A 144,179-nucleotide genomic window follows, 5' to 3' on the forward strand; every position below is an offset into this window, starting at 1 on the left:
TCCACCCTGGACCAATGAGGATCATTGCCATCCCTCCATACCTTCATCTTTTATAATTGAACACTTGTGTGGGAGGGGTTACTCAGAAACTGAGCAGCACAGGGAGAAGGTATGTCTATTTGCTTATAACAAATTATGTCATTGAGTTTTATTTGTTAATAACAATATTACATGGCGCCAGCAAAGACCTCACCTAAGCAGCTATGTAAGCATTCTCAGTTTGATGTATTTTTCGTATTTTCCTAAATTTTATGTATTTTTTCATTTTTTCACAATTGCCCAATGATACAAGACTGTTCCCGATGTCATGTTGATGTCATTATGCCCTTAGGCAATCAGAATACAAATTAGATATCACTGATACTGAGGCACACATCCACAATTTCATGTTTTATGACTTGAGGTACTCTCACCCATAGGATGAGATTGTGTCTGTTTGTTCATAACAAATCATATCTTTCAGTTCTGGTCTTATTTTATATGTCATTCCTAAGCCATCACTCAATCACTAGTGTGTGACTTTATAGGAACATGTTGGTAGAAATATTGATGTTATAGGGAAGACAAAGATATTGTATAATAAATACTGCACTACTTTACTAGATTATATGCCATCATAGTAAAATTATCATGCTTCCCACCAGAGATACTGTGTTTGTAGCACACCTAGAGAGAGTTGTCTAGTATCTGGGACAACCCCAGCCAGAATCATGGCGCCTGCTGGAGGGTGGATCACCCTTCTCAGACTAGTTGTGGTTGGCGCCTAACATTGCTGTTATGTCAGTTCTGGCCAGGAGACCTCACGCTGTTGATAATAATGGCAAACAGATCCCAAGTCACATATGGAAATATCAAAGAATGGTACATACCTATATTACAAGAAACTCCTCACCTGCACTTGCCGAGTGAAGCCAATACGCCATGGAACTCCATGCACATTGGTGGCCACCAGGTTGTGAATGGGAGAGACCCATAAGTTTGTCTAACACTATGAACATTTCTCCAGGTGTGGTAGAGAAATTTGCAAAATGTATGTGTAGTCAACTCCAACCTAGCAGCTGTCAAGAATGGTGCTCAATCATCCATAGAGAAAGTGTCCCGACACAGCAAAAATCTGTCATAACTTTTTGATGCTTTTGCAGATAAACTCTGCTAACAGTTCAAGTGCCAAACACTTCCCATCCCCACTCCTTCATAATATCTCTATAGAACACCTAGACAATCAGTCTTAACTTGTAAACATGTACACGCTCACCAGAGGAAATCTGTTGACTCCTATGCGGATAACCACTGTTAAAAGTGCCAAGCATATCTCTCCCAACAATCCTCTCTTTCTGGACTAATCATAAACATACTCCCCTCCTCCTCCTCCTCCCTCCAATCACACTTTTAAAACTAGCGTGAGTGACTCCATTTTCTGATAGGTGGCCTTCCAGGTGGACTGAAGACTCACAACAAAATAAACCTTGCAAGTGTATGCAACATTACTATAAGCCTCATGGGAAAATCTCTGTATGGTATCTAATTTCAACTGATACATAGAATTCGTAAGACACACACTTCACAGTCAGCACACTGGTGTTTTTGCTATGAAAACTTATTGTACATTACTAATGAGTATTTCCCAAACGAGAGCAGGTCTGGGGCAACCAACACATCCCACTCACTACATATGATCCATATCTGATACAACAGGGAAAAATATTTAGCAACCAAATACAATCCTAGGAACCCTTTGATGGCAGGCAGGTTTGCAATATTACCTCTCTATAAGATATGTAAATAGATGCAGAAATAATCATATACTAGTTCTGTAAAAGTGTGGGCATGTGCCCGCATAAATTTCACTTCTCCTTCTCATATTTGGCTGTATACCATCCAGCCATCTTCAGTGTGAGCTGTGAGATCCAGTTGACTGTGAAGATGGTTGGACGGTATACAGTCCAAATATCAGAAGAAGTGAAACTTATGTTGCTGCACACCCAAACCTTTACAAAACAATCATTGGGCCACGAAATATGAAGATGCAAAGCATATACTACATCGCTACCAGCAAATAAGACAGAGAAATGGTTACAGTGTGGCAGAAAAATAGATTCTCCCTACATACAGAGTCATAGACAGACTCACAGAGGTTACAACACTAAAAAATGTGACCTTAGAGATCAAGCACAGTATATCAATAAACAGGTCCTCCAAGTCCAATTATCAACATGATTAAAAAGAAAGCGAACAACACACACACAATGACCACTGGAAAATACAGATTGCATGTACCTGATAACAGTGCAATCAACAATGTACCCAGGACCGTGATTACTGCAGAATCCATTGGGAGCCTGCAAACAGACCTGTGAATGTTGACCAAACCTCGGCCATGCAACACACCCTCGTATATGTCCCCACCAGTTGTGGGGAAGTGCCATCTCATTTGTTCCAAATAATTGTGAGAAAAATCATATGCAAACTGAGGGATGGGGGGAATCACCAAGGAGTAACACTCCAGAATTTTTTTCCAGTGGTTTTTGTGTGACAACTAATGCCGCCTTGGTTGCAGTGTGGCAGTTGAAACAATAACTGAGGATTGCCCATGTGCCATCATTCTCATAGGAAGCATGGTAATTGATAAAGCCAACAGTACATCACCTGCCAAACGCAAAGCAGACAGCAGGGACTGTCAGAATAAAAACGTTCTAAAATTAATTATAGTACACACCTGTGAGCTGTTGCATACAGTTTATTAACAAAAAAAAGCATTATCTAGTAGCAAAAACACTCTGTAATTGTACTCATTACAATAATATCAGCAGATGTTGGACATTAAGATTCTACCACGAATCCGCCTCTCATATGAGGGTACTCCCAAAAGTAAGGTCTCCTATTTTTTTATAATTACATAGACCTGTTTATTTCTACAATGGTTTACATCAGTGTACAGCTTGAACATTTAGCTATTTTTTGACATAAAACTATTTCTGTTGATGCATTTTTGTAGACGCTGTGGCAGTTTTTGTATGCCCATGTCATACTAGCTCACCGCCATGCTGTTGAGAAAGTAATGAATCTCATCTTTCACCTCATCAGTGGAGCTGAATCACTTTCCGGCCAAATGTTCTTTTAACCTATGGAACAGGTGATAGTCACTGGGTGCCAAGTCAGGACTAGAGGGTGGGTGATTATGTTCCACTGAAACTGTTGCAGGAGAGCAACAGTTTGCCGAGCGATGTGTGGGTGAGTGTTGTCATGGAGAATGTGTACGCCCTTGCTCAACATTCCTCTTCTCCGGTTCTGAAATGCCCGTTTGGGTTTTTTCAGAGTCTCACAGTACCTGTCAGCATTAATTGTGATCCCAGTGATTCAGCTCCGACGTCGAGGTGAAAGAAGAGGTTCTTAACTTTCTAAAGAGCATGGCGGAAAGCTGGTATGACATGGGCGTACAAAAACTGCCACGGTGTCCACAAAAATGCATTGACAGAAATGGTGATTATGTCGAAAAATCGCTAAATGTTCAAGCTGTAAACTGATGTAAACCATTGTAGAAATAAACAGGTCTATGTACTTATAAAAAAATATACCTTACTTTTGGGATTACCCTCATATATTGCTGGAGCTGCAACAGCACAATGTCACAGATGATGACGATGAATCAGGAGACTAATACCTCTGAGAGTAACTGTTGCAGAGTCTATCTGCACAGCTATATTTTACAAAGTTGATAGTACAATGAGAAAAACATTCTGAGACAAATATACACCAACTTTTATCACGTTTGCCCTCATGATGGGACTCATTAAAAATATTACATTACAATTGATGTCATAAGTCAGACCCACACAGTTTGCTACAAAGAAGAAAAAAAGAGCTATAGTATCAAGGTATTGCATCATACCACCACTGAATAATCCATTAAAACTATAGTCTTCCACAATACATACACAGCCAGGTAAAAATATAACATGTATTCAGATTTTAGGAGTTATAATCAGAAAAAAAAAATTCATGGTCCATTCCATTGGAGGTTGTACTGCTCACCTCCAGTAGAGAAATTGCAGAACAATTTTAGGCATATATGTTCAGTACTTTTAATAGGTCTGCTTGACAAACGATGGCTCCAGTACGTATCAGGAAGGCACAATTCATTCTGCTTGCATTCTCAGATTTACTCTCACTAGAAGTTTACATACTGATTCATTTATGAGTAGTAGACAGTCATCTCGATACACATCATCAGTGCTGTCAGTATACCAATTGGTATTTTGTGTAATCCTGTGTCAGTCCACTTTGCTGAGTGTGCTTCCACCAAGTCATATCTACATTAATTCTCCAGATGGCGGTGAGTTGATTCTACGTCAGTCTATCTTAGTAATTTTATATATCTATCACTTCATTTTTATTGTGTAGGATAGCCCCTGGAATGTACGAGGGTTATTCGGAAAGTAAAGAACGATCGGTCGCGGAATGGAAACCACAGTGAAAATCCGATGAAGTTTTGCACAGATGTGTTGGGCAGTGTCTCTAGTATGCCTGTTGACCGTGTTACGTCGTTCTTTTTAGTTCTGATCACACAGGGAGCACATAAACATACCTCCTACCAAGTACGAGGGCCTGGTGAGAAGCTACGCAGCCAACATTACATAACTGTCATATGTTTTCTTCTTCAAGACAATTCTCAGCCCCATTCTGCAGGTGCAATGAAGATGCAGGAGCATGGTTTTCAATTGGAAATGTTTGATTATCCTTAATAAAGCCAGTAATTGTCTCCCTCTGAGTTTCATCTCTGCTCACAAGAACCACTGGCTATGAAGACAACATTTTGGCACAGACAACGAGCTGTAGGCCAGCGTAGAGAATTGGCGCAAAGCACTGGCAGCTGCCTTCTATAGTGAGGGTATTGGAAAGTTGGTACAACGCTATGACAAACATCTAAGTCGGATCGGTGACTATGGAGATAAGTAGCTGGAAGTTGTAGCTAACTGTTTCAAATAAAGCAGTTTCGATTTTCACTTTGGTTTCCATTTCGCGACCTATCATTGCTTACTTTCCGAACAGCCCCCATATATTTCAATGTTTAATAATGAAAACTACAGGGATGCAGTTCCATAATCGATTATTAAACCTGATTGTCAGGAATACATATAGCTTTTTACACGTCATTCATACCTACCTTAACTTCCCGGACAGTTGTGTTCTAGATCTCACGTTGACTTGTCTTAGTATTTACCACTTCTCACCCTCATTTTTCATCTGCATATGGTAAACATAGGATGATGATTATTTGTACTGATGACAGAAAACAACATTCTGGGTAAAGATTTAAGCACTTTCTGTCATATAGAGTCATTACATTTCAACCACTTAACCCTAGCACTCACTCTGCTAAAATTTCCTTAGTACTCCATCTGGTGTCATACATGACCCCAATCAATATATAATTGACTGTGTGTACTAATCATTCAGAGAACAACATACTGTTGTTTAATACTGTTTGTTTACATTTTATTTATTATTTAGACACATTTCACAGCTTTTTTAACAGGTATGTACATAGTAGAATTAAATTACATATGGCAGAGTAATTACATATCAGAAGTTACAATATTACTCTAAGTCATAATTTGTTTCACTCATAAATGTTTCACAATGGCTTCAAATTTACAGAAAATGTGATGAACAACTCAACAGGAAACATAATTCTAACCGGAATCCGCACCATAGTCATCTGCACATATTTTGCAAGTAGTAACTATTTCAGAATGTTCCTTGCAAACAAATTTGTTACACTTTTTGCATGTTGAACTGTATTTTGTGTCCTTTGATTGGGGGCAAATGGAGCATCTGCCTCGCTTTCTCTTCTGATTGTCGGGTATTACGTCTGGATGTCCATTGTCTAACAGATCATCAAATCCACACCGTTTGATACTGCTAATAATATCCTTGTTCCTTGCTTGTGGTAAACTCAAAACGACGTTCCACTTGGGGCTTTGCCATTTCTTTGGCCAACTTCATTAGAAAAAGACATCTCTCTGTTTTTTCAACAGCAACACAGAAGAGTCTGTAGGCATTGAGTGCAGCTAGATCAACAAGATCATTAAATACTGCTAATGGCCAACATTTTGTACCCTTTTTCACAGAATAGTAAGAGCTCATTTGATCTAGCGTATCAACACCTGATTTTGTTGAGTTGTAATACAACACTACTTCTGGTTTTCGTTTCAAGTTGTTTTCTTTGGGCACTTCAAATGATTGATGTTGTGTTGACAGGAGTAGCACAGCCTTATTTCTTTTTGGAACATACGAAACTAATAGGGTTTTACCACTGTATGCAAATCTGGTAGTGCATTCTTCCCTAGTTTTCGAAGGCAAAACCTCTTTTTGGGACTTCTTTTCTTGTAGAACGTAGAGTACCTACAAGTGTCAACTTCATTTTCAACAATTCTTGGCCAAGGTCATAGCTCGTGAAAAAATTGTCAGTGGTAATATTCCTACCACTGCCAGCCAGATGATGCACTAAATCTAAGACCACTCTCTTGCCTTGATTCACTTCTCTCACATCACCGCTCCTTCCAGTGTACATTTGAAGATTTGTCAGATAACCATGTTCACAGTCTACTGCGCACCATATCTTGATGCCATACTTACCTGGCTTTGAAGGAATGTAGACCTTAAAACTGCACCGACCTCTGTATACGCAAAGATGTTCATCAACAGTAATGTTGCTGGAAGGTATAAATGATGTTTGACATTGCATGGCAAACAAATAAAATATTTCCTGTACAGCTTCAGCCTTATTTCCAGTCCTCTCTTTCCTTTCAAGTCTTGTGATGGGGTCGTCAAAACGAAGTGAACGCAAAATGTCCTGATATCGCCTCCTCGACATAGTAGCATGGAATAGTTCAGTGTTACCAACTCAAAATACCTAAGAAAGAGATTGATAGTTTATAATCTATCCATTCTATGAATGTTACATATAATCTATCTGGGGTCATAATTGACCCCAACAGTAGTTTTTGTTAGTTATTGATTTAAATGTTGCGTCAAGAGCTCTAAAAAATTTTGTGAGAGAACTACAATACTGTGTGGTAAAAGTCATAAAATTCTGGATTTTTACAAGAAATAGAAATATTATTTTATCCATAGTAAAGATGATTGGGGTCACCCATGACTCCAGAGTGAGTCCAAGGGTTAATATATGAATGCTCGATACATACATTCTTTACACGTCTAACAACCACCAGTTAGACCACACTTTTGCATTATCAGAATTACTCCGACTAGATTTTTCCTGCAATATTCTTAACCACCAGTAAATATCTCTAGGAAAGGGAACGCATTTGATGGTTTTAGAAACTGAAAATAACAAACATGTCTCCCAGTCTTGACTCAGTAACATGACCAGACTACCAGCTGTAACAAGTCTGAAAAATGAATGATCATTCCATCTCTTCCACAAAATATTATAACATATCAATTTATTTATGAGGAATATCCAGCAGTGCTTGGGAAAAACAAGTTGGGTTTTATAAGCAGAAATTTTTCAAATATTTTTGTAAGCAATGGACTACAACAGGAGCAGCTCTGACGGTGCTGGATAGATCTGTCATTTACCCTGGATGTTTTAGCAGTGATGGGCATGACCTACCACGCCCAGTAGAGATATGATATGGACTGGTAAGTGGAGCAGTATTATGGCAACAGCGATGATTCAATTACGGCAGCAGTCATGAATTAACACACAGATCTGCTGTTGTCAGTATTGTTTGTGATTACCAGTCCAAATTCGGCAATATCCTAATCTGATGTTATTGTGGAGAACAAAGTCCTGGATTGAGAGAGATGTTTCTCATGTTGTAAACAGCATTTCCGTATAAGATTTACATCATATTTGTTCAAACCAGAGTTCAGAATCTCCATGTAGGTGGTAATTAAAACTGTATGCAATAATAACATAATTAATATGCTTTCCTCAGTCTTTGAGTCTCAGGACAGTTTACAGCAATTTCTGGGTATTCTTACTACCTCCAGTAGACAAACTGCTGCAGTTCCTCAAGTTATCTGTTAGCTGACACCACATGGATGTAATTGGCATAGAGTACAATCCAGCACATTGTAAATAATGTTTGTTATGGTTCTCAAACACCTATTAGTCTTGCACTGGGCCAGACACATGATCCATCCAATAGCTGTATATTGTAGTCTCCATCCTGGTAATACAATGGTCTTAAGCAAAGGAGTACATAAAAGCTCCTCATAGTCACATGTCTGCTACTTTATAAATTCTATAAGGCTGTTAACAATAACTTTGTTCATATCTGTCACTGTCTTATCAACTTCACAGTCACGATAACCTTAGTAAACTATATTTTACATGATTCCTTGACTGCCATTCAGTAATTGAGTAACTTCAATTGTAAACAGTTAACAATAAATCTATATTTCTCATCACTGTAACTCAACTGTGTGAAGCAAGGCACACACATAGGAGAAAGGCATTTGCTGAAGTGGAGCTGTGAAAGCAGGTCACTTGTTGTGCCTGTGTAGCTTAGTCGGTTACGGCATTGCTCATGAAATGCAAGGTTCTGGTTTTGAGTCCCAATCTGACACAAAGCTGTAATCTGCCAGGAACTTTCATAACCTCACACACTTCATCGCAAAGTGAAAGATTAAGTCTGGAAACATACCTTAATGCACACTGCAGAATTTAAAGAAATAATCTGTCATATTTCACAACAAAAGTGAGGCAATCATCAATTCAGATCTCTATTTAAATATTACAATGCCTTACTAAGTGTGCTGTTGGAAGTAGTATGTGCTTGGCTTCATTTAACATTAGAGTTCTTGCTCATGATAGAGCCCTACAGCTTCACAAAATACATGAACCATAGTATAAAAAACAATGAAGTATTGTAAAACACGAAAGTCTTGGTAAATAAAAAAATATCCTTAACAGCAAATCAAATTCTATACCTCTGGGTTACTGGTTGACAACTGATTACATCTGACAAAAGTGCTGTGTAAGACCATGGTGACGGGCCATTAGTGTTGCGGTACGCAGCCTGAAGACTGGTTTGATGCAGCTCCCTGTGCTACTCTATACTGTGCCTCTTCACTTCCAAATAAATATTGCAACCAACATCCAGTGATCTCTTAGTTTCCTTCTGAATTTTTTTCCCCTCTCCCTCGCCCCATTACCAAACTGATAACTCCTTCATGACTCAGGATGTGTCCCTTCTTTTAGTCAAGTTGCGCCATAAACTTCTGTCATCCTCACTTCGGTTCAGCACTAGTTAGGCTTAACTTCACACAAATACTTTTCAAAAGATTTCCTAACAATTACATTTATACACACATCAAAAAAAGTTTTGCATCACCTCAGTTCCGAGAGTTCCGGAACCTGTACAGAAAATTAGAATAGAGATCAACATAAACATCATTTCCCCCCTTTTTATTGCTCATGAAAACCACACATTGCATGTTGTACCACCATACAGCGAGACCTTCAGAGGTGGTGGTCCAGATTGCTCTACCCACCGGTACCTCTAATTCCCAGTAGCACGTCCTCCTGCATTGACGCATGCCTGTATTCGTCATGGCATACTATCCACAAGTTCATCAAGGCACTGTTGGGTTCATGTCTGGAGAACATGCTGGCCAATCTAGTCAAGCGATGTCATTATCCTGAAGGAAGTCATTCACAAGATGTGCACCATGTGGGTGCGAATTGTCGTCCATGTAGACGAATGCCTCGCCAATATGCTGCCAGTAACGTTGCACTATCAGTCGGAGGATAACATTCATGTATTGTACTGCCGTTACGGCACCTTCCATGACCAAGAGTGGCATACGTCGGCCCCACATAATGCCATCCCAAAACAGCAGGGAATCTCCACCTTGCTGCACTCACTGGACAGTGTGCCTAAGGCATTCAGCGTGACTGGGTTACCTCCAAACACATCTCCGACGATTGTCTGGTTCAATGCATATGCGACACTCATCAGTGAAGAGAATGTGATGCCAATTCTGGATAGTCCATTCGGCCTGTTGTTAGGCGCATGTGTACCGCGCTGCTTGGTGTCATGGTTGCAAAGATGGACCTCACCATGGACATTGGGAGTGAAGTCACGCATCTTGCAGCCTATTGCGCATGGTTTGAGTCGTAACACGACGTCCTGTGGCTGCACGAAAAGCATTACTCAACATGGTAGTGTTTCTTTCAGGGTTCCTCTGAGCATAATCATCCACTGCTGTAGTAGCCCTTGGGCGGCCTGAGTGAGGCATGTCATTGACAGTTCCTGTCTCTCTGTATCTCCTCCATGTCCGAACAACATCGCTTTGGTTCACTCACAGATGCCTGGACACATCCCTTGTTGACAGCCCTTCTTGGCACAAAGTAACGACGCAGATGCGATCGAACCGCGGTACTGACCGTCTAGGCATGGTTGAACTACAGACAACACGAGCCGTTTACCTCCTTCCTGACGGAATGACCGGAACTGATTGGCTGACGGACCCTCTCCGTCTAATAGGGGCTCCTCACGCGTGGTTGTTTACATCTTTGGGTGGGTTTAGTGACATCTCTGAACAGTCAAAGGGACTGTGTCTGAGATACAATATCTAGTCAACGTCTATCTTCAGGAGCTCTGGGATCTGGGGTGATGCAAAACTTTTTTTTTGATGTGTGTATTTTAGCCTGTGTCACGTAGGATGACGCTTCTCCGCATAGAGTAGCATTAGAGGAGCATGCAGAGGATGATGTCTGAGCATGGCGCAGAGAGCAGGCAAAGACTGTGTTGCCGTGGAAACAATCAGGTTAATTTGCTTTTGGTACATCATATTATACGTTCAAATCTGTGAGGGGAGTAATACAGTTTAAAACCAATTTCGTTCAATTGTGTACATCAGGGTAATCTTACTTCACGTCTTGGCGTCCACTTCAACTATCTGTGTGACGCTGGACGACGTGAAGAGCTGACCCACCTTTGTGAAGATGTCGAGTACAATTTTTCTCAAAATGACGATTTTCTAGCAACAAGATAATGGAAAACAGTTGCAATAACTGTCATTTATTGTGGTTTGGGCCATATTTTTATTAAAAATGTAATACAACAAAATTAACTTCGAACTCAAACTGAAATCACTGCATTTGCTTGGCAACCACTTCTACTCCACATCAATTTTTAAAAACTGTGTATAATGAGTGTATATGGGAGTGTTTGTAGTTCAATGTAGAATAAATCACTATGCGTAAAACAGAATTACTGGTAGCAAAGCCCATTATATCGCAAAAATTGTCAGTATGTTATTACATTTGTCGGTGTCAACAGGCATTGTGTGTGTGTGTGTGTGTGTGTGTGTGTGTGTGTAAATTAACATGTCAGACATTAAAGTGAGGACTGCATTTATGATCCACTGAATAAGGAAACAATTATCCATCTTCTGTGGATAACTCGACAGAATGGCTAGCAATAGCGACAAAAAGCATTTATTTCTCGACAGGTAACCCTCCCTTTCATTTTCAGGCATTTTCCAGTTCGTGCCTTGAGAATGAAAGAGGTTTACTTGTCGAAATATTAGAGTTTCCACTGGGAAAACCTTAACTTCTCCTTGGGCAATGTGTTGAACGTTATAGTCTGAATACATCATAGTCTACAAATTCCTAATGAGTAAAGGCTATGAAGTTCTCATGCACTGTTTATGCAGCTGATATGTTGACAAGCATATTTCTTAAACCACGAATACATACTATGACTTTACTTTGTTCCAAAGTCTACATTGTAATATATCATCACGGCTAACCGAGTCCACGTCTGATCCATTAGATTGTAAATTTAGGATGATAGATTCAAGACTTGTATCCATCTTCACCTCCCTATCAAAGTCTTCTTTCTGAAACTTTTCAGTGTGGCCACACTAAAGGGAGATGTCTACTGCTTCACGCACAAGTGTTTCAGTGGCTGTTGTCTTAACTGTCCTCCTTTTAACACACAACTTTTACCCTATGCCCAAACTAATTCTATCAGCTTATAGATGAAAAACTTTGTATTATTGATCCAACAAAAAATATGTTTAGTTGAAATACTTAGCGAATTTAAATAAAGAAATACTCACCCTTTAAACAAAGAATGTTTAATCACAATCAGTGCAAAAGTAAACGATGATACTCACGAAAATAACAACAAGAACCAGTATCGACAGTATGTGGTTAACCGCAAAACTGCGTGTCCACATTCATGTCAAGTTAAATTTGAATGATCAGTTGCATGACTTGTATAAATTAACGAGCCGCAGGAGTTCGGCAAGAGTCTATCTTTTGCCATCTGGAATATTTTTATTTTTCAGGGCCAATATCTGCTTCCCTGGTGCTTGTACTTGGTGTTTTCTCGGTAACAGCTGAATGCTTATTGGCACGTTAATTACAATGACTGACTTCGAAGCAATGTATGGCAAGAATTGTCCAGTGGAACACTTCTTTAAAGTGATAGAGTTCATTTCTGAATGGCAGTCACTGTTATTTTCCTTACACCTAAATACAAGTTTACTCTCAGGAACAAAACCAGAAGAATAGCCAGCATGCAAAATAATTACCCAAGAGCCTTCTTCCATGGAAACTATAAAACTGCCATTACCATCACTCATTTCCCAGAAGGTTTTCGTGTGATTCATCCATGTTTCAGCAAGGTAATATACTCTAAAATACCTCCTCCTCTTGTAACATGGATCTTCATAAAGGGATATGGTTCGCACTGCACCTATGCCACTTGTTTCAATTAAAAACTCTCTTCTTAACATATTGGAAACCACTGTCTTTTAAAATTCACTGACAAAGTGCTACCTTTGAAGCCAATTTGCTCTTGCGTAATTGTAACAAGTTTTTGGGATATCTGGTATTCCATACTTTGGGGCTGCACAACTCAAAAGCAGTCCGGGGCCAAACCACAACTAGACTCTAAACTGTGGGCAACAGAAGACTTCTTGGTCAATTGTGTTGAATATAATCTTTAAAATTAATTATTATTTCAATTATTAATTATTACGTCATTATATAATTTCGTTGAACTGTGACAAAGAAATAGCCGATGTACTGTTAGATACAGACTACGTAGTGTAAGCAGCAAAGTATCGATTAAACTTTGTGAAACTACACAAAATTAATTTTTGAAATCTTGAATAAACACATTAGTTACAAAATATTTTTATTAAGAGACATTTAATGGCAGTGGGGAATGACTGTTTTAGTAGCATACTAGCAAGCCAAAATATAGCTTATGAAAATAGTATAAATATTTAATAAACTGAAACAAAGTTTGAATGTGAGATATTTCATCTCGTGTCAGCTACAAGTTTTTCAAAGTCTGAAGTCATATTTGATGTCACAAATTTTAGTATGTGTTCTAAATGTTCGTCAGTTAAAAGCGACATTTGTTTTTATTTAGGTTCAAAACAGAACATGTTTGTTCACATAAATAATACTGTCAAACATGATGAATGCTTTTGTTGCTGTCTCTCTTAGGTTATTATATTAATTTTTGTCCAAGCTTTTATAGGTTGGAGAACACTGAATTTCTGTTATCTCCAGTTGTAACTCTACAGGTGTATATATTCTGGAATTACAGAAAAAGGATCTTCAACCATCTTGATTATGATTTCCTTCTCTTTTGACAACACAAAACTCTTGTCAAATTAAAACTTAACAGTGTCACGAGAAAATTTCCTTCCTTGCACAGCATGTTCATCTGAAGAAGTTTTCCGCAAGTAGGAAAATGAGTGATTTCTCCTTTCAACAATTGGTATTTGAAAGCACGTTCCCTTGCCAACAGACAGAAAGTAAACAGTGACTTTCCCTATAGTTTTAAGGTCATCTCGTTTAAGTGGGGTTTCTGGTCTAAGGTCTGATTTTAACCTGATTTTCAACTTGTTTTTGAGGTTAAATCAAAAGATAAATCAAACAATGCTCCTATTCTTTTGTTCATGTGTCTTTTACCTGCATTTAAAAAAAGTTTTATGTCCAAAAATATAACACTTGTATGTGTTCAACTAATAAATCAGTCTTTGGTTTGGTTTCCCCACACATTATCTACGTGATCGTTCCAATGTAAGTTATGCACGATTGTAATCCCTCAGTATTTAGTTGAATTTACGGCCTTGAGATTTGTGTTTTTATCCTGCAACCAAAATTTTGCATATTCTCTTTAGTACTTGTGTGGACTTAGTACTTCACACTTTCCATTATTTTGAGTCAACTGCCATTTTCACATCATCCAGATCTGTTGTCTAAAACGTTTTGCAATTTGTTTTGATCATCAGATGATGATAAATCACAGCATCATCTCCAAACAATCTAAGAGGACTACTCAGATTGTTTTCTAACTTGTTCATGTAGATCAGGAACAGGATAAGGCCTATAACACTTCTGTTATGATTTTACCAAGTACTGTGACCTTTCTGAAAGAAAATCATGAAGCCAGTCGCACAACTGAGATGATACTCCATAGGCAAGCAATTTGATTAGAAGATGCTTGTGAGGAACTTCACATTTACAGCTGTTACCTGACATATGTATTCGGAAATAGCAGTAAAACGTTTATAGATACACATTCACAGCTCTACTGCTACAAGAAAAAAACATCAACATCTGAATGAATAATTCATTCGCCTTGTGAATGAATAATTCATTCGCCTCGTGAATGAAATTGCGTTGTTGCAAGGCACGGCAACTGCGCAGCATGTGTGTGAGAGAGATTCTTGCAGTCTAGTTAATTAGAGGCTAGCCGCTCGGACAGAGAGTTAATCTTGTTGACTGCTAGCAGTTAATGGAGGGTGTTGTGCAGAACGGCTGGAAACTGAGCCACCTTCTTATAGAATGTGGACTGTAGATGTAATTTCCTATTTATCAAAAATGCTTTTCACACTACAGATAGTTGCATTTTATATTCACTCTGGCTTATTGACAATTGTGCTGTCCACATAGCAAAACTCATCTACTACTTTTAGTGTCTCATTTCCTAATTTAATTCGTTCAGCATCACTTGATTTAACAATCCATTAATCTTGTTTTACTTTTGTTAATGTTCATCTTATACCATCCTTTCAAGATACTGTCTACCACATTCAACTGCTATTCTAAGTCCTTTGCTGTCTCTGACAGAGTAACATCACTAGAAACCTTAATTTTTTAAATTTCTTCTCAAAATTTCACCTTGGTTTCTTCTAACGCTAGCTCAGTGTGGCAACTGTACAATATTGGGCATGGGCTACAACCCTCTCTCAACACTGCTTCGTTTTCATGAACTTCATTCAACTGCAGTCTGGTGTCTACAAAAAGTTCTAACAACATTTTGCTCCTGTATTTTATCCCTATCTTCATAAGTTCAAAAAGCATATTCCAGTCAATATTATCAAGAGCGTTCTCTAAATAGACAAATGATATAAACATAGATTTTCCCTTTTTAACTGATCTAACATTACCTGTGTTTATACTCCTCTGTAACTCTGACCTTAACTGATTTTCCCCAAGGTCTGCTTTCACCAGTTTTGCCATTCTTCTGTCAATAATTTTTATCAGCATCTTGCAACTATGACTTATTATTCTGATAGTTCAGTAGTATTCATACTAATCAGCATGTGTCTTCTTTTGAACTGGACTCATAGTATTTCACTGTCTCATATATTGTATGCTTTAATCAAAACCTCTTTATGTCAGAAAAGTAATGCATGGTTTTTCCACTTAATAAGGTTGCCTAAAAATATTCATCGTTTTTTTTTTCCCAACAAAGCACGGCACATAGGTCATTACCTCTCACTGGATTACTAATAGTTGAAATACAAGCTTTTCTACGAAATAACACAATAAAAATATTTTTGTTTTACTTCTGAGATATTATGATGTCTTCCACATCACATGGAATAGTTTTGACATGGCTGGCTCTCCCAAGGATCTCAGTAACTCTGAGGGAAAATCATCTACTACCAGGTCCTCATTTTCACTCTTGTCTTTCAGTGTTCTATCAGATTATTCTCACAGTATCATATCTCGTAACTTGTCTTCACATACTTCCTCTTCTCTTTCTATGATATTGCCTTTAGGTTCATTTCACTTTTATAGTCCACCTATATATGCCTTCCACCTTTCCATTCTGTGCTTAGTACTAGCTTGCAACTTGTGCCATGGCTCTGATTCCCCATAAGAACAATAATGAATTTACAACAATCCTACTGTATGATTAAGAAAATGGTGAAATTAAAAAGGTAGCCGACAGAGTTATTTCATCTTTAGTCCTGACACTCTGATATGATACAGAAAGAAGAACTAATTAAAGAAAATTGCAAGATGGAAATAGAAAACAAAACAATTCACCCAAAACTGATTAGTGTGTTGTGCACAGATACATAAGACAGCAGAGAGACATCATTACCTACCAAGCTGCAGCTCTTTGTCTACTTTAAATACACATACACTGTCAGTCTCAATAATGTAACCATCTGTCAAAAGCCTGAATAACCACCTATTGGAGCACTGACCATAGTGGCACATGCAGGAAGAGTGTCACTGTTTGGATGACATTCCTAGCTCTGCCAAGGCGATGTAGAGCACAGTGGGATCACTACGGTTGTACCAGAGTTCACACGACGGCTGATTATGCAGTAAACCTGCATTTCTCGCCCACACAACGGCCTCCCAGTAGCTTGGATTACAGGAGTGCGCCATTACTCCCAGCCAGGAAGAGTGTCAATGAAGTTCTAGAAGGTACTGACAGGGATGTAGAGCTGTGCTGACTCCAGTGCCATGGCCAGCAGCGCTGTTTCCTGTTTGAAGATCCAGGTGCAAACAATCTAAATGATGTGGTCTCATTGATTCTTGAAGGGATTTAAATCTATGGAGTTCAGTAAACTCATCCTTCTGCTCTTCGAACCACACACGTGTGCTGCAAGCTGTGTGATACATTGCATTCCCCTACTGGTATTACCCTACTGGTAGATGGCATCTTGCTGTGGAAAAACAAAGTGTATGTAGGGAGGGATGTGGTCCCCAAGGATACATGCATACTTGTGTTGATCCATTGTGCCTTCCAGAATGATATCATTCTCCGAAACATATCACTCCCTCCTCCAGCCTGGACCCTTTCAATGATTTTTATAGTGTGTTTGCTTTGAGACATTTCATGCCATACTTATCTGTCCGATGGAGCATAAAACACGATTCATCTGAAAAGGTCACCTGTTGCCACTCAGTAGCGATATGGGCTTGCAGATTCCAGCCTTCTTTGCTGATGAACAGCGGCCTGCATTAGTGTGTGAACAAGGTGCCTACTGTGGAGGCCCATGCACAATAATGCTCGGTGAATGGTCATGTAGACACTGCTGGTAGACTCTTCATTCGTCTGGGTGGTCGGTTGCTCAACAGTTACACATCTATTTGCCCACACACACCTCCATAGTTGTCATTCACCCTTTGTTTAGGACTCGTGGAGCACCACAATTGCTTTGGTGCCAGTTTTGGATAGTGCCATTTTACCATATGAGGCACGTTTTAACCATTGAACAGTTTAAAAACTTGGCTGTTTCGGAAATGCTTCCATCCTTAGCCCAAAAACCAATGATAATGCCCTTTTGGACATTGCATAAATCACTCCGTTTCCACATTATGACAATGACTGCACTATTTTATGCATCCCTGATATTTATATATCATCCACTCCTAGTGCTCCCACCTGCTGTCTGTAAGTGGTTATTGTACACTGACGTTGAACAAAGCTTGTACGTCGATGTCAAACACAGACGGTGGTCACATTTATGTGACTGGACTGTGCACTTGCAGGCACTCAAAAATAACTTTAGGAGAGGAGGGAGAAACATGTTGTGTGGGAACTGGGATGGTTTGGGGAAGTAATCAGAGGAATCGTTGGGGGGAGGGGGGGGGGGGCAGTAGAAGGAGCCTATAAAACACTAATAAAGTGATGAGTGGAAAGGCAACAATTGTAAAACAGACACATAAGGGAAGAGGGCAGGACAGAGTAAGTGTATCAGGTCTGAACAAGGAAGGAGCAGTGTGGAAAATGACTGGAGAGGAAAGAGAAGGTAAGAGCAAAAGAAGTGAGAAGGGAACTACAGTGGAGGTTGAGGCCTTTGGGATTACAAAAACAGAAGTTATGCTGAAGGGGCAGTTCTCACCCACAAAAAAATTTCACAGGAGCTGGTGTCAGGGGGGAGGGGGGGGGGGGAGTGTATTGAAGCAGGTACTATAATCAGTGTTCTTTGGTTTCCTGTGGGAAACACCTTGTCAGTTGCCATTTCTGTGTACGACACTACAGCAACTGAAGCAAACAAATGGCTACACATAAAAAGTAATCAGAGGGTGAAGAGAGGAATGGAATATTACAACAAAAACAAAGAAATGAATTACAAGAGTAAACAGAAGATGACTTCCAGACACTTGATGGCCTCACATTTCAAATTTCTTTTACTAATACAAATGCTCTCTTCTCAGGACAGTTGTTGGTGCAGATGATTGTTTTACTAGCAGCATACTATACAGACACACCAACTTTTTTCTTAGTACATTTTAATTAATGGAAACACAAATTACATATGAAAGACAATGAAACACAAGTTACATATGAAAGACAATGAAACACAAATTTTTATTACATTATACGTCAGGAACTTTGCTGAATCACTGTATACACTTTGCCACATATTATTCAGTTTAAAATGGTGGAATGATTATCTACACAGTGTTCATTATACATTTGTAAAATAGAAATAAATAATAGTAAAAAACACAATTTAACTGAATAGTAAAAAGTTATGATCTACAAGTACATTAACACACATGGAACAACAGTAAACATATTTACATGAAATGCAAAAGGGGTGGCGCACAATCCTTACTGTGTGTCCAGCACATCCGATTCATCAGTGCACATGTCACTTGGGGATGGCAAGTCTTCCCTGGAAAAAATCATTTACATAATAATGGAAACAAAGATACACATTAATTATTCAGAAATAAATGTGTCTACACTTACCAATATTAACAATTGATTGTCCAGGCAAAACAAGGCTTCAAGATGTATGTTTGGACTAAGATAGCGCAAAGAATAAATTGGAGAGGGCAAGTTAATGAATTTAAAGTGTATCTACACTATGGCTGTTAACTCAATGCCCAGGAGGATAAGGAAAATGTTGGCCATGTTCTCTTTATCAGGAGGGTCACAACCAGTACTAGAGCAGACACCAGTGAATGGAAATTATAGCTAAACAGAGAGACGAAGCAAAAGATGGAGAGTGGACTTGGTGAAGACCTGACACACAACAACATTCAAAATCATTCATCCCATGTTTTCACTGCAAAAACATCTACAATTGTGTGATGTAGACAAGTATGTTAATTGTTTAAAGAATTATAATTTACATTTGAGAATGGCTAGTGAGACAAAACTACATAGTAGTGAACAATATGAAATAAAAGAATGGTTTCCTCAAAACACTAACTGCACAACAGTGATCTTATACAATCTGGACAGAGAACTCTGGGCAAAGGACTTATGCACACTTGGAGATTCTTGCTGCCTGCACTATCTGTCTTACTGTCAGTAAGGAAACAGTTTCAATCCATCTGTATGTGATTAAGGAATATTTACTTATTTCTTGCAGTAAAAGTGTAAGAAAACAGAAATTACCAGATTAGTATAAGATTAAATTACTTCATTAGAATTCGTTCACATAGCCAGAATAGTTCCTTCCATAAGATAAGCCATTATTTTTACACACACTCTCTCGTGGTATCATTCCTGAAAATGGTAGAAAAAAAATTAGTGCTCCAGAAATATTTCAAGTTCTTTGTGTTTTCACTCTGTGTATCCCACAGAAACTGACAAGCATTTGCACAAGAAACATTGAAATCTATTATTGGTCATGTTGTACATGTATCTCTGTTGTCAAATCACGCTATTTATTGTGCTGTTGAGAGAAGATATTGCTGTGTTTGCAGTAACACAAATGTAATGGCAAACTTGACAGGTCTATGCGACATATAGTGGTAACACTAGTACTGAGCACTTGTTTAGTACATTCATAATTTTTATAAGCAGAGGCAAACCTGAGCAAACAATGTCAATTAAACGTCTATTTTATTTTCAACACTTGAATTTCAAATAACACATTCTTCAAATGTTTGGCCAATAATATAAGACACAAGTGCCATGTGTAGACAAGCATTGTCCTGTTGAGAAATGGCACATGACAATGACAATTATTTTGGATGCAGAGCACTCGACATCGAGGTCATCAGCGCCCTGATAAAAAGTTAACACACCATTCCCATAAGGGGAGGGGTTGGAGGGGGAGACGAAGGCTGCCTCATGTGTGGAGTGGTTTACAATAGTTTAAAGTCCATCTCCCCTCCCCAGCACTTGAGTGATGAAGTCTAAATGACAATTCACAAAATTTCATAGCCCGTGTGGGCAGATTTGCAATCAAGCCGACGGTTCCCTTCATGTTAGTAAAGACACAAGTAGTGACAATATTCTGAACTGAAACTGGCACCCCTCAAACCTCACAGAGTGGTGGATCCTCCTGCCAGAGGACGAAAACCTGTTTTAAAGGACTATGTCCTATGCACAGTCTGGTTAGCAGCACTTCCTTCCATAGGTGAAGTTGGCATGAAGTCTGCCAAGCCTGTCTGGTTGTCTGAGTGACTGCAGTTTATTTTCTGCCACCTCCAACCATTGTTTCTCACTTGTGCACAATTTGTCTATTGGATAATGAGACAACGACTTACAATACCATCCAAATATACTTTTGCTTTATTGCTAGGTTGTTTCCATGTCCCCCAACATGTCCAGATACCAGAAAAAGGTGTTCATCTATTCGTAAAGTACCTGTAAGGATTAATGGATGAGCTGAACCAACTGGTCTACTGGATAGATTTGGTGCACTGAGCGAGTCAGAACACATCACATGCCTTGTTCTTGAGGTGAGATATGTTCTATCAGTACCTTAACAAGTATGACTGCCCTCTCATTCTCATCCAGTCCAACGATGGGTCACTGTCACACTCAAATGCCCCATTAATCTGGATTCTGCACAATTCAACCAGCTGGCCAAATGAAGACCCTTCCCAACTTTATAAGGTGCTTATAACACTGTCTCAAATGAATATGTGGCATCTCTGTGTCCTCCACAGTGATCTTGTGACATCTGCTGCTGTTCATGCCCCTTATACACAGTGTGTTTGAAAAGGAACTCCCTAGTTTTAATGTGTCCTAGAATCTGTACATAGTGACATAAACTATTCTAGTTTGTGGTGTCTGATTCATCAATTCTCCATGTTTGGCTCCCCTGTAGTTGGCTGGTCTGCTTGACCTTGAGACGGCACCAGTGCTGTTTTTTTCCTCTGTTTCCTCAGTTCAGTCCAGGCGTGCGTGCAGTGCAGTGCAGTGCAGAGCAGAGCAGAGCAACTCAGCAAAACTTTTTTTTGTCACGTTGTGGAGTATCCAATATATTGACCCACTGAATCTCATGGCACTGTATGAAGCAGAATCAATTTTTTGTTCATCCTGCGTCATCAAGCATTGAGAGCGGAGCACGTAGTATCAAGCACCATAGAGATATTGTACACTGTACAGCAAAGCAGTATCACGAGCAACCACTGAGATGCTAGAATGAAGCTGCGCATCCCATGCCTCTGCCCTGAAGTAGCGGCACTAGAGGCCAGGTGTCCCCTCTGTTCAAGGTTGGATCCTGCCCACTTCCAGGAAGTTTCTGTTGGAGTAACACTGTTGTGCTGTCTACTCACTGTGACACAGCCCATGTCAACCATTGAAGAGTGAGGAGACCTCCGTTTCCTGTGAACTGTGTCTACTTGCGAATACTATCAGAACTGTGTCAACAAGTGTCTACAAACTTGTGTTTTCTAGTGCCTGTAGTGATACCACAATAAGGCCGTTCCGAACTTGTATTAATTTGTCTCTCAGTAATTGGAGCTCATTTAGTGTGTTCTGAACTGTAAGTCCACTTATGCAATTCCATTGCTACAGCTGAGCCTGGCGAACAAAGATATGTTTTGTTATACTCAATAAAGTAATACTTATTCAGAGTACTTCTAATTCAATGTATTTTAACAGCTACCTTACCTCAGTGTCCAAGACGTGTTTAACAGAAACAAATGATGTATTGCATATATTCATGCTATTGTTATCTCATGTTATCTCAGCTTTTTTTTTTTTTAAAAAAAGGACATGTTCCACATCCTCGAGGATCTCCTCAGCACAGATCATCTATGGAACGAAAAACTAATCTAATATAATCTAACAAGTAAAGTGATGCCAAGGATGCTGCTCATGGTTAGCTCACTGGGACATACTGTGTAACTAATGCTCTCTTACAGCAGTGCTATATTTCTGTTTGTGTGTGTTGATATATTGAGAGTTCAAAGAACTCAACAAACGGTTAGTGCCAACATTCAGAGTAACCTCTTGACGCCCCCCCATGACATGTTAGTTGACAAATTGTCAAATCATCTTAAATCACAAGTGCATGTAGCAGCTGCTTCTTGTAAGTTATTCAGATTAAAACAGCAGCCAGGATAATTCACTTTCAGTGTTCACGAGGGTCAAGTTACAGTGACATTACGATGAGAGATGCAATTACTCAGAACGTGTGAGTCCCATATTTGTGCTGCCGTACTGAAGCATCCAAAACCTGGCTTTAGTATAATATTGCCAATTGCAGAGTCACAGGACATTGTCAATAGAACTGAGCATGCATGATTTTTAAGCACCTGCAGTATCTGCTGTCAAGAGTAAAGACAGTTCAGGGGCCAACAATATCCCCCTCCCCCCAGGTCAGATTTTGGCCGATGTCTAGGTCATACGCACAATAATCACACCATCAGGCTGCTGCGGCACAGCCTGCACAATAACGGAAGTACTGCCCATATTGCTTTCAAACATGTGATACGGCGCAGTGCCTGTGCTGCAAAAACCATGTGTTTCACATGTGACAAACAAGGCCACACAACACAGTTGGCATGTTTAAATATACATGGTGAACAGCAGCTTTCACATTCCATGTCAGACATTGATTCTCATGTGCATGTTGTGTCTGCTGCCTTACGGTCCACTGATTATGATGATGACGATAATTTTAGGTGAGGGGCTTTCAGCATCATGGTCATCAGCACTCTGACGAAAAGTCAGCACACCAATCTCAATGTGTGGGGATAAAGGCTGCCCCTCATGTGAAGCAGTTTACAATGCCTTAAAAGTCTGTCTCCCTTCCCCACCAATTTAGGGATGAAGCTTGACCGTTCACAAAATATCACCACTCTTGTAACACTGGAATCAGTATCAGCGAGGATGGTGGATAGATCTCCATTGAGACACTGAGGGCTGCCCTGATATTAGTATATAAGAAACGTGTTTCTAAAATAAGCTGAACCAAAAATGGCACACCACATACCTCACAGAGTGGTGGATCCTGCCACCAGAGGAGGAATCTACGTGTTAAAGAGTATGTCCAATGCATGGCCTGGTAAGCAGAACCTTCTTCCAGGGGTGAGACTGACATGGAAGACTGCCTAGCCTGTGTGGTCAATTTGAGTGACTGCAGTTTGTTTCTGCCACCTACAACTATTCAGTCTCCCACTGACACACAATGTGTGTGTCAGAAGAAGAGATGATGGCATGCAATGCAATGGGACACTGATGGTCAACACTTCATGACATGCTTCCTTGGCCACTTTGTCGACCGTGTCATTTCCCTATATCCCGACTTGGCCAGGTACCCAGCAAAAGATCATTTATTTACCACAGAATTGGAGCTGCTCTAAAGAATTGTGGATGGGATGAATCAACTGGTCTACCGGATACATTTGGTGAAATGTTTTTAGTGGACTAAGTGAGTCAGTATAGATAAGAAACCTTGTATGGTAGCATCTGTGAATCTGCTCCAGTGCCACCATAATGCCATTTAACTCCACACAGTAATTTTTAAATTGTTCCAGAAGACGCACTTTGAGAACCCTATCAAGGAAAACAGCGGAACAACTGAGGACATTTTCTTGCTGGGATCCAACTGTATAAAGAACTATGAAATTGTGGTGTGTACTTAAAATGGAAGAAAACAAAGCTGTAAAAATGTAATCTGGAGTACAAGTTTTCTTGTACCGCATCACGCTTAAAATAAATTTGGGCTTCTAAAGACATCTAGGCAGTAACGCATTCCATCCCTGGCTGTGTATTCAGAGGTCTGATGGCTCAAGATCCTTGAGACAGGCAGCAGTACATATCCTAAATGGTCGCATGGAACCGATTCTGGAACAGCTGTTCAAAGTTGGGTTGGATCACTGTACTAAATGCCAATGACAGGTGATGCTGAGATTTTTCAGTGTCTGTTGAGCCAAAAGGATACCTCACTGAACCCGGAATGGTGGTTCACCGTCCTCTGCACACATACTCTGAACTGGGCTGGTCCAGTCGATATCCAAATCCCTCATGGTAGACAGCATCTAATATCCTGAGGTATAAAATATGGGCTGATTCATTAACCACACTGCCCTAATGTAAATGTGATCAAACAAATTCCCTATAAAACTGCAGGAGGTGAGACCTGTCAGCTGCCCATGCTTTTCCACTATGGCATTTCAAAATATTCAGTGACAAAGCCCTGTGTCTGTAGGTCTTTCAGGTACAAAAACGAAGTTAATTTCTTTCCATAAAACATAAAATATTGTCTCCCACTGTTAGTACTGGTTGTTTAAAACTTCAACAAGCATGGTTAAAACTGACACATGTAGTCTTCTCTGGTGAGAACTGAAAATCATTTGTCTTGGCCCAGGTTTCCAGCCTCCTGAAGGTCAGCTGTAGCTGCCTTGTCATCACTGTAAGGTAGGACGAAGAGTAGAAGATGGCAAAGTCATCCACAAACAAAGAGCATTTGACAGTGTTCCCGACTGTGGAAGAAATGCCATTGACAGGAATGGAAAAGAATGTGACACTGAGTACACTGCCTTGGGTGACCCCATTCTCTTGGACATAGCAGTCAGGTAAAGGATCAGCAGTTTGGTATCTAAACTGCCGGTCTTTAAGAAAGGATTGGATAAGAAGTGGCAGAAGACCACGTAGTCCCCACTCTGGAAGTTTGTGAAGGATGTTGTACCTGCAAGTAGTGTCATATGCTCTTTTGAGGTCAAAAATGCACAGATCAAATGATTTCTGTGTAAGGATGACTTACATAGCACTATCTCCAGTAGAATTAAGTTGTCAAGGGTGGAACGGTAGTGCCTGAAATGGCACTGGAAGCAGCTCAGGTGACCTCGGGATTTGAGGAGCCAGATGAGGTGGCAGTTGACCATGTGTTCAAGAGTCTTACCTATACAACCGGTAAGGGCTACGCCCCAGTAACTGTTAGGGGTGCTACGGTCCTCACTTGGTTTCCATAATGGAACTAATAATGCCTCCTTCCAAGTCGTGGGGTACTGTCCATCAAAACAGATCTGATTGAAACAAGACAGGAGCTGTTCTTTAGCTTCGGGGCACACATGACGGAACATGACATAATGAATCTTAATCAGGTCCTGGAGTAGCATCTCTGGCCATGGACAGAGCTGATTCCAGTTCCCACACGGAGAATGGAAAGTCGTAGGCTTCCTCATTATGTGAGAAATGGAGCTTCCTCATCTCTCCAGTTCCGTGGGACACCTGAAACACAGGAGCTTGTCTGGATGAAGCAGTGACTGTAAAAAAAATGTTCAGCTGGGCACGTCCACCAAAACCCTATTTCCATAAAGGGATGTGTACTACTCTTGTCTGAAATCTGCCTTATTGATTCCCAAACTTGTGCAGTGGAAGTGGACCGATTAGATCCTGTTGTCGTTCCGTCAGATTGGCAGTACACAAACTCTGAACTTACTAATCAGCAATCCAATAAGTTGTATGTTTGGTTGCGGGTGTTCACAAAGTGTTAGATTCCACTTAGATATTGGTGCTACGGTTACACTGCTCAACTGTACTATGTATGAATGGTTAGGTAGCCTACAGCTTCAGCAACCACATAGCTCATTGTCAGCATACAATGGACAACTTATTCCAGTGATTGGAGTGTGCAGTTTGCAGCCACATTCCATGGCACTATTAAAACAGTGTTATTTCAAGTGTTGTGTTTTCGTCAGCCTACTAACAGTTTCGGCATGGATAGGTCTGATCTTTTCAGATTCTCAGTTGTTATAAATTAAGTCATCTGGGTTTCTGGCCAATAATAATGCATTATCTGACCAGAACAGTTGTCTGTTCCATGGTAGTTTAGGCAAGGCTCAAGGGTTCAAGGCCCATGCGACTGAAAGACAATGCGCAGCCCAAGCTTTTTCATGCTCTTACTGTCATTATGCATTAAGGGACTGGGCTGCACAGAGTTGCAGGACAGTGACATCACCAGACCAGTGTCAACCAGCCAATGGGCGTCATCCCTGGTGGTCCTTACTAAACCGTAAGGCAGGTTGAGATTCTGTGCAGATTTTAAATCAACTGTCAGCTCACAAACTACTGTTGATTCTTTCCTGTAGCCCCACCCGGAGGATTTGATGGACAAATTGGGTCAGGGTCATTTCTTTTCAAAAATTTGTCTTCAGGACGCCTACCTGCAACTGCCTTTACATGAAGAGTCAAAGAAGATTTTTGTCACACATGGGATTACTCCAGCTTTGGTAGCACTTCTGCCTCAGCTATTCTCTAAGGATACCTCAAGCAACTGATGTTGAAAGTGCCTTTGAGTTATAACTATTTAGATGATACAATTGTCTCTGGTCGTACGCCAGCAGAACACTTACAAAATTTAGAGGTATTGTTTCACGTTTTGTCCAATGCAGGACTGATGTGTAACCATTTAAAGTGTTCCTTTTTTTTCACTGAAATCGAGTATCTTGGCCATATGATTATGTGCACATCCTCCACCCATCATCACAGTTGTACTTAGTGGCCACTTATGACTTGACTGCATGAACCAACGTGTCTGAATTAAAAGCTGTAATGAGGATGCTAACCTATCACGTCCATTTTATCCTGAATGCCACTCAGATTGCAGTGTTTCTAAATCAAATGTGCTGCAAGGGCTTTCCAGCAGCTAAAAGATGCACTACTAAGTGATCGGTGTTTGGTCCACTTTGAGCCCAACAAGCCTGTCATTCTTGCAATAGATGCCTCACCTTATGGCATTGGTGCAGTGCTGCCACATTCTGACACTGCATTTGATTCCTCTGAATGCTTCTGTCCTCACACTGATTATAAAGAAATCAGGCTTTTGGAAGTTTTTCTGGTCACTTTGCATTATGTGGCACAGGAGACTGAATTTGACCTGGCGTTGCAGAATGTGCTCAAGTTTGTCTGTCATGGGTAGCTGCAGAGTCTGTAGGAGATCCTCCATCCAGTTGTTTGTTGCTACTTTGCTCATCAGCTTGCCATCTCTGTACAGATGGGCTTTGTCCTGGCACACACCAAAAGTAGCAACACACTTATCTTGGTCCCTCAGTCTCTCTATCAGAAAATTCTTTGTTTGTTGCACCAAGGGTTTGAGCCCAGAGTGTGCAATGTGTGCCGAGTCTGAATCTGCTCCTCCACAGTGGCCACGTCCTGATGTAACTTTGGCAACTTCTGCACATAAGACTTTGCTGGGCCATACTGGTGATGGTGTTTCGTTGGTGGGGTGCTCAACTGCACAGTCATCAGCACCTGTACAAAGACCCAATTTTTTCACAGTCCAATCTAGCCACTGTCACAAATGATGAGGAAAACAAAAACACCTAGTCCCTGGGTAGAGAAAATCCCCAGCCCAGCCAGGAATCGTACCCGGGACCCCCAGGTAGCAATGCCAGCCACTAGACCACGAGCTGTAGATGCTATGTCATACTGGAACATACACTGCCTAGTGGTTGTCAATGCATACTGCACGTTTCCCTTCATTGTTCCAATGAAGTATAACACATCACACAGCACAGTATCAGCTTTTACATTGATCTTCTGCATGTAAGTCTTACTTGAGGTGATAGTCTCATAATGGGCAGCAGTTCACATCTCAGGAGTTTGAACAGTTTTGTGCAGACAATGGTACTCAGTTTGTCCTACAACGATCTTTCACCCACAGTCGAATGGTGAAGCTGAATAACTTATAAGGACCGTTAAATTACAGATGGACAAGTTGTGAGCTACTCACACATGGGACCAGGCTTTGAAACTTTTTCTGTTGTCTTACTGCTCCCTGCCCAAAGACGGAAAATTGCCAGAGGAGCTTCTGCATGGTTGAGGTCACAGGACTCTGCTCCACTTGTTACTTCTGCCACAGAGACCTTATGTTCCTACTTCTGAGTCACAGCTTTGGCTTCAGCGACCAGTGTTCTTTTGCTTGTTCAGCGGGGGTCGGAGACGGGAATGAGGTGTAATGTCTGAGGTGTTGTCCTGTTCCCATGTCATCTCCAGCAGCATGGTTGTCTCCACAGCAGGAGACATCCATGGACGTCAGCCTAGCTCTAACGGCAGTGTTGCAGTTTTGCTGACAACTTGTGACACAGCCGGCAAAAGGGTCGGGCCTGGCTGGATGCCACGGTGGGTGGGTGGGTGGGCAGGTGGATGGGGGGCAGAAGTCGTCTCCAGCAGCCCACCTGTTTCACAGTCTGCCTCTGCGCCTATGACCGCTAAAGTGCACCCTGTGGTTGGTTCCCTAGTAGGTATTTCCTGCTGTGCGCAAGGTGGATACTGGGCTGTGGATGGGTGCTCAACTTTGACTAAGTTTCAGCACCTAGTTCCTCAATTGCGTCAGTGACCCCCCCCCCCCCCCCCCCCCTCCCTGCCATCATGTCCATCTCCATGCCCAACTCCGGGATGATGTTTGGTTTGGGGAGTGGCATGCAGTGTCGTCGAGTATTGAGAGCGGTGCAAGAAGTACCTACCACTGCAAAGTTACTGCCAAAAAAAAGCAGTATCACAAAGTGCCAATTAGATGCTAGGAAGAAGCAGTTCCGAGGTGCCACTGCTGTGCCTCTGCCCTTAAATTGCATCGCTGGAGGCCAGTTCTGTTCGAGGTCAGATCCTGCCCACTTCCAGGAACTAGGCAGAACAGAGTAATGTCGTCATGCTGCCTACTCACCGTGATACAGTTCATGTCAACTTTCAGGGAGTAAAGGGACTTCTGTCTCCTGTGAACTGTGCCTATTCACCAACGCTGTTAGAACTGTGTCAACAGGTGTCTATGAACTTGTGTTTTCTACTGACTGTAGTGAAGCCACAGTATGGCCATTCTGAACTTTCATCAATTCGCCACTCATTAATCGTGCTCATATAGTGTGTTCCGAGCCTTATGTCCATATGTGGAGGTTCATAGCTACAGCCGAGCCTGGTGAGTAAAGATAAGTTTTGTTGTAATTAATCAAGTATTACTTATTTAGAGAGTTGTAATTAACTGTTTTATTAGTAACCAGATGTTGGACACAGCTGTTAGCCTGTCTCTGTCTGAATCTCTCCCATGTTTTGAAATTTTACAATAGAATTGCAACAGCATTTTACACTAATTTTGCAATAGTTAATTTTTTTATCTTACAGAAACAAGGTACATCTTTTATAGAAGGCTCATGTGGGTGTACAATCAGAAAGTATTTTCCTTCATGTTCTAGTGTCACTTCGTGGACATCTGGTTGTAATTAGGCAAGAAATGAAATTGAAGGATCTTCAGCTGGCATGCTGAGATAGCCACATTTCAGGAAGTTATCTTAATACAAAGATGCTTCTTATGCATGTAACAATAGTACAGATTGATATTAAGGAACTGTTTTCATGCAAATATTTGATTTGGTGTTTCATGAAAATTTAATCATTTATTGTAACAGGTATTTCATTTTTAAAGTTTTGTGTGTGCTTGTTTAGTAATCAGTTATATAAAAAATTCATTCCATGTCAGTAACGACATTTATTAAGCACTCTATGACCGAGCAGAAATATTGGTCTAATTGGTACTGAATGTCCATCTACTTTGGCCACACTTCTATTACGGACTGCACTCCTTTACTTGGACCTTGGAGACCACCTGTGGAGATGCTATGATGTTTATATTGGCACTTTTATCATCCATATTATTTTTGGATAACTTTTGAGTCCTTTTTGAATTTATTCTTTTGCTAATTGTGTTACAGTCAATAAGCAGTTTGTGTGACTTTTGATTTACTTGCAGATGACTGAAATATGTTTATTATAAATTCCACATTTGGGAGCCATGCAATATTAAAAGGTCCCAACTAGGTCAAATTGCTGCTGGACAAAAGATGTAATAATCAGGTAAAATAAATGTACCTTATTGTGTAAAGTCAGATGCATTTATTTAGACTGTTAAGTGCAGTAAAATAGTCTTACCAATGACAATATTTGGATTTCATAGATACCTTCATTACCTTAAAGGAATGTCACTTTCAGGCATAGTGTTGGTGTTACGTTCAGCGTGTACACAACTGTTAACGAGTATAGCTCTTAGATGAAATAATTTTATGGAAATCAGATGGGACTTTGGCAATGCTGTGTACCATTATCTGTCTTAGCAATCAGAGCTTACATCGTCCATTCCAGAGGAGAGTGATTTTTACATACATTGAAACACCCAACAAGGACCACTTCAAGTGACAGATTAAACAACTGAAGCACGTGTTGTAAAAAAATTGTTGTGGTGATGGAGACATTAAGACAGCACTCTCCTAGCGACAGAAGCACTAATGCGTTCAAATATGATGAACAGTCTGCATATTCTGTGCATATAAGACTTGAGACCAATTTCTGACTGTCCAAGAAAAGCAGAGATTCCATGATCAGGAGGGTTTTGGCTTGGAATTTATGGTAACCTTGTTAGGGTGTATGCCACTGTATCTGTCAATTTATTAGTCTGAGTGCAGACTCGTGACTAATATAAAATTGTGTGTGATGAACAAACCTTGTCCTATGCATCAACCTACAGTGACTCCATCATCAAACACATCATGCAGATCAGAATATTCAACACACCTTTAACTGGAACAACAGCTATACTTTTAGTGGTACATGGGAGCAAGCTCCTGAAATGATGACTGCAGAAAAAGTTGGCGACCTGTTGCAAATGAGGTGGCACCACAAGTGACCCTGCATCACAGATATTGACAATTTCTGGTAGCATGAATTCACAACCAATTCAACAATCACCGGCTATTTGTTTTATAAAGCTTTCTCTCAGCAGAGCCACGACAACTAACTGTTCCTGAAAAAGATAGGTGGCAATACTTTTTACCCCTAGTTTTTACCATAATTTGACATGGGAGAAGACTGAGAATGTTTTACACAGTTACTGACAAGGTGAAACTGACATGTTTTACACAGTTACTGACAAGGTGAAACTGACATGTTTTACACAGTTACTGACAAGGTGAAACTGACAAAGGTAGTACTGTGCATAATTCTGTTATAAAATTACATTTCAATGACAAATGAAGATGGTAGAATTCAACACATGCTGCAATTCCTCTGTTCGCACAAAAATAGTTTATTCTTTTTACACTTTTTAAAAATATACAGATATATTTAAATACACTTTTTTGCTGAGGAGCATTTAATATTTACTAATGCTAATGGCAGTTTGAAACTTTTCTTATGAAGATTCATTATGAGCTTAATGCTGCTATAGACACTGATCCAGCGTGGTATGTAACAGTGGTATGGGCGTCAGGGGCGTATAACTTACAGAACTGTCACTGAAACTGTAAATTATTGTTTGGTTTTCAACGTTTTGGTGTCTAGTTGTATAGTCACAGTAGCCTCTATACGTACACACTGAAATTTTAACTCCTAATTTTTTCTACTCATCTTATGTAAAAATAAACTGGTAGACTTTAAACAACTGAATATAATACAAAATGTCAAAATTCTTCTTCAAGCATTGGCAGCCAGTCTGTAGAAACCTTCCTTGTACTTATCTGAACAAGATACAATATATTTATGTAATGATCATTTACTGTCCTAAAAAGTTGAATTATAGTTACTGAAGGCTAAAGTATTGAAATATTACACAAAATGCTTACGTTTCAAGTACAGACGTGACAGTACACAACTCTGCAGAGGTTGTCAGTGTTCCTGACCTGCAAATAAAACATACCAGCAATTTCAGAACTTCAGAAAAAAAAATTATGATTGGTGTTAACAGAAATTACATTGTCTGGTATTTATTAACAACAAATGAAAAAAGATGATAATTTTTCCCAAAGTACTATTCAATGACAATAAATCTGTGTACTAACAACAATCAGTTCTTGAAAATATATAATATAACTGAATAGATAAAAAAATCTACTGATGAAGTGGCAGCAAGAGAACACACACATAAAAAGATACTGAAATTTGCAAGCTTACAGAGCCGGTGGCTCTTCCTCTTCCTCCTCCTGGCAGAAGGGTTGAAGGGGAAGAAGAGGAGTGAAGGAAAAGAACTGGTGAGCTGTAGGAAATGGGGATAGTTTGGAAAAGTTACCAAGAACCCTGGGTTAGGGGAGACTAAGCGGACAGGATGAGAAGGCTAGACTGATGGTTGGGAACTGCACCAGATGAGATGTGAAAACTTGAGAGCTTAAAAGTGCAAGGTACAGTAATAGGCAAGACAGAAATTACTGATTAAACATTGTACACGGGTTAATAAGAGTGGAAAGCCAAGTGCATTGTATGTGATAGAGGTGGGGAGGTGGGGAAAAATAGAGGTGTGAGAAAAGATATAGAAATCTAAATGGGAGTGAAGAATGAAATAGTTATGGAGATGAAATGCTGAGACTGAAGAAATAGACATACATTATGGCTAGAACCAAGGACATGATGTAATGCCAGTTCCCACCTGTGGAGTTCTGAGAAACTGCTGGCTGCCATGGTGAAACAGGCACTGAGATCACAACTTATATGCTGTACAGTATGATATGCAACAGAATATTGTGTGTTGCCAGTATACACCCTCTGACTATGCCCGTTCATCCTTACTTATAACTTGGTGGTAGTCATGCCAATGTGAAAGGCCGAACATTGTTTACGTAACAGCTGGTGAATGACGTGTGTCATGTCACAGGTGGCTCTCCCTTTGATCGTATATGTTTTCACAGTCACAGTGCCGGTACAGTTGGTGGTAGGAGGGTGCTTGGGGCAAGTCTTACAGCGGTGACAGTCACAGGGAGGCCATAGGGTAGGGAAAGAGTTGAAGGAGCATCAGAGCTGACAAGGATATTATGGAAATGACAAGGATATTACGGAAACTGGGAGGGCAATGTAAAACTGTTCTTGGTGAGGTGGGAAATATGGTGGACAGACTAAAACCCATTCCAGGCCATGATTTTAGGAAGTCATAGTCTTGCTGAAGTAGCTGATTAAGGCATCCAAGACTTCCTAAAATCTTGCCCTGAAATGAGATCCATTCTGTCTGATATTCTGTCCACTACACCTAGAATAGCTTTTCATTGCCCTTCCAATCTCCACAATATTGTTCTCAGACTCTATGCTCCCTGTGACCATCCCTGCTGCAACATTTGCTCTGTACACCCTCCTATCACCACCTATACCATCTCTGTAACTGGCATAACATATATAATCAAATGGAGAGCCACCTGCTAGAAAACACTGTTCAGCCTTTTACACTGGCATGACTACCACAAGGTGTCAGTTAAGATGAATGGACATTGGCAGAGGGTGTATACTGGCAACACACAATATTCTGTTGCAGAGATGCTCTACAACATAACAGTCATGATCCCAGTGCCTGTTTCACTATGCAGGCTATCTGGTTTCTTTCCCCAGAAACCAGTGTCTCAGTAATTTCAAAGGTGGGAATTGGGATTACATGTCCTTGGTTCTCGCCTTAATTTACATCTATTTCTTCTGTCTCAAGTATTCTTTTTCATAACTATTCCTTTCTTCACTGTATCTCTTATTTTCTGACCTGTCTATTTTTCTCCAGACCCCCACCTCTAACACATACAATGCACTCATCTTTCCACTCTTATTACCTTGTTCACAATGTTTAGTCAGTAATTTCGGTCTTGAGTGTTACTGCATCTTCCACTTTTAAGCTCTTGGGTTTTCAAATCTCATCTCTTGCAGTCCCCAACAATCAGTCTATCCTCCTCATACTATCAGCTAAGTCTTCCCCGATCCAGGATTCTTGGAGACTTTTTGTCGAACTCTCCCCATTTTCTAAATCTTGCCAGTCCTTTTACTTCACCCCTCTTCTTCCCCTTCAACCATTCTGCCAGAAGCAGCAGCCACTGGCTTTGAAAGCTTGCAAATTTCAATACCTTTTTACATGAGTGTTCTCCTGCCGTCACTTGGTGAGTAGATTTTATAGATATCTAATTACATTATAAATCCATATACTGGTATATAAAAGGAAAACCAGTATGTGCCACCTTATCATCTGGTCCTAATACATAAAATTTGAAGGAAATCCTTTGTGAAAGGGGTTGTCAAAACTTTTTTGTGAATCTACATCAGGCCTTAATCACTGGTCACACAAAAATGAAATTTAATGGGAAAATTTATTGAACATTTCCAATGACAAAGGATTTTTATGTTTAGATGGATGTGAGTTATAATCAAATAATCAGCACCTAGCCTCTAGCATTGGTCCTAGATACCATGATAGGACTTTAAAAAAGTTACACATGTTGACTCACGCTAAGATCACTGCGCAATAATAGTGGCACATTATTAGAAGCTTGCTCCAGTACGGATAATAGGTGCATCACAGTGAAAGAGAAAAATTGTGCGGCAACTGGAAACATACTCAAGTGGGACAGTACAATTATTGTTGACACAATATCTAAATTCCACACACATTCACAATGGAATTCTTGCAGTACATGGACCAAATGCAATGTTGCATCCACATATACTGAATGGTGCCAATAATTTGACCAAGGCCACATAGACACAGGTGATGCTAATTGGGAAGGAATTAAACGCAGGCAACAATATCCAAGAAATTGAGGAACTACTTTGCAACAATCGCACATTTTCCAATGATGAGAACATTCACAAAGCAGTTCTCAAAGGGTTCGATGACCAAAGAGCTGATTTTGCATAGTTGATGAATTGAACAACTGGTAGATGTATACAGAAACTTGTGGGCTACATTGAAAATTGGACACATCCCTGACTCTCTCCCCTGTTTCATGATAATACAAAATGTGCAGTACTTCTTTGCACTTTTTCGATATTCTCAGTCAATCCTATCTGATGCGGATCCCACACCACGTAGCAGTACTCCAGAAGAGGATGGACAGGCATGGTGTAAGCAGTCCTTCTGTAGACCTTTTGGGTCTTCTAAGTGTTCTACCTACAAAATGCAGTCTTTGTTTAGCTTTCCACACAACATTATTTATGTGATCATTCCAGTTTTAATTGTAATCTGTAAGTATTGAGTTGAATTCACAGCTTCTACTACAGGCTGAGAGATTTATTGTGTAACTATAATTCAGCAGACTGTTTTCTGCATTCAAATGGACGAGTTCATACTTTTTATTATTTAGAGTCAAGTGCCACTTTTCGCAACATATGGATAATGTGTCAATCATTTTGCAATTAGTCTCATGACTATGCAAGATGACAATGTAAGAGGGCTGCTCAGATAGTCTCCCACATTGTTTATATAGATTAAGAACAGCAGAGGGTGTATAACACGTCTTTGGAGAACCCCAGATATCACTTAATCACTACATGACTTCCTGTCAGTTACTACGCACTGTAACTTTCCTCACAAGCAATCATGAAACCGGTCGTGCAACAGGGACAGTACACCAGAGGCACAAAATTGAATTAAAAGTGGCTTGTGAGGAATGATGTCAGAAGCTTCCTGGAAATCTAAAATACAGAAAATCAATTTGAGATTCCCTACCGATAGCATTCATTACTTCTTGTAAATAGAGAATTGTTTTGTTTCACATATTGATATTTGCAAAATCTGTGCTGTTTGTTAATAAATCATTTTCTGTGAGATAATCAATAATGTTCGAACACAGTATTCTGTGAGATAATCAATAATGTTCGAACACAGTATATGTTCCAAACTCCTACTGCACATACACATTAGCGATATTAGTCTGTAATTCAGCTGATTTCTCTTATTCCATTTCTCAAGTATTGACGACACCTGTGAAGCTTTCCAGTATTTAGGTACAGATCTTTTCGTCAAGTGAATGGTTGTATGTGATCGGTAAGTAGGGGCTATTGTATCAAAATTCTTTGAAAGGAGCCAAATTAGTATGCAATATGGACCAAGTTGTCAGCTGTTCTTGATTTGAATTCTCTAACAAAACTCAAAAACCAACTGTGTTTCTCAATTGAGCATGTTGTTCAGAATAATTTGGACTTTATGGCTGCTTCACAAACTGTGCCATATGAATCCGCCCTCCTAACACTATCTTTACTGAATGGTGTGAAGGGAAACTGCTCCTTCAATGTATCGTTAATTCCTGTGAGCACCCACTGCCCATTTGTCTTGAGCTTTATCAGGCCCAATACTTCACTTTTCTCTGCCCTTACTCTTGTTCCCAACCCATCTCATCCTCATGTCCTTATACTAGATTCAGACATCCCCTAGCAGTTTTCTTCTGCATCACTATACTATTTTCTTAGTACTCTCCTATCCTGCCATCTGCTCCCCTGTATATCAGCCACTTCGTCTACAAACGATGTAAATATTCCACACTTGCATGATCTTTCTTAACTCCCAACCATATTTTTCCTTTACCAAACTCCCTTGTGCCCACCTCTCACCACATCAAAAATCACTACTGTCCCACTCAGCACATTTATGACAAGGAAATGAGAGAGTGACAATTATTTTTTCCATAATTACTTTTACATTCAGTTGTCTACAAAATGCCAGAATTTTTAAGATTTCCAAACAATTCCCAGCAGCACATAATGTGAAACAAGTTATGTTGTATTAGTTTTGCAACATGAAAGTACTGCCATGAATAATAAATATCTACTAAGAACTCTCATTTTCGTACACACCTTCTGTAGTGAAATTGTTTCTGAACAGTATTTTGAGGTGTGCAAAAGTAATAAAATAACATCCCATTATAATAACTCTGATGTTTCATATATAGCCCAACATAAATCAACAGTGAAATTTACTGTCAGTTTTATGCACTTCCATTTCAAAGATTGTATTCACTAAGTCCATTGAAAATAACTGTCTAGTTATTTGCCCTTATATTTTTGTTGAGACAGTCTCTGGAACTGTACCTCCAGAATAAGCATGTACTGCTCTCTCCAATATGCCTTTTTTATTGATTTTAGTTGCAGTCAGAAACTCAACAAACACAATTAAATACACAAATAGAAAGTAAACAGACATATCATACTTGGCTGCTGTTGTCAAGTAGCAGTTTCCATCAAGTACACAACTAAACTTTGACACTTGGTATCCATTTTGTACAAAATCCTTACACAGAAAATGCATGCCTTCCTTATGCTGTGAAAGTGTCAAATGCATTTATGCTTGTGCAAAGTGAAGCAGAAAAATAGTCAGTGTGGCTGCAGCTTTAAATATTCAGATTGTTGTACTTTTAAGTCAGATTGCACAATTTTAATATTTGTGTTTGTATGAGGGCATTACAGAAGGTAAATTACACATTATTATACCAGACCAAGTAACTGTTATTGAATTCTGCACTGCACTTCAAAGTGATACAGATGTTTCTCAACATAGTCCACAAGTTTCTCTACAACATTAGTTGGGGTGGAAATTGTTGAAAGAAAAGCTTTTCCAATGCGGCAGGATCTTTTCACGTAATTTCAGTCACTAAATTACTCCTCAGAAAGGGGTAACATTTTGCTGGCATCCACCAACAGGGGGATAAATTATCATTGTAATAAAAATAGGCGGAATGAGAGCTTGCATGGAAAGACTTGTGTGTTTGTTTTTCCTGCATCCTTTTCAAGAGTAGAACGATAGAAAATAGCTTGAAGGTGGTTCAACAAATCCTCTGCCAGGCACTTCATTGTGAACTGCGGAGTACTGTCGTCATATAGGTGTAGACCACAATTTATCTGTGGCCATTCATTCATTTAGTTGGTTGGTGGACATAACCACACAAAATGCTGCACAATGGTTGCATCTAAGTTAGTGGATGACATGGTGGCCCTCCCAATGATATGGTGGGAAAGGCTGATCACAGAACTGGAATGGATGGTAGCTTACAGATGTATGGGATTGATCTTGTATATGATTATTACACAGGGATATTATCTATGAGTCAGGCAGTTGGAAGCAGTTTTGCAGTTTTACGACAAGTTCATCTAAATGTCGCATTGCAGTGCCCTCACCTCAATAAAACCAGTGCAATCTCCAACGCTTACTTCAATTTCCCTTTCACCATCATTCTGTTGCTTTCATACCTATGGTCCACAGGCAACAATTCTTTAGAAGATCCAGGTTCAAAATCTGTCCCACGTAGCCAAACACTGCCTCCAATTACAGTACTATTACTACCTTTCTCTATCCTAATAGAGGGAGAGGCATTCATTCATACAATTCAGCAACATCTACAAATTTTCTCTAACCAATAAACAGCATTCTGTGAAAAAGAAAACACTGTTTGTTGCAGACTGTATGTTTATGTTATTTATTTGCTGTAATATTGATCAATTTCAACTATCATGGCATTATCAAGCACTTATATACGTAGCTTGTTGTCTGGTGGACTCAAAAACATAATGACAGAGTTTTAAAGTTGACGTAAGTTAGCATACATATACATCAACAGTATTCAATGTGTTAAACGAGATGTAGCATACAAATCAAATTGTCAATGTGCAGCCACACATTAGTAAAATTATGCTCTAAATTGAATACAAATGAAAGAGCAGTAAACTATCTAAAAACCTGTATACAGTATTACTTGAGAACAAAGATTCTGTCTTTTCACTCCAGGACCACATCGTGTCATGTGTGCACCACAACTAATCTACCACTAACATCAACATACAGACTGAAATTGTAATCAACTGTTCTAACTTATGCCAGAGATACACTCAAAGACAATAAACAAGTCTATCAATAATGTATGCCCATGCATATTACATACTTTGCTGGTGTGTTGATTAATGGTACTTAAATATAACATTCTAAAATACATTATATATAATACTTGTTACAATGTCGAAATGGTACAAACTCAATTAAATGAATGGGAACAGTATTCACATATATAGGTAGAAAGCTGTGATCTATATACATTCCTATGAAGCAACCTTTTAATTCTGAACAGCTCCTACAAAGACACAGTGCTTCAGTATTACAAAATATGCAATATATTAGTCTAGTCATGGTTGAGATGGGAATCGGAAGGGATTGGAAATTACCAAACTGCTTGTCTATGTTGTAATGTACATAACATTGGCATGGAGATATATCAGTGCAGTCCTAATAATTCGAATGTCATTTGTGTGTGTCACACATACTTACATGTCTCATTTACTTAACTATTAAGTACATTTATAAGGGGAACTACAACTGAATATATAATAACATACGTTCCAAAGGTTTACAAAGAGTGTTACAGATACAGGTGAGGAAGAGACTTTCAGGTATAAGTGATGAATAACAATATCATAAAAATATTCTCAAATATTAATTGTCTATTAGAGGATGAATAAATAACATTTTCTGCATCGACGGTCTACAATCTCATGTAGTGCATACATCTGCAAATTTTGTTACTTCAGCAAATATTTGCAATTTCCTTTTTGCGTTGCGTAGGTGGAATCAGCCCAATTACTGCTCGACATGTGTTTCATGCAATGCCCAGTGACAACAGAAAGCATCAGTTTCTTCCCATTACAAACAAAATTATTTTGAAATTGGAGTACTGGTTATTCTTTGTGATTTACTGTTCCTGTCAATATATATTGACAAAACAAATATCAGATTAGACAATCTGGGACCACTCTATTGAATGGGTATGTAAAATTCAACTTTAAAAATAATATTGTTTGTACTGGGAAACAAGCCGACACTTTCCGATAACACTGGTCATCACATGAAAGACATGATGAGCACTACTTGTGTGAGTTGACTCCAGCTACACAACACAAAAATACAATTAGAAATACCTGCTAAAGTACCAGAGGAAATGTGCCTGATGATTCTTAAGAGAGAGCTGCTGTATATATTGGTGATACAAAATTGTGCATCAGGTAACTGAGCAAAGGTTATTGAGAACAAAATGAGCACTAACAAGTACAAAGGCAAATTCAACTTGATTATTAAGTGTATATTGTTATCAGGAAAACATTCTAGCTAAAATGTTATTAATAAAAATTTGTTGTTGTTGTTGTTGTGGTCTTCAGTCCTGAGACTGGTTTGATGCAGCTCTCCATGCTACTCTATCCTGTGCAAGCTTCTTCATCTCCCAGTACCTACTGCAACCTACATCCTTCTGAATCTGCTTAGTGTATTCATCCCTTGGTCTCCCTCTATGAGTTTTACCCTCCACGCTGCCCTCCAATGCTAAATTGGTGATCCCTTGATGCCTCAGAACATGTACTACCAACCGATCCCTTCTTCTAGTCCAGTTGTACCACAAACTTCTCTTCTCCCCAAACCTATTCAATACCCCCTCATCAGTTATGTGATCTACCCATCTGATCTTCAGCATTCTTCTGTAGCACCACATTTCGAAAGCTTCTATTCTCTTCTTGTCCAAACTAGTTATCGTCCATGTTTCACTTCCATACATGGCTACACACCATACAAATACTTTCAGAAACGACTTCCTGACACTTAAATCTATACTCGACTCGATGTTAACAAATTTCTCTTCTTCAGAAACGCTTTCCTTGCCATTGCCAGTCTACATTTTATATCCTCTCTACTTCGACCATCATCAGTTGTTTTGCTCCCCAAATAGCAAAACTCCTTTACTACTTTAATTGTCTCATTTCCTAATCTAATTCCCTCAGCATCGCCGACTTAATTCGACTACATTCCATTATCCTCATTTTGCTTTTGTTGATGTTCATCTTATATCCTCCTTTCAAGACACTATCCATTCCGTTCAACTGCTCTTCCAAGTCCTTTGCTGTCTCTGACAGAATTACAATGTCATCGATGAACCTCATAGTTTTTATTTCTTCTCCATGGATTTTAATACCTACTCCGAATTTTTCTTTTGTTTTCTTCACTGCTTGCTCAATATACAGATTGAATAACATTGGGGAGGCGCTACAACCCTGTCTCACTCCCTTCCCAACCACTGCTTCCCTTTCATGCCCCTCGATTCTCATAACTGCCATCTGGTTTCTGTACAAATTGTGAACAGCCTTTCACTTTCCTGTATTTTACCCCTGCCACCTTTAGCATTTGAAAGAGAGTATTTAAGTCAACATTGTCAAAAGCTTTTGCTAAGTCTACAAATGCTAGAAACGTAGGTTTGCCTTTCCTTAATCTAGCTTCTAAGATAAGTCGTAGGGTCGGTATTGCCTCACGTGTTCCAATATTTCTACGGGATCCAAACTGATCTTCTCCAAAGTCGGCTTCTACTAGTTTTTCCATTTGTCTGTAAAGAACTCTCATTAGTATTTTGCAGCCGTGACTTATTAAACTGATAGTTCGGTAATTTTCACATTTGTCAACACCTGCTTTCTTTGGGATTGGAATTATTATATTCTTCTTGAAGTATGAGTTTATTTCGCCTGTCTCTTATCTTTCTCACCAGATGGTAGAGTTTTGTCAGGACTGGCTCTCCCAATGCTGTCAGTAGTTCTAATGGGATGTTGTCTACTCCCGGGGCCGTGTTTCGACTCAGGTCTTTCAGTGTTCTGTCAAACTCTTCACGCAGTATCGTATCTCCCATTTCATCTTCATCTACATACTCTTCCATTTCCATAATATTGTCCTCAAGTACACGGTCCTTGTACAGACCCTCTATATACTCCTTCCACCTTTCTGCTTTCCCTTCTTTGCTTAGAACTGGTTTTCCATCTGAGCTCTTGATATTCATACAAGTGGTTCTCTTTTCTCCAAAAGTCTCTTTAATTTTCCTGTAGGCAGTATCTATCTTATCCCTAGTGAGATAAGCCTCTACATCCTAACATTTGTCCTCTAGCCATCCCTGCTTAGCCATTTTGCACTTCCCGTCGATCACATTTTTGAGACGTTTGTGTTTCTTTTTGCCTGCTTCATTTACTGCATTTTTATATTTTCTCCTTTCATCAATTAAATATTTCTTCTGTTACCCAAGGATTTCTAGTAGCCCTCGTCTTTTTACCTACTTGATCCTCTGTTGCCTTCACTACCTCATCCCTCTAAGCTACCCATTCTTCTTCTACTGTACTTCTTTTCCCCATTCCTGTCAATTGTCCCCTTAAGCTCTCCCTGAAACTCTGTACAATCTCTGGTTTAGTCAGTTTATCTAGGTCCCAATTCCTTAATTTCCCACCTTTTTGCAGTTTCTTCAGTTTTAATCTATAGTTCATAACCAATAAATTGTGGTCTGAGTCCACAACCGCCCCTGGAAATGTCTTACAATTTAAAATCTGGTTCCTAAATCTCTGTCTCACCATTATATAATCTATCTGAAACCTGTCAGTATCTCCAGGCTTCTTCCATGTATACAACCTTCTTTTATGACTCTTGAACCAAGTGTTATCTATGATTAAGTTGTGCTCTGTGCAAAATTCTACCAGGCGGCTCCCTCTTTCATTTCTTACCCCCAATCCACATGCACTTACTACGTTTCCTTCTCTCCCTTTTCCTACTACGGAATTCCAGCCACACATGACTATTAAATTTTCGTCTCCCTTAACTATCTGAATAATTTTTTTATTTCATCATACTGTAATGGATCTGGGAGATGTTTTTTTTTTTACCGTATTTGTCGATACTGAATTGAAAATGTTTTCTTATATTTTTGTCAGAATTTATTATAATTTGTCTTATTATATGTTAAATTACTTCTGTTTTTGAGAGTAAAAGCATATTGATTACTATTAGAAAATGTATCGAAGAATAGCAAAGAAACTGATTGTGTAAAATATCTTTGACGTTGGAGTAGTCTTTGACTATAGTCAGTCCGAGTCGGAAGCTAACTCTTGGTGTGTGTTGATGGAAGAACAATGTGAAGGTCGAAGTCATAAACAATTATGAATTATGTTACTATTATTTTTGTATTAACTAAAAAGAAGAATCTACATTTGAAGAAACTGTATTTGAAACACCAAAATGAGAGAAACACGTTGAACCACGTCATTTTCTGCAGCCGACAACGATGCATTGTGGAATCATATTTAGACAACTGAAGCCAAAACTTATATTTGCTTGCAAACGTCTAATGGAAAAGGTACTGTCACGAAATATGGCAAATTTAAGTTTATGAAAAAATAGTGACCATATTTTCAACTTGTGTCTTAACCGGGATGCCATATTTCAATACATTTCTTCAATTTCTTCGTCATCTGCAGAGCTAGTTGGCATATAAACTTGTACTACTGTAGTAGGCGTGGGCTTCGTGTCTATCTTGGTCACAATAATGTGTACACTATGCTGTTTGTAGTAGCTTACCCGCACTCCTATTTTTGTATTCATTACTAAACCTACTCCTGCATTACCCCTATTTAATTTTATATTTATAACTCTGTATTCGCCTGACCAAAAGTCTTGTTCCTCCTGCCACCGAACTTCACTAATTCCCACTATATCTAACTTTAACCTATCCATTTCCCTTTTTAAATTTTCTAACCTACCTGCCCGATTAAGGGATCTGACATTCCACGCTCCGATCCGTAGAACGCCAGTTTTCTTTTTCCTAATAATGACATCCTCTTGAGTAGTCCTGGCCCGGAGATCCGAATAGGGGACTATTTTACCTCCGAAATATTTTACCCAAGATGATGCCATCATCATTTAACCATACAGTAAAGGTGCATGCATTTATATGAACATAACTGTGATTATGCTATGAAATATGGAAACACATGCAAGTGTGGTATTACAGGTTACAAGGGTTAAAAAGAAGATGCAAATATCACATATACAAATGTTGGTGTTACTGGTGGATTAGGTATGGTTTGCACATTACACAATACAATCCTGGAATGGAAAGATGGAATCTTCATCCTCAAGTAACACTGTATTGGGATCTTCTACATAATTTACTGCACTTTTGTTTGTATTTGATACAGAGTATATGGTTACTCATGTGTGGCATCACATATGGATTAATAATTTGATTTGAATGCCATGTCTTATGCGACATGGTGCATACTGTTACTGTCGGTGGGAGCTGGTAGTATTTGAAGTTTGGTGTTGCACCGAAATTTCAATGTTACATTTTTATAGCACACACTTACAATGGAGAAAATTCTTTATCTTTGTATCTGCCTCCCCCCCCCCCCCCCCCCCCACACCCACACACACAAAAAATTACACCATAGAATTCATGGTGTATCAAGATCACAAAATTTATAAGCTACATTCCTAGTAGAACTGAAATAAAGTCATTTAACAAACTGGAAATACGACACAAAATATACACTTATTCTTACCTTACTTGTAATGAATATTTGCCCTCCAGACATTTTCCGATGCAAACTTGTCAGTCACACGCTGACTGAATCTAAAATTTCCATCATGAGATCTCCTTCAATGGAAAGCATCACAAGGCTGACAATCCTCCTTGGCTTGTAGAGTTGCATAAGAACGATTTTATTTTTTTCAAAGTTGAAAAGCAACTTTCTGCTTCAACCGACGTCATGGGAATTGTGAGAATTAGCTTCAACAGTTTACAGCACTCACTGAATGTCTACCCTAGGTTGTTGGTAATAACGAACCTTGCAAGACTAACAGCACAAGACAATGATCCAATTTCACACGATAGGTGGATAGAAAATAGGTCATGACAATAGAACATGGTTCATGAAGGAGTTTCACCATATCTGAGAACTTCAGGAAACTTAGAACAGTACAAGGGGAACTTTTCTGGAAGAAACAACGATGAAGGTACAAAATGACCTGAGAAACTAAAACAATCTTTAGCCTTGAAATTATACTGGATGCCTCCTCTGCTTCTGTTTTCCACTCAGTCTTGTGCAACTTCCACTTCTTGATTGAGCAGCCAGCAGATTCATTGCCACTGATTAAATAAATTTATTCTTGGATCTGGATATTATTTATTTCAGATGCTGAAACAGTTTTATGGTCTGAGAATGCATGTGTATCCACACTGTAGCTAACTAAAGAGTCCTTCGACTAATGACATAACTTTACTGAAGTATTACAAGCAATAATAATAGAAGCTACAACTGGAAAGCATTTTTTATGGCCAAGGGTGGGACAAATTATAGTTTCACTCATACAGTTATCTTACAATGTGCGTTTCATGCACTCACTGTATTTCTTGCAGTCACAAACTGGGTTTATGGACTGAGGTTGAAAATTCCACCTAATAGAACAAGGTCAAGGCAAACATTTTGTCACCATTTCATCAAGGATCGCAGTCGGCTGTGGCTGTTTCAGAAGAATGCACGAAAAGAAGAAGTGGAAGAGCTATAATGGACACACACACACACACACACACACACACATCCTAGGTCTGTGCAATTAACCCTTCATTAGAAAGGTTGGTTCAATAGACCTTCAGGGTTTTACTTTCATTTACAACGGCTAGATGGAGCCCAGGGTACCGCTGTGGTTCTGAATTGCTATCCATGGCAATTACCCAGGCACATTACACACGTTTTCCTTATTTACACGCTAGAGGCTGATGAGGAAACATCTCCGCTGGGGTTTATTGCATCCCGCCTTTCTGTGTTCTTCCTGGTTTTTCATCACTGCTGTGCTAGTCTTAAGTGACACATTCTTCTTGTACAACAATGTAGGAAAAGACAGACTGCTATGTACCATAAAGAAGACATGTTCAGTTGTGGACAGGCATAATTGAAGGACACTTACCTAGAGCTTTTGGCCATAGCCTTCATAGGCAAAATAGAAACATGCATCATTCATACATACAAGCAAGCAAACTTCATGCATACATGACCACCAATTCCAGCATCTCGGGCTACAATGTAACTATCACATGGGATGCAAGCAGCAATCCGGAGGGTGTGGGGAAGTGGAAGGGATAGCAATGTATGGGTGAGAAGAGAAACGAATGCTGTCTGGCGGAGTGTGCGAGGTCTAGAATGCCAATAGGTGTAACGTCAGGAGATTGTGGGGCAGGGAGATGGAGAAGAAAGGAGCAAAAAAAGGAGAGGAGCGGATATGTTGGCACAGAGCGGCAAGCAAAGAGAGTCGGAGATAAGAATGGGGAGAAGGTGATAGGACAGAGGAGGTGGAAACTGTTGGGTGGAGGGTGTAGTGAGAGTAGACCAGGATAATTATGGGAGTGGAGAAAGTGTTACAAGGATAACTACCATTTGTGCAATTCAGAAAAGCTGGTGACGGAGGGGAGGATCCAGATGGCTCAGGTAGTGAAGCAGCCACTGAAATCAAGCATTTTATGTTCAGCTGCATGTTGTGCTGCAGGGTGGTCTACTTTGATCTTGGCCAAAGTTTGGCATTGGCCGTTCAGCCTGGTGAACAGCTGGTGGGTAGTCATATCAATATAAAAAGCTGTGCAATGAGTGCAGCAGAGCTGGTAAATTAAGATGGCTGCTTTCACAAATGGCCCGGCCCCAGATGGGGTAAGATAAACCTGTGACGGGACTAGAATAGGAAGTGCTGGGAGGCCGGATACAGCAGGTCTTGCACCCAGGTCTTTCACAGGAATGTGATCCTTGTGGCAAGGTGTTGGGACTGGGAGTGGCATAGGAATGTTGTGGAGGTTGGGTGGGCAACAGAACACCACTTTACGATGAGTGGAGAGTATTTCAGGTAGGCTGTCCCCCATTTAAGGGCAAGATGATAGGTAATCAAAGCCTGGTGAAGGATGTGGTTCAGTTGTTCCAGTTCATGGATGATGAACAGGACACTCCTTTGTGGCTCATTCTTGGGGTGGTGCGAGGACTGGCGATGTGAGGGGAAATGGCACGAAAGAGATTTGTTTGCAGACTAGGTCTGGGAGATGGTACCTGTCTGTGAAGGCCTAAGTGAGACACTCAGTATACTGGGCAGAGGAGCTCTTGTCACTGCAGATACGTCATTCTCAGGTGGCCAGACTGTATGGGAGGGATTTTTTTTTTTTTTTTTTTTTGTGTGAAAGGGATGATACCTGTCAAAATGCAGGTACTTTTGGTGGTTTGTGGTTTCAATGTGGACAGAGGTGCTGATGGAGCCATGAGAGAGGAGGAGGTCAAAGTCCAGTAAGATGGTACACTGGGTCAAGGAGGACTAGGTGAAGCAGATGGGAGAGAAGGTGTTGAGGCTGCGAAGGAATGAAGATAGTGTCTCTTGGCCCTGATTTCAGATCATGAAGATAACACCAATGAACCTAAACCAGACTAGGAGTCTGGCATTTTAGGAGGTTAGGAAGGGTTAGGAAGGTCTCCTCTAAATGGTCCATAAACAGGTTAGAATAGGAGGGTGTGACGCAAATGCACATGGCTGTATATCTTCCCTTCAAAGGAAAAGTAGTTTTAGGTTAGTATAAAGTTAGCAAGGTGTATGAGGAATGCGTAGTGGGTTTGGAGTCTGAAGGACGATGGGAAATGTGATGTCCAATAGTGTTAAGGCCATTGGCATGAGGGATGTTGGTGTATGGGGAGATGGAGTCAACAGTGACAAGTAGGGAACCAAGAGGTAAAGGGGTGGGGGTGATAGAGTGTTGGTGAAGGAAGTGGTTGGTGTTTTTGATGTGGGAGGCTACATTTCGGGCAACTGGCTGGAGGTGTTGGTCAATGAGGGCTGAAATTCTTTCAGTTGAGGCATAATAACCACCCACAATGCGGTGTCCAGGATTGTTGTGTTTGTGGATTTTTGGGGAGCATGTAGAAGATGAGTGTGCAGGGTGTCATGGGAGAGGAGGGAAATAGATTCTGGGGAGAGGTTCTGGGAAGGGCCTAAAGCTTTAAGCAGGGACTGGAGGTTGTGTACTGCTGTAGATGCTTCTTACACCTGTACTATTGTATCACAATACACTGAAGGACCAAAGAAACTGGTGTAGACATGCATATTCAAATCCAGAGATAAATAAACAGGCTGAACACGGCACTGGAGTCGGCAACACCTATCTAAGACAAGAAGTGTCTAGTGCAGTTGTTAGATTGGTTACTGCTGCTACAATGGCGGGTTATCAAAATTTGAGTGAATTTGAACATAGTGCTATAGTCGACACACGAGTGATGGGACAAACATCTCTGAGATAGGGAATTTCCCGAATGTACCTTGAATATCAGGAATCTGCTAAAACATTAAATCTCCAACACTGTTACGGCTGGAAAAAGATCCTGCAAGAACGGGGCTTATGATGACTGAAGAGAATCATTCAACAGGACAGAAGTGCAACGGTTCCATAAATTGCTGCAGATTTCAATGCTGGGCCAGCAACAAGTGCCAGCTTGCAAACTGTTCAATGAAGTATCATCGATATGGGCTTTCCTAGCCAAAGACCCACTCAGGTATTCTTGATGACTGCATGACACAAAGCTTTATGGCTCGCCAGGGGCCATCAACACTGACATTGGACTGTTGACAACCAGAAACAAGTTGCCTGGTTGGATGAGTCTCGTTTCAAATTGTATCAAGTGGGTGGGTGTGTACAGGTATGGAGACAACCTCATGAATCCATGGACCCTGCATGTCAGCAGTGGAATATTCAAGCTGGTGGAGGCTCTGTTGTGTGGGGCGTGTGTAGTTAAAGTGATACGAACACCTGATACATCTAGATACGACTGACAGGTGACACGTACGTAAGTATCCTGTCTGATCACTTGCTCATGCCCATTGTGTATTTCGACAGAACTGGCCAACTCCAGCAGGACAATGCGACACCCCACATGACCAGATTTGCTACAGAACGGCTCCCGAAATACTCTTCTGAGTTTAAACACTTCTGCTGGCCACCAAACTCCCCAGACATGAACATTATTGAGTACTACTAGATAAATTGAAGTTTTATGGGATTGGTGGTATAGCCAACCAATGGATCATGTCATATGTATCCAAAAGAATGCAGAAAGTTGCACTTTGTAGTAATTCAACCAACAGAATACAGGGATGTTTCCAGAATGAGATTTTCACTCTGCCACTGAGTGTGCGCTGATATGAAACTTCCTGGCAGACTAAAACTGTGTGCCGGACCGAGACTTGAACTAGGGACCTTTGCCTTTCGCGGGCAAGTGTTCTACCAACTGAGCTACCCAAGCACGACTCATGCCCCGTCCTCACAGCTTTACTTCTGCCAGTACCTCGTCTCCTACCTTCAAAACTTCACAGAAGCTCTCCTGCGAACCTTGCAGAACTAGCACTCCTGGAAGAAAGGATATTGCGAAGACATGGCTTAGCCACCGCCTGGGGGTCCCGAGTTCGAGTCTCGGTCTGGCACACAGTTTTAATCCATCAGGAAGTTTCATAATACAGGGGCATAACTGACTGGGGAGAAATCACTTATGGGGTTCCCCAAGGCTCAATCTTACATCCAGTACTGTTTCTTATATATGTAAATGATCTACCATCTAATGTACAACAACAAGAATTATTTCTTTTTGCAGATGACAGCAGTATTGTAATTACTCCCAGAATACGCACAGAAATGTAAGAAATGGTGAATAAAGTTTAAAAGTATCACTGACTGGTTTTCAGCGAATAGTCTCCCCCTGAATTTCACAAAGATACATCATATTCAGTTCTGCACCTCTAGGGGTACTGCACCAGTGGTAACATATGGTGATGAAATAATACATAGGGTGGAAACTTCAAAATTCTTAGGTGTCCTTATTTATGAGAATTTATATTGGAAGAAACACATTTTGGAACTTCTAAAACAACTTAGTTGAGCCACATTTGCATTTAGAAACACAGGAAATTTCGAAGAGACAGAAATCAGTAAGCTGACATATTCTGCTTATATTCATTCAGTAATGCATCTAAGGGGTTTGGAATTCTGACTACTACTTCACAGTATATTTATTCCCTCTTGAAGTTTGTTGTAAATAATCCACTACAGTTCAAAAGGTACGTAATTACAACACTAGAAGAAAACATGACATCAACATTAAGGTTGTCTTTAGCACAGAAAGGAGTGCAAAAACACTGCAACAAAAATTTCTGACCACTTATCCAGTGATATAAGATGTCTAACAGACAGCAAGGTATAATTTGAATATAAATTGAAAATGTTTGTCCTTGACAACTCCTCCTATTTCTATGTTTGTAATGTGTAAAAGGTTGTGGGTAGGAATTGCTACCTCAATCTGTATACCCCGTTTTCATTCTGGGAGGGGGGGGGGGGGGGGGGGGGGGGAATAATAATAATAATAATAATAATAATAATAATAATAGATAAGTAAATAAATAAATAATAGATCCCGTGGAGGCCCGGGAGAAGAATAGGCCTCCGGTATGTTCTGCCAGTCGTAAAAGGCGACGAAAAGAACAAACCACTAATAGGGCTAACCCCCCTTTTAGTGTGATTAGTTGGTTCAGGACAGAACTAATGAAGCCTCGGACAAGCGCCGTCATGGTCGGGGACGACGCTTGAACCCTATGCCCGCCCACAATGGTAACGACACTGCTAACCAACTGGAAAATGATTTAAATCCAAATAGAGGTGTTTTGCAGGATATGCTTCCTGCAACCACCCTAGAAGGAAAACAAAGACAGAGGATGAGATGGTCAGATGAAGTTAATCGACACCTCATGTTCTGTTATTACCAAGCAACAAACCTAGGAACCAACACAACTGGATACAGATCACAAGTATACACAACATTTATTACCAGATACCCAGAATTAAAATTTTTAACAGAACGACTAGCTGATCAGATCCGTGTAATAATCAAAAATAACAGGATACCCCAGTCAGAATTAGAAAACATCAAACAACAAGTACAACAAATACTGGAACAAAATAATGTGCAATCAGAAGAAGAAGAAGAAAATACAGTAATGGACTCAAACATCCCAGAGCAAACAAACAAAGGACAACACGCATCAATTAAACAATCAGAGGAAAACGAAATCTTAAGACAGCCACCAGAACAAGCACAAACAGAACACGAAGTGACACACATGTTAGATATAGAAGAAAAATTTCAGCTGACATATATAGAATACAAAGACATAAATACAGACATTAGGCCACTCTTGCATAGACCGCCAAATAACCCACAAGTCGAAACAACAATAAAAACTATCAACACAATCATACACAACAAAATAAATGAAAACACAACTATGGAAGAGTTACAACTACTGGTTTATATAGGAGCACTCACTACACTAAATATACACACTAGGCAGAGATAAGAACCAACCAGCACACAGAAGAAACCAACAAAACCAGCATGGCAACAAGGGCTACAGATCAGAATAGAAAAACTGAGAAAAGACATCGGACAGCTAACACAATTTATAAGAAATGAAATGTCAGAAAAAAAATGAAAAAGGTTAGGTAAAATCTCACAAGAAGAAGCGATAGAGCAATTAGATGAAAAGAAGCAGAAATTACAAGCATTGGTCAAACGACTTAGAAGATACAAAAAAAGTGAAAATAGAGGGAAACAAAACCAAACATTCAACACAAACCAAAAGAAATTTTACCAGACAATAGATAACACACACATTAAAATAGACAATCCACCAAACATAACAGATATGGAACACTTCTGGAGCAACATATGGTCAAACCTGGTACAACATAACAGGCATGCACGGTGGATACAAGCAGAAACAGACACATACAAGATGATACCACAAATGCCTGAAGTGATAATTTTGCAACATGAAGTACCCAAGCAATTAATTCTACTCACAATTGGAAAGCCACTGGAAAAGATAAAATAGCAAATTTCTGGTAAAGAAGTTCACCTCAACACATTCACATCTAACTAAATTACTTAACAGTTAAATTGCAGACCCATACACATTCCCTGATACACTTACACATGGAATAACTTATCTGAAACCTAAAGATCAAGCAGACACAGCAAACCCAGCTAAATATCGCCCCATAACATGCTACACTACGCATACATTGATTACCAAAAAGCTTTTGATAGTGTACCCCACTCATGGTTACTACAAATATTGGAAAAATACAAAGTAGATCCTAAATTGATACAGTTCCTAAACATAGTAAAGAAAAATTGGAAAACCACACTTAATATCCAAACAAATTCAAGTAATAAAACATCACAGCCAATACAGATTAAGCGTGGAATATACCAAGGAGACTCATTAAGTGCTTTCTGGTTCTGCCTTGCTCTGAACCCACTATCCAACATGCTAAATAATACAAATTATGGATACAATATTACTGGAACATACCAACACAAAATCACACATTTGCTATACATGGATGATCTAAAACTACTGGCAGCAACAAATCAACAACTCAACCAATTACTAAAGATAACAGAAGTATTCAGCAATGATATAAATATGGCTTTTGGAACAGACAAATGTAAGAAAAATAGCATAGTCAAGGGAAAACACACTAAACAAGATGATTACATATTGGATAACCACAGCAACCGCATAGAAGCGATGGAAAAAACAGATGCCTATAAATATCTAGGATACAGACAAAAAATAGGAATAGATAATACAAATATTAAAGAAGAACTAAAAGAAAAATATAGACAATGACTAACAAAAATACTGAAAACAGAACTGACAGCAAGAAACAAGACAAAAGCTATAAATACGTATGCTATACCAATATTGACCTACTCATTTGGAGTAGTGAAATGGAGTAACACAGACCTACAAGCACTCAATACACTTACATGATCACAATGGCACAAATATAGAATACATCACATACATTCAGCAACAGAAAGATTCACATTAAGCAGAAAGGAAGGAGGAAGGGGATTTATCGACATAAAAAACCTACATTATGGGCGGGTAGACAATCTAAGAAAATTCTTTATAGAATGAGCAGAAACTAGCAAAATACACAAAGCAATACGAAGAAAGTAAATTGGAAAAAGAAAACACTACATGGCAAGCACCCATATCATCTAACACATCCACACATCGATCAAGACGCATCCAACACATGGTCAAGAAAAGGCAATATATACAGTGAGACGGAAGGATTCATGATTGCAATACAGGATCAAACAATAAATACCAGATATTACAGCAAGCGTATTATTAAAGATCCCAATACCACAACAGATAAATGCAGACTTTGCAAACAACAAATAGAAACAGTAGACCACATCACAAGCGGATGTACAATACTAGCAAATACAGAATACCCCAGAAGACATGACAATGTAGCACAAATAATACATCAACAACTTGCCATACAACATAAACTAATAAAACAACACGTTCCCACATACAAGTATGCACCACAAAATGTACTGGAGAATGATGAATACAAATTATACTGGAACAGAACCATTATAACAGATAAAACAACACCACATAACAAACCTGACATCATACTCACCAATAAAAAGAATAAATTAACACTACTAATCGAAATATCCATACCCAATACAACAAATATACAAAAGAAAACCGGAGAAAAATTGAAAAATACATCCAACTGGCTGAGGAAGTCAAGGACATGTGGCATCAGGATAAAGTTGACATTATACCAATTATACTATCAACTACAGGAGTCATACCACACAATATCCACCAGTACATCAACGCAATACAGCTACATCCAAACGTATATATACAACTACAGAAATCTGTAATTATTGATACATGTTCAATTACCCGAAAGTTCCTAAATGCAATGTAACATATACCATACAGTTAAAAGGAAGTCACGCTTGATCAAGGTCCGCGTCACTTTCCATTTTTAACCAGACATAACGTCTGAGAAAGGAAAGAATAATAATAACAATAATAATAATAATAATAAGACAATGTTTAGAATACAAATAGATGTATAAATTAATTTGCAATATGAATGTAAAATGACTCATTCCAAATCATGACGATTTATCGTGCAAATGATCCATGGAACATGAAAGTAACTAAATAACTAATGCCACGTCATGTTGCAGCACTTCTGCATGCTCGTGGGGGCCCTACATGATATTAGGCAGGTAAACCAGTTGTTTTGGCTCTTCAGTGTATATTATTCCAATATTATTACAAATTCATGTGTAAGTAACAGTTGTTTTATATCTGGATACTGATTTTCATGTATTGTCTTATGCTACTGTATTGCAATATGTGAATTATTGTATAATAGTAAATTATAATTACTGTATTATATTACTTTAAAGATGTGGTTGTATGAAAAGGAAACTGTTAGGCTGATGGAGATACTGTTAAGAGTGGAGGAATAGGCTGCTGAGAGTTTGGAGGAATACCAACCAAGTGAGAGATCTGCTACCTGATGAAGATGAGGATAAGGAGTCTGATGGTCAGATTTCACTGAGGGAACATGAAACTGACTCAAGTGAGGATGCCAGTGATGATAAAACAGATGTGGAGACTTCTACCTCAGAAAGGATGGGTTCACTCAGTGGATGAAGAAACCTCTAGGCTCACAGAACTTCCGGACCAGACTGTTGAGCATCATCAAAAAGGCTCCTGGACCAACAAGAAATGCAAAGACTACTGAGGAAACCATAAGTCTTTTCATTACTCTCAAGGTTGTCCAGACCACTGTCAACTGTATTGAAAAGCAGTGCAAGAAGTATACTGGAAACTACATGGCCAAGACTGGAAGCCTACACAGAAAGGCAGACAAATCTGAAGTCATGTCCCTCCTCTGGCTTCTCTGTCTAAATGGAAGGTTCTAAGCAGGAAGAAGGAACATTAAAAGCTTCTGGGCCAATGATGGGACTGATCATGAGAGCTTCCCTCTGACAATTACCATCACTTGATTCAGGTTCCTCCTGTGTTGTCTCAGGACTGACAATTTCAGTACTTGACAGATTTGGCATGCCCAAGATAAGTTCACTCTAATCCACTAAGCCCTCAACCTGTCCAGCAAGAACTGCCGGAACAGTCACATCCTTGATAACAACATCATGAATGACCAGAAACAGGAGAATTTCCATGGCCTGTGCTCTTCTATTCAATATATCCTGTCAAAGCTGGCCAAGTACAGCATCGAGAGGCTCACCGTGCAGGTCTACAAGCTGTTCTACACCTTCAGCATGAAAGTGTTAGTGGGAAAGCACAGTAACCTGATGGTGCTTTCCAGGAGAGCAGCTTCCCAGCTGATGCTGTTGAACAGCTCATAACCAAGATTTCCGGATATGGAAGAAATCCAATGACAGACAACTGGCACACCAGGATCCCACTGACCGTTAAGCTCCTACCCAAGTGCAAGATGGCTCTCAGGGACAATCCGGAAAAACAAAAAGGCACACTCTAAGGAATTCACTGGGACTACTGGACTCCCAGTCTGTAGCAGCACTTTCTAGTTCTGTAATCAGATCACCTTAGTGCCCCATTTTCAAAAAAGAAGAAGACTGCCATGATCATATTGGCGAATTGACCGAGGACAACAAGAAGCCTGAGGTGAGGTGATTACCTTCTACAATAAGCTCAAAGGCAGTGTCGATGCTGTTTATTAATTGTGGGGAACTTTCGAAATGAGCCTAACCTGCAGAACATAGCTGCTCAGAATCTTCTTCTTGCTACTCAGTGTGGCTGGAATCAATGTGCAAGTGGTCAACTTCTGCAACTTGCCAGGGGCAATCCTGACACATCCACAATTCATGAAAACCCTCATCCTCCTTCACCTTCAAGATCAGTTTTACAAGTGCAAGGAGGCATACAGGTTACTTCCAAAACTGATGCAGCAGTGCCTCAAGGGCTTCACTCCTAGTTCCAGCAGCCAAGCCATGACTCCTCCTCTGCCGAAAAACATGAAGACTAGTCCAAGGTGTGTGCTGTATGGCTGCAAGGACAGAAAGACCAACTACCAATGCACAAACGGCAGTCAGCACGTCTGTCTTTCCAAGCTAGCAACTTTTCTTTGTCCCAACTGCATCACTGAAGCACCTGCCAACTAAATCCAAGGACTTTGTGAAGGATGAACTAAGGCATAAATATAGAATTTGAAATTTTCATTGTAAGTTGGGTTTATTGTGTAAGCAGTAATTTGTTCCTTGTAAAATGTTATAAAGATTCAATTAAGAGTAAAAAAAGCAACAAAGAAATAAAAAACAATCGTAGGTAGTGCGGTGCACTGCACAACATCTTTGTATTGGTGGTACTGAATCCACCTTTGTAACACTGGGATTTTTAGGGAGTCTCATTTAATTTTTTCTTGTCTCATTACTGTATCAAACTCACGGCTAAGGTTGATATTACACTATCATATTTCTTTGTCAAAGCTGATACTTCAAAGAAATTTGACAGTGTAACAGGGAACTTTGTCAAATCTCACCTTTTGTCAAAGAAATATTATCATATCTAGAGCCTCGTCATAGATTTGATCATAAAAGTCGTTTGTCTTCTGTTCACTGTAATGTGAAATGTAATCACTTGGAGAGCTGGCAACATTACAGCTATCTGACATCTCATTAAAGTGTTCGTAAACATGACTTCAAAGTTTGTGTGTTCCTTCAGCTCTTTTTAATAACCTTGCTTCGTCTGGGGTGGAGGGTGAGCAAATGGCAGACTGCTCACTGTTAATCATGTGTTGACAGACACATGGAATATGTTGCAGGTGACTTCATATGCACAATCACAGCTATGGCCATCCACCTACACATCTGGAAACATCCAGGCAGCTTTTCAGCAAGCTGGAATAGAGGATGTGGTCACACTCTAAAATAAAAATTTCTAGCTATCCATTCCATTGCATCTATTTTTGAACTCTGGATGCCACAAATTAAAAAGCACTTCACTTGTTTTGTACTTCTTATTAATTTTGTATTTGTTGGAAAGCCAATTCTATTAATCACAAGTAAAAATAGTTCTTATTGCCTGTATAGGTTACTAAATATTTATTTACCTTCAGATATTCCCCCTTCAGTACTTTATAAATCTCTTCACACATTTCTGGAATTATTTTGGTTACTGTACACTTTGGTATGCGAGTGCTGTATTGTAAATAGAGTAGCTCTCTCCTGTATCAAGAAATCACAGTGTCATGGTGAGCCTGTCTTCTGCACATATAGTCTGCACAAACTGCATTTCTCAAGCGAGTCTTATTTCCTGTTGTATGAGCAAACACTGAAATGCACTCTCATTAATTTGTAAGTAATTTATATAAAGACTTGATGTCCTCCATTTAACTTGCAAGTAATTTATGTAAGACTTTATGTTCCCTCCATTTGCAGCTCTCTTAAAAATTTTTGCTGAATGCTTTTATTATCTGGACATAATGCCCATGGCTCTGCCCAAGTATGTTTCATTTTTTTCCACCACAATTCATCCAAATGCACATACAATGCAACTGTCATACAAGCAACTGCAGTGCAGAATAAGGTGTTGTTGACTGCCATCTTGAAATGTCATGAAAAATACTATAACTGAGTAATACCCCTTTTCAGCACCACATCAAAGTTCTTTGCAAAGGAATTGGATGAATATTTGATCATATTTCTTTATCCAAGAAATATGATACTGTAATACATGCCTAATGTCTGTGTATTATGTTTGGAAGAAGGTAGGAACCTCCAGTATGCAACAGCCATTTGAAATACATTTGGTATATCACTAGTTTCATCTGATATCACAACTAAAAATTGTGATTCCCTTACTTGCTTTGAAATTTCTTCTTGGCATCCTCCAATATAATTTGCAAAAGCTCATTTTTAATTTCTAGACTTTCCTCTGAACACAGTTGCCATATACAATGATCTTTTAGTGCTGCAGACAACTCAGTGCTAAAATTAATCAAACCTCTGAAACTGCAGGGTTTAACGACTATTCAGTTTTGTCATGACCCCTTAAAGCCCATTCAAAAGAACCATGGAAATAAATCCAATTTATTGAAATATTTGACACATACCTGTAATGTCTAACTACTTCTTTATACTCCTCAATTTTCCATCTACATACAATATCCTACTGTTTAACTGCTTTGACGGTTCTAAAAAGTGACAGTCTCAAACAATTTTGTATGTAAACAGCTGAAGACTCATCCCTCTCCACTTTGGTACTAAGGGGACTTATGCCTGGAGCTCCCACTTTTGTCCGTGAGTTTTCCCTTCAAAATAACAGGCAAGGGCAGCAGAATAATGCATTTTTAACTTCACAGCCACATAACAATCACTTTTCTATAAATTTCCATTTTAAATGCTCTCCTACAATGTCAATTTGTAATATTAATATTTTGTACAATATTTAGAACTGGTTTAGAGTCATTCATGCCCCTTTATAGCAAGCTTCTCCTCATCAAAAATGTGGGAAAAGTTTGTGCCTTGTAAATTATTTACACTATTAATTTTCACTCATATTGCAAAACCTGGAAGTTATGTGCCGAGCTATTTCTAAGAGTTCAGAACATATCAGATTGCCACTTTCCCAACTGTCTCAATGTTAATTAAATCCAAGCTCTATGTATGACTAAAAAAAATATAAAATGCAGTTACGCTGGGGGGGGGGGGGGGGGGAGGGGGGGGGAGACAGAGAGAGAGAGAGAGAGAGAGAGAGAGAGAGAGAGAGAGAGAGAATTTCTTCTGAGTTTTTAAACTCAAAACAAATTTGCAAATGAAACAAAATTATTGTGACTGCTATTAAAATATCAATTCTGGTAATATTGTGGATGGCGGAACGGCGTACCCTAGTGGCTAGGATAACAAGTTAATGTTGCAGCTGGGAGAAGTCTCCTATGTAGTGGTGCCATCTAATGGGGCATTTGGAACTGCTCAAACTACAATAGGCCATGCTGTCCACCAGGGAGTTGCCACAGGAATGCAAATTTTGAGTATGGTTTGAGCCCAGCAGCATTTTTGGGTCTGTTAGGCAACATGTCGGATGAACAAAGATCAGACTCTATCACTATTATGTTTTCGCATTCTCTACACTCTTCTATGTTCGTATGTTCTTTTAAAAGTGCTCGATAATGAAATGATAAGAAACTAGTCAATAACACAGAAAGTAAGTGATATGGATATATGGCCTACACTGGATATTTTCTTTTATGAAATGTTTTGAGGCTGTGGACCTGCTTATAGACAAGGTTATCAAAGCATTCTCAGTGTTGTTGTTGTGGTCTTCAGTCTGCATACTAATATGATTTAATTCTCCAAGCTAGTCTATCCTGCACAAGCCACTTCATCTCTGAATAACTAGTGCAACCAACATCCATCTGAATCTGCTTACTGTAGTCCTCCAATACTAAATTACTGACTCCTTGATGTCTCAGAATGTGTCCTATTAACTGAACCCCTTTTAGTCAAGTTGTGCCACAAATTTCTTTTCCCCCAGTTCTATTAACTACTTCCTCCGTACTTACAAAATCTACTCATCCAATCTTCGCCATTCTTCTGTATCATCACATTTCAAAAGCTACTATTGTCTTCTTGTATGAACTGCTTATCGTCTAGGTTTCAATTCCACACAAGGCTATACATAAATACCTTTAGGAAAGACTTCCTAACACTTAAAATTTGTTACATGTTAACAAATTTCTCTTTTTCAGATTACTAGCTATAAACAATCTGCATTTTACATCCTTTTCTTCTTCATCGATCATAATTTATTTTGCTGCCCAAATAGCAAAACTTGTCTATTACTTGTAGTGTGTCATCTCCTACTGTGTTTCCCATAGCTTTGCCCAATTTAATTAGACTACATCCATTACCCATGTTTTATTGTTGTTGACGTTTACTCATGTAAAACACTGCATAAAGCTCTGGCTAGGAATCAAGAGCAACGTACTGCAAAGCGTGTTACTTAGCATTATCTAGTTAATTTTAATAACTACTTAACAACCCAGGTCATCGGAACCCTTCATCTTGAAAATGATTTTCTGAACTGTGCAGGCGAGAGCTGTCTTAAACACGTCCATCTTTCCTAGAGGCCCCCAGCCTCAGCACATAACCTTGTCTCCACTGCAACCTATTTCCAACTAATTTCACTTCACATTCTTGCAGGCACACAAACTTTATATGTGATATCGGCATTTCTCTACAGCATCCCAGTTCATCTGTACTGTTCTGCATCCTGTATTATTTTCTATGTGGGCTCCAATCCTGTCATCTACACACTTCTGGATAGGCACTGGCTGCTTGCCCCATATGCAAATACAAATTTCAACATCCATACGATATTTCCTAAGCCCTATTTTATTATTGTTCTCTCACCAGTTCATACCTCTTTAATGTAAATAAATTGAGTCAAAACGGCAAAACCTAAGTAAGCTAGGGCTCTAAACAATGTTAGTTTCTCTATGAGCCCACCACCTTCCACTCACTCTAGCCAAAAGCATTGCTGTCTTCAATCAGCTGAAGAGGCCCAATGGCAGGAGGAGGGGTAGGAGTGGCATTGTTTGTTACCAGTACCAAGAATATCTCTGTTATTAAACTCAATTACTAACAACCAGTCTTTTCTATGCTCCTGTGTGTTGCTCAATGCCTTACATATTTAATGAGCAAAATTAAGCTTCAACAACATGATTGCAGTTATAATTTATGGTGGTGCAAATAAAAAATAAATCTGGGTACATACACTATTACTGGCTGTAATGTATCTGCCAAAAACTGTATGACATTTACAACTAGTAAGACTTTGAGCAGCATATTTGCTGGAAATCAACTTTCAGTCTAATTTTTTCAATGAGCTACGCAAAAGTTTTTAAACAGATGAGGACCAGATAAAAATCATAGGATGGAGTGTAATGTTAACCTATCTGTCAGCTTGGCAATAAAAGTAATGTGGTTTCATGGAAAATATTTGAATGTTGGGTCGTAACTTACAACAATGGAAATTTCTGGCTGGAATAATATATAAAACGAAAGAAATGAAACTACTCACATACAGTTAACTGACGTGTGGTACACAAAGACACTCAACAGAATACATTACTTTTGAGCTCTTGTTCTTTCTTTAGCAAAAGTACACACATTCTCATACACAACCGCATAGACATCCAAATAATTGTACTGGTAGTTGCAGAGACTGACTGTCAAATATAGATTTGTGAGGGCAGTTGGTTGGGTAGATACTGGTGGGAAGGTAGTAGGGAATGACTGTGTGGCGAGGAGGGGACAGTGAGATAGGTCTTTTGACAGACAAATCAGCTGCTGCACAAGATGAAAGGAGTTCAGAGGGTAGAACATATAAGGAAAGGAGAAAGACAAGAGGAGGGGGAGGGGGGGAGGAGAGGCAGAAAGAGCAGACTGGGGGGGGGGGGGGGGGGGAGGGCAGTGAGTGAAGTGAGAAGGGGGGAGAGGTGGAGGAGGCAGAGGCAGAGAGAGAGAGAGAGAGAGAGAGAGAGAGAATATATGCCCGCATGGAGGAGTGGGGGGAGGTGGAATTGTGGTGAGGAGGTGGGAAAGAGATTAGAGGAGGTTTAGACCACGAGGGTTGGGCGAGGACAGGATATGCTGTAGAGACAATTTCCACCTGTGTAATCCAGAAAAGCTAGTGCTGGAAGGGAGTATCCAAATGGCTCTTGTAGTGAAGCGGTTGTTGAAATGATGTGTGTTGTCATGCACAGCACTTTCGGCTACTCGGTCAAGTTTACAGTTTGCCGCAGTCTCATGGTGGCCATTCAAGCGAACAGACAGTTGGTTACTTGTCATACACAGAATGCGCACAGCAACTGCAGCATAGCTAATATATAACATCACTACTTTCACAGGTGGCCTTGCATTTTATAGGATAGGAAATGCATGTGACTGGACTGCAGTAGATGATGGTGGGTTGGTGTACGGGACAGGTCTTGCTCAAGGGTCAACCAGAATTGGGAGCAGGTTCAGAGTAGGGATGGGCAAGGCTATTCCATAGGTTGGGCAGGTGGAGTAACACCACTTTGGGTGATATGGGTACTGAAGTGTAACATGAGATCCTCTGAAATAATATGTTCTATTACCCTCTTAGACCATGAAAGGTGCTCATGAAAGTAGAAAACATATTTTAGATAGTTTGTAGGTAGCAAACATACAATTGTGCATGGTTCATGTAGATACGTGTAGAAATGATCAACTAAGCATGGACACAGGACATTGGCAAGGCGCGATGACGACTGTCTCCACCTGCTGTGAAGAGACTGCTTATGCTTTGGCATCATGGCTTGGTGGTGTTATGGATGGCATAGAGAAAGGGGTGCTGCCTACAATGTCAATGCCCAAGAAAACAACTGAAATATTTTAAATCTAATATGTAATTTGACTCAATGTGTTCTTTGAAGCAGTGTCATAAGATTCACTATACACACTACTGGAAAAAAATAAATTATTATACCCTTTTAGAAGTCTCCAAATCACTCAAGATTTATTATTGCAACAGTGCATATGGACTATATCAAATGATTACATTTACAGATCAATAGCACAAGCAGTTCTGAGATACCAGATATTGACTCGTGCTGAAACATCCATATTAGTAAGTAGTGTAGCCTCCACGGGTGGCAGGGCAGGCACTGACTGGCATCCAGTCTATTGTAAAGGGTGCAGTGTTTAATTCCAGACAAATTTCAAATTGAATTTCCAGCCTTATCGTAGTTCTGTTGGACGTCGCGATTGGTGTTCTTGAAAGCCATAGGCATCTAGTAAACAGTCAGAACCTCAAAATAGCTGAGATGCTATGGGTATGTACAGAATACAACTGAAGAGGCGCACTTATCGAAAGCCTTTGTGCTAGACATTTGCCCACTGAAACAGTTAGATTCTTCGGGTATTCGAGATCAACTGTTTATGATACTGTGACAAAGTATAACACTTTGGAGAAGTCTGGGGAAGATTCTGCTAATCCAGCAAGTAAACCTCATTGGATGAAACATGTGTCACAAACTGTGGCAGTCATCGAAAAGGCTCAGGCACTGATTTCTGAGGACCTGGGCAATCGCTGAGGAAATTGGCATCATTATTGAACATCATTGAGTGAACAATGCTTCAGATGGCAGTGGAGGACCTCGTAGGAGCCATTTAGTCTGAAACTGGCTCTCGGATAATGCTGACATGTTCTGAGCAAAGGAGTTATGGCCCCCGAAGAGCCGGATTTCAACCCCCTTGACTACTATGTTTGGAGTGTAGTCGAAAGAGTTACTAGTAAGAAGAGGCACCGTAATGTCACATTTCTATGCACCACTATCGAAGCAGCATTCATGAGTGTCACAGTGCAGTTTTAAAGAGTGCGTGTGATTGTTTCAGGACAAGACTGGAGGCAGTGATTGCGGCTGAAGGGGGTTAAATTGATTAATGTTACTCTTGAAAGATATCACTACTTATATATAAAAGGATTTTCATTTTATCTGTATTAATAAATTTGCTTTTTAAAAAAAGTTTCATTTGTGCGGATTTAAGTGACACATGCTGTACAGCTGGTGAATACTGTCCTGGGATACATTATTCCACACCTTCTTGACCTGTTGAAGTAACAAGTCACAGGAGTCACTTCTTGTCCCATCATATCCCACATATGCTCAATTGGAAACAAGTCCAGAGAGTCTGCTGGCCAAGGAAGTGGCATATTGAGTTTCACGGGCAGTGTGTGAGCAAGCATTATCCTGTTGGAACAATGCATCACCTTCCTGGTGCAAGAATGGCAAAAGAATGGGTCTGACAACATTCTGCAGGTACTGGTTAGTGTTCTCTGCAGAAACACCAAATGCAAACAAGAGTGCTGTAACTTATGGCACCCCAGACCACAAGGCCTGGGGTACGGCACATGTGTCAGACTAATGCACTCTACGAGACAGCACTCATCAGGTCAAATGCTTACATGCGCATGACCACAACTTGCATGCAGCCAGAATCTGCTTTCATCGCTGAAGACCATGGCACACCATTCCTTCTTCCAAGTGATCTTCTGTCAGCACCAGTCAAGCCGTGCATGTCGATGCTGTGCATGTCGATGCTGTTATGTGAATGGAAGACAGGATAAAAGTGTGCTTGCCCATTGTCCACAACTGTTTTGCCAACAGTTTCTGTTGACACATATGGGGCCACAAGCCCTCTTATCTGTGCTGTGGTAGCTGTACGATATGCCACTGCTTTTCATACAATACGACAACCCTGGCACGGGTGTGTGCTGTGTGGACATACAGAACCTTACAACGAAGGCTTTCACGACTGGATGTTTCAGCTGCTGAGAATTCTTCCAGGTTGTATGGCCATGGTCCATGGAACTCTTCTATCCCTGATGTTTCGTCCAAGGCTACATTGGTCATCTTCGAAGGTGCTCCTGGTTGTGCTGAGTCTTGCCGCCAGGTGAGTCAGACGTTGAAGAGCAGCCTAAATACCATGAAAGTGGGTGTGGTCTGGATTTAATGTGATAGCAGAGATAAACCTCGTCAAAAATAAAATGTAACTATCGATCATAGTACGTCAAAGATAAAAACTTCTCATCGATTCTGTAGCACCACTGTACATATATCTCTTGAGTTTCATGGCTTCTTCTTTTCTGTTAAAACTATCCCAATGTTTATATATTTCGATGGTTTCTCTATATAGCCGTGGATAATAGTTTGTCATAGTACATAAAACTTCAGTTTCCAAAAATTTCACTAAGTGATCACCTGACTGAAGAGTATGTTCCGCCACGCTGACTTGTCTGTTTTCCCTAGTTGGCAAACACTTCTATGGTCCTTCAACCGTGTATTCACACTTCTCTTTGTAGTTCCAATGTAGACCTCACCACACATACACGGAATCTTGTATACACCACTTGTAGACTGAGGGGGACGTTTATCCTTAACAGAACAAAGTGCTTGGCCTGTTTTCTTAGTTGGTCTGAAAATCAGTCGAATGTTACGTTTCCTTAAAATCTAGGCGATTTGATCCGTTACTTTTTTGATGAAGGGTAGAGAAAGCGTGTTCTTCTATCGCTGTGTTCTATCGTTGTCCTTAGGCCTCCTGTTATTCGATAGCAAAACTTTTATGTATTTCCTTACTAGAGTACCCATTCTTCTCAAAAACCTGGTTTAGATGTTTTAACTCGGCGTCCAGGTATTCCAGCTTACAAATCCTTTTGGCTCTGTCCACTAGACTTTTAATTACACCTTTTTTTCTCTTGAGAATGATGACTGGCATCCTTATGCAAATAACTGTTGGTATGTGTAACCTTCCGAAAGGCTTTATGTTTCAAGCTGCCATCAGTCTGTCTCATAACAAAGTCATTCAAGGAGGATATTGCATTGTCTTTCTCCATTTTCCATGGTAAACTGTATTTTAGGATTTATACTATTTAAATAACAAAAGAATTCCTCTAAAGATTTTTTGCCATGTAACCAGACCACAAATGTATCATCACGTATAGATAACATCAACATGGTTTCTTATTTACTTTTTCCAGAGCTAATTGTTAGAATTTTTCCACGTAAAAATTAGTGATTGCAGGACTCAATGGGTTACCCATGGCCACCCCATCAACCTGCTTGTAAAACTCATCTTCCCAGTGGAACTGACTAGAGGTAAGGCAGCATCTCAAAAGAGCAGTCAAATATGCTGGGAAAACAGTCACTATGTAATCCATAACTTCATTAAGCGGGCGGATAGTAAATAAAGACACTGTCAAAACTGACAAGAATATCCACAGGGTGAACATGGGTAACCCGCTCTTCGACGTCCAGCTCGTCAGTCGGCAAAACTCAGCACAATCAGGAGCACCTCCGAAGATGTCCAATGTAGCCTTGGACGAAACGTCAAGGATAGAAGAGTTCCGTGGACCACGGCCATATAACCCGGAAGAATTCTCAGCATCCAGAACCTTGTCTACTGGTGTGAGAATGTCCACAGGACCACTTATACCAGCATTGATGCAGCATGTCCAAATTGTGTGGCAATTTTCCTTGAAAGACCATCCTGCCACTTGAAAGGCCATAATTCGATCCATTCCAAACTAGCTCATTTGGCTGTAGGAAATACAAGTGCGGCTATTTGGTATGGATGCCTACTTGCTTCACACATCTGCATCACACCAAGCCTTCTGGCTATGAGCATTCCCTGTTAAAAAGTAGGCACACATGGTGCTCTGGTAGCTGTGCCAATATGTTATCTGTGGGTGGATGCTGTTGAAACCATTATCAGTACATCTACTTTCCCCAGGTGGATCAAAATGGACCTCATCTTTCCCAGGGTACTAATTCTTCTTCTTCTTCTTCTTCTTCTTCTTCTTCTTCTCTCTCTCTCTCTCTCTCTTTTTTTCCCATTGAAATCTGTAGTGGTTTTATTTGAGCACAAAGACACAGACGAGTTCTTTCAAAAGACAGTTTCATAACATTCTGCAGCTAGTTGATGAATTCGAACTGTGTCATAACTGCACACAGCACCAGTATTTTCCACGACATACAAAACACGTCATTTGGCACCCTAAGTTAAGGACATGGATAAGAGGTGTTATATAAAGAGAGCTTCAACAAAAAATAAGAAGAAATTTTACAAAGTAATGGAAAAATATATGATGTTGCCTATAGCAACTGAAATAAACAACAATGAAGGTACAAGCAAACAAACCTGTAGTGTCTTCTAATATAAGTGTTATACCCAAGAGAAAGTTATTTCATGATCTAATGAAAACGTCATAACAACATTTGCAACAAAGAAAACCAGTTGACCATAGCAACCCACTCAACAAACGGGATTATTTGCATATTTGAGTAATTTCTCAGTGTGTAAGTATGAAGAAACATTCCTACGACGAAATGGAAGATTCTAGTATGCTGTTTTTGAGCCTACAAGTGCTGCCTCTACTTCTGGCAATATTGGCAGCAAAATATGACTTTGAATTAATATATGAAATTATTATTAAGCTATACATACATGTTACAGGTGGGGGAGAGAGAGAGAGAGAGAGGGGGAGGGGAGAGAGAGGGTGGGAGGGAGACAAGAGAGGGTGGGAGGGAGAGAGAGGGGGTGGGCGGGAGAGAGAGGGGGGGGGGCGGGAGAGAGGGGGGGCGGGAGAGAGAGAGGGGGGGGGCGGGAGAGAGAGAGGGGGTGGGCGGGAGAGAGAGAGGGGGTGGGCGGGAGAGAGAGAGGGGGTGGGCGGGAGAGAGAGAGGGGGTGGGCGGGAGAGAGAGAGGGGGTGGGCGGGAGAGAGAGAGGGGGTGGGCGGGAGAGAGAGGGGGTGGGCGGGAGGGAGAGAGAGAGAGAGAGAGAGAGAGGGGGAGGGAGTGGCGAGGGGTGGGGGTGGGGGAGAGAGAGAGAGAGAGACCATGAACAAAAGAAAAGTGCTTACAAGTACATTGTTGTTTTATGTTGTCGTGTTCCAACGCCTGGTTTGATGCAGTTACTCTATTCTGTGCAAGCCTCTTGCTCTCCGAATAGCTGCTCTACATCTTTCTCAGTCTGCCTACTGTGTTCATCTCTTGGTCACCTACAATTTTTAGTTCCCACACTTCTCACCAATACTAAATTGGTGATTCCTTGGTTTCTCCTATCAGCTTATACCTTCTTTTGATCATGTTGTACCACAAATATTTTGTCTTCCCAATTCTATTCAGTACCTCCCCATTATTCACATGATCGAAGGATCTAATCTTCAACATTCTTCTGTAGCACCTCATATCAAAAGCTTCTATTCTCTTTCTGTCTAAATTGTTTATTGTCCATGTTTCACTTCCATACATGGCTACACTCTAGATAAATACTTTCAGAGAAGACACTCTAATGCGTAAATGTGTATTTGATGTTAACAAATTTCTCTTCTTCAGAAATACTTTTCTTGTCATTGCCTATCTAGATCTTATATCTCCTCTACTTTGGCCATCATCAGGTATTTTGCTGCCAAAATGGCGAAACTCAACTACTACTGTAAGTGTCCCATTTCTTAATCTAATTGCCTTAGCATCATCTAATTTAAATCGACTACATTCCATTATCCTTGTTTTGCTGTTGCTGGTGTTCATCTTATATTTTAATCCTCCTTTCAAGCCACTGTCCATTCCGTTCAACTGCTCTTTCAAGTCTTTTGCTGTCTCTGACAGAATCACAATGTCATCGGCAAACCTTAAAGTTTTTATTTCTTCTCCCTCAACTTTAAGACCTACTCTTAATTCTTATTTGGTTTTCTTTACTGCTTGTTCAATGTACAGACTGAATAATGACAGGGATGGGCTACAACTCTGCCTTATTCCCTCTCAACTACTGCTTTCTTTTCATGCTCTTCGAATCCTTTAACTGCCGTCTGGTTTCTGTACAAGTCGCAAATAGCCCTTTACCCCATGTATTTTAACCCCGCTTCCTACAGAATTTCAAAGGGACACTTCCAGTTAACATTGCCAAAAGCTTTCTCTAAGTCTACAAATGCTATTAACATAGGTTTGCCTTTCCTTAACCTATCTTCTATGCTAAGTCGTAGGGTCAGTACTGCTTCACGTGTTCCTACATTTCTCCAGAATCCAAACTGCTCTTCGTCAAGGTCAGCCTCTATCAGGTTTTGTATTCTTTTGTAATGAATTTGGTTAGGTTAGGTTAGTGGTGTTTAACGTCCCGTCGACAACGAGGTCATTAGAGACGGAGCGCAAGCTCGGGTTAGGGAAGGATGGGGAAGGAAATCGGCCATGCCCTTCCAAAGGAATCATCCCGGCATTTGCCTGAAACGATTTAGGGAAATCACGGAAAACCTAAATCAGGATGGCTGGAGACGGGATTGAACCGTCGTCCTCCCGAATGCAAGTCCAGTGTGCTAACCACTGCGCCACCTCGCTCGGTAATGAATTTGTGTTAGCATTTTGCAACCATGACTTACTGAACTGGTAGTTTAGTAGTTCTCACATCTGTCGGCAACTGTTTCTTTGGAGTTGGAATTACTAGGCCTACATTCTTCTGTAAGTCTGAGTGTACTTCACCTGTCTCATATATCTTGCACACCAGATAGAAGAGTTTTGTCATGGCTGGCTCTCTCAAGGCTATCAGTAATTCTGACAGAATGTCATCTACACCTGGGGTTTGTTTTGACTTAGATACTTTAGGGCTCTGTCAAATTCTTCTCACAGTATCATATCTCCCATCCCATCTTCATCTACGTCCACTTCCCTTTCTATAATATTCCCTTCAAGTTTGTGTACTTTGTGCGGACCCTCTACATATGCCTTCCATCTTTCAGCTTTCCCTTCTTAGCTTAAGACTGGTTTTCCATGTGAGCACTTGATATTCATGTAGCTGCTTCTCTTTCCCCAGAGGACACTAATTTTCCTGTAGGTGGTATCTCTTTCTCCTAGTGACAACTGCTTCTAAAACTTTACACTTGTCCTCCAGCCATTCTGGCTTAGCCATTTCGCATTTCCCGTTAATCTCATTTTTTAAACTTGGGTATTCCCTTTTGCCTCCTACATTCCCCGCATTTTTTAATTTTTTCCTTGCATCAATTAAATTCAATATCTCATGTTATCCAAGGATTTATACTATGCCTTATCGTTTTACTTGTTTTAATCCCCTGCTGCCTTCACTAGTTCATCTCTTAAAGCTATCCCTCTGTCTTCTACTGCATGCCTTTCCCCTGTTCTAGTCACCTGTCGCTGAATGCTCCCTCTGAACTCGTCTGCAATCTCTTCAGTTTTATACTACAGTTTGTAAATAATAAACTGTGGTCAGAGTCCACATCTGCCCCTTGAAATGTCTTAAAAATTAAAATCTGGTTCCTAAATCTCGGTGTCTAACCTTTACATGATCAATCCGAAACCTTCCTGGTGTCTCCAGGCCTCTTCCATGTATATAACCTTCTTTTATGACTCTTTAACCAACTTTGAGGTTTGCCAACAACATTGTAATTCTGTCACAGACAGCAAGACAGCAAAGGACCTGGAAGAGCAGCTGAACGGAATGGACAGTGCCTTGAAGGGCAGATATAAGATAAACATCAACCTAAGCAAAACGAGGATAATGGAATGCAGTCAAAGTATATAAGGTGATGCTGAGGGAACTAGATTAGGAAATGAGACACTTAAATAGTAGATGAGTTTTGCTATTTGGGCAGCAAAGTAACGATGATGGTTGACGTAGAGAGGATATGAAATGTAGACTGGCAATGGCAAGGAAAGTTTTTCTGATGAAGAGAAATTTGTTGACACTGAGTAAAGATTCAAGTGTAAGGAAGTCTTTCCTGAAAGTATTTGTACGGAGTGTAGACATGTGTGGAAGTGAAACATGTACAACAAATACTTTAGACAAGAAGAGAACAGATGCTTTCAAAATTTGGTGCTACAGAATAATGCTAAAGATTAGATGGGTAGATCAAGTAACTAAGGAGAAGGTACTTATTAGAATTGGGGAGAAGATGAATTTGTGGCAAAACTTCACTAGAAGGGATCAATTGGTAGCACACATTCTGAGGCATCAATTACGTATTGGAGGGAAGCGCGGAGGGTAAAAATCGTAGAGGAAGACCAAGGCATGAATACACTACACAGATTCAAAAAGATATAGGTTGCAGTAGTTACTCTGAGATGAAGAAGCTTGAATAGGATAGAGTAGCATGGAGAGCTGCATCAAACCAGTCTCTGGACTGAAGACTACAACAACAACAACCACAACCACCCAACCCCATAAAAATTCTACCAGGCAGCTTCCTCTTTCGTTTCTCTGCCCCAGTCCATACTACTACTTTTCCTTCTCTTCCTTCACCTACTACCAAATTCCAGTCCCCCATCACAATTAATATTTTATCTTCTTTAAATATTTACGCAGACATAATTTCCTTTTCTTCACCTACTACCGAATTCCAGTACCCCATCACAATAAAATTTTTGTCTTCTTTAACTATTTATATACACATGATAAAAAGGTGGTAAATAATAATTCCTCACGTGTTTCCTGATGACTGACTGGTCTGAACTTAAAACATCAACCAAAACAGCTTGCTGTGCTGGTACTGTGAACATCTGAAAGGAAGGAGAAACTACAGCCATAATTTCTTCTGAGGGCAGCAGCTCTGCTGTATGGCAAAAACGATGATGGCACCCTCTTTGGTAAAATTTTCCAGAGGTAAAATACTCTCCCATTTGGATCTCCATTAGGGACTACTCACGAGGATGTAGTCATCTGGAGAAACTAAACTGGCATTCTATGGACTGGAGTGTGGAACCTTAGATCCTTTAATTGGGCAGGTAGGTTAGAAAATTTAAAAAGGGAAATGAATAGGTTGAAGTGGGAATTAGTGAAGTTTGGTGACAGGAGGAACAGAACGTTTGGTCAGGTGAATATAGGGCTATAAATACAGAGTCAAATAGGGGTAATACAGGAGTAGGTTTAATAATGAATAAGCAAACAGGAATGTGGTATACAACTATGAGCAGCATAGTGAACACATTACTGTAGCCTAGATAGACACTAAGCCCATGCCTACCTCAATAGGACAAATTAATATGGCAGCATGTACGTAAGAATGCAAATACAAAATGCACTGAATATTATTATGATGCAACAATTGACGGCATTGACAATTCTGCACATGTTTGCTTATCAGCTGTCTTAACAAATGACGTGAGAAATCACTCTAAAAAACTTCCATTAGCTACAGGTAAGTGTGCTAGTCTATGAAAGATTTATATGTTGTTGTTGTTGTTGTTGTTGTCTTCAGTCCAGAGACGGGTTTGATGCACCTCTCCATGCTACTCTATCCTGTGCAAGCTTCATCATCTCACAGTACCTACTGCAACCTACATCCTTCTGAATCTGTTTAGTGTATTCATCTCTTGGTCTCCCTCTACAATTTTTACCCTCCACGCTGCCCTCTAATACTAATTTGGTGATCCCTTGATGCCTCAGAACATGTCCTACCAACCGATCCCTTCTTCCAGTCAAGTTGTGCCACAAACTTCTCTTCTCCCCAATCCTATTCATTAGTTATATGATCTACCCATCTAATCTTCAGCATTCTTCTGTAGCACCACATTTCGAAAGCTTCTATTCTCTTCTTGTCCAAACTAGTTATCATCCATGTTTCACTTCCATACATGGCTACATTCCATACAAATACTTTCAGAAACGACTTCCTGACATTTAAATCCATACTCAATGTGAACAAATTTCTCTTCTTCAGAAACGCTTTCCTTGCCATTGCCAGCCTACATTTTATATCCTCTCTACTTCGACCATCATCAGTTATTTTGCTCCCCAAATAGCAAAACTCCTTTACTACTTTAAGTGTCTCATTTCCGAATCTAATTCCCTCAGCATCACCGACTTAATTCGACTACATTCCATTATCCTCACTTTGCTTTTGCTGATGTTCATCTTATATCCTCCTTTCAAGACACTGTCCATTCCGTTCAACTGCTCTTCCAAGTCCTTTGCTGTCTCTGACAGAATTACAATGTCATCGATGAAGCTCAGAGTTTTTATTTCTTCTCCATGGATTTTAAAACCTACTCCGAATTTTTCTTTTGTTTTCTTCATAGCTTGCTCAATATACAGATTGAATAACATCGGGGATAGGCTACAACCCTGTCTCACTCCCTTCCCAACCACTGCTTCCCTTTCATGCCCCTCGACTCTCATAACTGCCATCTGGTTTCTGTACAAATTGTAAATAGCCTTTTGCTCCCTGTATTTTACCCCTGCCACCTTCAGAATTTGAAAGAGATTATTCCAGTCAACATTTTCAAAAGCTTTCTCTAAGTCTACAAATGCTAGAAATGTAGGTTTGCCTTTCCTTAATCTAGCTTCTAAGATAAGTCGTAGGGTCGGTATTGCCTCACGAGTTCCAATATTTCTACGGAATCCAAACTGACCTTCCCCGAGGTTGGCTTCTACCAGTTTTTCCATTCGTCTGTAAAGAATTTGCATTAGCATTTTGCAGCTGTGACTTATTAAACTGATAGTTCGGTAATTTTCACATCTGTCAGCACCTGCTTTCTTTGGGATTGAAATTATTATATTCTTCTTGAAGTCTGAGGGTATTTCACCTGTCTCATACATCTTGCTCACCAGATGGCAGAGTTTTGTCAGGACTGACTCTCCCAAGGCCGTCAGTAGTTCTAATGGAATGTTGTTACTCCCGGGGCCTTGTTTCGAATCAGGTCTTTCAGTGCTCTGTCAAACTCTTCACGCAATATTGTATCTCCCATTTCGTCTTCATCTACATCCTCTTCCATTTCCATAATATTGTCCTAAAGTACACTGCCCTTCTTATGACCCTCTATATACTACTTCCACCTTTCTGCTTTCCCTTCTTTACTTAGAACTGGGTTCTCACCTGAGCTCTTGATATTCATACAAGTGGTTCTCTTTTCTCCAAAGGTCTCTTTAATTTTCCTGTAAGCAGTATCTATCTTACCCCTAGTGAGATAAGTCTTTACATCCTTACATTTGTCCTCTAGCCATCCGTGCTTAGCCATTTTGCAGTTCCTGTTGATCTCATTTTTGAGACGTTTGTATTCCTTTTTGCCTACTTCATTTACTGCATTTTTATATTTTCTCCTTTCATCAATTAAATTAAATATTTCTTCTATTACCCAAGGATTTCTAGTAGCCCTCGTCTTTTTACCTACCTGATCCTCTGCTGCCTCCTCTACTTCATCCCTCATAGCTACCCATTCTTCTTCTACTGTATTTCTTTCCCCCATTCCTGTCAGCTGTTCCCTTATGCTCTCCCTGAAACTCTGTACAACCTCTGGTTTAGTCAGTTTATCCAGGTCCCATCTCCTGAAATTCCCACCTTTTTGCAGTTTCTTCAGTTTTAATCTACAGTTCATAACCAATAGATTGTGGTCAGAGTCCACATCTGCCCCTGGAAATGTCTTACAATTTAAAACCTGGTTCCTGAATCTCTCTCTTACCATTATATAATCTATCTGAAACCTGTCAGTATCTCCACGCTTCTTCCATGTATATGAAAGATTTAGACAGACATAAGAAAAATGCAAAAATTTCTCATATTTTTTGCTATAGTGAAAGTTCTAAAGGGCAATTAAGTAAAGGTTTTGTACTTTATGATTATTAAAAGGAATTAAGATGGAAATTAATAGCTAAGAAATGCAGACTGCTTTTGATCTAGCACCAGTGAAGACTGTATGATGCAAAATCATAAGCAGTCTGCACTGGAACATAATGGCACAGACTTTTCATTGTAAGTAACCAAAACATCTTCCCTTTAATAATTTGTTTACATCACTTAAAAAGGTTGTGAAGCACAATTGCACTTAAAAATACATTGTCTCTCATCTTGTTTTGGCTGTAGAGCACCACCAGCCCCAAGAAATTTCATCAGTTGGGGAAACAAAAGGTGAAAGCTAACATAAAATGTGGACTAGCCATCTGAAGGTGAACCTGTCTGTTCTAAACCAGTAATGGCGCTGTTTAAATAAATAAATAAACAGCATTGTAAAAAGTGGCTGGTTGTCACCTTTTATGTAAGAGTCAACCTATATATTGTACACAGCCACAGGCATAAAATGTCCGTTTTTGATTAAATAGCATTAAGAAATGTTCTTTAAGGGATTTAGGGAGCCAAGTTTTCATATACATACACAGTTAGGAAACTACTGCGAAAGCAAAGAGAGCTTCACTCTAAGTTTAAATGCAGCCAAAACCTCTCAGACAAACAGAAGCTAAACGATGTCAAAGTTAGTGTAAGGAGGGCTATGTGTGAAGCGTTCAGTGAATTCGAAAGTAAAATTCTATGTACCGACTTGACAGAAAATCCTAGGAAGTTCTGGTCTTACGTTAAATCAGTAAGTGGCTCGAAACAGCATATCCAGACACTCCGGGATGATGATGGCATTGAAACAGAGGATGACACGTGTAAAGCTGAAATACTAAACACCTTTTTCCAAAGCTGTTTCACAGAGGAAGACCGCACTGCAGTTCCTTCTCTAAATCCTCGCACAAACGAAAAATGGCTGACATTGAAATAAGTGTCCAAGGAATAGAAAAGCAACTGGAATCACTCAACAGAGGAAAGTCCACTGGACCTGACGGGATACCGATTCGATTCTACACAGAGTACGCGAAAGAACTTGCCCCCCTTCTAACAGCCGTGTACCCCAAGTGTCTAGAGGAACAGAAGGTTCCAAATGATTGGAAAAGAGCACAGGTAGTCCCAGTCTTCAAGAAGGGTCATCGAGCAGATGCGCAAAACTATAGACCTATATCTCTGACGTCGATCTGTTGTAGAATATTAGAACATGTTTTTTGCTCGCATATCATGTCGTTTTTAGAAACCCAGAATCTACTCTGTAGGAATCAACATGGATTCCAGAAACAGCGATTGTGTGAGACCCAACTCGCTTTATTTGTTCATGAAACCCAGAAAATATTAGATACAGGCTCCCAGGTAGATGCTATTTTTCTTGACTTCCGGAAGGCGTTCGATACAGTTCCGCACTGTTGCCTGATAAACAAAGTAAGAGCCTACGGAATATCAGACCAGCTGTGTGGCTGGATTGAAGAGTTTTTAGCAAACAGAACACAGCATGTTGTTATCAATGGAGAGACATCTACTGACATTAAAGTAACCTCTGGCGTGCCACAGGGGAGTGTTATCGGACCATTGCTTTTCACAATATATATAAATGACCTAGTAGATAGTGTCGGAAGTTCCATGCGGCTTTTTGCGGATGATGCTGTAGTATACAGAGAAGTTGCAGCATTAGAAAATTGTAGCGAAATGCAGTAAGATCTGCAAATAATAATGGTTCAAATGGCTCTGAGCACTATGCGACTTAACTTCTGAGGTCATCAGTCGCCTAGAACTTAGAACTAATTAAACCTAATGACATCACACACATCCATGCCCAAGGCAGGATTCGAACCTGCGACCGTAGCGGTCGCTCGGTTCCAGACTGTAGCGCCTAGAACCACGCGGCCACTCTGGCCGGCGTAAGATCTGCAGCGGATAGGCACTTGGTGCAGGGAGTGGCAACTGACCCTTAACATAGACAAATGTAATGTATTGCAAATACATCGAAAGAAGGATCCTTTATTGTATGATTACATGATAGCGGAACAAACACTGGGTGCAGTTACTTCTGTAAAATATCTGGGAGTATGCATGCGGAACGATTTGAAGTGGAGTTATCATATAAAATTAATTGTTGGTAAGGCGGGTACCAGGTTGAGATTCATTGGGAGAGTCCTTAGAAAATGTAGTCCATCAACAAAGGAGGTGGCTTAAAAACACTCGTTTGACCTGTACTTGAGTATTGCTCATCAGTGTGGGATCCATACCAGATCGGGTTGACGGAGGAGATAGAGAAGATCCAAAGAAGAGCGGCGCGTTTCGTCACAGGGTTATTTGGTAACTGTGATAGCGTTACGGAGATGTTTACCAAACTCAAGTGGCAGACACTCAAGTGGCAGACTCTGCAAGAGAGCGCTCTGCATCGCGGTGTAGCTTGCTCGCCAGGTTTCGAGAGGGTGCGTTTCTGGATGAGGTATCGAATATATTGCTTCCTCCTACTTATACCTCCCGAGGAGATCACGAATGTAAGATTAGAGAGATTAGAGCGCGCACGGAGGCTTTCAGACAGTCGTTCTTCCCGCGAACCATACGTGACGAACAGGAAAGGGAGTTAATGACAGTGGCACGTAAAGTGCCCTCTGCCACACACCGTTGGGTGGCTTGCGGAGTATAAATGTAGATGTAGATGGTATTGATCCTGATAATTGAAAAGAAACTTCGGAAATCAAAGAGAACAACCACTTTATTTCCACCTGATTTTAAAAAGTAGGTGGTTTATAGCTCTGTTAATACACTCCTGGAAATTGAAATAAGAACACCGTGAATTCATTGTCCCAGAAAGGGGAAACTTTATTGACACATTCCTGGGGTCAGATACATCACATGATCACACTGACAGAACCACAGGCACATAGACACAGGCAACAGAGCATGCACAATGTCGGCACTAGTACAGTGTATATCCACCTTTCGCAGCAATGCAGGCTGCTATTCTCCCATGGAGACGATCGTAGAGATGCTGGATGTAGTCCTGTGGAACGGCTTGCCATGCCATTTCCACCTGGCGCCTCAGTTGGACCAGCGTTCGTGCTGGACGTGCAGACCGCGTGAGACGACGCTTCATCCAGTCCCAAACATGCTCAATGGGGGACAGATCCGGAGATCTTGCTGGCCAGGGTAGTTGACTTACACCTTCTAGAGCACGTTGGGTGGCACGGGATACATGCGGACGTGCATTGTCCTGTTGGAACAGCAAGTTCCCTTGCCGGTCTAGGAATGGTAGAACGATGGGTTCGATGACGGTTTGGATGTACCGTGCACTATTCAGTGTCCCCTCGACGATCACCAGTGGTGTACGGCCAGTGTAGGAGATCGCTCCCCACACCATGATGCCGGGTGTTAGCCGTGTGTGCCTCGGTCGTATGCAGTCCTGATTGTGGCGCTCACCTGCACGGCGCCAAACACGCATACGACCATCATTGGCACCAAGGCAGAAGCGACTCTCATCGCTGAAGACGACACGTCTCCATTCGTCCCTCCATTCACGCCTGTCGCGACACAACTGGAGGCGGGCTGCACGATGTTGGGGCGTGAGCGGAAGACGGCCTAACGGTGTGCGGGACCGTAGCCCAGCTTCATGGAGACGGTTGCGAATGGTCCTCGCCGATACCCCAGGAGCAACAGTGTCCCTAATTTGCTGGGAAGTGGCGGTGCGGTCCCCTACGGCACTGCGTAGGATCCTACAGTCTTGGCGTGCATCCGTGCGTCGCTGCGGGTCGGTCCCAGGTCGACGGGCACGTGCACCTTCCGCCGACCACTGGCGACAACATCGATGTACTGTGGAGACCTCACGCCCCACGTGTTGAGCAATTCGGCGGTACGTCCACCCGGCCTCCCGCATGCCCACTATACGCCCTCGCTCAAAGTCCGTCAACTGCACATACGGTTCACGTCCGCGCTGTCGCAGCATGCTACCAGTGTTAAAGACTGCGATGGAGCTCCGTATGCCACGGCAAACTGGCTGACACTGACGGCGGCGGTGCACAAATGCTGCGCAGCTAGCGCCATTCGACGGCCAACACCGCGGTTCCTGGTGTGTCCGCTGTGCCGTGCGTGTGATCATTGCTTGTACAGCCCTCTCGCAGTGTCCGGAGCAAGTATGGTGGGTCTGACACACCGGTGTCAATGTGTTCTTTTTTCCATTTCCAGGAGTGTATTATTTTAACACAACAAAGTATCGTAATCCAATAACATCTCATAGGTTCTGACTGAAAAAAATTCTCAATGATAAGCGTATGAAAGCAAAGGGCTAGGATGAAATACGTTAATAATGTATGTGATATGGTGTGGTGAAGGGCATAAAGAATGTACAACAAAGGAGGAGTCAGGAAACAAATGTTTGTGATATCTGGGTAAAGTCAGTATGCTACGGCAAAAGCTTCTGGAGGAAAAGTTATAAGAATAAGGATACTAAGTTGTGCATACCATCTCAAAGACTTAAGATGGGTGGACATTATTTTATGTAGGTTTTCGAGAGTGAAGGATAGGTGGACTGCAGAAAGGGGATGGTGTTATCTGTGGTCAGGTGTATCTGTGGAAGGAATGGCCTATGCCTTATAATGGCTGTGGGAGAGTGAAAGGGTAGGTGAACCCAGAGGAAAGGGTAACCAAAGCCTTGGTTAGGTGCACCCATGTAAGAAATGTGCACCCATGTAAGAAATGACCTCCACTGTTGGTTTTTTTTTTTTTTTTGTATAGTGGTAAGGAAAGGGACACCTGTGTCACAAAGATGACAATGTTGGTTAGTTTACTCCTTAAGATAAAATAAAACTTATTCCCGTTTCTACCTCAATAAATTTGAGAAACTAGTAATGTTAAATAGCATGTTTTAAAGAGAGCACAAAGCTAATTACCTTGGAGCAAAGCAAATGAAATCATGGTTCAGCCTGATGCAATAATAGATTGTTTTTACATATACAACAAGCCCTGGATGAAATAAATTTCTATTAGCATGTTGAACTAGGCATGTTAAGAAGGAAATTAGAAACAAGACTCTTTGTACTTTAATTAACTGAGAATGTGTGATAAATACTTACATAAAATGGAAAGGCAAGCTATAAGGCTTAACCCTGATAAACTGAAATGTTAGTGAGTGAAAATGACTGAACTGAGAAATACACTCACCCATTTGATATATATATATATATATATATATATATATATATATATATATATATATATATATATATAGTTATTGGTTAGAATACAGAATAGCATTCACAAATAATGAATAATCATGACACTTACTGTATTGTACAGATAATTACTGTACATATATGTACATACTAGTACTACTCAGTTTTATACAAACTGACTTTACCTGCCTGAGCAGTTCAACTAAACACATCATGCAGTGCCAGCAGATGGCACAACTGTGTTGCAGAAGTACACAGTTTGTAGTTCTGTCCAGTTCTAGTTCCATTTGTATGAGGGTAGGACACACTGCAAAAGGAATTGAAAACGGCCCTAGAGTGCCAGATTCCTTATGATTCATGGATAAAGAAGCTATACAGGCTGGCAAATGTCAAAGAAATTTAAGATTTCCATGAGCAGTAATTGTCAAGACCATGCACTGGCATCGAGATACAGGCTCCTACGATGACTGTCCATGAACTGGTTGCTGAACTAAACACAAATACACCAGTGAGCCAATAGTGAGATGGTGCCTAGAAGAAAACAACCTCCAGGATTATGTAGCAGCAACAAAATCATTGTTGTGCCCGGTCAATAAGAAGAAAAGGGTTCAGTGGGCTACGACACACCAAGAGTGGACAGCAGAGGATTGGAAGAGAGGCATATTCACTGATGAATCCAAGTTTGAACATTTGGAATAAATGCCATCAACATGTACACCACTTACCCTGTGAATGCTTGAATCTTCACTGGATTATTCCAACTGAAGCATGGAAGAGGTTCTGTGATGGTATGGGGATCTTTTGGAGGGAATAAAGTTGGGGCTTTGGTGAAAGTAGATGGAAAAATGAACCAAAAGGATTACTATGCAATCCTCTAGTGACATGCTAATACATCTGATTTGTGTCAGATTGGAAAAGGGCTTGTTTTGCAACAAAACAATGTCCTGAAATATACATCTAGCTTGTGTCAGAACTGTGTGAAGTCTGCAGAGGTTCAGAAAACTTTGAAAAACTTGGAATGACCTCCCCAGTCCCCTGATTGTAACCCAATTGAACTACCATGGCATGAGTTGGACATGAGGATCTGAAAAATGGGATTCATGTGGGACATACTTTAAAGTCCTGAAGCAATAACAGAGACTAGTTACAAGGCAAAATTTACCCATTACATGCTGAGAATACACAAGGCAGTGATTAAAGCAAAGGGTGGCTATTTTAAAGAATCTAAAACTTAACACTTGCATTTACCTGTGTATTGTTTGAGCGTAATAAACATTTAGAAGACAATAAAATGCAATTTTATAATGCATTTCCTTTCCACTGTCCATAATTACTTGGTGTTTCAAGCTTATGGGAGACAGTGTGTTGTAAAATGAAGTTTTTTCTTATGAGAGTTTAAGTTGAAGAACGACCTTTTAATGAAACCTGCAGATTGGAAAATGATTGTAATTACTTACATAAGTTGAGCTTCACAAAATCTTTAGCCTAAGTGGAGGAATCTAAAGTGTAACATGAGTTTATCTGGTATAACATGTTCCACTATTATCTTCTTAGGCCAATGAAAGATGCTCATGAAAGTAGAAAATGTATTTTAGGTAGTTAGTAGGTAGCAAACATGCAACTGTGTGTGCTTTACCAAGTGGAACTAAGCAGCAGGTCCACAACTTCCAAGAAAATACAAATGGCAGCGGTCAAGATTGAAAAAGGTGATTCTTATTACAACAGATCAATTGTGAAGTGAGAACTTAATCGTAACCTGTAGGATTTTGAGTAGGGTACCCCCCTCTCAAGGCACAACTAGTGAAGGAAGTAGTTGAGCTTTTCAAGGTCTGGGTGATAATGGATGATCAGAGGAGTGCTGGTTACAGAGCTGCCACAAGTTTCCCCAAGCGAAATTCCCTGATATTTCTCTGATTTCTAGACAAGTTTTAGCATTTGACCCCGACAAATTTTGATATATCAAGGTTAAGTAAAGACATAAGTTAACAGAAAACTTCAAGGACTTCTGTATTTCTAAATGTATGAGCAAGAATCTGAAGTACTAACACTAAAATCTTTTGTAATGAGCTGTTTTTAGTTGAAGTAAGCAAGCCAAGTGGTGTATATGTTTCATTAAGAGCACTGCTGTTATTTTATTTCAATAAAATGAAATATTTGGTGAAAAATTTAAAATACCTTCACTGATTTCAGAAATAACCTTAAAAAACAGTAGGCCTTTTGAAAGAAGTGTATGACAGGGAAGAGTTGTGTAAACCAACACTACAGGTGACTGCCCATAAAATGTTGGTTCTACTAGGTTTGTTATTGTCAGTTATTACCCACTGTGTTATGTCTATTATTTTACAGGAACTGTATGGTTTTTCTTTCAAGACATGCATGAGCACATAGCGTACAAACTGCCAGAGACTGCTGCAATTTTCTTCTCCTTATTGTCCATACTTTCTAATGTATAAACTACTTTTGAAGTGCCACAATGCAGTACAATAAATAAAATGTCTATAAAACGCTGCACTGTACTATGTATATGGGGTGTTCAAAAAGAAATGAACCGGAAGCATAACTACAGAAACCGGTACCTGTATGTTAGAAGTATTGACCCGGCTGTTGAGACACTTGTCCCACTGTGACACAAGGCGGTGATGGCTGTCACATAAAATTCCAGGGATTGCGATGTTAACCAGTTCTGCATGTACAGGTGGACGTCGTCGTCCGTGGTAAATCGTTTGCCCCTCAAAGCCTTTTTAAGGGACCCAAAATGGCATAATCACAGGGAGAGAGGTCCAGACTGTATGGAGGTGGCCAAGAACCTCCTATTTGAATTTCTGCAGGAGTGCCGTGACTGTGTTGGCCTTATGAGGCTTTGCATTGGCATGGAGCAGATTGACCCCACAGGTGAGATTGCCTGGTAGTTTTGATTTGATTACCTGGCGAAGGGTAGTCAAGGTTGGTGAGTAGTGCTGGGCATTCACTGTTGTCCCATGCTACAGTAAGTGAATCAGAAGGGGGCGACCTTGGCTCCCTTAAAAAGGCTCTGAGGGGCAAATGACTGATCTCGGATGATGACGTCCAGCTGTGCAGAACTGGTCAACATCACAGCCCCGGGAATTTTATGAGACAGCCGTTCACCGCCTTCTGCCACAGTGGGACAAGTGTCTCAACAGCCAGGTTCAATACTTCTAACATACAGGTACTGGTTTCTGTAATTATGCCTCTGGTTTGTTTCTTTTTGAATGTCCCTTACACTTGCAATTCCTGAAATCCACTGCCCGTGGCCTCTGGACTGCCGAGGAGCACTGCAGTCCTGGGTCAATGGATAAACCATGAAAGTCCACCACATTACGCCACACACAAGGAGACCTGGCCTGCAGGCAGATCGGTGAGGCTAGATCCAGGCAGAGCCTTCACTTTAGTGGGAAACGATGGCCTGTGATTTTGGCTCGCCACGGAAGTCCACTCTTGAGGGCAGCTATTCATGTGTTACAGACACCATGTTGATGAAATCAATCCATGCTACAGATAACTTGCGCAAATACTCTGAGAATCAATACTAATGAGGATAGGTAGCAAATCACTGTAAAGATGATTGCCGAGTCACAGACAGGGACATAGAAAAGACAATCATACTGTGAAAAATATTTAGCCACAGCCTTTATCCGCGCGCGCGCGCACACACACACACACACACACACACACACACACACACACACACACACACACACACACACACACACATATATTCACACTATCACTGTCTCCGGACACTGCATCGACAGTCTCTGAGAATCAGATCCAAAAAAACCACTCCTCACACCTCCCTGTCCCTCGTCAGCAGCTGCTAGGCTAGCAGCAAGAAGTGGTGGCAGCACTGACTGCAAGCTGAGGGGAATGGTAGAAAGGGGAGAAGCAGTAAGAATGAGGGAGTAGGGAAGCGGTGCACATACTAGGTTGCGGCCAGCCAGCGACTATGCATGACATTTCAGTAAACAAACCATTTCATTTACTGAGACAAAAACCAGATTTTTTCTGTGTTTTTCCAAATTTCCCTGACATCTGAAATTCCCCGATTTCCAGAACTTGTGGCAACCCCGGGTCAGTGGCTGGTTAACAGCTTGACTGGTGTCAGAGAAGGAGATGGCATGGGAACTCAGTTTGTGGGTAAGCTGTATAAGACACTGGCTGTCAATAAAGGCTATGGTGAGGTTATCAATATATTTCGACAGCTCCTGCTTTCCACTGCAGATGTGACGTTCATGGGTGCTAAGGCTGTACGGAAGATACTTATTTACACAGAAAGGGTGACAGCTGTCAAAGTGAAGCTGCTGTTGACGGTTGGTGCACTTGATATTGAATAAACTGATTTTGATATTGAACAGATTTATTTGTGGCCTCTCACACCATCCTGCTATGCCTCCTGTCCTCGTGAATCCTTCCCTGCCTCCTTCCCACCTCCATCTACCCATGCAATTGCCCTCAATAATTGATAACTGTCAATCTTTCCATGGCTGCTGGTTTGAGCATTTGGGTGCCTGTGGGGTCATGTGTGAGAATGTGTGTACTCTTGCTACAGAAAGAGCAAGAGCTTCAAAGCTAGTGTGAATACTATATTCTTTTGAGTGCTTCTATGTGCCACACAGTAGACAAATTAGAACTACGTTAAAAACCTTACCCAGCAACATCTGCCCTTTCTTCATCACCACTACTGGCAGCAACATCTGATTCCGGCTCCATTTTAACTGAGTTTTCTTCTTCCTCTTCTTCTATCTCATCATCTTCCTCATCGTCATCATCATCGTCATCTTCTTCATCATCCATTACTTCATCATCATCTTCGTCATCATCATCGTCATCATTTTCTTCATCATCAACTGCTTCCTCATCTTCATCTTCCTCCTCTTCAGCAACTTCATCTTCATCTTCTTCTATGTCATCATCCTCATCCTCCTCTTCATCATCTTCCATTTCCTCCTCCTCTTCCTGTTCCCGCATATCGACATCTTGTTGCTGCTGAACCTGAAGTTGTGGGCGTCGTTGCTCCTGCTGTTGTTGCTGCTGTTCTGCTACTTTGACTCGCTTGGCATCCTCATTCACTTCTGTGACCATAGCATTTTCCTCGGGTCTTTTCAAGGAACCATACTTCTGCTTTAACCAAGATTCCATTAAGGCAGCACTGGCACCTAGTTTAGGGCGACTGAAACATACATAACCCACACTGTATAATATAAAATAGAACATGCACATCACCAAACTTAGAATGTTGTGGATTACAAGTCAATAAATGAAAACTTAATGATGGATTCATTACTTGCTTACCTGTCCTGGATAGTTCATATACAGAAAGTGAATGCTTAAGAATACTTAGTAACAGGTTTTTCCCCATAATGATTATATATTCAAGCACACTTGATTATCAGCTCTGAAAAACACACATCCATTATTTTCTCTATAAATGAAACATTTGGTTTGCATAATGGATTGCCATGAACAATATCTGCATTCTGATAGCTGCCATCCCTTCTGCACCAAAAAGTCACTTATACAGTATATAGTGTGGACACTGCTGGACGGCACATATGCAGTGATTGAGATATTCTCTGCCCCCTACGCTAAAGGTATTACTAATGCCTTCACAGAAAGGCATTACTCACCAAACTTAGTCCGCAAACAGATTTCCTGTGGCATATCTGTGCGCACAAACACACACACACACACACACACACACACACAAAACTTTCTTTGAATTACATAGATGGGAGTTATCATAGCAACACAATCTTTGTTCCCGTAATTCTACTTGCCTTAATATCCAGAAGCCCCACATCAACCTCTACCCCTGCCCACTCGTTATCCAGCATGCACATCCTGTTCCTCAGTTTCTCTCTTCATCTTAATCTCGTACTCTACGTCGTCATATTGTCAGCACAAAACTCTCTGTCTGTAACCAGGAATGAGCTCACAGGTGCCACAGTCCTATCTTGGACATCTGCTGCCTTGACCTCCCATCAGCCACCTTTCCCCAACCCCCCTCCTCATCCCCTATCCTTTCTCCTCTCACCAACTACACCCGACACAACCCCTCACCACAGTCAAACTATGTAGACAACCAGGACAATGTAGTTGTTCTGGTGTGTGTGTGTGTGTGTGTGTGTGTGTGTGTGTGTGTGTGTGTGTGTGTGTGTGTGTTGGAGGGGGAGTGGGGCGGCATCACATACTCTACAGCTCTGAAAACCCATTGACCCAAAAGCTAGCATGTTCTAAATCTTTTTTTATGGGCCCTTCGATTACTGAGGGAATAGTGTATTCATGTATTGATGACTGATGAGATGTGTTTGTGGGAGATGGGTGAGGAAGGAAACAGGTCATGTCCTTTCCACAGAAACGATCCCAACATTTGCCTTAAGCCATTTAGGGAAATCTTGAGAAAGCTAAATTTTGAAGGCTGGTAGGGGAATTTGAGTCACTGTCCTGAATGAGAGTCCAGTATCTTTGCTCATTTAGAGAACATCATCTCAATAACCATATTACCAGAACACCTTTTACACCAGCTGAAATCCTGATGGTCCCCCATAGAATCAAAGGCATAGGGGAATTATCTGAGAGATAGAAGGATTTCTGGAATAATCTCTTCTTGGTCTCCTTAATAAGTTTGTGGCATCTGACCGAACTACTCAAAATGTTAAGAGGTTCTCTGCAGTTGGACTGCACTCGAATCCATCAAGTGTAACTCATTTTCTTCCAACTGTAGCACACTACGCCTTGTTCCACCATGATACAGTGTAATATCACCCATGTCTCAGCTGGAATGTAACATAATTCATTGTTTCAATGTACTGTTATTGTAGATTATTTTGTTTATCTCTTTTGCCATCGATTACAGACTCACTTGAGCAAAATGAATCTCTGTCGCCAGGCCACTTTCACTTGTTACAAATGAAAGAAAGTAGATTACTTTCTCTCATATGGTAGTTGTGGTGTTGAGTGGACGCAGACTGAAGAGTTGCTCACATGTGTATTTGTTTGAGTTACAAATAAACGTAAGTATTATTATTTGCATTGCCTGCATAATTTCACCACCTTCACTTATCATTCAATCCAATTATATGTTCAAGTTTTTCAACAGCAGCCAGCTCGGCATACAAGAAAGCAAAAAAGAATGGAAGAAAGAGAACATTTTTGTATTAGAGCCAGTGGTCTCTGTAGTCGTCCTGAAGGATTTCAAATACATACACAAGAGATGTAATGGATCATATCTGTAATGTGATCCAACCATCTGGATACTGTGCCCACTATCCGTTTAGCATGGCACAATCTACTGAATGCACTAAGACTGGGATGTTGTCACTAGAGTGAAAATTGTTGGATACTCTAACAATAGGCAGTGTCAAAGAAGGGAAACAAAAAAGTGAGAAACCAATGGTGGAAAACTATCCTGTACCAGTGGTTTAGAGCATGCACTGATTCATGTTCAGAATGCATAGTTCTTTTTTCATTATTACACTGTCTTTTCTATCACAGTGGCGTGCAGTGGCAGAGGTCCATACACACAAAGGAAGAAATGAATGGTCAAGGAATTGAGAGGAAGTGGGTGTCTGATGAGGCTGTTGAGAATACCCTGGCCTGGGGCTTTAGGAGATGACAGTCACTAGCTTATAAGGCACAAGCACTGTAACATTAACTGCTTGCATGATGGAGAAGAGGCAAGGAGGTGTATATGTGTCTGATAAATATGACTTCTCCTCTCAACACTTCCACACAATGAGTTCATCTTTGTTGGGCCTACAAACCCTTTGCACAAAGGCATCACATTGTTAACTCCTGCTTTTATTATTAAGGAATCTGAAATTTCATTTAAAAACTCGGCTCCTGTCACTGTGTCACACCATGTATGTTTAACTGGTCCCCTTGTGTTTTTCTTTTATTCATTAAATTACCATTTTAAGCTATCCAGGACATTCCAATGAATTTATGATCACCATCCGTTTTGCATTTAGGGTACCAATTATACAGATGAGCCATTTCTAGTAAGTACAAAGACTTCAGCAGAGAACAACAGCGCAGTGGGGTGTGTACCAACTACTGTGGGTAACTGACTAGAATTATCCAACCCAAAAGTGTCTGCTGGCTATAAACACAGTACAAGGTGATTCAAAAAGAACTTCACAACTTTAAATATTCACATAAATTTATTGAAAGAAGATATAGAGATGGGTTTAGAGTTACTTTGTAGGGAAACACAAAAGTGTTTTTTTTTTTTTTTTACCTTAAATAAAGATGTAGTATGTGGCTTCCACTGGTAATCATGCACACATCCCATTGGAAGACAATTTCTTCCCAAGTTTGCTGTAGCATTACAGATGTAAATTGCACAGTGGTAAGTTCAGATAGAGAAGCCGGCGTAGGAGGTACAAACACTATATCCTTGAGGAATTCCGCCAAAAAAACGTCAAGTGGCGTCAAGTCTGGGAAACAAAGAGGCCATGCAATTGGCACATCATGGCCAATCCATTGACCTGAAAAGCGGTCAAGGGGAAAATACCGGACGTCAGCCAGGTAGTGGGGTGGTGCACCATCTTGCATTAAGTAAACATTTTGTTCTTCGTCATCCACATCGATCTGTGGTATCAAAATTTGTTGTAACATATCCAGGTACACTATCCCGTTGACGGTTGTCTCATGGGAAAAAAGGGGCTGTACACTTTGTTCTTGCTCAAAGCAGCAAAAACGTTCAGTTCAGGGCTATCATGAACATGTTGCAATGTTTGATCCTACAGTTATTTGTGTTAACCTTGCCACTTAAGTGAAAAGCTGATTTTGTCCAAGAAATTTTCATCCTCATGTAATTTATTCAACATATCTGCACAAAAGTTCTTGCGAGCAATTTTATCAGTGTCTTCTGCATGGTTTCAAATGCAAACAGTTTCTCAACACATGCCAAACACTTGTATGTGGGATTTGCAGTTCGTGAGATGCACAATGGGTCGATTTAGTAGGGCTGTTGACAAAATGTTGTCTCACTCGCTCAATGACGTCGTCAGATGAGCTTTGATGACCCGATGATTTCTCATGTCTTACTGAGAACCCTGTTTCTACAAAACATTTATGCCACTCATAATTGTAGGAGAATCTTTAGCGTACTTGGTACAGAAATTACGCTTAACTGTTGTTGCTGGCTTTGATTCTTCAAACCAAAACACACAGCAAGCGCACTCGGGTCCAGTGAAGGCAGCCATCTCTAACGCAACTGCCGCTAGCGCTCCTTATGTTGTGATTCGGCAATAGCAAACTACACGATACAAAACTTGATGTATTTCCCTAAAAACTGACTACAGTCACCTCTGTAGGTACTATGAATTAATTTATATGAATTTTCAAAGTTGTAAAGTTCTTTTTGAAACACCCTGTACACTCTCCTTTCATGGAATGCTCCACTGCTTCATGAAACATGATCTACATAGGTGTCACAAAAGTGGAGCCAGCACTACAGTTTAATCGATATAGTGTAAGAGCTACTCCATTAGACTCAAGAGTCCTTTTTTACGAATGACTGGTTGGCTTTTGAGTTTACAGTTATCTGACAAGCTGTTCTACTGATGATTAAAAGTGCAAATGGGACCTGATCAACTCTCTAGGAACGCACGTGATACCACAAAAAGTACAGCTTAATTAAAATATGAAAAACAAATGAACAGATGAATTTGATACAGTAAGTAGCTACTATAATGCTCTATTTTATGATACCTTCTCATTATTTATTTACATTCAACACCTATCTATGTAATAATTATTTAAGCATCAGTACAATAATAATCCAAGGACAGTAAAAAAAAAAAAAAAAATGTAATAGGCTGCTGATTTTTTAGTGCATAGTATTAACATTCAGAATCAGTCCTGTACAAAAATAAAGACATGTTGACACAGTTCCAAGTGCATACATTAACAGTTTGACAGGTTTTAAGATGCACTACTGCAGTGTACACTTTCTAAGAAATAAACAAGACTGCCATAACAGATAAGCAGAAGTTTAATATTGAATTCCTCTGATGCACCCAGAGGTTTATGCGACTGTAATGTTATCTATAAAGTAACTGTAATTTCCCCACTCTATATACCACTGAAGGCAGAAAAAAAATGTGTATGGATAGTAACTTCACTATCACGCATGAATTATTCCACTTATAAGTAGAAGTTTACCAACTAAGCTGTGTAAGGGGAAGTTATGCCTAAATGAGGAGAATTCAGTTTCAGTCAACTCTTGGTGTGATATGACAATGAAAGTAAATAATTTTGAAAGTAAAAACCGATAAGCCTCAGATGCTACATAACATTAGGGAACAAAGTTTGTACAGACAGAAACTCTCACTGTAAAGACGGACATCCAAGCCTTATTAAATTATTAAAGTTCACAAACACACGACTGCACTTACTTAGGATCAATAGGCTTCATGCACTCATCATCTTTATTACGTGAATTATTCACAATATTTGATACAGGATGATAAGCAAGCAACTTTGGGGCTTTCAGCAATGCCACAGCATCAATTGGCGCCTTTCCCGCTACATCGAGCCACATCTGTGTAAATATAAAATTTATGGTAAATTTTTCACAAAATTATAATCAACAGATACACTACAAAAAATATTTAAACAAGGGTTAATACAGTAACACTAAACAAATCATAGCAGATAATGAATACTGATATACACAAACAGACGCAACTCAATCACAACTAGTCTGCAAACACATTCAGTAATAGTGGGTAGGAAGAATTGACAAGCTTTGGAGGGGAAAAAAAGCATTATAATTCATTGGGATATTTCTGTGGTTCTCAGAAATCCACCTGATAGTATGTTTAGTTTTGAAATTTATTTTATTTTTCCCAGTGGACTGTTTTGGATGACAAATTCAAACCTGACCATCTGGGGCGAATGTCTAAGATTAAAGCTGAGAATAACTGCAATTTATATTGTCAAAGTCCATCTAACCCAAGATCTAGGAGTCTTGCATGTATAGTGACACTACACATATTGTGATGTGTTAAGACGAAACTTATTCCACAGGCTATCGAAAATGACTATCAAGTTGAAACTGGTATAGCCACAGCATGAGTTTTGGCTATAAGAAACTTTAAATTTTAGGAAAAGTTCCTAACTGCTGACAGAAAATTAGCCACATTTTTATAATTTGCATTTTTGAGATGGGATGTCACAGCATCAAAAGCCCTCATGTACACAACAGGGGTGGTTCATGATTTTTTTTTTGTTGTGTTTAGTCTGAGAATGGAAAGAGAGACACCCACCAAACTTCGTAAATTTTTTCAAAGTATTTCCCTGATTGTCGATACACCACTGCCACCAGTGAGAGTTTTCCAATTCTTTGGATCAGGATAGACATAGGCTGCTATCATGACCACTACACAAAAGTATATGGTAATTAACTTCCGATATTTATTCTCTCCTTGGTGTTCTTTATTGCATTTACACAAATGATAACTACTACTTCATGTTGATGGTAAGGAGAGGTAACCTGTCAATGTTCTTACAGTCCTATGCTATGAAGAAAGATGAGTATCACTACATTGTTATGGAGAAACATCACATTCCCGGACAACATATTCCATGTTTTTTCTTTCTAATAAAATTTTGTATGACGCTATATGGGAGGAAGGTGGGGAGGGGGGTGGGAGGGGGAGAGAAGAAAGACAGTTAAGAGTTTAATGTCTCATTAACATGGAAAGGATAAATTGCTACTCACCTTAAAGATGACCCACTGAGTTGCAGACAAGTACAATGAAAAGTATCTTACACATTGTATCTTTTGGTCAAATCCTTCTTCAGCAAACAAAACACACACATTCATTCACACACGCAAGCACGAGGCCACTACCACCAGCACCTCTGACTCTGACCATCCCTGTGCGCATGATGGGTTCTTGCTTATATGAATGAATATGTGTGTGTGTGTGGGGGGGGGGGGGGGGGGACAACTTATTCTATTTCATAATGACACATCAATAATTATCACATCTGTGTAATAGTCTCTAGCAGGAAATGTTTTGATGAGCAGTTTCTGAAGACAAAATTTAGAATTTCGACCTTTTTCATTACCTTCTAGCTTGGCACAATAATGATTATGCAGCATCTGATACATAACTTTGTCACATTAGGGCCAAAATTTTATTTGACACTTTAGCAACTACAATTTGATCATGGTGTCAATGAGTTTTTCCACAAAAACATAAGTAGTTAAGATGCCTTCAAGTTCTGACAGTATCAATCATCTAAAGAGTACCTGTTATACCATCAAACTAACACCTCAGCAACTACAATTTAGTCATGGTTACAAAATATACCGAGTGACAAAAAATACAGTTTCTTACACAAAAATTTATAATTCAAAGCTCAAACCTGAGTAAAGAAACCCTTTCAGTTAATATTTATGGAGAAAAGGAAATACTTTCTGCTTACCTCAATGGCTTCATCGTTCTCCAAAACAACTGGGATCCTGTGATGGATGTATTTGAAATCATCATTTGGTGTGGTCGTGAAGACAGAACAACTGTATACTTTATCACCCTGTAGGATTGAAACTCTATTTTTAATGCAGTACAAAATTTAGAACAGAACTCCTAAAAATATGGTATAACAATAACATTTGCAAATTACCCAATTATATTGCTGTTTACAGAGAAAGGTTTCCACCATCTAGTACATAGTACGTAATTTTGACACTTCAGTCTCTAGATGGTTTTAGTGAGAATACCAATGCGTAGGGACAGGAAAATTTCACAATAACGCTAACAAGAAATTATTGGTTTTCAACGAAATAACACAAAATCAGTACTTTTTTAAGATTTCACAAAATTTGTAATTTTGCTATATAAAAATGTCATAAACCTGAGGAAGGCAGTTTACTAATATTTGTAACTGACAGTTACTGAATGTTAAAACTGCATTTTGTCTTCAAATCTTCAAGGTTGAGGTTCGTGTATAATCTTAAAAATAACACTTCATTTTCCACCTGACAAATTTTGATGTTACAACGAAAATAACATCAAATTTGGGGGGAAAAAAATCACTGATTGTAGCAAAATATAGCATTGAATTTAGCAAAGAACCTCAAACTTGGTCAAAAATAACACCAAATTTGGCCAAAACATTACAAGGAATGCAGCACATAAAGTTACACTGAATGTGGTAAAAAAAAAAAAAAAAAAAAAAAAAAAAAAAAAAAAAAAAAAAAAAACAATGAATTTGGCAAAAGTTACAAAGAATTTTGGAAAAATAACACAAATCTAGTAAATAATAACACAGAATTTGACAGAAAATCACACCAAATTTGCCAAAACAACACTGACTTTGGCCTTTAAATAAAATGATTTTTTCCTGTCCCTACAAATGCGTATCATGTATGCAATGAACAGTCACAAAGAACGGATAGACTTGCCACAGCCTGTGCATTAAACAAAACTGATATATTTTGGATCTGATGTGGTTACTGAGATAAGAAACTATCACTATGCTATCAGAAACGTCACAATACAATAAGACTGTCTGTTAAATGTTAGTGGTCAGGCATAAGTAACGCATAACAACATTTTGTAAAGTATCTTATATTTAAGAAGGGCTTGTTATTTCCCATTTTGGTAACAAAAGAAGAGTGAAATACTAGCATGGAAATATATTTATTCTGACATTACTATAATTCTTTTGCAGTTAATACATTTCAGACAACAAAATAACCAATATTTTGTGTGGAGAAAGATCCTAGACAGCTGGCAGCACTCCTGCCAGGTTTCAAGTATGAAGTGCAAAAGACTACCATCAGTACTGCGTGAAAGCTTAAGTCACCGATAACTGTGGAAACACTGAGGTAGAAAAATAAACATCACATTACATAGTTGGTCAAGGTAGGGCAAGTGAAGCAGCTGCAGAAAGCCCACTTGACAGTCATGGATCTTCTCTAATGGTACAGACAAGAGGCTTCAAATACGCTGAAAAATCTAAGGGAGGGTATTGACAACATTATTGAAAGGACAGAGTGCTACTCACTGTACAGCAGTGACAGCCACAACAGAGACTGCTAAGCAAGTAAGCTTTCGATTAGAAGGCCATCTTCTGAATTGATCAACATACACTTCTTTGCTTAGCAGTCTTTTTGTTGTACCTGTCTGTCACTCAACATCTCCAGTATATGGCGAGAAGCAATTTTTTCATAATAATAATAATAATAATAATAATAATAATAATCATTATTCCAGCCTAGATTTACCACTGTTCAGGTGAAGGTACTAAATGATATTGACACTCTGAATTTTAGGATCCAAAATTAGACAATTATTCATAACACTTATTACCTCAGGAGACACCCAGATATTGTAAAGTCCTGCTAGGGCCAAAAGCCTTGGTCCTTTCCAGCCTCCTTCTGCAGTCCACTCAAGATTCCATGTTTTCCTGTCATATATATCAATCTGCATTAAATAGAGAGATGTATTATAAAACCACAGAGCCACTGTCATAAATCTTAAATAAATCTGAACAACACATTCTGTTCCATTAGCTGTAATTTTAAAATTATAAATTTAATTAAACATATAATATCAAAAAAGATAATCAAGTCTCAAACCTACATGGAGCTACTGACAGTAAAAAATAGAACCTCAAGGGTGACAAATGAATATTTACATTACAGTTGCTTTCTACAGATGACAAACATGTAGATAGAGAGATAGAGAGAGAGAGAGAGAGAGAGAGAGAGAGAGAGACAGAATACCGCCTCCTGACACAAACGTGAAATAACAAGACAAGGAAGGAGTATCAAAGAAAAATATACTAACACTATAATGTTTCAGAATTAATGTGTGTTTCAGAACTTGGTGCATGCAGATTCTGACATAGTTTTCTGAACTAGTAAGGGGCTGTGAGAAGAACTTTTACAGGGTGTACAAATGGACAAAAAAAAAAAAGTTTCTCAGATTTTCCCTGGATTTCCCAGTTAAAAATACACTTCTTTCCATATGGAAATATACTATAACACTGGTGAAAGTAAATTTTTTTCTGTGTTAAGTGACAATATACTTTTCCTTGGAGTTGTAAAACTTATCAGTTCTTTGAATGGTGAAGGTTCTATACACTGGCATAGAACTTCCCAGCACATGCACTGCACATTTTCGCATTATGAAAGTATAAACAAGTATTCCAATAAATACAGTACGGTAACTTCCAAAGCACTAAAATCAAGATTGTGATGCACTTTTGTCAGTCAATAATAGCTCAAGTTACGTGATCTCACCAACCAATAACAGCAGAGATTCAGAGCCTAGGACACGTGATGTAGTCAGTCAATAGCAACGGCACTGTTTAGTAGTGTGGTCACACAAATAGAAAAAAAGTTAATGGATTAAATTAATATATGAACAGTACAGGTACAAGAAAAGCTAAGCTTTCACATATAACATTGGCCATCAAAAATTTTTCACCCTTGAGCAAACTTCTGATTACTTATTACCCAGAGTGGCCACCTTTCTACATGGTACAATATGAGGAAGCTTATAGATAAGGCCTTCATTCCACACAATGTTGAAGGCAGTAGTTAGATCAACAAATTCTACAAATGTTTTCAGCTTCATTTGGTCTCCTGCCTCTATTAAGGATGAAAGAGAGAATACTTGGTCGCAGCAGCTACACCCTGGTTTGAAGCCTACATAATTAACTATAATATGCTATAAGCTAGCATTGCTTATTCTGTTGTATATCAGCCAATCAAAAAGCTTTTAACAGCAGCTAAGAAGACCGATAGCTTTCTACCTAGTTGCTGGGTTTGCCGTGTTTCAAAACAGAGATTTTCTTTGCCTTCTTGAACTACAATGGAAGCTGACCGGTCAACAGGATGTTGATGAATAATTCTGCTATCCATTACTTAGCACATCCTTTCGTATGGATCAGGAGTTCTGGGTGTATACCATCAAATCCCTGTGCCGTAATATGTTTGAGGTGCTTCAGTTTGGTGTCAATGTCAAACTGTTAAGTGACAAGCACATTCTGATGAGGGAGATGCCGTCTCTCTTTCACAAAGTTGCCGTTCAGTATGTCTGGTAAGTTTCTCATTGAAGGGATTCCTGATGCAATAATGATGTGGGTAGCGAACTGCTCAGGTGTTACTTCTGGGTGTTTTCTGCATACTGGTACACTTCCTCCCAATATCCTCAGGAGTCTCCATGCATTAGAGAAACCTAATGTTGGAAGTTAAAGGTCACAGGGAAAAAAATGAGAAGAAGAAGAGTGCAAGGTAAGTGTTTAACATTCCATTGATTGTAAGGTTTTTAAAGAAGGAGCACAATTTCAGTTTCGGGAAGGTTAAGGAAACAATTTGGTTGTGCCCTTTTCAAAGGGATCATTCCAGAATTTGTCTTACACAATTTGGGAAAAACCAATGATAGACTAAGTCTGGATGGCTGAACAGGGATTTGTGCTGCTCCTTCCTGCACATGTCCTGTGTCTTACCACTGCGCTGCTTTGCTTGGTAAAAGAAGGGGAAAGGGAAAAACCCAGAGTGTCTGTAGTCAGGGCCACACAGTAATTTTAAGTAGTTGACTCAGTTACAACACCGGTGTGTTTTGTCTTTACACACAAACTCTAGAAGTCCCATTACAGAGTATAGTGAAATGTATCGTTACTGCCTGGTTGTCACAATATTCTTTCAAAAAGAAGAGGAATGAGCATGTACTGTAAAATGAAACTTATCTTACAATGGGCAATCAAAATGTTTCTGTTCGAAGGCTGTACAGTCCAGAATCGGTATGCCAATCAGACAAAATTGCTGTGAGCTTGGAGGCAATCATCCTACTAAAACACCAGGTTGAAGATACCTGTGTGGTAAAACACTGTGTCCTGCTGCATGAAGGAGGGTTAATGGCTTGCTGCACATCCACCTGGGAAGTCTCCTCCCAATGCTCTCAAATGCATCTGAAAAAGTTTTTATAATCAAGATCCAAAGTTTCACATGGACTCCACAAGTTGTCAGAAGTCCCCTGAGGAAATATTGAGCCATGTTACCTCTACAGCCATCCATAATTGTGAAAGTGTTGCTAGTGCAGGATCTTGTGGACAAACTGACCTCTCAATTATGTCCTGTAAATGATCAATGGGATTCGTGTTGGACAATCTCCGTGACCAAATCATTTGCCTGAATTGTCCAGAATGTTCTGACAAGGCGCATCGCAAACAATGATGGCCTGGTGACATGGCGCACAGAAATTCCAGTGTTGAACGGCTACAAATGGTCTCCAGGTAGCTGAACAAAACCATTTCCAGTCAACAATCATTTCAGTTAGACCAGAGGACCCAGTCTACTCCATGTAAATGCAGCCCACACCATTAAGGAGCCACCATCAGCTTGCACAGTGTCTTGTTGACAACTTGGGTCCATGGTTTCTTGAGGTCTGCGTTACACTCTAACCCTTCATCAAATCTTACCAATCCAAATCGAGACTCATCCGACCTGGCCAAGGTTTCCAGTAGACTATGGTCCAACCAATATGATCACGAGCCCAGGAGATGCATCGCAGGTGATGTCATGCTGTTAGCAAAGGCACTCACATTTGTCGGCTGCCATAGCCCATTAATGCCAAATTTCGCCACACTGTCCTAACAGATATGTGCCACATTGGTTTCTGTGATTATTTCACGTGTGTCGCTTGTCTGTTAGCACTGACAATGCTACACAAATGCCAGTGCTCATGGTCGTTAAGTGAAGGCCATTGGCCACTGCGTCATCTGTGGTGAGAGGTAATGTCTGAAATTCGGTATTCTCAACACATCCACTCACTCTTGACACTGTGAATCTCAGACTATTGAAGTCTAACAATTTCTGAAATGGGACATCTCATGTGTATAGCTCCAACTAATATTCAGTGTTCAAAGTCTGTTAATTCCAATCATGCAGCCATGATCTTGTAGGGAACCTTTTCACATGACACACCTGTGTACAAATGACAGTTCTGCCAATCCAGTGCCCTTTTACATACCGCCATCTGTGTATGTGCAAATCGCTATCCCATAACTTTTCTAACCTCAGTGTACGCAAACAATCTACCTCTAAATATAATATGACACTCAGTTTTATTTGTCGGCAACAAATCTGTACTCACTGAAAATAAGACTGCACAACTTATTCCCCAAGGAGTCACTGACACCCTAAATAGTTTGGAATAGTGGTTTGAGATAAGTGGATTAAAATTAAGCATGAAAAAACAAACTAACAATTTAAAACCAAGCAATCCAATTCAAGTAATTTCTAGATAACCCATAAAAATCAGGAACTTATGGAAGCAGACTCTGGCAAATTCCTGGTATTTCTAGAAAAAAATTATCCTGGTCTTCTCATATGAACTACTTGGCAACCTAGCAAAATGGTTCAAATGGCTCTGAGCACTATGGGACTCAACATCTTAGGTCATAAGTCCCCTAGAACTTAGAACTATTTAAACCTAACTAACCTAAGGACATCACACACACCCATGCCCGAGGCAGGATTCGAACCTGCGACCGTAGCAGTCCCGCAGTTCCGGACTGCAGCGCCAGAACCGCACGGCCACCGCGGCCGGCTGACAACCTAGCAAAATAGTCTTGCATTCACAATGACAATATTGTCCTACACAACTGACACTGACACTAAGAAAGTTGTGTACACAGCTGTTTTGAATCCATAGTAAGAAGTGGAAAAATCCTTTTGGCGAATGCAAGTAGTGTAAATAGGATATTATTACTTCAAAAATTTATTATTAATAAATTTGTAATATAAGCCCTGAGATTCATCCCGACCTTTATTCAGGGATCTAAAAATTTCAACTATTCCTTGTATTTACATTTATGAACTGTTTATCCATGGCATTCCAGAATTATTTACAGAAAACCATTTTCAATAGTTGTATGACAAGAAAAGAAGATAGACAAACTTCACTCTCAGATTGCACAACACAAGGCTATGAAAATAACAATAAATTGAAAGGGAAAAAAGTGTGGAACTAGGTTTACTGAAGGTAAAATTGTATGCTATGCTAGTGCACATAGTTCAACATATCACTTTGATGAAGTGATGTGTTGAACAAGTACTTTTTGAACCAACAAATGATGATTGCCACAGTAAAAAGTTTATTTTCGTAATGTATAAGATAATCTACAACTTGGATGTATGTCTTATTTATGCATATGTATCATGAGATAGATGGATGCAGCTTATCTTCAAGCCGGGATGAAGATGGCCATCATATCACATTCAAGGTACCTGTTGGTCAGGCGGTTTATTCTGCATCATCGGTGCCTGCCTTGAAGATATGGTGTACACCACAGAGGAAGAGTGGCCATGACAATGCTTATGATGTCACAGGGACAAGAACTTGTGATGTACATACATTAAACTGAAATCTGTTATTTAGGACAGAACGTTTTTGGTCTTTGATCAATGTTTTTGCAAGATTCCACATGATGTAACAACTTTGTAACACTCAGTTACTATAAACAAGAGTACAACATATGAGATGTCCTAGGTGAGAAGACTCGTATTTATTTTGAGAGTTGGGTGTTGGATCTGTACTCTTAACCTCCAGCAGTAAATGCAACACATCTAGAACAGAAATTCAATCAGAAGAGGTTAGTGAATGTGCTGAAAGAGTAAGGTGAGCAAGATTAAATAACCGGAAGTCGTAGCTCCTGATCGTACTTTACTTAGCCATTCAATATCATCGTAAAGAACCAGGGCCACAGGAAAAATACGGCTGGGAGTAAATAAAATTTATGAAGAACAACAAGAATAGTGAACACAAATTTGAAATTTTAAACATAATTGATTAACACAAAGTATGTAGCTTTGTGGGTGTTGATATCTGTTGTCAACGGTAATGTAGGTCAACAGCTCATACTACACTACAGTGCAGCGCCAAATCAATTGCTAATACTGCAAATCATGAATTCTGAAGAAGTATGGGCAGTCGATGAATCATTATTAAATCCTTTGACAAAAATTACAAAGGCAAAGAGAGTAGTTAGTCCACAAATCTGAAGATTTCAACCATGACTACGGAGGACTTCAATCAGCAGTCATGGATCACAGCTGCGGCACGTCGATCGACAATTGTGGCAGTACCAAAGGCGAATTCATAGTCTGTGGCGCGGCTCCCTATACACCAATCTAGCTTCCTGTTGATGCCTATGCATAACGAGATTCTGTGTGAGCTGTGTACAACCCATTTACTGGTTTCCAAAAGTTTTTTGCGTGTGTTGGTGTGTGTTGTAGCGCAAACTAAACTGATTTTGAAACCAGAGTTTGTGGGTGTAGCACAGCAGTGCACATAGCCTTGTTACAATTTTAAATTGCGATCAATTAGATACATGTTACTGTAGACACTGCATGCCAGTTGCAATGAAAAAACTGAATTCAGATATCCCAGGGTGGTTTAAAGCATTTAGTGAACAACTGGACAATGATACAAAAAATACCAAAACACTTTGTTGAATCTTCTCTCTCTCTTCTGTCAACCCTACCTGGTAAGATCCCATATTGATGGAATATACTCAAGAACCACTGGACAAGTGCCTTATAAGCCACTTCCTCCATGGATGACCTACGTTACCTACCTATGAACCTCAGTCTGGCACCTGCTTTTGCTACAGTTTGTTTTATGTGGTCGGATTGCTCTGGATGCTTTATTTTCCTACCTATGCACAATATGTTACATTTCTTTACGTTTAGGGTCAAACAGTCATTCTGCAAATGGATAATGTCTTTCAGCATTGCTACTAAGTTACAATGACATCATCTGCAAACTGTCTGATAAAGCATCTGACACTTTCTACTAAATCAATATACATTGTAAACAGTAATGGTCTTATCACACATCTTTGGATTACTCTGGAAATTACCTTTACATCTGTCAATTTTGATCCATTAAGAGTGGGGTGTTGAATTCTACCTGCAAGGAATTCTTGAGTCAATAAGCTCATATTTTTTTCACTAAACTGCATTGTGGGATGGTGTCTAATGCCTTCCTGAAGTCAAGGAATGCGGCATCAACCTGAGTGTCATTGCCTACAGCACTATAAATCATGGGTCGAAATATAGCGAGCCGAGTTTTGCAAGATCTCCATTTGCAGATTCCACGTTGACTTTTGTAGAGGAGCTTTTCATTCTCCAGAAACAACACAATTCTTGAGCACAAAACATGTTCCATAATTTACAACTGATTGACATCAACAATATAGGTCTGTAATTGTGTGCATCTGTCCTACAGCCCTCCTTGAAACAGACTTGTTTCCAATCGATAGGCACCATTCACTATTCCACAAATTTTTGGTAAAACTGCTGCTAGCAAGGTAGCAAATTCTTACAAATAATCTTTGTAGAATCTTTTAGACATCTCATCTAGTTCTCATCTACTTCCCAGTACCAAGTTACAGTAGTTGCTTTCTTTCTGTGATCAATTACCTCAATACCTGCCCTTTCGACATTCGTATGATGGTTGAAAGGAGGGACTGTATTAAGATTTTCTGTAGTGAAACAATTTCAGAAGATTGAATTCATTATTTCAGCCCTCTCTCTGTTATCCTCTGTTTTGGGCCAATATGCGCCTTGAATGAATGAATGAACAGATGATTTCAAACCGCTTACTGATATTATGTACGACAAAAGCCTCTTACGATTCTTACTCAGATTGGTTGACAAAATGTTACTTTCAAAGTCTTTGAACACTTCTCTCATTGCTCCCCTTATGCTCAGTTTTGCTTCCTTTCAGCTTTTGTTTGACAGCTAAGCTTTGACTTCTCTTGAATCTGAGATGAAGCTCATTTTGTTTATGCAGCAGTTTTCTAACCCAGTTACAAAACTACAGTGGGTCTTTCCCATACTTTAAGAACTTGCTTGGAACATACTTGTCCAAGGCATATTGAATGGTGTTTTCGAATTTTTTCCATTTGTGCTCCACATCTTTGCCCTCACTGAATATTTGTTGCTGAGTACTCAGATACTCTGCAATTTGTTTCCTGTCACTCCTGCTATGCAAAAGTATGTTCCTACCTTTCATAACATTCCTTGTAAAACTCATAGTCATAGCTGCTACCACAGCCTTAGGATCACTGATGTCTTCCTCTGTATTAATTGAGTTGACAAGTTCAGATCTGTTTGTTGCTAGATCTAAGACATTACCTTCATGACTTGGTTGTTTGCTAAAAGTAATTTTTTGACAAGACATTCAGAATAATGTGACAAACCTTAGTCTTTGGAACCAGTTTTGACAGCATGACTTTCCCAATCTGCACCTTGTGCACTGATGTCAACCCATTTTTAGATATGTGCAGACAATGTCTACAAAGTTATTTCCACATATATATACAGAGGGCATGGCTTGTATAATTAACAAACAATTTACCCTTTACATAACCATACACTGATCATACATAATAATTTTTAAGAAAAAAGTTACTAAAAATATACATCCTCATGTATACACTAATAACACTTTCAACAAACTTACTCTGTCACATATTTTTTCTCGACAATCATCCATTTATAAGCTCCAACATCAAACTTGATAATAACTCCATTTACAAACCATTCATCTTTCATATAAATATTCTGCATCAGAGATAGTGAGAACACAAATTTGTTCTGGTATAGCTATTATAATATATGTAATGCAAATGTTCTTATGAATATATCTTACAGCAAGCACAAGATATTTATCAACACATTGTATTTGCCTCATGTAGATTAAATGGTTTCTGGAGCCATTCACTATGAAATGATCTTTTTGTGGCAGATGAGTAAATTAGTTGTTTGTCAAGTTTTCCAACAGCTGTTCAAAGCACTCAGTGACACAATCTATAATGAAAATGTACGAATAATAGAACTGAAACTTCCTGGAAGATTAAAACTGTGTGCCGGGCCGAGACTCGAACTCAGGACCTTTGCCTTTCGCGGGCAAGTGCTCTATCATCTGAGCTACCCAAGCATGACTCATGACCCACCCTCACAGCTTCAATAATTCTGCCAGTACTTCGTCTCCTACCTTCTAAACTTCACAGAAGCTCTTCTGCAAACTTTCCAGGACTAGCACTCATTCTGGAAACATCCCCCAGGCTGTGGCTCAGCCACGTCACCACAATATCCTGTTTTCCAGGAGTGCTAGTTCTGCAAGGATATAAGTAACATGAGACGATATGGAAGTTGAATGCCACATGCAATATTGTTCCATAACTGTGCAGAAGTTAAGAGGGGCCAAACATTCAATAGGGAAATCGAGCAAGTACTACAATCCAGTGTCAGCACCATAACCTTGCTAGCCCGAAACCCTACAACCATCACAGTATCTGTCATAGTTAGAAATTTTGTGGTCTTCATGAGGTTGCTCTGTGTGCTTGACCATCCAGTAGAAGCATTTATCTCAAACAGGCACAGCATGGCTCAAATCACCATGACAAGATCTACAAAAAGTTGGGTAGTGTCCTGTTCGCAGATGAGTCACAGCTTACCCTTGAGAGAAGGTCTTAGAGTACGTTGATCTGCTATGTCACTGGGACACATTACAACCATGCCATATTATGGCGAGGGACTGATACAACAGTGCCATGGTAACTGAGGTGGCATCATGTTAATAGCAGACAATTTTCTATGGCATATGCCTGGCCTGCAGTTTCTTCTTTTTCCTCCCCTTCCTTCTTCACATAAAGACATTGAGAGTCTGAATATGAATGCAGAAGTATGGAACATTATAGACCAAATAAATGCACCACTAACACTTCCACAGCCGAACAATGATTATCTCCATAGGGTGCTTGTTCAGCAATAGGAGGCACTGCCACTAGGCACACTGAGCAGCCTATTTTACAGTATGATGAACTGTTGTACACCCTATACAGCTGTACAAAGGTATCTAACACCGTGTGTGTTCCAGCTTAACGTCAAGTGCTTGCACAATGATCAAGAACAGAAGAGCAGAGAGGCAGTGAGACTGTCAGCCAATAGTATGCTGACGGACCCCTCTCCTGGACGACACAAAGACAGGAGCAACCTCTACCTGAAGAGAATATAAGTGCCGCGTCGCCTAGCTGCTGCCCGAGTTGAAGAAGAGCCATCCTCTGAATGCCACAGCAGTGACTTATGAACTGTGTTGTTTTGCTTGCATTGGAATTGTATATCCTGAAGAACACTGATTATTTGCATGTCACCATTTGCTTGCAACACACCTGTGAATATGCAAAGTTAAGTATTGTAATTTATCTTTGTTGTGGGTTGGCAGGAGAGCCAACACAGATTTACTAGAGGAAGCCGAAAGGCACGCGTTTTAGCTCACGCAGGCTGGCGTGAGGTATGATTACAGTATCAATAGTAACTGGTACTGGCGCCTTGCTAGGTCGTAGCAAATGACGTAGCTGAAGGCTATGCTAACTATCGTCTCGGCAAATGAGAGCGTATTTTGTCAGTGAACCATCGCTAGCAAAGTTGGTTGTACCACTGGGGCGAGTGCTAGGAAGTCTCTCTAGACCTGCCGTGTGGCGGCGCTCGGTCTGCAGTCGCTGATAGTGGCGACACGCGGGTCCGACGTATACTAACGGACCGCGGCCGATTTAAAGGCTACCACCTAGCAAGCGTGGTGTCTGGCGGCGACACCACAATCTTACTGTTGTAAACACCATTAATACAATTTGCTTGAATTGTTGTCTAGCAATCCAAAAAAAGCAGGTTACCTAAGCGCCCTATATTGTACGAGCGGGCAGAACACAACAGTATGTCTCTGGCAAAGAAACATCATGTATGTTCAGTACTAGCCACCTTGTGTAATACTTCTTATTCCACAATGGTGCCGGGAAACATTTCGGTGTCCATAACAATTGACTAATTTTGTTCAGGAGTCTTCAAGATACCTTACCTTATAAGTGTGACTGTGTTTTACACCTGGAAATGTGTGATGCAGTACCAGAAAAATAGTAATCACCAATGAAATCCCTGTGTCACTCCAGTTCTGCACATAAATCCATTTATATCCTTACAAGAAGTTGATTTTTGCAATCAAATGTTAATTTACTTTTTCACATTTCATTTACCATGTTTACCTTCATATCAATAGACGCACAAATCTACATTTGGAACAGTGCAGGATGCTTCTTTCATGCAACTTTCTTATCAACTGTGAAAGTTTGCAGATGAAATTCCTGCTTTTCAAATTATTATACTAAAATTCTAATTTCCACTTCATTTAAGGCATTACATGTAAATTTAAAAAAAAAAAAAACCGGAAAAATCTCTATTCAGCCCGTTTTTGAATGCAGCTCTTGTTGCTTCAAAATTACTCTCACATGAAATCATTTTCACAAACTTTAAAATATTCTGATTCACACATCAACCATTCATTAGCAACTACTATAAGTGAGATACAAACCCCAAGTGACTGTGGCATGTAGATAAAATATGGCTGTTTACCACGGCCACCCTCCTCTTTCTTCCATTCATAAAAACCATCACAAAGAACTACACAACGATTACTCTGTTTGAAGACTGGGAGGTACAATTTTGATAGGAAGAGATTATCATCACGGATGTTATGAGTTGTCAGACCATGTGTTCTGTAGTCACCCTGAAAAGAACAGACAGACCAAAGTGAATTAATTCATTAGGGGGAAAAAAAAAAAAAAAAAAAAAAAAAAAAAAAAAAAAAAAAATCATTTGTCTCTGTAGAAATGGACTACGCATTTCTATGGACAGCTGGAGAGGCAATACTGGAACTACTTAACAATTTTATTAACTTTAAGTACCGTAAAATCATTCCTGCATAAATGGTGATGGCAGAAGATCTCACAAACTACCCAACTATCAGAAACGTCCTGCCAGATTAAAACTGAGTGATCAGACTGGGACTAAAGCATTTGCCTTTCTCAGGCAAATGCTATTTTGACTGAGCTATCCAACCATGACTCATGAACCACCATTACAGCCTCAACCTGTCACTACCACATTCTCGAAACTATTCTATAAGCAATACAACTAGATATCAGTTAAATAATACATAAAGGTTCTGGATGCTGCTGCTGCTGCTGATGATGATGATTGGTTTGTGGGGCGCTCAATGGCGCAGTCATCAGCGTCCGTACAAAGTCGGAATTTTTACACAGTCCAATCTAGCCACTGTCACAAATGATGATGATGACAACACAAACACCCAATCCCCAGGCATAAAAAATCCCAAACCTGGCCGAGAATCAAAGCCGGGAAGGTTCTGGAGTGGGTAGTGGTTGGAATGCCTTATTTACAAGAAAAATGACAAGTTGCATCATGGTTTGGAGTTCACATTAAACTGTGGATCCTCCATATAACTAGCTACGTGGGTCAGTTCAAAGGTCAGAGGAAGGTAAGGGATACCATCTGCATTACAAGCATGCTACAATTTCTATTCGACAAGTTTACTGTTTACTTTATACACATCCAGCTACAAGCTAAATCCAACAGCCAGAAATGAGCCACCCTGTCAAAAACTTTTTTAAGTACATGAGAGTATGCTAAATCTGTTACAAGAGTTAGAGTTTTTATTACAAGTGCTTTACTTCAAACATGAAGTACTGGATTTCATTATTTCTGTCTGAACCTTACAGTCATGAAAAGACATGAAGACTGTACTTTGCATTTAAACTGTTTGTAAATACATCTTGTGTTTCATGTAACCCCAATAGTTTGAAAAATTGTAATGGCAGCTAAAACTTATTTTATGAAATTACTGTAACATGTGTAGTACTGTTGTGAATTACAGGAAAAACAACATTAGCATTTGACAGAGAACTGGAAATAGAGAGCCAATGCAGTAAATCTATACCTAATACAATTGCTATGTTCAAGGGTTAACTGGGCAACATGATTTCTCCTTTCTTCCTTTCATTTTTCAGACAATATTGATCTAAATGTTTCAGATATTATTAATAATGAAAAGCAATATGTATCTCAGAGCTTTAAGTGGTTCACTGAACAACATGAGTAAATGCCAAACGAACACATGGAACGAAAAATTACTTGCCCCTATGAGAAATCCTGCTAACAGAGAGTAAACAATCTCTTGCCTTCATAATGGCATCACTTCAGAGATAACAATAGTGTATAAATTCTCTGGACATACTGCATCTCAATGAAGCCACTCACTGACTATCAAATTGTGGGAATGGCAATTGCTACATTTCATTGCCAGGCATTCTTACAATGCGTGAAGTCCACAGGGAAGACTTCCACACAATCACAGTCTCCTTCATGACACACAGTTTGTTGTGTATAATGTTATGCCACTCCGTCTCCCAAAGCCGAAAAACCTTGCGGCCTAAGACAGAACGCAGGTTAGTTTCAGAGATGCCCATCTCCAGGAGCGGTTTCCACGTATCCTGTTTGGCCAGCCTGTCAGCAAGTTTGTTGGCTGGGATTCTGATGTGTCCTGGGGTCCACACAAACACAACAAACTGGGTTGGTTGGTTTAAAAGGAGGGGGGGACCAAACAGCTAGGTCATCGGTCCCATGTTCCGAATAAAACAATGCCACGAGGCTGAGAATAAAACAAGCAAGACTGACGACAAAATGGAGAGAAAGGAATAAAAAACCCCACGAACGACGGAAGGGCAACAAACACTTTAGTGGAAAAAAGGGGAGAAGAAAACCACAAAAATTCAAGAAACAGGTAGAAGAGATTAAAAAGACAAAACAGATTACCATGGCTGGTTGACCATGAGAATAAAAAGGAGAAGCCAGCCATTCTGCGACACATTAAAACCTCTACCCTAAAAGCACTAGGGTGGAGGACACAGAGTGACAAAGGACATGCGCTAAAATTTAGATCAAATGATAAAACCCACCCTCACAAATAAAATGTAAAACTACATCAGCCGATGAGGTGTTGTCAGTTAAAATTAGTGGCAATGAGTCCGTTAACCGAAGATTTCATTGCAGGGCAGTGCACCAGAATATGGACCACTGTCAACCGGGCACTGCATCGACACTGAGACAGGTCTTTACAGTGCAGGAGGTAGCCGTGGGTCGCCCAAGTGTGGGCAATGCGGAGCTGGCAGAGGACCACAGAATTCCAGTGAGAGGTCCACATGGAGGACTGCCACACATTCAGTCTCCTTAATGGCATGCAGTTTGTTGTTCATACTGTGACTATGCCATTCCATCTCCCAAAGCCGAAAAACCTGGCAATGTAAAAACGAACACAGGCCAGTTATTGGAATGCCGATCTCCACAAGCGATTTCTGTGTACCCTCTTTGGCCAGCCTGTCAGCAAGTTCGTTGCTTGGGATTCCGACGTGTCCTGGGGGTCCACACAAACACCACTGAATGACCCGACCATTCCAGGACATAGATGGACTCCCGGATGGTCGCTACCAAAGAATGACGAGGGTAGCACTGGTCGATAGCTTGTAGGCTGCTCCGGCTTGTAGGCTGCTCAAGGAGTCAGTACACCGAAGAAATGACTCTCCAGGGCATGAACGGATGTTCTCAGGAGCACGAGATATAGCCACCAGCTCTGCAGTGAAAACACTACCACCATCACCATCAGGCAAGGAATGCTGTTCAATATGTCCTACATGGACATACACGAAGCCGACACTACCTTCAGCCATTGAGCCGTCGGTGTAAATCACTTCATGGCCTCAGTACATGTCAAGAATCGAGATGAGGTGACAGCAGAGAGCCACAGGGTGAACTGAGTCCTTTGGGCCATGTGAAAGGTCCAGGCGAAGCCGTGGCCTAGGTGTATACCATGGAGGTGTACATGATTGGACCTTGAGTATAGGTGGTAACGGCAAGGACTCCAGTTCAGATATACGGGATCGGATGCGAACTGCAACTGGAAAGCCCTGACCTGGGCCGCCGATGCAGGTGATGAACCGCCTTGGGTGGGAAAAGGAGACTGTAATTTGGATGAACAGGAGAACTACAAACTTGTGCAACATAACTTGTGAGCAGTTGTGTACCACTGAGGGCGCCGCCGAACCATAAACCAGACTCCCATAGTCAAAGCAGGATTGAACGAGGGCTCTGTATTGCTGCAGCAGCATAGAGCGATCAGCACCTCAATTGGTGTTGCTCAGGCAGTGGAGGGCATTGAAGTGCTGCCAGCACTTCTGCTTAAGCTGACGAAGGTGAGGAAGCCAAGTCAACTGGGTGTCAAAAACCAGTCCTAAAAATCGATATGTCTCCACCACCAAGAGAGGATCGTCAGTAAGGTAAAGTTCTGGTTCCGGATGAACGATATGACGCCAACAGAAGTGCGTAACACACCACTTTGTGGCCGAAAACTGAAAGCCATGTGCTAGGGCCCACGACTGTGCCTTGTGGATGGTTCCCTGTAGGTGCCGCTCAGCAACACCAGTAGTGGTGGAGCAGTACGAAATGCAGAAGTCATCTGCATACAGAGAGGGTGAAACGAACGGTCTTACAGCTGCTGCTAGACCTTTAATGGCCACTAAAAATAGAGATACACTCAATACAGAGCCTTGCGGGAGACCATTCTCCTGGATATGGGCGGGAATTATGGGAGGCACCAACTTGGACATGGAAAGTACGAAGCGACTGGAAATTCTGGATAAAAATTGGGAGCGGGCCTCAGATACCCCACTTGTATTATGTGGCAAGGATACAATGTCGCCAGGTGGTGTCATACAAATTTTCATGAATCAAAAAAGACGGCAACAAGGCTTTGGCACCTGGATAACGCTGTTCCGATGGCAGACTCAAGGGTTGCAAGATTATCAGTGGTAGAGCAACCCAGGCGGAAGCCCCCCCTGGCACAGAGCCAGTAGGCCACGTCACTCCAGGACCCAACCCAACCGCCGACACACCATACATTCCAGCAGCTTACAAAGAATGTTTGTGAGGCTGATGGGCTTACAGCTGTCTACATCAAGCGGGTTTTTGCTGAGTTTGAGCACTGGTATGATGGTGCTCTCCCGCCAGTGCGAAGGAAAGACGCCATGGCACCAGATCCAAATGAAGATCATGAGGAGATGTCGCTTGTAGTCAGACGAGAGATGTTTTATCATCTGACAGTGGATCCAATTGGGCCCAGGAGCTGTATCAGGGCAATGTGCAATGGCACTGAGGAGCTCCCACTCTGTAAATGGGGCGTTATAGAGTTCACTGTGGCATGCAGTGAACAAGAGGACTTTTGCTTCCAACTACCATTTGAGAGGGCAAAAGACTGGGGAGTAATTCTCCGATGCAGAGGCATGAGCATAGTGCTCAGCAAAGTGCTCAGCAATCGCGTTTGTATCGGTAGATAACACACCGTTTATGTTAACACCGGGGACACCTGTTGGGGTCTGGTACCCAAAACCTCATTTGATTTTTGCCAAGAACTGGGAAGGTGACGTATGGCATCCAATGGTCGAGACATACCTCTCCCGACACTCCTGTTTCTGCCTTTTGATAAGATGGCGAACGCAGGCAAGGAGCTGTTTAACGGCTATGAGGTGCCCCTGGGAAGGGTGCCGCTTATGCGCTGCAGAGCTTGCTGACACTCCTTAACTGCCTCAGTGTCTTCCGGCGACCACCAAGGGACTGTCTTTCACTGGGGGCACACTAAAGAACAAGGGACTGCGTTATCCGCTGCAGAAACGATTGTTTTAGTTACCTGCTCAACCAAGCTCATCTGGGCAACCATCCATGGTCCTGACGCCGGGGCAGTGACAGGAAGATGGGGGCAAGTGATCACTACCACACAGGTCGTCATGTGCTTTCCAGTGGATAGATGGGAGAAGGCCAGGTCTGCAAACCGAGAGACCAATGGCTGAATATATGCCATGTGCCACACTGAAATGTGTGGCGGCCCCATTATTTAAGAGGCAGAGGTTGAACTGAGACAGTAAAGTTTCGACATCTCTGCCCCAAAAGGGGCTATTAGTGTAAAAATCTGCCAAAAGTAGGAAAGGTTTAGGGAGTTAATCAATCAGTGCAGCCAATGCATTCAGGGGTACTGCACCATCTGGAGGACAATATATGTTGCAGATAGTTATTTCCTGCATCATCCCTACCCTGACAGTCACAGCTTCAAGAGGGATTTGAAGCGGCACAGGTTCACTGCATACCGAGTTCAGGACATAGACGCAAGCTCCACCTGACACGCTATTATAGTTGTTACGGTTCCTGTAATATCCCTTATAGCCATGGAGGGCAGGGGTCCACATTGCCGGGAACCAGTTTCCTGGAGGGCAATGCAGAAAGCAGGTGTAAAGCTTAACAGTTGCTGTAGCTCAGCCAGGTGGTGGAAAAAACCACTGCAATTCAACCGGAGGATGACGTATCTTGAGGCTGGGAAGGCATGAAGCGCGCAAGGAGGCAGGTTATGCCTCAGTGTCACCTACTGCTTCCAACTGAGTATTTGTAGCCATTTCTATGGTGGATGAGGCATCAGTGAAATCCAGGTCCGCAGGGGACACTGAGATCTCGACTGCATCCTCAGATGCAGAACTGATAGGGAGTGGTGGTGTTGGAGCCACCAGAGCGTCCTGTTTCTTAGCAGTCTTCTTCTTAGTTTGCTTGCTGGGAAGATTTCTCCAAAGCAGCTTCAGACACGAAGGAAGACCGTGAAGCTCTTTGTTGTGCAGCTTTTGGCTCCTTGAGTGTCCGTCCTGGCATTAGTGGAGACCTTGGAAGAGAGGGGCCCAAGGGGCACCTTCCGCACAAGAGGAGCAGGAGGACTGAGGGGGGGCGGGGGGCCTTGCTCCTGGAGTAGGTGCTTTGGGAGCAACAGAGGAAGATTTGCCTCTTACCACCAAGGGAGCGGATGTATTCTGGTGGCCCGGAGGGCCCACTGTTCGTGGCACAGAGTAGGAACCACTAGCACTTGGGACGGTGATGGTGATGTAGCTGCAGCATATGTCAATGTCAACCACATGGGGGTAATATTTCAAATTTAGGTTTAGCGTCTGTGGAAGTCAACTGGTCTAATGTCTTGCACTCCATAATTTTCAGCTCCTTTTGGAGTACTAGGCAGTCTGGCGAGCAGGGGGAGTGGTGCCCTCCACAGTTGGTACAAATGGGAGGTGGCACACATGGAATATCTGGGTGCAGTTGACGTCTGCAGTCTCGACATGTGGCACTGGAAGTGCAGCGGGAAGACTTGCCCAAACTTCCAGCGCTTAAAGCACCGCATAGGGGGAGGGACGTATGGTTTAATGTCACAGCGGTAAACCATCACCTTGAGCTTTTCAGGCAATGAATCACCCTCAAAGGCCAAGATGAAGGCACCGGTAGCAACCCTGTTGTCTTTGGGTCCCCTGTAAACTCGCTGGATAAAATGAACACCCCCATCATTCTAAGTTGGCGTGGAGGTAGTCGCCAGACTGCAAGAGGAGGTCACAATGGAAAATAATCCCCTGGACCATGTTGAGGCTTTTATGGGGAGTGACAAACAGGAATACCATCCAGCTTGTCACAGGTGAGTAACGCTCGGGATTGGGCTGGGGATGCTGTCTGAATCAAGGCTGCGCCGTTTCGCATCTTGGACAGCACCGTCACTTCTCCTCAAGGTGCTCAACGAAAAATTGAGGCTTTGTCAGTAGAAAAGAGTCCCCATTGGTTCAGCTAAAGACTAAAAACCGAGGTGAGTATGGCTCTCTCATTTCTGTAGCTCTACGTTCCTCCCATTGTATAGCGAGGGAGGGAAACTATTTAGGGTCATACCTGTCAGCCTTGTATTCTATCTTGCCCTTCTTAGAGACTGCTCGTGCCATACGGTCACCACCAAGAGATGGCTTAAGTCCACTTCATTGCGGGTTATCCGCCCTGATGCCCACAGGTGCCACCCAGCCACAACAAAAGCCAACTGGCATGATGGCCGTTGTCAGGAGTCCTGATGCTCCAGGAAGGCAGGCATCTACTTCGTGGCATACATGGGGAGTTTACAGTTCAGGCATCAGCAGTGCGATGCCTGTGTTGTCAGGGGGCTACCACCAAATGGGTACATGATGGCCCCACCACAGCGGACTGGCTACCGTGCTGGATATTGGGTGCAGAGAAATCCAATATTGTCATGGGGGCGAAAGAGGACAGGAGACAACTCTTGTACCAAGCGCTGCGGGTTTTGAATCTGTGCCAGACAGTGCGGAACTCGATGACTACTAGAGGTCTCTGTAGCAGTTGCACCATAAGCTGTGGCTGCGCGTGCTCCTGGACCCGAGTCTAATGTGAGGGCGCCACTGTGGAACACGTGGTCCCAGTGGCCAATAGCAACATATCCTGTCGTGTATTTAGGCTGCTGTCTCTCACTCAGCAAGGCAGTCTGGTATTCGCATTGAGTCTGTTGATATCTCGCTGACGGACATCGTGTTTACTCCGCGTGTGCTTACTTCCCATTTACGAGTGGACTTTTTTTGATTTTGTGAGGTTATCTCTTGTGACCCTATTGCTTAATACTTTGTTCTTGATCTTGATGCCTTGATCAGTTATCAATCATCATTCTTGTCCTTCCATTCCTGTTTGTCCATCTTGTTTGTTCGTGGGCCGCTCCCGTTCGGTCCCGCCGCGTTTTTATTAGCGGCAACCCCGTGACCGTTCCTGTCGCAGTTACATCACAATGGAAGATGACATATCCCAGAACGTGTCCTCACCCAAATACTTGATTTGCAGGTGGAGATGCAAAGCCATGACAAGAGATTCAGGAGATTGAATCTAAGAGCACTTGTGCACCACGTAAGGCATCCTTCCCTGTATGGCTTGCACTTCTGTAGAATTTTGGAAGTGGCAGGTCAAACCATAGAATGGGACCTGAACTCATAGGGCCGAAAAGTGTGAGATTCCTTTTAGTCACCTCGTACGACAGGCTGGAATACCTCGGGCCTATTCTAACCCCCAGACCCGCAGGGGGGAACAAATTGGGAATTACTATAATTTTTAGCACTGTTTGAAGGCCATGCGAAGTGCTGAACATTTCAGCACACTTATCTCATAGGAATGTGATTACAATGCCAGCCACTAAGACGACTGGATACATTTGACTCCTCAAGAACAAGAGATTGGCTGACGGTGGTCCTTAGGGAGAGGGGGGGGGGGGGGGGGGAAAAAAAAAAAAAAAAAAAAAAAAAAAAAAAAAAAAAAGAGTTTTAGAGTAAGCACAGAAGTGTCAAAATGTTTACGAAACTTTAAAGAAAAAGTACGTAAATACATAAGTAAATAAATGTAGTGACAGAAAAAACCTATTGATGCAAATGAAATATAATCACAGTTGAGTTTCAATTTGAAGTTATAATCAATTATATATATAAAATTTGTTTCTACATGAGCAAATGACTCCGAGGCTCCATCGTGACAAGTGAGCTACAAAATAGCTTCCAAATCTGCAGGTAGTGCCAGGCTGTATTGAAAGTGAACATTAAAAAACATATAATAGGGGTAGTGTAGATTTTTGTGCAGTGTAAGTGTTTAAGATCGAGCAAGTCACACATCTTTGTCATACAGTGAAAAACTGCATTGCTGATATGGCTGCAGATGAATAGCATCAGTTGACACAAGGGGCATCAAAGTTCAGCATATCCCATTATACTCGATTCCACTCATGCATTTGATTCCATACTGGTGAGTTTCATGCATGGAGTAGACATCGACTCAACTGCACGTGGGGATATTTTTGGTGCAGTGGAGATAGTAACTGGTTTCTTTGGGACGGAAGGGAAATGGCTGGTAAGCACAACAGATGGTACACTATCAGTTTGAGGAGAGCAAATTGGTATTACTACCTTGATAAGGGAGAAACTGGAACCTGCCTTGGCCTCACTGACAGCTGCATTCATTGGCTGATACATCAAAAGGTATTATGAGCTGAGTCGATTACAGTAAGTGAATCACAGAGGTTGTTGTCGGTGCTATGAACTATATTTGGGCACTCACATTGAGACAACATACATTTAAGTAACCCTTGGCTGAAGTTAAAGCTGAATGTTCCGATATTCCCTACTATTCTGAAGTAAGGCAGTTGAATCATCAAAAAGTCTTCAAAAGGTTTTGAAATTTGCAAGAAGAGACTGAAATATTCCTATAGGTAAGTCGAAAGAGGGACACATGATCCTTGTTGGATTGTTGACCTCTCTTTATCATCGACATCACAAATTATTTCTTTTCATTTGGCCTCTCAATGCACAGGGAAAATCATTTGGTAACATGCATAGTGGACATGACTGGTGCTTTCCAGCAAAAATTGAACTTATGAAAAAATCAGTTTGCATAGTTCATATCAATTCAGGCAGGCTAGAAAAAATTTTTACCTTCGTAGTCTCAGATGTTATTGAATTTAGCATATATTAAAATGAAGGACTAAGTAAGGAACACACATTTTTTGTTTTCTCTAAAAAAATTTCTGTTCTGAGATACAGCCCTCCAAAGATGACACTGCGCATTTTTTAAAATGTTGTATCTCTGGAACAGTTCTACTTTTTTGAATTTGAAAGATAATTGCTTTATGATCACAAAGAAATACTCCATTTGGACTCTTATCTGTTAAAGTTCTTTCATTATATTGTTCTGAACTTTTTAATTTCCATAAATTATATATATATATATATATATATATATATGCAATGGCATTTTTGAAAAAAAAAATTTTTTTGAAAAAACAATTTCCATAAATTAAAAGTTCAGAACAACTGTTGACTAGTACCATGTAGTTCTAAATTCCTTGAAAAGGAGAGCAAATAAAACATCATTGTATGATGATCCCTGGAGAAATACATAAACAGACAAAATTGTGTCAACCGATCCTGTTGATACCAACCATAGACTAACCTGTGATATAGTGATTATGTGGCCTGTGACCAATGATAGGCCTACTTCAATGTAAGCTGCTGGTTTGTAAACAAAAGGTGTTTAAAACTTGCAAGAAGGATATGCTGACAAGACAATTCTTGTTAAAATATTATATTTATGTGTGTATCACTGTGTAGTTATCCTAATAACAACTACTACTTATTCATACACTTCCATTCAGAAATGTTCCAATGACAAATCTGATTTGCTAGTATATTGACAGAATTTTCATTACAAAATTAGCACTTTAATTAAACTGACTTTTTGGGCCTTCAAGACCTGTCTGGACTTTTTTTACACTGACATAAGGTAAGAAGGAAATTGTTAAACAGTTCTATCTGGTCCTTACCATGGCCGCTATAGTAGCAAACATAATACATTCATTATTGTGTCCTACGAACACCAATAATTTCTTCCATTTTGCAATGTTTAGTTTAGTGACAATACCGAGACCGATAATAAATGCTAAGTTACACATAACTTTCGACCTAATTTACCTTGTGCCATGGTGGTATCATTCCCCAGATCATTGGGACAATTATTCTATCGGATGTTTTGCCCAGCTGATGTCCTGATATAATAGCAGGTAAAACTTCCGTTGGTGCAATGTTTGTTGATGGTCTGTAGACATGGTACTTGTCATCCATGTGTTTCCACTCTGGAAGACAATAAGTGTTCGAGTCCTTCCTACGATAAGTAGTTGCCTTGCATATACATTCTGGGTCAAGTGTACTGAAATCAAATGTTTTTCACGAATGAGATTCAATTACATCACTAGTTACGTTTAACAGCAATTCATTGCAGTAAGTAATGGAAAACAGGACATAGTTCACTGCACAAAGGCTCACAATGCAGATATTTAAGTAAATTATTAATTAAAAACATCATATACCAAGCCGTTCTTCCACACATTTCTGACGAATATGAACAGTGTACAAATTTTCACATAACACAATATTTCCGCTGTCAACAAACCAACTTTCAACTGCGAAAATTACCGCTTTCTTCATATTATCTTTGCCTCGTACAGTGAAGCGCTGCCAACGCCATAAACTAGAATTGACCTTTATAGAACTTAATTTTTCGTTTCCCGGTAAGCTGTAAAACAAATATTACAGTAAGATTCTAGATAGTGCACATATGTTAGCTGACTGGTTGTTATATGATTCACACAGTACGTTCACTACAAAATTTTAACGAGCAAGCTGTCGCCTGGACGACAGTTACTCAGATTTAATTAAATATAAAATATTATCATCTTGTCATTTTGAACAATAATATACGTAAGTCATGTTGTAAAGATGCATATCATCTGGAATACAGAATGGGAATAATATAACATAGAAATAAATATGTGTCTTCAATATAAAAAGTACGTATGGCTAAATCTTTGCCATTTACAGGCACTATTGACTTCTCTTCAAAAAGTTGTCTATTGTGGATGAAAAGTTTTCAGAATGAACAATTTTAATTTGTGTTGTTTAATTTACCAAAACAACTCCAGAAACCTTTACTCTCTTGTCTATTTCTTATATTGTGCGTCTGTGTGTAGTCCGCAGCTGCCCTACTAAACTCACAAAGGCTCAGTTCACGTGATGTAGTACCTCAAGCTGCAAGGAAACGTAACACTGGGAGAAGGACTCAGTGTGTGACCAGTTTTTCAGCGAGTTTTCGGTGTGAGCATAATTTTAAGGCTGTGTGTTATGGGAAAACATAAGGCGATGCGCTGTTGCTAAGATAAAGTACAGAATGACTTGCGAAAACACTGAGTAGCTGATGGGAAGAAATGCTGAACAGAGAGATCAACTGAATACGACCGTTTGCTGTAAAAGAATACGAGATAAATTCAGCAGACCTGTTACAACTTTATTTTTTGTTTATTTATTAATACGTATCGACTTGCATAGATTGTATTGTGATGATTCACAGGGATGCGAAATGAGTCAGTTTAACATCATTTTAGTGCTGCAATAAATAAATGTAAAATAACAAGACTGTAAATTATTGCTAATAACTTAACATACAGAAAAGAAGAATATTTGTACACTGGCCATCGTAAACCAGGAAGACGAATAATGGCTACCAAATTAGACATTGAAAGTCTCAAAACATAAAAACAAATGCAATCCACATTTACAAAAACAACAATTGATTAATCTTCATGTACCAGTACTCGTCAACAGAGAAAAATGCCTCACCCATAAAGGATTTTCTTAATTTAGATTTAAATGTAATCAGAACATCAATGCAGACTTTAATATCCAATGAAAGAGAATTGTAAACTTTTGTGGCAGAATAATGAACACCCTTTTGTCCAAGACTTAGATATGTTAGATTCCCATTTAAATCATTTTTAAACCTTGTGTTGTGGTCATGGTATGCACTATTAGATGCAAAAAGAGAATTGTTATTACAGAAAAAAATATCAAAGAAAATAATTACTGAGATATGGTCATTAATATTTGGAGCTTAAGGAACAGATTTCTTCAAGAATATCACGGATCAACGCCATTCATGAACCTAACTGCTGTAGTTTGTGCAATGAAGATGTTTTTGGCTAAATATTGATTATCTCAAAATAATTATACTATATGAATGATACAGGGAAAATAGCCAACATAAGCAGCTTTTATACCATTCATATAATTACACATAGGGCATAAGTTGACACACACAGTCTTTTTTGAAGGTCTAGGAATGCCTCTGTCAATTTAACTTGCCATCAGTTAGAATGCCCAGGAACTAGGCATATTCACAATATGTTATATTTTTGGTCATTGCAGTTCATTTTCTTGTCAAGATGCATTAAATTGTATTATTCAGTTTTTTCAGTATTTAGAGGCAATCCATTAAACTAGAACCAGCGCAAGATATCTATCAGTAAAGCATTACATTTATATTCTAGTTTACTGGTTGTTAGATTTTCAAACAAAATAGTGTCATCAGTGTCAAGAGTAAATTTGCTCTCAGTGTTCATACAAAGTGGGAGATCACTGATGGATAAAAGAAACAGTGAAGGCCCACAATCGATCCTTGTGGCACTAAACAAGATGGGCATCAGTATAATTAAGTATCATCTTCTGCTTTCAATTGTGCAGTTTGATTCGGTCCTGATTTGTCAATGAAGTATTGCATATAAGACTTTTATAGTTTTCTGTAACTCTAGTGTGGAAGTTTGTCATAGTGAACAAATTATAGGAATTCATTAAATGTTCAAGGTCAGTCTTACAGTTGCTTTCATTGAAGAATTTAAGGTTAAAGTCCCCTATAACTATTAAATTTCTGGTTTTGGAAAAGTTTAGCCAAAAGAGATTCTGACTTCTTCATAAAAATACAAAACTTCCCTGCCAGATCTGCAAATTATAAACATTGTAACTGACATGTCGTTTGCAGTAATTTCAAAATGTTGAGCTGCATAATATTTGTTCAAATCTAAAGGTTTATAAATAAACGTGTTATTAATATAAATTACAGAACCACCTTTCTCTCTACTTGTTCTACAACAGTGAGTCGCTAAATCATACTGATCAAGCTGCAGCTTCTCAATTCCAACTGTCATATGGTTCTCAGTAAGACATAAAACATGTGCATGATTAATAAGATCCACATCTTTAATAAGACCCAGCATTAACAGAAAGAAAAATCTATTTTACTATTTTATGTCTGAGACCTCTGATATTTTGGTGAAATGTAATTAGATTGTTCAAGGTACCTTCATTATCATGATGTTGGTCCTTTTGCATATTCGCACAATATTTCACTGTTTCACTTAGAGGTAGGTTGTTTATATTGTGGCCTACGTCACAAATTAAGATTTGTCCACTAGATGATGTCACTGAGGTCGTGAACATGCTAGCCAAAATCACTGCTTGTCTTTAGATCTCATCTTACTCGCTTTCAAAGCAATGGTGCAGCTTTTTCAATTGTGCATGCAGCAGCAGAAATTCTTTCAAGCTCTTGAGGTTCTTTGGATGAAATATCGTATAGCACTGATGTTTCTGCAGATGGTATTGAAGTTATGTCAATAACGCCTACAGATTTTTAAGAAGGCTTTACCATGCATCCAGGAAGTAAGCAATTATTTCTAGACTTACTAGTGTTAGCGTGGGGCACAGATATACATCTATTTCTTCATTTCATATTTGTTACCTTGGTATGGAATTGCTTCTGCAGTTGAAAAAGCGACTTTTCTGATAAAGCTAGTTGTAGGTGTTTCTTATTTGATTCTGTTTCCATATGTTTGCTATTATTGTTTCAATGTCTTAGCAAAGTCCAAACTTCCTTATTTTGTTGAGGTGTCGCTAATGATTAGTATAGTCACTTCTTTCCAAGGATACATTGACATCAGTTATATTGACATTAGCAAACATTGATGATATTTTCATTAAATATCTGTTAAACTTACACACTGTTTGGTTCACTTCTGGTATGACATAACAGTAAAGAATGATACATTCCAATATGTATGTGTGATCCAGTTTTGAGATCACTTTTTCTAAATCATCGAACAAGTTGTTTTAGTTATGTCTGTCATTCATTCCTGCAAATATTGTAGCAACATCATCACATTTGAAATCACTAGCAAGTTTGGATACTCCCTCAGTCACTTTGTTGAGGCATGTATTTGGTTTAATAACAGATGCTACACAATACAAGAGTTTTACAAAGTCATTTAGCAAGGATGCCTATTTTCGACAGTGACTGTCAGGTGACAATAATTTTTTTTCATTAACTGACTCCTAAGTGTTTTTTTATTGTTGTATGTCCAGAATTCTGTCTTTATTTGTTACTTGAGTGGAGTTTTCTGTTTCATCAATTTTATCCACTAAGGCACTAACACAGTTGTTGGTAATCACACGATTTAGTTCCTGAGAAATGAGATGTTTGGTCGTCTTCTAGGCTCGTGCCACATGTTCCTCTCATCCTGGATTTTACGTTTACATTACTGATGTATCTACAGTTTTTATATGCCTTTAAAAGGCATTCACACCATAAAAAGGCATTGCTGTTAAGACCAATAAAACCTGTCAATTGGAAATTAAAAAATCCATATCACACAGTAAAGCTGCAGGCAAATGCTAATTAAATGAAGCAATTTTAAACAAAGGTATTAAGGTATTTATTTATGAGAAAAGTAATAAAGCTAAAACTTCAGGTAATTATGTGTTATTAAATTACATAATTAATTATATTATTTAGTACAATATTATAATGTTTTTTGTTATTCTTTGTTTAGACTTAAGTGTGTGATACTCTGGAATTTAGCTGTAACTTAAGGTTATAAGTTAATGTAATTTAATAAATGACAATAATGACTTTAATTTAAGGCAATACATTCAACATTTTATGTCTTATTGCTAACTTATTTATAATTTCTTCAGAACCAAGTTGTTCCACCAGATTACAATGAAGAATCATTAGAGCAAGACCACTAAGTTTTCCACCTCAATTTTTTTTTCTAAATGTAAGTAGCCTATTTTCAGTGGAAAAACACCTTTCAGGAATTGCACTGGACACTGGGAGTGTGGCTAAAATGATAAGAAGCTTGTTTAACAAAGGAAAATAGCTGTTCGCCACATTCATCAATAGTTTCAATTATAGTGGCAGGTTTCTGCTCTCAGGTTTCTAGTGATAGTGCCATATCTTATGATCATTCTGAAACATTTTGCCTACATTTCGACCCAGAAATATTTATGCTATCTTTATAAAATTTTCTTTTGTCCTGGAGTCATTACTGGCAAAAATTTTTTAAACATAGCTTTTGGAAATGTCGGCACTCATAAAACACTGTTAGAATATAATAAAAAGAATAGTCTAACTCACACAAAATATTTTTTAAAAAAGGTGACTAGTTTCGATCATTGCTTGACCATATTCAGATCGTTACTCGTTGCTGACTGCCAGAGACAATGGCAAGGATTGTGAACTGCTCTAGCATGATGCAAAGAGCAACTGTGCTAGATGCTCTTCATGCCACCCTAGTGGAGTTCGTGCTCTTTGCTCCATCTCCAGTAGTCAGTAAGGAGTAACAGTCTGAAGATGATCAAACATTTATCGAAACTGGTCACCTTTTTCAAAATAAATTTATTTACACAGTTAAGCCTGTATTTATTATGTATTTGAGGTAAGTGGTTTTCTCAGGCAGAATGATCTGAATTCCTTTGATAATTTCTTTGTGTAGTTTAAGACAAGCATCGATTTGTTTAGTTACATTTTCAGTAAAGCAATACAATACGTTTCAATAGTAATACGCAGATCTCAGCAGGTGGCGCAGTGGTTAGCACACTGGACTCACGTTCAGTTCAATCCAGCCATCCAAATTTAGGTTTTCCTTGATTTCACTAAATCGCTCCAGGCAGATTCTTGGATGGTTCCTTTGAAAGGGCATGACCAATTTCCTTCCCTATCCTTGACACAATCTGAGCTTGTGTTCCAGCTGTATGACCTCGAAGTCGATGGGACATTAAGCTCAATCTTCGTTTCTTTTTTCTGATATATTACTGGGCTGGATTTGGCTTCCAGTCACTCTTGGAACAACTATTCCCTTGAATTCATCTGCTGTGTCTGTTGGAAAAGGACTCATTCTGACTATTTTGTAACACTGCGGGTATTGCACAGTGCCTGTCAGCACTGATTTGTTTAGGTTCACAGTATACTAAAAAACGTTTCTTAATATAAATGGCGACATCAGAAACTTGCTGTTTTGCATCCCTCCTGACAATATATTGGGCTGGCCTACCTGTTGCAGGTACTACATAAAGCATTTATGCCTATATTTCGATTATCACGTGCTTTTCGGTCCATTGCATCTCATTAAGGAAGATTAGCATTGAATCAGATAATTTAATGTTATACGCAGCTTCCTTCAAAAGACTGTCCAGGAAACAGAGAATGTCGAGAAACGTTTACCGTACTTTTTATCGTTCTGATACAGTTCCATGTCATAGGTATCTCACATGAATGTGTTAGTACTAAATTAAGAAGGTGTGCCTCACTGTTTATCAACCGTTATCCTGGGTACTGTTCTGCAGTTAGTGTAAGAACACAAAGGCTGTAATCTGCATTTCAACTTGCCATGCTATCCAGTGCACTTCTATGCGCCTCTTGGTGCACACAGAGAACGCTGGTTAGGCCACTAGTTAAGGTGCAGCAGCGCCATTATGACTGGGACATTGCACGACCTCTCTTAGCTCTGTAGCCTTTCTTGTATAATTTTACATGAACTGCTTGGTAAAAAATGATTTTCGCTGTACTTATAGCGTTATATGTCATCTTCATGGTGAAGTGCCTATCATTTCATTAATGTTCATGTTTATCGTGATATTACACATTTACATAAGACACTGTGACAAATTTGAAACGATTGCAACAAAAAACAGAGGTCCCTATGATTTGCATTTGGTGAATATTACATAATACATTGCTGAATATGAAATTTAGTTAATATACTGAATTGTTCTTGAGATTTGGAAGGAGGTGTCTTTCTATCTTCTTGAGGAAATAGATTTTATGTGGCGCACTAAATTCCGATAGCTTGTGCCAAGGTTAAAGGCAGAATAAAATCTTCATAACATACCTCGTATCTCATAAACGATCTGAGATATCGAAACGAAATTTTACCAAGTGATATCACACAAAGAGAAGAATATTTTTCCATATGCTTAACATGTGGAGCTTTCTTATGAATTGTGACATAGAGTAATTAGAGACGTTTTCAATCGAATAACATGGTTATTTAAGAGTCATTAATAACTGGTGAAATGAGCATTGGTGTAGCTTCACAAAACATAAGTGAAGAAATTACACGTTTGTTTTTAAACTGAGGGTGTGCTTTTTCATAAGTTGTTGCCCTGATTTGTCCTCAGTTCCTCATTAAATAAACCACTGATTCAGGAGGTTTGAAGTGTAGAAAGAAAATACTTTAGTAAGCTTCAGTACCAGCTGTTCATTATGAGAAACAGATTGGGTTATGAGATACCACTGAATCTGCAACAAAAGGGAACTAGTTAAATGTGTGTGTTACTCAAAACTCGTCACTGATGATACTTTTCTGAGCAAAAACAGTTTAACTAGTCAGATGAAAATAAAGCGCCAATTCTGTTTCAGTTTCATGGGAATCCTGTAACGCAATGTATTTTTAATAATGAACAGCTGAGAATGAAACCTAACAAAGGACTTTCTTTCTACAATTCAATTATTTTTGAGATATGAAAAAATACAGCAAATGGCGGACCGTCTTTCCGTTCCTATCGCTGTACAGAGTGAAGAAGTGAATTTTTTAACTACAAATGTATTTCAGTTCATCAGCGGTATTGACTTTATGAATAGTTGGCAAGGTTCTGTAAGTTGTTAGTGTGTTCATAGATTTAGTGTCACGAAAGAGTTTCGTTGTGTCATTTCTACTCTATAGCATAAATGTAGCATTATTCTACTAGAACTAACAATTGTGATGACTGTTTATCTGGGGATAACAATGTGAAGAAAACATGATAGTTACTTTGTGGACAACTTGAGGCTATCCGTTAAGATGCAAATCGATTATAGATATGTATAATGCTCCTTAATACATCAAAAGATAATCAAGGTGAATAAGTCCCCCACTTCACACTGAGGAGGATAGGAACGAAAAGATAGTACACTATTTGCTGTGAATTATTTTCAGATATCCCAGCTCCTTGATGTACAGGGAGAAAATTCTTTGACAAACTTTCACTTCAGTCCTTAATATTAAAAAATATGATCGGTTATGGAATCTCCCAGAACTGCAACAGCATTTGAATAGTCACCATCAGTTATGAGTAGCATCTACATTTTTCTTGTTGCCAGATTTAATTATGGCTCTTTTGGCAAATACATAGGAATAAGCACAAACTCACCATCCCATCACACTATGGCATCTATGCAGTAGTTACTGCGATAGAATCCTGAAACAGGGTGTCTTATTAACCAAGCAGCTGATGACCAGTGAAACAAATAGCTTACAGAAAAGCTTGGACTCTCAATTTGTAATACCATAAGAGAAGAAATTTCATACTGATTTTCATACTAGCGAATTCTCTTTTCATTAGCTTCAGATCACTCTTAAAAAATTACAGTATGGCACTGAAAAATAAAATAAAATAAAGGCTGCAGGCTCTGCTATATCGCCGTAGATAAGAAAGTTATGTGTGTTAGCCCTATGGCAAAAGACTCTCCTTACTGCATCCTATTATTTGCCGAAATCTCGTTTTGATATCTTAAAGCATTTATAAGACATGCAGGACGCTATGAAGTTTCATTGTGACTTTATCACTGGCTCGCATGATCAGAAATGAGTGAGATACATAAAACTGAATTTCTAGTGAATGGAGATAGGCAGAGATTTCCTCGCAAACCCAAAGAAAAATTCAGTATGTTAATTAAATTTCTTAAGCAGTAATTTCTTAAGCAGTGACTTTCCTACCCAGTCTGGACAAATGCAGAGGGTGGGTATGTTGTTCATTGGGAGGTCCAACGTAAGGGAATTAGCGTGCATGGCAGGAAAGAATGCCAGTGTGCACTCGATATATTTGTCGAGGGATCTCGTCCGTGGTGTGGAAAAGGCTCTGACAGCAGCTATTGAGTGCACTAGGTGCATCTGACTGCAAATAGTGACGTAGCCCCATAATACTGCTCAGAACTCGTTTATAGAATTCGGAAGGTTTTGTGACCAGTGATACCACTGCCAATCTATACTTGGTCATTCTTCAGTAGCCATTACACAGTTAACTACTTATTGTTTGAACTTGCACTGTGGCCTACATTCAGATTTCATATTCATTGAAATAAATATGGCAGGCGAAAATGAATGTCGTTGTAAGGCACTGTGGACGAAACCTTGTTATTCCTATGCATCATTTCTATCACAGCAAATGATCAGAACGTAACACTAGCAACAGATGTTATCAATACTGAGGCAGATCCTCGCTCGTGTTCCAGCCAGCATTCCGTAGCTTCAAAAGCTCACACCGTTTCCTCCTCCGCATACTGCACATCTCATATCTCAAGAAAAGTTGGACTGTCTATAACTTAACTTGCCAGTAGCTTCGCCACAGATACTTTTCAGCCAGTGGAGAGACAGCATTTTGGTGCAGCGTCTCTGGCACAGAAAACAAATGACACCTACCGCTGGTTTCTGAGGCGATCCTAACTCCTTTTGGCGGATGACTGATTTGGTGAAGGCAACTAGCAACATGCACAGGGTGCAAACTAAACAGTCTAAGTCTAGCATCATACCCAGGGTTAGTCGCTGTCCTCTGGTTTGGAGCGGGTGGAAGGGCTAGACTAGGGGCTCAGACAACTGTGAGACGTCATTGGATGAGAATTTTTCGACTTCCGCTATTGGGTGGAGAAATACAGGGTTCTCGATAATAGGTCAGGCATGCACCACATGCAGGAAGGGGATATTGGTAGGTGTGACTTGCACATGGGGGTTCTTATGTTAGAGAAACCCCTTCTTGTAATCAGAGATGAACTGACTGCCAAAATCGAATTTACATCAGGCACAATGTTCTCAGAAAATGCTAGTCCTCGCACATTGTAAATAGAAAAGAGTAATGCGATATTAGTAAACTGCAGGAGTATCCAAGGTAAGGTCCCAAAATTAGCATCTCCTATTGAAGGTTGTAATGCTCAGACAGTCTTAGGAACAGAGAGCTGGATGAAACCGTGAAAGTGAATAGCAAAGAAATCCTAAGTTCAGATTGGAATATTTATCGTAAGGATAGGTTAGTCGCCAATATTGCAATAAACAACTCAATAATATCTAGCAAAGTTATCATGGATCCCGAATGTGAACTAATCTTCTGAAGTTAAGCATCAAAAGTCAATCAAAAAAGGTAATTGGATGCTTTTATAGACTACCTAGATCAGAAGCTGTAGTGGTAGAGCGCCTCAGAGAGTATGGTAATAATTTTCCTGCTCATGCTGTTGTGATTGGAGGGGGGGGGGGGGGGTTACTTCAACTTGCCAGGTATAGTACCAGAGACATTTTTCTGAATAACTTGTCCGAAAATTACTTTGAGCAGGTAGTTAGATATCCATCTGGTTAAGACAACATCTTAGACCTGAACTTACCGAATCCGTTAATACAGAGAAGGGTATCAGTGATAAAAAGGTCGTGATAGCATCTACAACAAAGTCTTACAAAGAGTATTAAGAAAAGTAATAATATATTTTTGTGCTTTCTAAAGTGACAGGCTACAAAATGTGGAGTATCTAAGTAGTCAGCATCAAATATTCAGTGAAGAGGACGAAGATGTGGAGCACAAATGGAAAAAAATTGAAAAGCATTGTTCAATAAATCTTCCACAAATATGTTCCAGGCAAGGTCTTAAAGGATGTGAATGACCCACACTGGTTTCATAGGCGTGTTAGAAAAATGCTCCAGAAACAAAGAGATTCAAGAGAAGTCAAAACCTAGCTGACACACAAAAGCTGAACTAAGCGGAAGTGAGTGCAAGGAGAGCAATGAGAAAATCGTCCAGTGACTTTGAAAGGAAAGTTTATCATTTCATCTGAGTAAAAACCCTAAGAGGTTTTTGTCTCACATAAAATCAGTAAGTGGTTCGAAATCATCTATTCATGCACTCACAGACAGTACTGGCACCAAAATGGAAGGTAAGAGAGAAGGCCGAAATACTGAATTCAGTTTTCTGAAGTTGTTTCAGTGAGGAAGATCGTAACACTGTTTCTCCTGTCAATCATCGTACGAACCTCGAAATGGCAGATATTGAGATAAGTGATCATGGAGTAGAGAAGCAACTACATTCACTTAGTAGTGGAAAGGGTTCACGACGAGATGAGTCACCTATAAACTCCACCAGAACAGGCCATGAAGGCCCAACGGTACTGACTGGCCGCCTTGTCATCCTCAGCCCACATGTGTCACCGGATGATGATATAGAGGGGCATGTGATCAGCACATTGGTCTCCCAGCCGTATGTCTGTTTCTGAGACTGAAGCCGCTACTTCTCAATCAAGTAGCCCCTCAGTTTGCCTCACAAGGGCTGAGTGCACCCTACTTGCTAACAGCACTTGGCAGACCGGATGGTCACCCATCCAAGTGCTAGCCCAGCCCGACAGCGCTTAACTTCAGTAATCTGACGGGAACCGGTGTTACCACTGCGGCAAGGCCGTTGGCCAGTCACCTATAAGATTCTACAAAAATTATGAGGTAAATTGATCCCCTTCTAGCAGCAATTCATTGTAGATTGGTGAAAGGATACCTAGCGTCTGGAAAAAAAAGCGGAGGCATTACCATTTCCAAGAAAGGCCGCAGGACAGATGCACACAGTTATAGACCTACATCGTTTATATCAGTCTGTCGTTACATCCCATTCGTCATTACGAGCTGAAACTTTACTTCATAGGTACATGCATGTGGTATGATGTGCATGTCCCCTTTCAGTAAGCAATTATTCACTAAGGGGTCCCAGGTTCGATTCCCAGTGCGGTCTGGGACTTTCACCTATCTCGAGATGACTGGGTGTTTATGTTGTCCTCATCATTTCATCATCATTCATGCAAGTGAAAAAATTGGACTGAGGAAAGGTGGATGACCAAGAACGAAATGCTCATATTAAAAGGGTGTAAGACAGGGATGTAGCCTTTCGCCTCTACTGTTCAATCTGTACATCGAGGAAGCAATGATGGAAATAAAAGAAAGCTTCAGGAGTGGAATTAAAATTTGAGGCGAAAGGATATCAATGACACGATTCATTGATAACATTGCTATCTTAAGTCAAAGTGAAGAAGAATTACATGATCTGCTGAATGGAATGAACAACCTTATGAATACAGAATATGGACTGAGAGTAAATGGAAGAAAGACGAAATTAATGAGAAGTTGCAGAAATGAGTACAGCCAGAAATTTGATATCAGGATTGATGCTCACAACCTAGATGAAGTTAGGGAATTATGCTACTTAAGCAGCAAAAAAACCAGTGACGGATGGAGGAAGGAATAAATCAAAAGCAGATTAGCACTGACGAAAAAGGCAAGAAAAGTCTACTAGTATCCTAGACTGGCCAAGAGAAGTCTACTAGTATCAAACTAGGCCTTAATTTAAGGAAGAAATTTCTGAGAATGTACATCTGGAGTACAGCATTTTATGGTAGTGAAACATGGACTGTGGGAAAACTGGAACAGAAGAGAATCGAAGCATTTGAGATATGGTGCTACAGACAAACATTGAAAATTAGGTGGACTGATAAGGTAAGGAATGAGGAGGTTCTGCACAGAATTGGAGAAGAAAGGTATGTGGAAAACCTAACAAAGAGAAGGGACTGGATGATAGGACATATGTTAAGACATCAGGGAAACACTTCCATGATGGGGCTACCTTCGATCTGGTGCATATTGTTAGTGCGGGTTGCCTACATCAGTGGCAGATATGAACTCAAGGGCAAACCTATGGTTCTCCTTTGATTGACGGGTCCTTAGCCTATGCAAATACCGCTTACATACCATGTTCCTTAGCCGAATCACTTTCAAAACGCGGTAATTTTATCATGAGGTTGCATCGTGGGTTACGTGTTGGTCTGATAATACACATTCCTACGATCACCATCATGGTTTGTACAGAAAAAACCACCTCATTCAAAGGTAATGTCATACCTCGATTTGTAAAGTGGGTACAGCTTTTAACATGGACACTTGTGTGCACCTGTAGAACCACGACCGCTTGTGACGGTAACATACAGTAGATGTTGCGATCCGGTTTTTTTAACATCTGGCAGATTACATCTCTCTTTCTAAGACACAGTGGTAGCACTCACAAGAAAAACCTAAAAGACGTGTCCACCCATCGTTGATTTTCAGTCAGTATTATTTTGCATCGTGTGGAATCATTTATTGGTCAAGTATTATACTTAGTAGTAGTGGGGGGTGTGTGATATGTTTGAATTTGAACATCAGGCTTATAATGTATGTGTTTGTGTTCTGACATGTGTAAAGGAAATGACTATGTCCAGTCACAAGGAAGGTAGAGATATTTCCATTTCCAGAGCCACAGATTTCAGCAGGGTATATTTCTGATACTTCGTTCATTGTCAAATGCCGTTCAATTGAGACTGCGATTGTAACATTTAGTTGTAAGTACAGGGATAAAATTTATATTTGACCGATTTCTTAGGATGATTGATTCTACCTGTGTGTGCCCGGCCTGCAGCAGCGGTGACCTGTACGGAAATGATTCACATTTCCCATTAATGGCAGCAGCCGTCTGAATGCAGAGGCCTGTTGGAGTGTAGAAATGTATGTGAGTTAACTTTGTCATCCTCTAGACGATTGAATAGCGAACTAATACTTCGTATGTGTTGGGCAGGCAGCTTTCATGATTAAGGGGAAATTTGAGGAGATTGTGTATGGAGGTGCGTTTGCGCTGGACTGTTGTTCCATCTCATGTAAACTGTTTGGTCAACTGCTTCTGCACATTTCGCGTCTTTATTTAGTCGACAGAAGATCGATTGTGGGGTGTGCATCTAGCATGTGGAAGACATGTTTGCCGGGTCTCTAGACATGAGAAACACCTTAGTTGAACTTGTAAATTATAGGGATGATTTCGAATCTGTCACATCACCGAGATCGGTGCGCACGGGTGGAAATATCATTTTTCATCTGTTTGTTTCTAGTTACTCAGCGGTCTAGAGCATGCGCCACCAGCTAAAGTTGCAGGTTTGTATAGAAATAATTCCCAGTCTATGTCTTCGGAATTATGTTACATAAGCGATCGGCAGGATGCTGTCTAGTGCTTGATATCGAGAAGTACCGCGAAAATGGTATAATATTATGGCGAACCATGCGAAAATGTGTGTGTTCTTGTAATCCCCGGGTTTGGAGATGTGTGTAGAAAAGAGAATAAGCAAGGAAGCAGGTTCAGAGCACAAACATTAACGTGTTTGTGCTGAGGGGAAACGATCCCAAATTTGTAGAACAGTTCTGAGAGCAACTTCTGTTCACTGAGGGTGCTCTGATCGCGCATTGGAGGTGGATGACCTGTGATCGTCGTCTGCGGGAAATATCTAGACCTGAGAGGAGTATATATACAGTACTGCCGTCTTTGTGGTATATGTACCAATGATGTAGAAGGGATGATTCTGTTTGGCGCAGGATACAAATTCTATGTTTACTACATCGACACGGTATGTGGTGATATATTGCTGGATTGGAAATTGGTTTCACGCACTAATATTCAAGCTCCTGTCCTCGGTGGGAGAGCAGTGTAATTGAGTAGGAGTCTTTCTGTATTTGACGTTATGTAGGGCACTCGGTGATATATTGATGGGTCACAGGTCGGCTTCACATTATAATACTCTAGCTCCTGTTCTCAGTGGGAGAGCAGTGTATATGAGTATGAGTCTTTCTGTATTTGACGATATGTATGGTAGTTTGAAAGATTTAATTGCCAGTGCAATATGGGGATCTGTGTAAAATAACCACTGAAAGTCTCGTCTGCAGAAAGAAAGAAAAGGAGGATGGTGGTTTGATACCAGTGGCATCAGTAATTTGGCAGGTAAATTCGATAAGAGCCAATTATAATGCTCGATTCATTCACATCCTTTGTGCTGTGATATATGAGGCTCTACATAGCGGAGGGAGAGTTTGTGTGTGTTGATAGCAGGAAGGGTAACACATGATGGACGGGGTACCACCTTAGGTCCACGAGGAAGACTGCATTCGACGTTATTCTGCGCTATTTTCGTAAACAGATTCTGTTCAGGGCAAGAATTTCTGTGCGTACAAACTGTGGCATCAAGAAAGTGTGCGTTAACTATTTTTGGGACACTATACAATTTCCGCGAGGTCGACTCGATTCTTATTTTTACATAGTCATGTGACATCAGTATAAGATTGAGAACCTTGTTAGATGTGCTTGCGAGGGTTTGTAGCTACACACACACTTGACGGCATCGCGTCAGTCATGCTGGGAATTTAAGCATGGTTAGACGCATCTCTCATGTTGCACAAGGAACAATACACCCTGTGCTATTCTGGGAAGCACTGGAACATTTCTCTCAGTGCTGGACCATATCACAGCTATGCGTCATTGCGTATGGGACCAGCATGAGCACGCCTTGGAGTTCTGTGATGTCAGTATAACACTCCAAGAATTCTAACTGTATACATGAAAATAGACCCAACTTTCACCTGCAGTGGTGTGAGAGCTATGGCTAATGCTGGCTTGCAACCGACAGTGGCTCGCACCAGCGGCAGCGTCTGGTGTCGAGTGGCAGGATGTGTTTTTTTATCAGCAACTTTTGTTTAAACTATATTCCATCGATTTCCCCAACCAATAGAATGCTGAGAATTAAGAAAACTACCCCATACATGCGAAGAACTCCAATTTAATTAATTTGCATAAATTTTTTATATCAATGTGGTGTTAGGGGTACACTAGTTAATGGAGGGAATGTGTGAGTGGTTGACATGGAGCAGGCTAAGTGCAGGATACTAGGTTTATTTGAATAATTTTTATGTAAAACGCAGTACATAAGTTTAAGGGCGTGTATGTCAAAGAAGAATGCACCAGAAATGGTGTTCAAAAGTATGTGAAATTCGAAAAGTGTACCAGTAAATGGTGGGAGGACATAACTAATTACTTAATTTGGTATCAATGGCGGTAGAATATTTTAAGCAAAATGGGGGTGACATGGAAACCACTTAACAGAACAATAGGTTAAGTGCCAACATAGGCCCAAACTTTAGGTTAAGACAACCAGAGTATAGTGCTGAACATTAGGTTATACATCAGGTTTGCTCCATGTAATTCCCCTTACAAGACCTACATGTTTGCAGACAGCAGGGAATGATGAGCAAGAGAAATCCAACCCCCACAAACTGATTTTTCTTATAAATAAACAACATACGCTTGAATTTCCTGTTATGAGATCCTTCCTCTCCACCAATTTCCGTATATTCAATACAATGACTTGAATTCCCGAAACTGTTTAAGTAAACAATATTCCACACATTTTCTAAGTTGTTTAAACAATATTCCATAGACTAAAACCGAATACCCTCCAAATGGGTGACATGGAGCAGGCTAAGTGCAGGACACTAGGTTTATTTGAATAATTTTTATGTAAAACGCAACTGAGTCTTTTTCCCACCAATTCCTAGGAAGAGGTGGTGGTTGGATGACTTAAGTTAGTGGAGGTGCCCTTTTTTCCCACCATTTTCTTAGGTTAGAAGAGGTTGCATTGTCCTGATGGAATTTGAATTTCCCACCAGGGGGGCATGGTACTTTCCCACAAGAGAGGTTAACTAATTGATCAATTTAATTAAGTAGTCAATGTGACCTAAATTATCTTCCCACAATTTTCTTAGATTAGTAGTGGTTGCATTGTCCTGGTGGAATTTGAACTTCCCACCATTGGGGTTGTGGCAGGGGGGCATGGGAGTTTGCCACCAGAGAGGTTAACTAATTGATCAATTTAATTAAGTAGTCAATCAAATTGATAGTAGTGACAGGACCTACTCCAATAACTCAGATATGAAAGTGTACCTCTAGCAGTGAGAGGGGAGGGGGCTGGGGGAGCAATAAGTTAACGGTGGTGACATGGAAAACTACTTAACAGGACAATAGGGTAAGTACATGTCAATCAAAGGAGAACAATGGGTTCGCCCCTGAGTGCATACCTGCCCCTGATATAGGCTATCCACACTAACAAAATGCACCAGCACCCCCTTCCTGAGTGGGGAGGGGAGTGAGAGGGGGTGGGGGGGACAATAGGTTAAGTGCAGTGACATGGAAAACCACTTAACAGAACAATAGGCTAAGGACATGTCAATCAAAGGAGAACAATAGGTTAAGTACCTGTCAATCAAAGGAGAACAATAGGTTTGCCCTTGAGTGCATACTTGCCCCTGATGTAGGCAACCCACACTAACAAAATACACCAGAACGAAGGTAGCCTCACTACTATTGAAATACAGCCAGCATATAACTGTGGAGGTAGGTTGCAAGTGCTACTCTGACACGAAGAGGTTTGCACAGAAGAAGAATTCGTGGTGGGCTCTATCAGACCAGTCAGAAGACTGATGACTCAAAAAAAAAAAGTAGTGATGTTTCTCTCCCTTGGAGAATAAGGAATGGATCTATGTTTTTGGGATGCTGACTGGCTACTTTGGGAAAGTAGAAGGGTCTGACAATGTTGTACTTTACATCTTTTTTGTTCTGCACACTGTGCTCATCTTTTGGCACGCTTTTATCCTCTTCCAGATATAAATATGAACACTTATATTGGGATTCTGTCTTTCAAATTTATGTGTATCCTGAAGTTTAATGGGGAACAGTATGCCATTATGCCACTGAAGTTATGACACTCACAAACCTTAGATCTCTCTGCATGTTCCACGTAATTTCTCTCGCAAGTCAGAAGCAACCATGCAAAGCAAAATTTGCCTTCCTCATAATAAGTTCGGACAAGAATACAGGTATGTTTAGCAGCAATATCCTTCAGAAGAGGAAAAAACCTGTACTTCTCATATACTGGATCATAAACCTGCGAGTGTATGTTGAGGTGGTGAACACGACTGTGTGTCTTACTGGACCCTCTTGCCTGTATTTCAGAAAACTGACCCAGTAGTGCACTCAATAAAAATGTTTTGAACATCTACTGAAATGCTCCACTGTATCACACCATTTTCCTCCCAGATGTAGATAACGATCAGCGATACCAGAGCTAGCAACATAGAACTGAACTAGACTTAGTGGTGGAATTACTGTGGATTGTTAACTATGTTGGGACGCTCCACTTCCAAAATGGGTAGACATGCATTGCGAAAAGTAGCAGGGTCTCAGTAACATGCAAAAGTGTTATCTATGTGGGCATACAAGATCCGGTCCCAAAAAGTGCCTCAACCACAGAGCATTTTAAAGCTTGCCTGTGACTAATCTGATGCTTGTTAAAAGGGTGGGCAAGTGCATTGCTGCTAGCTGTATTCTTACTACAACTAGGTCCAAGACAAGATGATGACCATGTTGAGGTGAGTGTGAATTAACATGATGAGGTAACTGCTTCGTCAATTGGCCTCAGCGCATGGATTATGGTGTGGACAGGCCCATGTGATGATAGATTCCATTTCACGATCTACTGGCATGTTGCCTCTTAGCATGCATCAGTCAACATGTCATAAGCATTGTATGCAACTGTAAATAATAATTGTAGAAGAAGAAGTGTGATTTACTATTACTTATGATCTACCCCTCACAACTGGCGTCATATCCAATGAACTCACACTGGAGAAAGGTGTCATGGCCTGGGATGGGGTGAAGAATGAGTCATTCTATTCGACCTCCACAGCTGTGGTGTCAATCTGTCTAGTCGAACTTCTGTTTTAGTGGCCTCTGTCTGTCTGGATGTTGTTCGTAGTATTGTATATTCATACAGTTCGCAAGAGTGGAAACTTAATAGCAGCTGAATATCTGAATTCAATACTCATGAAAATTACGAATATTCCTCTTCTGTTACGGAATTTCTGCAGCTGTTATATCGAGTGATACCACTGCGGGGATTCAATCCCGCTGATTTAAGGAATTTGTAATTCTCCTTCCACTGCAAAGTGATGTACTGATGGCTGTGTGTATTGTTTTACCCATGCTGCTTCAGGTGTACACTTACCACAACTTTCTCTCCTCAAAAATTGATTAGATTCGCATCTTGGTCCACAATATTCAACTCGACATGGTATAATGTCTGAACAGTCATAGGGAGGTATGTGGTGTTGGTTGGCTCGTCAACGAGTTTATATCCTGGTCATACTGAAGGGAAGCACCTGTAGATTATGTGAATTAATCTGTCGTTGAGATACAAATTTGGTGCAATATTACTCTCAGCTGGAATCATGCTAACTGACAGTATATCTACTGGATGAACTGATATATAAATATTATTAGAATTATTCTCCAAAACTTGACTCCTTCAGAAACCTAGTAGTGGTTCTATGGAAACTTCCCATTAAACTCTATTGTCTGTGTTGTCGTTTTTATTGCTGTTCCATATCTATTAACATCCGCACGAAACTCGGACTTTTTACAGATTAATTTTTTTTTTTTTTTTTTTTTTTTGATTCATCAATTTTATGACTCGTCTGATGCGACCCACCTCCTCTCCTGTGTCAATCTCTTCATCTCAGAGAAGTACCTGCAATTTACATCCTCAGTTATCTGCTTGATGAATTCCAATCTCTGCCTTCCTGTACAGTTTTTAGCCTCTACAGCTTTCTCTGGTACCATGGAAATTATTCCCTGACATTGTAACAGATGTCCTACCATCCTGCGCCATCTTCTTGTCAGTGTGCTCAGTGTATTCCGGGCCTCGCCGATTCTGCAGAGAACCTCCTCATTCCTTACCTTATCAGTCCACCTAATTTTCAACATTCTTCTGTAAAACCACATACCAAATGCTTCTGTCTCTTCTGTTCTGGTTTTCCCACGTCCATTTCTCACTGCCATACAATGCTGTGATCCAAACGAACATTTTCAGAAATTCGCTCATCAAATTAAAGTCTATTTTGATACTAGGAATGTCCTTTTTTGCCAGTGCATGTCTGCTTTTTAAGTCCTCCTTGCTCCATCCCTCATAGGTTATTTTGCTGCCAAGGTAGCAAATTCCCTTAACTTCATCTACTTTGTGATCACCAATCCTGATGTTAACTTTCGCACTGCTCACATTTCTGCTACTTCTCATTACTTTCGTCTTTCTTCAGTTCACTCTAAATCCATATTCTGTAATCATTAGATTGTTCATTCCATTCAGCATATCATGTAATTTTTCTTTACTTCCGCTTAGGATAGCAATATCATCAGTAAATATGATCATTGATATCCTTTCACCTTGAATTTTAATTCCACTCTTAAACCTTTCTTTTATTTCCAGCATTGTTTCTTCGGTGTCAAGATTGAACTGTAAGGGGGAAACACCACATCTATGTCTTACACCCTCTTTGATCTTGTTCTTGGTCTCCACTCTCGTTATCCCCTCTTGTTTCTTATGCATATTGTATATTACCCGTCTTTCCTTATAGTTTACCCATATTTTTCTTAGAATTTTGAACATATTGCAGTAATTGACATTGCTGAACGCTATTTGCAGGTCGACAAATCCTATGAACGTGTCTTGAAATTTTTTTAGTCTTGCTCCATTATCAACCGCAATATCAGACCTGCCTCTCTGGTGCTTTTACCTTTCGTAAGGCCAAACTGATCATCATCTAACACATCCTCAATTTTCTTTTCCATTCTTCTTTGTATTATTTTGTCAGAAAAAAATGGCTCTGAGCACTATGGTACTTAACATCTGAGGTCATCAGTGCCCTAGAACTTAGAACTACTTAAACCTAACTGATCTAAAGACATCACACACATCCATGCCCGAGGCAGAATTCGAACCTGGGACGTAGCGGTCGCGCGGCTCCAGACTATAGCGCCTAGAACCGCTCGACCACTCCGGCGGGCTATTTTGTCAGAAACTTGGATATGTGATCTGTTAGGCTGATCATGTGGTAATTCTTGCACTTGTCAGCTCTTGCAATCTTCAGAATTGCGTGGATGATGTTTTTCCGAAACTCAGATGGTATATCGCCAGACTCAGACATCCTACGCACCAACATGAACAGTCGTTTCGTTGCCACTCTCCCATTCTGCCTTATTTTATCTTAAATATTCCAAAGGTCTTTTAATTTCTGATTATAATACTGGATCCCCTATCCCTTCCATATCGACTTCTGTTTCTTCTTCTATGACGTCATCAGACAAGTCTTCAGCCCCGCTGAGGCCTTCAGAGTGTTCTTTCCACCTCTTCACTCTCTCCTCTGCATTTAACAGTGGAATTTTCGTTGCACTCTTAATGTTACCAGTTTACTAGTCTTCCTTTTAATTTCACAGAAGCTTGTTTGACTTTTCTATATGCTTAGTCAGTACTACTAGCAATCATTTGTTTTTCGATTTCTTCATAATTTTCAATGAGACATTTCGCATTTAATTCACCAATATCGTATAAGACAGTGGATACTTCCACAGCTTTACTATTGTCCAGATGAAGTTTATTATTCTTCTCAGTGACATTAGGCATGCAGTTACACGTTTCCAGATCGATCAATGCAATACTCCATCCCTCCTTTCTTGGATCTGTTGGTGGAAAGTAATTCACAGATAATATGTACGATCGGTCTTTCGAAGTCAAAGTATATGACATCACGCCTAAATCTCAACTGATGCAGTGATGTGCATGCTGTTTGTTTTTATGGAGACATCAGGAGAAAAATGTCCACAGAAAACTATACCAAATTCTTAGTACTATCGAAAGTTGTAGAAAACGCAGTTGTTGATGAAGTGATGGAGCAGTTCTTCTGGTGAATATACATTCCTGTACGACTCAAAGTAGTATATATTATCCCATTTTTTATGTCTACGAACGAAGTGTGTTTCAGATACTCCTGCAACATCTAAATTTATAGTACCATGTTATTTAGGTTTCCACAACGTCTTTAGCAACGTGTTCTACATAAACATTACATGAAATCTTGGGATGTAATTTTTTTCACAAATTTAAGCAGATGTATAATTGTAAGCAGTCTGTCATATGGTATAGCTAGGAGGTTTTCTTTTCAATGAACAGTCGAAGTGTTTTCCTGTGTAGTTTTAAGTATAGTCGTTTCCCAATAGTGACAGCTTCCATCATCTTATTATGCATCTTCTGAAGTTACTCTTCTGCATTTCATACTTTCTTTGCTGTATGGTTTATGGCTCCTGCCCATCTGAGTAAAGACACAATAGCTGAGGGTGCTACAAAGGCAGGAATAATGAATGGGATAATTCTGCCGGATGTCTTAGGTACTGGTAGAGCCATATGCGTTTTAACCCAACTTCTTCTTGCTCCCTTCAGCTTCAAGACACATTTAGCCAGTGACATCACTGATTGGGTGCTATTTTTTAAAAAAATGCCGAAGGTTTTCTCTTCTGTTTCTTTAGTTTACGACGAGCTGTGTTCCCACATGGTTTTTCTCTTGTTTCTTCAGTTTACGACGAGCTGTGTTCATAACTTGTTGGAAACACAGTTTAAGTCTGACGTAAGTTGCTTTATCAACCGAAAATGCTGTAGTGTGTTGCTCCATGCTGAAAGAAAAAATACACTGGTCTCTACCGTAAGTTCATCGCTATGGCTCATGGAGACGATACCGAAAAAAAAAAGAATAAGATTATGATCCTTGACACTAAACCCAATAAACGTAGATTGTACTAGTTGCTAATGTAAGTGAAAGCAGTAAATGTGTACCGCAAGTTTTGAACGCTGAAGGACCTGCCTGTACTTTGAACATGTCCATTAATTGTTAAAGGAGAGCGATAACTGCATGAATTCGTGTATTCAAGAAATATATTCAGCCCAGACATCCTAAATATTCAGGAACTAATTATTTCTGAATATGTCAAGTTGCTACAACTAGAGGTCTATAGACTCAATGAGAAAGAAGAGGGAAGTTTTAGTGCTTATTACCTGTTCTAATGGCTTAAATCTAAAACTGTGTGTAAGCTGCTTTTAGGCATTTATCCGAAACTTATAAAAAGGCATCGTGATAGGAATGCAAATGACTATTATTTATTTCCTAAATGGCTGATGCCACTGTATGTGATATTTCACACTGATTTCATTGGCTACCACTGGTGTTTAAGAGTGATGCACTTATTGCTAAGTATAAACCTTGTTATAAGCATGATGTCATTTTGATGGGCATCCTACTATTAAATTACTCTATTCCAACTTGGATTATGGTAACGGGACTACTTCTGTTCAAGAATCAAACACATAACTCACTGAGCCACAACAAATGTGTATCTTTATTAACTCTGAATTGACATTTGAATGACATGATGTCGTGGGAGAAATGAATTCTGACCGCTTGATGCATCGACAAGGCAGATCTTATCGGTGGGACTGTTACCTCTCAGGTATGTGTGTAGGCACTTGCCTAACATTGGGAGGAGTCAGAGTCTCCCTTACTTGAGGTAATTAAAAATTTGGATCAGCAGGACTGTTACCTTTGGACATTAGCTGTCGCGACAAAGAGCAGTCACTATCGTCTCTATCTCTCTCTCTCTTTCTCTCTCATAATCAGGTGCATCGGACACTTTTTATCATTGCTGGTAGGTGAATAGACACCTGCTGGCCCTTCTTATCAGGGTAGAAGCAGCTTATACCGTGTGTGGCCAGATATTTCTCCATTGAGCTGTATTTCCCCTGGCTAGGAGCTGTGGCGAGGTGGCTACATGTCTCTATAAAATATTTGACTGGCAGAGGAATATTGGGCGTGAGTAGAACAATTTTTGTACTTATGTACATTGTCAGTCCTCATAATAGCTAACATTACAATCATTCCGTTTCACAAGACTTTGCAGATATAGGAACAACAAAATACATAGACCTTGAATGATGCAGTTAAGGCAAATTGAGTCAGAGAGACAAGGTAGAGCGGGAGCAGGAACACAATTTTTAAGTCATCGTATTGGCCTGGATAAATGGGGTGGACGGGAGGTGAAGTGGTGTGACCCTCATTTTCCCGCCATTTTTATGTCACACAACTGGCCGACAGGCATGCATGGCAGAATGGGAAGGCCTTCATACATTACAGGTTTCAGTTTACGCTGAACTTACCGACCTTGACATAAAATTGTTATCTGGGCCAGAAAGTATCCTGCTCTGTCACCTACGTTGTCAGGTAATCATTTTTAAAAATCTTCATTAATGTAGACTGAAGAAAATGAAGAGGTTTTCGAATGAGCAGGAACTTATTTGATTTGAGGGAATGTCGTTTAATATTGTAAGATGTACATTAATGTTTATACATTTGCTGCATTTGAAATTCGAACTGGTAGGCAACAATCATATACACTCCTGGAAATTGAAATAAGAACACCGTGAATTCATTGTCCCAGGAAGGGGAAACTTTATTGACACATTCCTGGGGTCAGATACATCACATGATCACACTGACAGAACCACAGGCACATAGACACAGGCAACAGAGCATGCACAATGTCGGCACTAGTACAGTGTATATCCACCTTTCGCAGCAATGCAGGTTGCTATTCTCCCATGGAGACGATCGTAGAGATGCTGGATGTAGTCCTGTGGAACGGCTTGCCATGCCATTTCCACCAGGCGCCTCAGTTGGACCAGCGTTCGTGCTGGACGTGCAGACCGCGTGAGACGACGCTTCATCCAGTCCCAAACATGCTCAATGGGGGACAGATCCGGAGATCTTGCTGGCCAGGGTAGTTGACTTACACCTTCTAGAGCACGTTGGGTGGCACGGGATGCATGTGGACGTGCATTGTCCTGTTGGAACAGCAAGTTCCCTTGCCGGTCTAGGAATGGTAGAACGATGGGTTCGATGACGGTTTGGATGTACCGTGCACTATTCAGTGTCCCCTCGACGATCACCAGTGGTGTACGGCCAGTGTAGGAGATCGCTCCCCACACCATGATGCCGGGTGTTGGCCCTGTGTGTCTCGGTCGTATGCAGTCCTGATTGTGGCGCTCACCTGCACGGCGCCAAACACGCATACGACCATCATTGGCACCAAGGCAGAAGCGACTCTCATCGCTGAAGACGACACGTCTCCATTCGTCCCTCCATTCACGCCTGTCGCGACACCACTGGAGGCGGGCTGCACGATGTTGGGGCGTGAGCGGAAGACGGCCTAACGGTGTGCGGGACCGTAGCCCAGCTTCATGGAGACGGTTGCGAATGGTCCTCGCCGATACCCCAGGAGCAACAGTGTCCCTAATTTGCTGGGAAGTGGCGGTGCGGTCCCCTACGGCACTGCGTAGGATCCTACGGTCTTGGCGTGCATCCGTGCGTCGCTGCGGTCCGGTCCCAGGTCGACGGGCACGTGCACCTTCCGCCGACCACTGGCGACAACATCGATGTACTGTGGAGACCTCACGCCCCACGTGTTGAGCAATTCGGCGGTACGTCCACCCGGCCTCCCGCATGCCCACTATACGCCCTCGCTCAAAGTCCGTCAACTGCACATACGGTTCACGTCCACGCTGTCGCGGCATGCTACCAGTGTTAAAGACTGCGATGGAGCTCCGTATGCCACGGCAAACTGGCTGACACTGACGGCGGCGGTGCACAAATGCTGCGCAGCTAGCGCCATTCGACGGCCAACACCGCGGTTCCTGGTGTGTCCGCTGTGCCGTGCGTGTGATCATTGCTTGTACAGCCCTCTCGCAGTGTCCGGAGCAAGTATGGTGGGTCTGACACACCGGTGTCAATGTGTTCTTTTTTCCATTTACAGGAGTGTATATTCTGAACAGCTGGCTATCATTTAGAAGTAAAATCTATCGTACATAGTCAGTGGCTAGAGTCAGAATATTTACTAATATTGTGTCTTTATTCATTCGGAAATTTTCTATTCATTCCAAGTCTCCAAAACGCTAGAGTACATTGATCTTCCAACAAAGTTCACTTTGCACTTTTACCACAATGCGCGTGATCTAATCGGATGAAATAAAGCGGATTTCAATACATTAATTGGAATTGATGAGATTTTTGAACATTTCTTGTTGTGCAGTTTCGGGGGACAAGGAAGGAGCCTCCACGCGTGCGCTATCTGAGATAAGAGACCGAGAATCATCTGTCAGATAAAGCCGGCGTCCCCCGGAAACGTTGCAATAAAAGACAACGGCCAATCCTTCCAACACCGGAAAAGCAAAAAGAATGGGCTCTTCTCAGAGCCAACTCTGACAATTGCAAGCCTAAACATAGAGGGTATCACCAAAAACAAACAACAAATCATATCACAACTTTGCCGCACGCACAAATGGGACATACTGTGTATACAAGAAACACACAAGAAAGAAGGGGCAGTAAGACCAGAAATAGAAGGAATGAAATTAGCCATAGAAAATCCACATCCTAAATATGGCAGCGCTGTCTTCACAAAACCTGAGATGGCCATAATATCAACTAACAGAACTACATACTGTCGAGAGTAGCACCTTCACCGTAACGTCAGTATACAAGCCACCCGGAGAGAAGGTCAACTTGACTTTGCCGCCAAACTTCAACAACCAGAAAACACAGTTCATCTTAGGAGACTTCAACTGCCACAGCACATGATGGGGCTACAAACATACAGACGACAACGGACATAAATTAGAGCAGTGGGCGGAAATAAATAACTTATCCCTGATCCATGATCCCAAGCTACCATGCTCGTTCAGCAGAAAAATCTGGAAGCGCGAATACGACCCTGATATTTGTTTTGTAAGCGCAAACGTGGGAGACCGATGCTTAAAAACTGCATACGCACCTCTTCCTAAAACACAACACCGACCTATCGGAATCCAAATATACGCTGTTTGAGAACAACGAAAATACCATTCCGCAGACGCTTCAACTTTAAAAAAGCTAAATGGACCGAATATGCTGTGGAACTGGATGCAGAAATAAAAAATCTACACCCAATTCCAGAAAATTATCAAATTTTCGTAGAGATCCTCCAAAAGATTTCTCGAAGACACATACCCCGAGGCTGCAGAGAGCATTTCATCCCAGGTCTCTCTGACGAATCAAAGAACATCCTGAGGGAGTACGAAATGCTTTACGAACAGGACCCCTTTAGTGAAGAAGTAGTCCAATGTGGAGAAACACTAATGGAAATGATTAGTGAATCAAGACAAAGAAAATGGATCGAAACTCTGGAAAGAATGGATATGACCCATAGTACCAAAGTCGCTTGGAACTTAATAAAAGTACTTAATTGTGACTTTAGGACAGCTAAACAATGCTCTTCAGTAACACCCAATCAAATTGCCCATCAGCTCCTACTAAATGGAAAACCCAACAAGAAATGTCAGAAAATAAAAATCAGCAGAATTCAGAGTCAAGAGTCAAGCATGTTCGAAATACCATTTACCATGAAAGATCTTAATCAAGGAATGAACTCAATGAAAAACGGGAAAGCAGCGGGAGTCGGCGATACATGCGTGGAACAGATCAAACAGCTCGGACCTAGTGCCAAGCAATGGATCCTGCAGCTCTTTAATCATTGCTTAAAAACGTGTAAGATCCCAAAGATGTGGAGGAAATCAAAGGTAGTGGCGCTACTAAAACCTGGGAAAGACGCAGGTCAACCGAAGAACTACCGCCCAATAGCACTCCTGTGCCATTTGTACAAACTGTACGAACGAATAATCTTAAACCGCATAGCAAATATAGCAGACCAAAAGCTCATTCCCCAACATGCTGGATTCAGACCTGGGAAATCATGCACCAGTCAAATCCTAGCACTCAGAAAACACATAGAGGAAGGGTTTGAAAACAAACAAATAACAGGTGTAGCATTGGTGGACTTAAGTTCTGCATACGACACCGTCAACCACAGAAAGCTCATGGAAAAACTGTACTGTACATTTAAGGATCATCAGTTCACAAAAATCATTGAATCTCTGCTGCAAAACAGACAGTTCTATGTAATGCTGGACGGAAAAAAAAGCCGATGGCGTCGACAAAAGAACGGTCTCGCCCAGGGCAGTGTCTCGCCCCCCTACTGTTTAGCCTATACATCAATGATCAACCAACACCGGAACGTACTACCCATTTCTTGTATGCCGATGATCTAGCCATTAAAGCGCAAGGAAATAGCTTCGAGGAAGTAGAAGGGAAATTAGAAAGCTCGCTACACGTAATGTCTGAATACTATAAAGAGAACTCCCTCAAACCAAACCCATCTAAGACACAGGTTAGCGCTTCCCACCTCCGCACAAAACAGGCAAACAGGAAGCTGAACGTCACCTGGAATGGCAACAAACTGGACCATACGGACAAACCAACATACCTTGGTGCCGTGCTGAATAGATCACTGACGTACAGATATCACTGTGAAAAAACCTGCCAAGTTGCTGCCAGGAACAATATTTTAAGAAAACTGACGAATAGTAAATGGGGAGCTAGTCCGACTGTATTACGAACAACTGCTCAAGCACTTTGCTTCTCCACGGCAGAATATGCATGCCCTGTATGGTCCCGATCCACACATGCCAAAAAAGTCGCTACAGTCCTTAATGAA

The 144,179-nt window shown here is 40.3% G+C and overlaps 1 protein-coding gene and 1 pseudogene across 2 annotated transcripts; both read right to left on the reverse strand.

Annotated features, from left to right (window-relative positions):
* Positions 1-18,609: 18,609 nt before the first annotated feature.
* On the reverse strand, positions 18,610-116,108 carry LOC126475312 (abasic site processing protein HMCES-like). 2 transcript variants are annotated; one of them, XM_050103089.1, is made up of 9 exons: positions 115,973-116,108; positions 115,578-115,812; positions 104,693-104,887; positions 93,620-93,733; positions 91,731-91,838; positions 89,690-89,835; positions 83,935-84,456; positions 32,072-32,128; positions 18,610-18,945 (listed from the first exon to the last, which is right to left on the reverse strand). In XM_050103089.1, exons 1-9 carry the CDS (start codon positions 115,990-115,992, stop codon positions 18,882-18,884), a joined length of 1,461 nt encoding a protein of 486 aa, XP_049959046.1. In that variant the 5' UTR covers positions 115,993-116,108; the 3' UTR covers positions 18,610-18,881. The 2 variants fall into 2 exon arrangements, with proteins under 2 accessions (XP_049959046.1, XP_049959047.1); XM_050103090.1 differs by lacking the exon at positions 18,610-18,945 and adding an exon at positions 31,557-31,966.
* An 11,014-nt stretch (positions 116,109-127,122) lies between these two features.
* LOC126476003 (5S ribosomal RNA) lies at positions 127,123-127,240 on the reverse strand (annotated as a pseudogene).
* Between the last annotated feature and the right edge of the window lie 16,939 nt (positions 127,241-144,179).

The sequence above is a fragment of the Schistocerca serialis genome, chromosome 4 (assembly GCF_023864345.2).
Source record: "Schistocerca serialis cubense isolate TAMUIC-IGC-003099 chromosome 4, iqSchSeri2.2, whole genome shotgun sequence".
NCBI lineage: Eukaryota > Metazoa > Arthropoda > Insecta > Orthoptera > Acrididae > Schistocerca > Schistocerca serialis.

Excerpts from the sequence above, each read along its gene's own strand:
- LOC126475312 (XM_050103089.1), bottom strand. The coding sequence starts at position 115,992 with ATGTGTGGAAGAACGGCTTG. Across the intron at positions 115,813-115,972 it reads ATGTGTGGAAGAACGGCTTG|TACACTTGACCCAGAATGTA; the intron begins GTATATGATGTT and ends ATTTGATTTCAG. Across the intron at positions 18,946-32,071 it reads GTCACGTCTGTACTTGAAAC|GGAAGACTTGCCATCCCCAA; the intron begins GTAAGCATTTTG and ends GATTTTTTCCAG.